Genomic DNA, 144,179 nt, shown 5'->3' on the forward strand with positions numbered 1-144,179 from the left:
CCAACACCTTTCCAAAAACCACACAAACAGAAATGCTCAAAAAGGAGATGGGTTTGTGAATACCATAGGAAATTCCTTTGCCAAGAACCTCACGTGCCTTCAGTTCAGTCTTCCCCATCCTGAGAACACCAAAGAATGCAATCCTGCAAACTCCACCCCACAAACACTGTGGAGAGTTGTTTGGTAAAAATTAGGTTGGTGAAATCCTGCAATATTTTGTCTTAAATCTGAGATACTTAGATTACGAAGTGTTCTTACAGCATTTTGTGCTTGGCTGCTTCCTGCTCCTGGCTGAACTCCTTGGAAAATGAGAATGAAGTACTGATGTCTCCCTTTTTTTCCAATCTTTACCAAGATTTTAGGGGTTTTCCTATTTAGGAAAAACTTTTTGCTCCAGACATGCCCATGGTCCCTGGAGAGCATTGTTCAACCCAGGATTGGTACTGTGAAGCCTTCCCATGTGGGAGAGAGGGAATCATTCAACCAGTTCACTCCTTTTTAAAAGAATATGTCAAACTCTTATCCCATAAAAATAAACTACTCTATCAAAATGCACATGTTCCAGGAAGGAGAGGCCAATATTTATTTATGTTCTAGCTCCCCATTTGCTGTTAAACCACAGCAGTAGCTGTAAAACTGAAGTTGAGCTATAGAAAACACATTAAAGTCTCTGTAATTTGGGTTTGGTCTTAACTGGAAACCCTCAACAGGGTGGGATTATCCTCCAGCCAGTGGCTCTCCCTGAAGAGTCTCTGGGGGCTGATGCCAATTCCTGCCTTCCCCAGCACAGACAAAACTCTGCTCCTTCACCAGGGCTCTGTGTGGGGCAACAGGAACTTCTGCAGCTGCTGCAAAATACACCAAACCATAAGGGAAACGAGTGCCTGAATTCCAGCTTTACCATTTGCTGTTAGCACTGATGGCCCTACAGCTCTGTACCACGACCCACTTCAGTTGCTAAATTAGCTTTTTCAAGGGGGATTTCATTTGGGGAAGGCAAAACAAAACACCAGCTTAACAGAACTTGAGGGCTTAAACATTCTGATAATACAAAAATAAACCTGAGTTATCATTGCTCGAGATGCACAGCTCAGAAAGCTTCCAAAACAACTCCCAACAACTGGCAGCAGCTCTCAGATCAAAGCAGCTCCTGGGCTGATGGGAAACTGCACGAGCCTTTCTGTTAAATACTGAGCTGATAAATAGGGTTTGTCCTGCAGGAATGTGTGCACACCTGCACACAAACACACCTATAGGATCTGTACACACACCACTCCAAATTCTCTACAGCTCTATCTCTGTGTATCTGTGCATACACACAAACATCTGTGGGTTTGTACACATGCAAACTTCAAAGTCTCTTCAATTTGGGATCAAATTCTACTCAACAACCAATTAGATATTTTTTTTCCCCCAGCAATCCTGTAAATATTCATGTGGCTTCTTTTCCCTTAAAGTTGAGACTGTCACCCGCTTCTAGAACCTGCTAAGTAATTCCAAGGAAACGAAACACAGCTTTTGGGATGTCACTTGTTCCATTCCCAGGTTTGCCTGGGAAGCAGACAGGGAGTCACAGAATCACAGAATATTCTGAGTTAGAAGGGACCCACAAGGACTGTAAACCACTCGTTCCCAAATCCTGAGCCCTAATTTTGAGCACAGAGGTGTTCATGTCAAGTCTGTGAGTTCAGAGTACTGACAGCACAAAGTGTGATCACAGATTGATCAAATTTCAGGCACCTAATCACAGTGAAATATCCTCTATAAGTAATTGCCAATAGTCATGTAAATCAAAGCAAAATGAGTCTTAAAGGAAGGTTCATGTGCAGCAGATATGAAAGAACTTCCTGATTATTCCAAATCCTGTTTTAATTAACACTTACTCCTAGTCTGCCTTTATTTTTCCTTTTCATCTCCTGCCTCTCATTTGAGATCTCTACCTTGATGAGAGTGATACTTATTATGAATGAGAAACACACACCAAAAAAACCCCACAAAAACAACACATTTCCAATACTCTCTCTGCTCAAAGAGATTCTGCTGATTCACCTGGGCACCTTTGTCCTGTAATCCATTTTGTTTTCCCTTCATTTCAGACCCATATCACAATTCTAGAAGAAACCCTGTATCAGGGTTTCTTCAGAAATTTCAGGAGAACAACTCAGCTTCTCCTCTTCCCAGCATATTTCCCTATCAAACACCAATCCTTGGCTGCCAAGTGCCTCCAAAATCAGCCTGATGCTGAGGCTTTTCAATGATGATGAAACACAAAAGTAGGGCAGACAGGGAGAGGAAATTTTTCAAATGTATTCATGATTGCCCTGAATCCTGATCCACTGCAGTCAGACTGAAAACAGGCATCGCTTCCAGTGGATGCAGTTTGCATTTGTTTTCTTCATGATTTCCTCACTAGCAGATTATTTCTTATTATGCAAAGCATCTTGTTAAATGCTGAATTACAGGTGAGATGACCTTCACTCTCAGTTTGCTCAGGGTCTACATTATAGGAGAGAGAGAATAAATTTGGCTCCAAGGCTTCTAGCTGGCCAAGTATGCTCTGTGGAATGAAAAACCCAACTTCTGCTGCAAAATGGGAGATTTAAATTTTAGTTGAAATACAGAAGCAGATTTACTCACATCTTTCTGTTTCCTTGAGCTTTCTGCCAGTACACAATTACACTGTCAAATCTGTATGCAAATAGACACAAGGTACACACAACCTGGACAGCACAACAGCTGCTCCACATTTGCAGTCAAACTGTGCTGAAATGATATTGGCTGCTGCAGCCATCAATATTTTTTCCAATAGAATTTCTGCCTTGTTTGATCCCAAATAAGCACCTAAAGTGCACTTTCCAAGCTATGTCAAGGGGAAAGCTCTCTTTGCTCAATATTTTTTCTCTTGTCCTCACAACCCCATTGACCCTGGAATTCAGACCAGCCTGCAGCAAGGTGCCCCAGCTTGGCACAGTCAAAGCTGTCAATTTTCCAATCTAAAGGTGGGAAAAGCTTTTATCCACACAGGGTTATGGGGATGAAAGGGGAAACAGTGCTTTGAGCTTCCCCTTGGCGACCTCACACCCAGGGGGGAGAGAAGAGCCCAGCCATCCAAGGGACAAAGACTTCCCCCCAGGCCTGAACTTTCCAGACCACTGCTAAGGAAGGGAACACCTTGGAGGAGTTGCAAACGAGTCTAACAGTGAGGTAACAGGCTTGAGACCTTCGGAGCTTTTATCCTTTTTTGAGACTAATCAGATTTTTTTTCCTGGCACAACCCCAGGGAAGAGTTTGGACTGTTGGCTGATCAAGTTTTTAATATTAAATTATATTTTTGCCTTTGAAATTGCCATTAGAGACACCCTAATAAAGGGTGAAGGCTAAGAATGTGTCAAGACAAATCTTAACAAATGTTTTGTTTCCCTACCCCAAATTCTGTTAAAGACAAAGCTATCATGAGTAAGATTTCAAAATTTGTTATCTCTATGAATGTTGGGGTTTTTTTCCCAGTTTTACTGCAAAGTGTTGCCATTTTGTGGCCTGCCAGATCTTCCCCTCACTGAAGCACTGCAGACCAGGATGAGCCCCTGGCCTGGAGATCAAAACCCATTGACTTCCTACTCCCTGTTCACAGGGGGAGAAGCCTTCTGAGTGTTGGTCACGTTCAGTAACTTCCCATGCCAAAGACACAGACTCTGATACAGCTATCAAAGAACCTGTCCTTTCCTGAGGGCTGCTTTGTAGGGCTCCTGGGATATCTGTACTTTTGTAATGATCAAAATAATTATAAAATAATCATTTAAGGCCAGCAGCAAAAATATTGAAAGCACATGTGTGTGCTTGGGGATGTGTGTAGCAGGAGATCACCCTCTGGATCCAGCACTGGAGACTGTTTGTCATCCCACAATCCAAGATAATACACATTTCAGAGCCCCTGTTGTGAGCAGGTATTTAAAGACTAACATTCAAGGAAAATAAACCTTTGCCATCAATTGTGAAAGTAAGACCATCAGTGAAACTGCTACAGAAATGGAAGCACAGCTAGAAGAAAATTAAAAACAGCAACCCCAGAATACCTGTCCTAATTAAATGTTAGCTGGGAATATGTGAATTAAAATAGGAATGACATTTGAATTAATAAAAGAGCAACAAAATGTTTCAGGAACTGTTTTTCCTTGACTGATGCTGCAATTTCCTGAGCTCCAAGGCATGTCTGACCAGCTTTACATGGACACTTTGTAGGCTCATGCAGCATTTTTGGGAACTGACTGACCTTGTCTATCCAGGGTGTCCAACCAAGCCACCTCTATGGCTTGGGTAGTCAAAAAATGATCCATGGAACTTTTTTAGGCTGTAAGTAAATGTACAAAATGAATTGCAAGAAAGCCAAAAGGTGGTGAAAAGCCCACAGGGCTCAGGAGAGAAAGAGAACCTTGAAATGCATCCAGAACTTTCCTGTGCTGGGCCCATTTTCCAACACTTCCCTTTGTTCCCAGCATAGATGCAAGCTGAACACCACCACAAAGCCCCACAATGCAGCAAGATATGGTGAGATTAAATACAATGTAAAAGCTGTTTGAGATTCTTACAAAAACTAAAATTAAAGATAAGGCTTTAAATTCACAGGACCAAGTTTACATCAGCCTTGTATTTCCAGATTTGTAAGGCCATTTTTCTGGTACAAACATTTGACTAGAGAAAGGCTGTAAATACTGAACTGAATTGGTTTATATGCCACAGCACCTGAGATTTTTGGCTGCAAGGTAAAAAGCAGGATTAATATTTTTTAAAAATACAGATTTATGACAAGGCCTGCTAAGGAGGCTCCAGCACACAGAAAGCTCCATTTGGAGCCACCAGTTTCCCTGTAAGCTCCTTTCTGAATACACAGCAGAGGCTCCACACACCAGTTTTTTCTTTCTTCCCTACTTTGCTCCATTCCCTGGTACCACAAAGCCATTTTTCTAAATGGATGTCTTGGATCCTGAGTGCCCCCCTGGGCAAGCCCGTGTTTGAGCAGCCCTGCAAGAGGAGAAGTGCAGCCTGATACTCATTAAAAGTCTGTTGATGGGCTCAGCCTCTCCTGCTATTGAAGATTCATCGGTTTCCTTTTCCACAGGAATGCCTTTGACTGCAGTGTTTGGAAAGTAGAGCAATAGCAGCAATTATATCCCAGCAAAGCGTGCGTGTGCATACAGAATGGCTGTCGGGCTGGGCTGGCATTCAAGCCCCTGGTAGATTGCCAGAGTTTGGAGATGCTAACGCTGGATTCTGACACGGGGACAATGCCACACTGCTGCGGGGAGGACGTTTGCACACTCCTCACCAGGCACAGGGACAGCACAGAGCTCAGGAACCCGCCCCACAACACCCAAACTAACCCCAGGCTGTCTGTGACAGCTACTGCACCCCACAAAGGAGGGAGTGCCTGTGCTCTGCCTGCTCAGTGCTGCAGCTTCTGGGCTGAAGGTGTGGGACAGCCCCAAAGGTAAAGCCAGGGGCCATGCTCAGCCCCCCCAAAAAGGGGCCATGAGCCCTAGGCCTGGTCTCGTTTTTAGGAATAACCAAGTCCAACCAACAAAGCCATATAAAAGATACAAAGAGTTGAAAGGCAGGGACTGGCTTCCAAATGCTTTTGAACAGAGCTGGTTATTAAGTCACATGGGCACTCCTTAGAAGTGTCTTGGTCATCTTCTTCTTGTACAAAGATGCTCTTGATGTTCTGCTGCCTTAACATCAGCCACCAATATCCCATTGCCTTCCACAAGGAACACTGCCCCAGCACCTGCAGGTCAGGAGGAGGAGAGGAATGCTGTAAAACCCCAGGGAAACACCACTCAGAGTAATAAACTGGGAGCAGAAGATACCTGGGGTGGGTGTGCAGGGCATCAGAGCACATCTATCAAAATAACAGCAGGACGTGGGGCAATAAGCAAGTGCTGATGTGAGAGCAGCTCCCAGTTTCCACCTGGGGAAGTGTGAAATGAATTGCCTGGGGAGCAGGCTGTGGGGAGGGAATGGCAGCTCAAAGCATAGAGAGAGAACCTTCATTTATTCACTCTGCAGGCTGCAGCCAGCAGGTCTGAAATCAGAAAACAGCAATCTAATGGAGGGTGTTAGTGAAATAAAATTACTCTGTCAGAGAACAACCAAAGAAAAATTAATTAGGGATTAATATTAAATGAAGGCAAGAGAAGTTGGAAAGGGTAAATTCAGCCAAAAAGGTTTTGTAAGCAAGGGGCATTCTGTGGCCTGGTGGAAAACAAGGAAAGCAAGACCATACTACTTCTTTTTCTACATTCCTTATACAAGAAAAGAAAAAATGGAAACAAGCCTGAAGGAGAATGTACAGGAAATAAAAACCCCTCTACATTTAGTTCATGTCAGCATCACCCAGACCTTGCTCTGAAGAGCAGCACTCCTGTACCTGCTGAAGCTCCACCAGAGGTAACAGTAGGACCCAAAGCCATCGGTGCCCTGGAGTGCCAGCAGTTCATCCTCAGCCAAAGGCCCTGTGCAGCCCATGGCTTCAGGGGAGTATCTCCAGTTCAGGGCAGCACTGATGAGGGGCAGATTTGCAAGGGCAGCAAGGCTGCACAGCCAGGACGACACCAGAGCAGACCAGGAGAGTCCCTGGCTTCCCCTGTGAGCCCTGTGGCCTTGGGTGCTCTGCCAGGCCCAGCTCCTTCACACACTGAGTACTGAGTGTACTGGACATGGTGTGTGAAGGCTGGAATTGCTGTGAAAGGGATGACCCTTTCAGCATCAGCAAGAGAAACTTCTTCATCAACTCTCCCACCTGTTCTGACAGCCATGAGTTGGAAATCTCTCCTAGGTTATTTTTCTAGGCAACTTGAGAGAGAAGGTCATGGCTGGAGAGCCAAGTACATTGTCCAGAAAAAAAAAAAAAAGAGGTGGTTCATTAAGGCATTTCAAAGAGAAATATTCAAAGCTCCTGCATATAAAAAATTAATTAGCTGACCAAACATTTGAATGCTGAATAAATAACCTTTCCCTTTCAAAAATAAAGCTGAATGATCTGAAACAAAATAAGGGCATCCATCCAGCAAGGAGAAGGAAAAGAGAAGCTGTTTTCCTCTCTCAACTTCCCCAGCTTTCATTAGAGGTCACACAGTTCAAAGAGGATTGAGTTCAAACAGGACTCCAGCGTTTGAGCCCAACCTTGATCCCAGTGCAGTGTTCTGGGAAACACAAAGGAGGAAATGATCAGCCCTATCCCAAGATAAGGTGACATGTTAAAAAGCACAGGCCTGTCCTGCACCCTCGTGCAGGAGCTTTGAGTTCCCTCCCTGTGCAGGGAACTTGTCCTTCCCAGCCACCTCCATCATCTCCTGAATGGCCAGGAAAATACACAGAATTCCTGCCCAGCAGTGGGAAATTGCATCCATTCCTTACAAAACTGGCTCTGCACCTCCCAGCAATTTCCCAGTTTCTTGCTCACTCTCGAGTAAGTCCCATGAATCTCCAAGGGAAGGAGCTTCCCCCTCCTTCCATAAGGTCCCACTGATGTCTGCTTTAAATAAAGCAAACCAATGTTCTGTGCCCCAGGGATGTTTGCTATCGAGTGGTTTTCCACACCGAGAGGGAGCACAATGCCCAGAGGAGATGGGAAGGCACATCCCACACAGAGATTCAGGCAGCTGCAAGTCCTGCCTTAGTGCTTGATCAGGTTGCAACTTTGGAGTTATTTATTCAAATTATTCTTTTAATTTGAATCACAACTGAATGCTTCAAGCAGCTCAGCCTGTGCTTTTAAGGCTTGAACATCCACACTGAGTCAGGCCTGTCTATAAAAGCAGTGAATTGAATATTTTTATAGGTTCTTGCCACGTTTTTTTCTCCTGAGTTCAAACACTGGCAATTTATTATGCAGCAGCTCTGTTCCCGAGCCGAGGGAAGAACCAGCCTTTTGTCAGTGCATGGAACCACCAGCACATTCATTTTCCCCACAAAACCCCCTCGATTCAAAACACCAGCCTGAGTCAGAACGGCAGGGTCAGGAGCCAGCTCGTAGGGGAGGGTAATGAATATACAATGTATGCACAGGAACAAACAGCCCCTGAGTCATCCCAAAGCTGTCCTACGTTAACTTCACAGCCAGTCCCTGCTGGGGAACACAGAGGTGCTGCTATAAAAGAGCTGGAGGAAAACTCAGGGGACATGCTGAACTCTCAGCTTGTTCACCAAAACGTGTCATTTGGCAATATCAACAAGGCTCAGAAAACATCAGGGCAATGCATTTACTTTCTCGAGGATTTCTCTGCTGCAGGCAGGAAATACACAGTTCAGCCCAGCCTTGCCAATCAAAGAGTAGCTCCGATACACTTATATAAATGCCTGCAGAATTACCACCAAAATAGAATAATCCTGCAGGAGATGCTTTCCCAGCTTTACTGCTGTGTCTGACAGCAAGAGCACACCGTGCTTTCTCGTCCTTTCCTTTAAAGGAAACCCTTCAGCATTTTGTTTGGGAACGTTTGTAATTACTGCTGCTTTCCAATAAAGTGAATTTCAAGCAGGTAGCAGTATTTGGCCCATATTTCCAGAAAGAAAAGTTTTGCCTTGCCCCAAACACAGAGAGCTGATAATTGCAATTAGTGCAGGGTTAGTGGGTTTTTTTCTCATGGAAGCTCACCCATTACTCCTGGGCCTGATGTTCACCTAGAGGTGCACAGGCCACAGGGGTGTTCAAAGCCACCAAGCCATCCCAGAGACACTCCTGGGCTGGGCTCTGCAGGTTCTCTCAGACAGGGCCTGGCAAAAACCCCACTCGTGCCTTCAGCCACGGGGTTTCACCTTGTGAGTTGGGTCACCAAATGTGATACAGACCCTTCTTCTGTGCCCTGTCCTCCACAGGCTTGGTTGAGAGCCCTGCAGTGAAATCTGCTTTGTAAAGGCTTTTCTTCTGGAATAATTCAAATTAAGATCTCTGTTGGAGCATGCAATTATCCTACGTGTGTCTGAAATCAAGGAGAGCCAGTCAGGGGCGGATCTGTAACTGGGGATTATTTTCACAACATATAATTTTCAGATCACGCACATCCCTGTTATAATTGGGCTGTGGGAGCAGAGGGTATCTTTATTTACACACAGTTCCTTCAACTCAGCAAAGTGCTGTAATTTCCCTTCTCCTTGGTAAATATTTTTCTCTCATCCTGCATCACAGGGATGGCCCATGGCTGGGAAAGCCCTGCTTGCTCCAGAGGTCATTGCATTTGGTAAATTAATCCTAGTTGCAGGCATAGTTCCTGGGAAACTTGTTGAAGCTTGGTAGACTGAAATGGCTTTGTAATTTTAATCAGGAAACATTCCAAACCTAAACATTTGCAATTCTTCAAAATATAATGAGATCACCCACTAAAAAAAAAAAAGGAAAAAACCCTTGAGAATTGCAAAACAGCAATAGACACCTTTTAGGACCAGGTTGTTTCACCACCCAGGAAAATCCATTCATACTGATTTGTATCTTTTGGTAAACTGGCAGAGACATCAGTGGAATCTTTTCCCAGACTACATTGATCAAATTTGCCAAAATAAAATTTTTCATGTCTAGCAAAAAAATCCTTACTGGAGTCTTGTATGTGGGTTGGACTTGGAGCAGGTTACTTACTTCCATCTGCTTCATTTCATGAAATTTTTAACAACCTAATCATTTGTGAGACTTCTGCTTTTCTTCCTTGCAAACTTTGGTTGGATTTGTGCAATGAGTTTAAAATTTTTAAACCCATGGAAGAACACAAGATACAAAACAGTTTTGCTCAGGGAGCAGGTGAGTGAGATACACACACTGTGATTTATTTGCCCTCCATTTCAGTCCTTAGGAAGCACCCAGGTCATGTTATCAATTTATTTTCAACAGGAAGTCTTGGTAATTTTTGCCCATGACAAAAAAAAAAAAAAAAAAGCCATTTTAGAGTCAAGAGCTGTTAGAGCACATTTCAAGGAAAACACACAAAATGCTACAGACTGAGCTCATTATTAACTCCAAAATCAGCATCACAGTGTCAGCTGTACTCACCTAATGCAGTGGCCACAGGCCCAGCTAAGAGGCAACTTTTATTTCTGATTTGGTTCATGTCCTGTGCTGTGGAGCCAGAGCCTGGCAGTGTCAGCTGAAATCATGTGCAGCTCTGGTGTCATGAATTGGCATTGTTTGGGAACTGGTTTAAAGACAAAATCTGCTCAAGAAAGCAAAAGTAACACAAAAGAAGGGCAGAAAGGGAAGATGAGCAGAATGTGGTTTATCTTTTTCTTGGCAAGGCAGCTATACTGAGATTTCTGTGTCATTAACTTTAAATATAGAGGGGTTTATGGGCTTGTCTTCATGTTTTCATTCCAGCACCTATGAAAACCACATGTGCAAAAGAAAATATAATAAATTTGAAGTTGAGGTTTCTTTCACTGAGTACCAGAATGATGCGTTAGTCACAATTCCAGATGAATTCGTTATGGAAGATTTCATAACTATGGTTTTTGGGTTTTTTTTTTTTTTTTTGCTTTCAGCTGTTCTGCTGATATTTCATTGAAGTTTGCCCCTGACTTTTCTGCAATCTGTTCCTTGCCTACAGAGCTTTCATTTCACAGAGTTCTCCGGGCTGACCTTCCTGCTATCCTTGCCACATCGTGGCTCCCTCTCAGGATCCCACTAAGCAGGGCTCTGGCCTCAGGAAATCTCTCTTGCACTGGGGTAACTCTGGAAACTTTGTTTAAGAAAAGCCCTCAAAATTCAACCTATGCAGAGCATCAATCCATTCAAAATGAAGCTCTTTCCTTTATAGAAATAATGATTATAATCCTAAAGTGAACCAAACCAGCTTATTTTGGCAGGTTGTCTGATTTGTGAAGGATAAAGGTACTTCAGGTCATGCCACAGGACTGTGCCTACAGTTCCAAGTCCTATGTTGAAAATAAAAGCAAAAATCTCTTTTGATTAGCCTCAAGACCTCCACCAGTGTTCTTAAATAAAGGCTTTGATTTATCTTTTAATTACAAATATCACAGAACAGTTTGGGTGGGATGGACCTCAAAGCTCATCCCCTTCCACCCCCTGCCATGGGCAGGGACACCTCCCACTGTCCCAGGCTGCTCCAAGCCCCATCCAGCCTGGCCTTGGACACTGCCAGGGATGGCATAGCCACAGCTCCTCTGGGCAACCTGTGCCAGGGCCTCTGCACCCTCACAGGGGACAATTTCTTCCTAATATTGAATCTAAACCCTCAATCTGTCAGTTTAAAGCCATTCCCCCTTGGCTCTTACAGATGTTTCAGGATTTTCTGCTGGGAGTCTGTGACCATCAGAACAAAATTATCAATTGCTCTAATTTAGCTTTTAAACTGAACTGAATTAAGAGTCTCTCTGATGTCCCTGCTCAGGGTTCAAACCAGCCTCTGAGAAGAGAAGGGGAAAGGTAATAAGAGGTGCTGCAACAGAGCAGGCCAATTTCCTGCCATTTAATGTCACAATGCTGGAGTTACTGCTAATAACAAATTCCATTTGTAAATCCATTAAAACAACAAAACAGCCAGATTTTCTGTACAAAAAGTAATGGCTTTGTCCTGGAAGAAAAGAAGTTTGTTTCAACAAGACAGAAAAAAGAGTTGTTCTTGTGGTTGCTGTCCTTTTTGCCCCCTCTGCTTATGCAACCCATAAGATCTGTAAGTGTTCCTACTTCCAGCAGCTTCCCAGGGCCAGTCTCTCCCTTCAGCTGTTCCCATGAAAACCTGCTCAAAGCCAGAACTGACCCAACATCCAAATGAGGACAGGAGCTGACCCAGATGTGTTAAGGGAAAAAGACTCAGGGGCTCAGCAGGAATTCAAGCAAAAATGGGAATAAGGAGCAAAGGAAGGCTCCCACATTGCCATGGGCTTTGCTGCCCAAACCTGGAGGAGTTTTGCCCTGGGTGAGCTGCCAATGCCACAGGCTTCATCCAGCTCCTGCAGGAAGCTCCTCTCTGGATGTTATTGATGGTGCCCACCACAGGATTCCCCCAAGGCAGGGCACACAAATGGCTCTGGAATGCTGGCAGTGCTCCAAGTGCTCAATTCCCTTACAGCCCAGCCCTTGACTGCAGAAGTTGTGGACTCAGAACATCACCACAAACATTCTGAAGGCAAATATCAAAAGCCTGGATCATTTTACACGTCTTTCAGCAGAAACCTTTGAGCCCTGCAAACCCAATTACAGGAATGAATGATGAGACATCTGATAGGGTAATTACTCATAATTACATTTTGACAAGCTTTGTGAGATGGGCATTCGAGTCATGGGGGGGAGGTGTTCTCATCTCAAAATTCACCAAAATGGTAGTTTTTGTGTTGAAAGTCAAATACAGCAGTGTAGTGCTAAAAGAGATGAATCCACACAAGAAGGAGCCACGGAGCCCTGGAGCCACCTCAGCTGTTTCCAGGCCTAGGAAGCCTCCCCTGGCTCCAAGGGGTGTGTGCCCAGTGCAGCAGCAGTGCTGTCCTGCAGTCTCCCTCTCCCACCCGCTCTGCTAAGCACCCTGTGGACATGTCAGGCTCATATTCCCATTATTCTCACATTCCCATTTCCTGCTATATGCCCCTTCTCACCTCAGCTTCTGTGGCAGTTTGTGAATTGCCCCACCTTAAACCCAGCACTTCCCAACACCTGCAATAAACCAAACTAAGCACTCAATAACAACGAGAGAAAGAGGGAACGAGCTCCCCAGTTATTCCAGATGGGTGCCTGTCCCACAGACTGTGAGCTGCCTGCAGGGAGGGCCATCTCTGTCTTCTCACAAACAGTAGAAACAACACCACTGGCATACCACAAAAATAGCAGGTAATTTTATCTTAGACTTGGACTGAACAAACAGAAATAGGGAAAAACCCATTGGCAGATTTTAGTCAGAAAGGGAGAAGTAAGAGAGGAGGGTTCAAGTTTTCCTTCATCCTTGCCTGATGGCAAAGAGGAATTTACCTCATTTTCCTCCACTAAATAGAACCATAACTTTATGGAAACTAAAATTAGCAGTGACCTGGTTGTTGCTCTTTATGACTGCATTCTCATTTCCAGTTTCTTTCCTTTATCCCTTCTACCCAACTAAATTGCACAGAGCTGTTGGTTGAATGTTTCCCCTTCTCCGTGAGCATCCCTCCCGAGGGGGCACAGCCTCCTCATCTCTTGCTTTTTTGGCTTTGAATAGCTGAGAGCCACATTAGCATCCCCTGCCTGGAGCAGAACCAGGGCCCTGCTCTGCCTTTACTTCCTCAGCTTTCACTGAGCCTTCTATTTGAAACTTCTTTTTCAGGTGGCTGAATTTCCCTCTAGCCCATTTTCCCTCCCTGAGGAATACTAGCCATAAAGAATCAGCCACATTCACTCTCCCTCTGGTCCTGTCTCCTCCCTCAGATACAGAACATTGGTCTTTACCTTCTGAGCATCCCAAAGGTGTCCATCATCCCCCTTCCCCTTCCTGCACTAAGGAGCTGACAGGGACATCATAAAAGAGGACCTGTGGTTTTTATTCCAGTAACAGCACCTTGAGCAGGCCAGAAGCATCACATTATGACCTGCACTGAGGGCAGCTCTGATTGAAAGGCTCCTGCATGTTGGAGAAGACCTGCAGGCAAAGCTCACATCCAGAGCTGGATTGCCCCAGATCCAAAAGGAATACAGGATGCACATTTGGGAGCCACTAAAGTCACTGAAGTGCAGACACTTAGTCCTTCATTTAATGAGAATCTGTGTGTGTGTGTCTATGTATTGGTTACCTAATCATTCTCCAGGGAGAGGCAGCAAACACAGAAATGGGGAAGGGAAAAGCAGGCCCCTCTGCTCTGGCACCTGGCATGTGACAGAGCAAGGAAAGCTGAAATATTTGAAATTTAGGCCTTCACCAAGGCAGCCCCCAAGGCCTCCTCTGGCTGCACACTGGACATGGCCCTTTTCCTGAACCATCCTCAGGCCTCTACCATGCAGCAGGTCCAAGCATTCTGCTTGCAGGAAGCATCCATAAAATAAGATATGACCTATGCACATGCACTTAACCTGAAAAAAAGGAGCCAGTCATTTTCCCATGTCCTGTAGAGAAAAAGGACACATTTTATCTCTGTGATTAAATTAGTGCTTGGCCTGCAAGAAAGTTGTAGCATATGATTTCCATATGCTTCTCCTGTGAGAAGCACTTTTCCCCATTTTCTGATTCCTTGTTTGCAGTCAGACTCCCATTTTGGGAGAGAATCATTTACTTTTCTTTGTAGATTACACCACCTCCAAGAGTTTTTCATTTCTTGCAGCCCTCACCTGTACTTGTGTTTTCTAATGTGTTTTTCTGCTGCTGCCCTAACATAGGAGGAGCCAAATATCTAAAGTAAGTAGCAGAGGGGAGAGATTCAGGGATGTTCATTTACTCAGATTTCTTCACTTCATAGCAGGTCCAGGAGATGCACATACATTTTTCAGGAGATCAGCCAATAATCCTGTTTTGTTTGCTTGCATCCTCAGTGCAGCATTTCCTTCTTATTCCCATAGCATACAAAAGGCTCAATTCTTATTTACCTGCCACAGAGCAACAGGTGAATGTTTATGCACAGATGTCAAGGAGGTTTAAAATAAGACAAAACAAATCCTTCTCTGACAGCAAACATGGAAATAATAAATTGCCTTAAAACAGAACAGTGGTCATGCCCAGTGAAAAATAATGAGCACCCTGTCTGGTTTTGAGGGATTCCCTAGGGATGCTGTGAAAACAGCAAACATTTTCTTGACTAAGCAGGAAATATCAAAGTGCAGCCCTGTCAGCCTTTCTTGTAAAAGTCCATTCCCTGGATGGCTTTGGGTGCACACGCTACCATAGCTGCTCCTGCCTGGAGCACCAAGGATGATAATCTCAATAGAGTCAGCCTAACCTGCCCCCACACTGCAGCAAATGCAACTGTCCAGCCTAGGAGCTGGACCTCAGTGATCCTTGTGGGTCCCTTCTGATTCTCTGTCCTCCACTCAGATGTGCAGCTGACAATCTGCCCTTGGCAATAATGGAATTACACAGAAATCTCCCTGCTATGCCCCAGAGTTAGCCAGGAAAAACAATGAGTTAAGTGGAGAACTAGAAAAATTAATGTCTTTATTGAGTATGGTCTTGGAAATACTGAAATTTTCCACCTTTGTCACCATGAAAAAAGGGCATCTAATTCCAAGTTAATAAATTGGTAGAGGACTTCCAAAGGACATGGGATAAGTGGCTGTAACTCCTCATATCTGTGTCCCAAACTTAGTGCAATGTCTTCCTGACTCTGCTGGCACAGCCTGGCCTGGCACTCGATGCCAGTGGCTGCTTCTTGCTGCAGAATTGGCAGTTCAAAGGTGTAAAGCTCTATTTCTGCACTAACCTGATTTGGGGCTGGGATGGATTATGTAAGGCTTGCAGAGAGGTATTCATCAGCACAGGCTGACAACATTTCATCTTGCACAACTGCACAGCAGAAACTAATGAGACATTTAAGAAAGAAGATGAAAAGGAAGAGAGAGGGGAAGATAAAAGAATTGCATTGTTTCTTTAAAAAAAAACAAGCCCAAAACCAACAACAAATAATAAGCAGAACAACTAGAAAGGAAAGGAAAGAACATTTTTCTGAAACCTTTGTGGTTTTTGTTCCTGAGATGTGTTGGTGTTTGTCTCCCTTGAGTTTTCTTGCCCTTCTCACTAACTGTGCATGATCAATTCCTGTAACTGCAAAGAGCAGAAACCCAAAGAACATTAAATGTGATTTCTCCTTTTAGTCCATTTTCCCAGCATAACTTTGCAGGCTGTATTATTTACCGTTAAATAATTTTACATTCAACACTTCAGGAGACAACATTTTCTTCAGCAGCAGTTCTGTTTGTCACTCTGAGATGAAGCTGCTGACTTTAGAGTGGGGAGGATTTTAACAGCAGCCAGCAGAAATGTCACTGGGTGTGAGTTACTCTTCCATAATAAATGCAGAAAAGTCTCTTTAATTGGCACAGCTCTGGTAGAAGTGGAGAGGTGGCAGCTAAGGGCTGTCCTTCCCGTGTAGTGCAGGGACAGGGGGACACGTGGCTGCCCGTGGGAAGACAAGGGAGGCTCTAAAGGAAATCCTGAGTTGTTAATCTGTTACCCCATTGCACCTGTGACAGAGATGGGGCATAAGGGGCTGAAGTTATTTTTCTTACATGTTCTAATGCCCTTTTTTACCAGGGAAGAGCAGGATGCCATCAAGTTTCTCAGGTACATTTCTTATGATTAAAAGCACAAGTTAATGGTGTCAAGTAATACTTCAGCATCTTCTGCAAACTCATCTTCCATACTCTTGGATGAACTTGTTTTCCATTCAGTCACCTTCTCTCAGGCTGACTCTGAGATGCAAAATGCTGCACAGTTTTGGGTCCCAGAGGATTGAAACAGGAACAGGAACAGAAACAGAAAAGAGAGGGAAAGGATCCTCCCAGGTCAGTTACTCCTTTCTCTTCCTCAGGGCAGAATCAGCTCTGCTAAATCACTCCTGACTTTGTCTAAAGTGATCTGAAGAACCCAACAACAGCCCTTAAATGTGCAATGCCAGAGCCTGCTCTGCACTACCCCTCCCAAGAGCTGTCCCCCTCGCCCTGTGCTGCCCAGGGGCAGCTGAGCTGCACAGCAGGGAGCCCTCACTGCAGGAGTTTTCAGGGGTTTGACTCTCCCAAGCAGGATAACGACAAGATTCCTCTAAATGCAGAAATGAGCCTGAACATTTAGGACTTAAAATTTTCATTGTGTAATTGTATTTCCATATACTCAGAATAGTTTTATCATTTCTCTGCTAAACAAGGAAATGTGTAATGCTCATGCTTACCCTTCTTTTGATATTCCAGGATTCTCATTTATTTGGGTCCCACAGAACAGTGAATGAAAGCCCCACAGAACAAACTTAATGAAAGGATGATGAATTTAAAGCAGCCTCCATCCTACAAATGCATCACAAACCCCAGGATTCATTGCCAACACCACCAGGCACATTCCTACAACAAATGTGCTTCTTGCAACATTTTCCTGTGACAGCACAAGGTGTTCAAGGAGCTGAAGGCAGGGCTGACATGGGGCAGTTGGAGAGGGAGAAGAGCCCCTTTCCCCTCTTTTTCGGTTTTCCCATCACAGCCACTAACTGGGAGGAGAGAGAACTGAAAAACTCATCTGTCCACCAGACCAGGGCCACCTGTGCTAGCACATGCTGGCTCCTCCCAGGGACTGCACATGGGATCTTTTCACAGATCCTTAAATCCCAAGACACACAGTGACAGTAAAAACAAACAGAGAAGGGTTCAAGGAGAGTCATACTGTTCCATTGCTGTGTTACACCAGTGATAGCAGTATGTCTGCAAGGCTGCTCAAGTAACAGCAATGCTTTCTCTTGAAAAAGAGCAGTGTTGAAATTTCATCTAAAAGCACCCAAAACACACACAGCTAGAGGTGATAAGAAGGTTAAAAAGTTAAAGCTGTAAGAAAAAAAAAAAAACTGAGGAAAAATGGAAAAACCAGCTAGCTGTTGATAAAACAAATTAGTCATGGTATATCCACAGACTGAAGGGAAATCTTGGAATTTGTGCACCATCCCAGTGCTTTCCATTGCCCCCTTTCAAAGTGACTTTGAAGTGGTGCCTGCCACAGGACGGGGTCAAACACATTCCTTGTCTCCACAGGCAGGAAGAGCCAGCAGCAAACAGATTTGTTCTCCCAGGTGCTTACGCACTGAGCTCCTCAGTCACTTGGACATCCACGAATACGTTATCCCGCTCTGCTGCAACAAGATCTGCTCAATTATCCTGCCTGCCCCTGGATGGGGGAGAGCTTGGAGAGGGGCCAGCCACCAGCTGAGAGTGCTCCTTGCCAAGTCTGTCAAGCAAATTGATTTTCCTCCAAGACCTTTGGGCCCCTCTGAGCAAAAAGAAACCATATTTCATCTCCCTTCTGCTCAAAGGGCTCGGAGCAAAAATCTCCAGTCTGGACTAGAGGACGCCAAGCGCCACCCCAGTCACCTACAAAACTTTTGGATGTGGCCCAGGACAGCAATGCTGCACCAGTGGCAGCTGATGAAGGATCAGCTGTGATGGGTCTCAGCTCTCTGATAGACATGCATTGGTCTGTCTGCTTCTTCACTGGAGATATTTTGAAGGTTCTGTGCTTGGGGGGGGGCAGGATTATATCCCTTTCCATCATCCAGCTGTTCCTTGGTCCCTAAACAGTTCTAGAAATCTGTGAAAATTAGTAAGCTTATAAAAAAGTAAGTTGAGGATATTTGTTGCACTGGGGTAAGCTTTAACACATCACTCTGGTGCATCATTGCCTCAAGTGAAAATAACCAGAGAAGATTTATTGTGCACCCTCAACAGCAGTGGAGGAAATAAAATCTGAAGCCAAAGGTTTTCCACTCAAATATCCCCATTTCTGCCTTTGTCTGGGCAGCTCCTGTGATTTCTCCTGAGTTCAGAGGAAGGGAAGCATAATAAAAATAGCACTTTTCCTAACACCAAAGATGGCACATTTCTAGTTTAGGGACATATTCCATAGCAGCACTCCCATACAGGCTGTAGGGGCTAATTATGGCATTCCTTCCATGCAGTGGCCATCAAGTATTCCTTGCCCTGGCTAGGGAGCAGCTCCATTCCCAGCTCCAGCAAAATCCTCACTGCAGCACAGCCCTTTGCTCAGCAGCACCAAATGGATAAAGAAGGGTGATGAAGGAGCTTTGTAGCAATCCCCAATTTTTCCCATTTCCAAAGGGACTGTGTGCCTCATGCTGACACTGCTCAAACATGGAAATAACCATTTTGGCCTGATATGTCACACACAGCTCTTCTCAGGGATTCACTGCTGTGACAAAACTCTTCCCACAGTCTTAGTGTGTTTTTAATGGAAGTCAGTGCTAAACACATAATGGTTTAGCAGAAACACATCTGCAGTGTCAGAAAGGGAGAGAGCCAACAATGCCAGGCTTTGGTCAAATCTAAATGATTCTGTTTCAAACCTAAACAGTTTTGGTTTCATTACAATTATTGTTGCCAATTTCACTAGGACAACCCCTCTGTCTTCCCTGTCTTTCATCTAGATTTCCAGGACTTGAACAAATAAATATACATTCCAGTGAACAGCAGTATTTCCATGGAAATGCTTTCTTCACTGTACACAGATGTCTGCCTGAGGATTTCACTCCACCTCTGCCAGAAAGGAGAATAAACTATGATATAATTTACTTTGAACACTGACAAGCTTTGGGTCCAAGATTTTGGTTTAGTCTACACTAAGAAAACCAGCTGTGAAATCTAGGTTTGCATCTGGGCTTAAATGTAAATCACCTGTAGGGAGAAAGGAGGGGAAGGTCATTTCATCTCAGCATTTTATCTTTGATTTCCTACGCCCTCAGCCAGAGCAGCAATGTGCTGGGTGGGATCAAAACCTTGTTTGGAAGCACTCAGATAAGAACAACCCATCTCTGTTTATGTTACAGGTTTAAAAAATGATAAAGTGTATCATACCTCAACTCTACTGCTTACTGTAAGCTCTCATATTTCCCTTACTGAGTGCAAATCCAATCCCTCAGATTTTGCCTTGCCAGGGACAGTTCTGAGCACTCCAGGTGAAACACAGTAATCAACCTCAGTGATGTGGCTGCTCTGAACTCCAGCAAGTCCCTCAAAAGTGGCATTGGGCATGGCCAGGGAGGATTAGGGACCCTTGCACGAGTGCTGGCCATGATCTGTTCATGTGAAATTTAGTGCATCAGCTCCCCAGGACACTCCCACTAAATCCAGTCTCATACAGACACAAGATTTTCAGCTTTTCTATATATGAGCCAGGATGATTCCCTCCCCCATCAAATTTACATGTTTGCCCATGGCAGGTACTGAGGAGAGGAGTAATTAGGAATAGTGAGGAATGAAGATCTTTCAACCTTAGAAGGGAAAGATTTAACTGTTCAGTTGCTAACAAGGTGGTTCCCAATGGTAACAGAGTTGGATACTCTCAATACAGCACATTTCCAATATTTCTCCAAGGAAAAAAAGGTTTAAATAAAAGCAGCAGAGTGCCAGAGATTTTACCTGTCAGAGCAAGAGGCATTACAAATGTGCATTCAAGAGGGAAGAGGAGCTAAAAAAAACAACCTCCCCTTCCCCAAGCCCACCACACTGACTGGGATACAACCAGGTACAAAATGCACCTTTTTTTTTTTTCCCCCTGTTATGTAGTGCCCCAAAGCAATGACCAGTTCAGATACTCTCCCAGACTGTGTGTGGAGGCAGTTGACTCTGCCCTCCCACAGACTAGAGAATGAACCCAAATCACCTCTAATCTTACTTTTCTATTCTATTGGTTGCATTACCTGAGCACACACATTTATTTAAATGCAAGACTCATGGCACTGGTTTGCTTTAAAATAGAAATGCTCTGTAACAAATCTTAAAAAACCAACCAGCTGAAGTGTGAGACAAACTGGCAGAGATATGGAAGGCTTGGCAGAGCCCATTTGCACTCCTCACAGCTGGAGACAGGAGTGCTGCTAACCCTGCTCCACTGGGACCGCAGGTCAGAGCTCTGCAGAGATTTCTTTGAGACATCCTCCTCTTTTCACTTGCAAAGGGAGAATGTTCCTGCTGAGAAATAGGAGTGATACAATCCAGCAGGTCAGGGATAAGCAGCACCCCTCTCCCACTGCCCTTCACAGACACAGATCCCAGCAGACAGCTAGGTTTTATTTTCAAAGATCACTTCCTTGGCAAGCAATTGTGCAAGCAGATAATAACAGCCAGGAACAGAGACCCCCTTGCACACACTGCCCTTGTACCTGCTGACTGTTCAATAGGGAATCTGTGTTTGATTTGATGCAATTTATGGGTCATTATTAAATATGAATACAAATAAATGTTCTTTATTTTCTGCTGGATAATGGCCTCTCTCCAGATAATCTTCCAAGCTCAGGGTGCAGTTTACCACAGCTGACACCTCATTAGGGAATTCCATGGCTGTCCCAGCTGGCAGGAGCCAACCAAACCCAACCCAAGCCATTCCCACCAGCATCCCTGAGAAAAGCTCATATTCAAGATGTTATTCAAGGGACAACACAGAGAGGGGCTGTGCCAGAAGAGCAGGGGACAGGTACAGTACAGGCTGGGGGAAATCAAGGCAATTCCTGTGCCTCACAAGTCATGACAAAATTCATACTAAAATTCTCTTGCAAAAATAGGAGCGAAAGAAAAATTGCTGACAGAAGTATGGAGCCCAGGCACTTCAGATTTGAGGTTTGTGGGGGGAAAAAAAAAAATCACTGTACTGTGTTTTTCCTTTTTGCCTCTCAAACTTCATGACCTTTCTTTCCCCAAAGTATTCTCCAAGAGTTTTTTGTTTCCAAAAAAAGACAAAGATATTTCTGCAGACAATTCTGTAGGAAGCTCATCACTGTCTCACCAGCAGAACTGATTGCATATATAATTAGCAATTTTTCCTTTCTTTAGTGACTGCAAAAGACTTTCTTAAAAAGCTCTTGCCCTACTCATTTCTGTCCTGCAGGAAAGGCTTTGCCAAAGCCCAATCAATTGTGAGGTATAAATCCATGAGCAATCAGGCTCTGTTACTTCCCAGCTCAGGTCATTGAGCTGCCTTTGCAAAGCTGATCCCAGCATCAGGTAAGGGGAGAAGTCCCTTTATGTGGTGGGGTGACCCTGGTTGGAGGCCATATCCCCACAGGCTGCTCCATCACACCCCCAGAAGGACAGTGTAGGGGGAACATCAGATGGGAAAGGTCTCATGCAAAGGAAAAAAGAAAATTTTTCTCTTCTTTCCATCAGCAGGCAATGTCCAGCCACTTCCCAGGCTGTAGGACTTCAGGATGCATAGGGATTGCTCCAGAAGACAACATAATAATGAATGCCTCCTCTTCTACTCTTTCCCAGTTTTTGCTGCTGATGTCATATGGAATGGGAGATCCCTTTGGTCAGCTTGAGTCTGTTGTCCTGGCTGTGTCCCATGCTCTCTCCCACCTCCAGGCACTGCTCAGAGTGTGTCCCAGGCTCTCTCCCACCTCCAGGCACTGCTCAGAGTGTGTCCCATGCTCTCTCCCACCTCCAGGCACTGCTCAGAGCAGTGGGGTCTGAGTAACACCTTTTAGCTACCCAGACAAAGCTCAGCACTGTTGGGAAAATTAACTCCATCTCAGGCAGACCCAAAACAGCCAGAAAATCAACAAGCTTCTAAGAGGCACACATTTGGCTCAAAATTATTGTTTTCATAAAGCATTTAATTTCACATATCCACGTGTGTCTAGTGCATGCAACCTTTCACTTTGAGCAGTAAGAAAATAAAGTATAATATCCCAAGCTTTGTGAATGCACTTGAAAAAGCTGTCAAAACTCTGCTCTTAGAGAAAGGTTTATTTTCTTAGTCTGTCACCATAATCAGATCAGTGTCTTCAGCTCACTGCACTACATTTCTCCCTGACAGCAGCAGCAGTCACAACAGCAGCCAGCGGGAGACATCAAAGCCAACTCTTGGTGCAGCACAGAGTCCATCCCCTGCACTGGGCTGTGCCAACTGCTCCAGCTTCCAACAGACTGCCCCAGGAACTCTGCAGGGAGGGCAGACAGGGCTACTGAGGCACTGACATAGAAACCTGAGCTTCATCCAAAGTCCAAAATCCCTGGCTCTTGTGGCTTTGATCAATGATGCCATCTTAAAGCACTTAATGGTCTGGAAACCTGTTGGAAGCCTGCACAGAGTGGTGCAATTGGCTGAATCCCTCAGGTGGGACATACCTGGTGCTCCCCTCCCTTTGGAATCTCCTGGCTTCCAATAGTTGATGATGTGCCAGTTGCTGCCAGGCCTAAAGCACCACAATGCAAGGAAATCAGCACAGACAAAGCCAACGTTCTGCTCAGTGATGCCATCCATGGGACTTCAGTGAGGATTGCAGGGAAGGCAATGCCAGGGAAAGGGCACTGACACCCACTCAGGCATGAGTGTGTATTAAAACCAGCCCCAAAGTGATGGCTGCAGGCACATTTCAGGGGGTTCTATTACCTCAGAGCTCTCAGAGAATGACAAAATCCAGACAAAGGTGAAAAAAAAGTTCTTGTCCTAAAATAGTTGAGTTCCAAGAAAGACATTAGAAATAAATACATCAGCATTACTGCCTTCAAACTTGAGAGCTTCAGCTCCTCTTTCCTGCCAAAGGCTTCATTAGGCAATTGGCTTTCTAGGAGCAACACAGAATCATTTTGCTGGAAAGGGCCACACCAAAACATTGTTTTAATCTCCCCAGGTAAACTTTAAGAGACAGGCTCAAGTATGGCAGTCAAGACATGGGCAGAGCTGCACCAGGCTTCCTCTAGTGGCAGATCTGCCAGAAAAGCCTTTGGTCAAAGACTCAAATGTCCATCAGCTGCAGCAGTGCAAGCAGGCAAGGTCAAGGTCAGATCCCGTTGACTAAACAGCAGATATCCCTGGAAAGGGGGAAGAGAAGAGGCCACCTCCTTGTTCAATGTTCAGTTTTACTAATGGGAATGCTGCAGAGGGAGGAGCAGGTTGGAAACAGACACAACACACACTCCAGGCCTTCATGTGACAGCAGTGTGTTTCTCTGTCCAGACTCTCCTTAAACAGCAGGTTTTGAATGTCCTGGTCCAGACAGCTCCTTGGTGTGGCTTTAACACCAGCCAGCTCCCCAGCCAGTGAGATGGCTGCAGCTTAGGGTGGAACACGATTGGGTGAAGTCCCTGTGTTCCTGGAACCCAGCTGGGTTTCTTATTTATAGCCAAATTAATTGCCCAGTGCAAGCCAGCTTGTACTGGAACATGGAACTCTTGTAAGAGCCATTTCTGTGCCCTTCCCTCATACATGGATTATCTGCTGCCTTGCAGGACAGCCAGCATCAGCTGATACACCTGGGGCAGCTGCAGCACGAGTCAAGAGCTGCCTGTACACTTACTTTCTTGTTCCTGTGAGGACTTTCCAAGAGGACAAAACCCCAGCTATCCTCTTGGTTTTCTTGTAAACCCTCCCATCACTGCAGTAGCCACTGACATGCAGCCATGCCCACAGCATGCCTTCTGCAGGTGAAATCCCTATGGACAAGCCTGGAGCCAAGATGGAGTCCAGCCCAAAGAAGGAGAATCCTCCTGTCCAGGGTTGCCCTTCCTGCCAACTGTAGGAGCATGTGTATTTCAGCAAGGTCTGTCCTTATTTTTCAGAGTGCAGTAGAAGAACCAGGACTATTGCTCTCACTTTACCACTTCTCTTTAGCTCTCTGTAAGAGGCTTTCTAGAGGAAGGAGTATCTCCTTTTAACAAAGGCAATTCTTTGACAGAGCATTGCTCTGATTCATCGTTTTCATCCTTTGTGTGTTTACAAAACTCATGCCACCCTTCAAACAACCCTTTTGCCACCAGATCCTGAGAGTCTCGATCAATATTCCACTCAGTCCCTTACACAACTATTTTTTTAAAGCATAAACCTCCAGAAGAGATTTTAGCTTAATGCCAGAATGGCTTGAACTTTTCTCCAGCCTGAACCAGCTGATTTCCAGTGGCAGCTGGGGGAAGCTAAGGGTGAGATCAGCTATCCCTGCTCTGAAATGAAGCTCACAGAGGTGTAACTCTCACTTAATCCAGCCTCCTTTTCATCACAGGTATTAAGGATTCATCTTCAAGCACTTATGCTCTTCTGTTTAATCTTTCCTTATCTCCCGAGTGGCCGTCAAGCAGCCTCTTGGAATTAAGAGGGCTCAGTGCTAATAAGCTCAGGAACAGCTCTGGTTTGGAAATGCCGTGGTAGACTCCTCAGCCTCTCCCAAAGCACCTCCTGGAACTGCTTCCCTTTGCAGTGCCATATCCACAGATCCCCTGCTCCACACCCAGCTCATCAGATGAAGGCAGAAAACAAACAAACTTCCAGAGGCTGCAAGTCAGGGAACGCTGGTCCCACGTTGGCTGCTGTCCTGGATGGCAGCCAGGGCCCACAGAGAGCAAAGGGGCTGAGTGCTCACCCAAAAGTTGCTGCCTTCAGTGGAACAGGTATGGGAGACACTGACTGATACCTGCTTTTACCCTGCTCCTGTGGGGGGAGCTGGGGTGGCTGGGGCTTTGCTGGGCTGCAGAGTTCCTCTGCACTCACATGGGCTCAGGAGGAGATTTCCTGCACATAAACCCTGGTCAAACCAGGAAATCTCTTGTGCTGGTTTTGTGCCTCTGTTATTACAAGCTGCCTGTCTGGCAGCTTGAGCAGGAGATCCTTTCAGTATTACTAAAGCAATAAAGGGTTGGAAAGGAAAGATGAGAAAGGACAATGTGGATTTTTGCAAGGGGAGAGAGCAGGAAGGGCCAGGAGAGTGTCGGGAAAGCCAGAGAGGGACATTTTGGGTATATCCTCACTGAACAGTTCTCCCTGGCTGTAAGCCAGGTTTTATCCCATTCCTCACATCCATCTGAACACTCTTTTCTGTGGTTCTGGAAGAGTCAAGTCTGAAACTTTCTTTTTGCTCAGGGAGGGAGAACTTTTTGTAAATTAATGCAGCTGAATCCAGGAGGGCCACGGATCCTTCCCCAAGGAGGCAACATCCATCCCTCCATCAATGTAGCTGACCACAAACAATTGTAGATCACACACAAGCACAGTATTTACCCAAAAAACCCTCAGACCCAAAAAAAAGTGAGGACCTGTTAATTTAGGCAGGATGTCAGTACATCTGCACTCTCACACAGGCTGCCTTCAGCAGTTTGATCAGAGCACAACACACAAAATTGGAACAGAGCCCTACCCATAAGCAGTAAAATATATTCATTTTTGGCTCATGTTTCCACAAACCCCAGCACAAGAGTTGGGTTTCATGGGGACAGCCATTCTGCACTTATTGCAAAAGAAACACCCTAAAATAGATTTAAAACTCTCTACCTACAAATCAAAGGTGTGCCAAACGTGTGCAGAGCTGAGACCCCCAAGCAACACAGCCTTGTGCCCCTTGAACTGCCCTGTTACTCCCCTGGATAAAAATGATAAAGACATCATATTACAGGGAAAGGAATGAAAAAATCCCTTCACAACACACAAAAATCTCTTCTAGTGACTTACTGGCAGGCCCAGGAGATAAGAAACAGAAGATAAGTGAAGGCAAGCACCCCAAGAGCATTTCAAATACCAGTCCAGTCTAGAAGAAGAAAATCTATTACTCTTCTCAGGAGAAGGAATCAGGCTCTCTATTGTCTCCAAGCATGGAAAAAAGAACAATATCTCAAGACAGGGTTTGTACTTCTTGGGAAACAGATGGGAAAGCTGTTTTGACATTTTTTTTGTTGAACTTTTCTCAGAAAAAAAAAATCACTATTTTGCCAATAAATCACAGTTTTCATAGCATCTGTGCTCTGACCTGATACAGAAAAAGAATATGTGTAGAAGATGTGAGAACAGAGAGTTTTTCAGAAGTAATCCGACATCATTTGATTGGGTGTTACATCTCTGCAAAGACTGCAGCAATAACAAAAATGAACACACCCAAGACTTTTTTCAGAGCCTTCTAAATGTGCTTCTCTGTTAATTCACACTACAAACATTGCCCATTTAAGACCAGGTGTTTCAGTTCAGTAGAGTTGGAGGTGGTTGAGAGGGTGTCTGAATCCACTGCTACCCTGAGCCACCCAGAGCAGTCTGACAGGGAAAGGACAGATGCACCCACCCAACTCCTGATCTCTAGACAAGAGCAATAAATAAGTCCTGTGGCAGAAATCCACAGGCTAGGAGGGAGCAGCCTCTGAACACACACCAAAAAAAATACAGTTTAACCCAACTAAACCTCCAGAATCATGTTATACTCCATGTCAGGTTGATTTGCTTAAGCAGCAATGGCAATAAACAGTTTTTGTACAACTTCAGTGAGGCTTCTCAGCCAAATTTCAGGGACTCTGAATCAAATGCCAGAGAAAGCAATGGAAAAATTCCCAATGCATTGAAAGGTCTTTAGACATGAACCATCTACCATAATGTCTTGGCAGAGCTACTCCTATAAACACCAGTAAAAATACTGACAATTTGGGAAACCTCCTTTTTTTGCCTGTTAGTTACCTTAGCCCAGATATGCTCTAGAAATCCCCCATACTGATTAAAATGTCTATACATTCAATCTGAATATGAAAGTAACCCACTATAAATCAGCCTCATGTCCAGTTAAGACCACGTATGCAGGATCAATTTATTTAGGAACAATGTGATTGTTCAATTTCTAGCCCAACATCAGATTTTCCTAGAAGATGTTATTCTTCATGTTCATCACTAGAATGCATAAAACACCTTTTTTCCCCTTTTCCCTACAGAGTTTAAATGCATTTATGACTGGAACCTACTTCTCTACCAAACTGTTACAGGAGACAACATTTTTACTACACTTAATTAAAACTCACGTTAATAAGATAAAGTGTAGTAAACTAAATATAGCTAATAGTTTATTGTAAGAAAAAAATGCTATATAGGTGCAGTTTCCCCACAGTAAAGGAAAAAAGCACAAGAACTGCATTTGCAGCACAGGTCTTCTTTGCTGGTCAAGCACAGCCCACAGGAGGCCAAGCTCTAGAGCCCACTCCATGCAGGAGAACATGGATTTCATGACTTTTTACCATTTTGCTGGTTTGGCATCACTGCCCTTCAGGCTGTTAAAACTCATTCCAACTTCTGCTCCTCCCAGGGACCAGTGAAACAGGCTAAAGCAAGCACAGCCCTGTGGCTCCCTGGCTGGAGGGAATGAATACCTTTCAGGTATGGATCACATGCTATGACAGAGGTGTATGGTCAAGAACATCTACAGTGTTTTATAGGACATAAAGGAGAAAATGGGCTGTAATAAATTGGAAAAGTTATGCCTTTTAGCATCTGGATGGCCACTTTAGAAATTTAAGACCTCACCTTTAAAAAGTGAAACAACTGAGCTATAATTCATTTTTATTTTACTTCCCCATCAAAAATTTTCACTCCACATACACCACCTGATTTTTTTCCAAAAGCTGTCAAGAACATAAGAAATTTTGCCTTGAAGAACAACACAGCTATTTCTTTCCATCTTACAACATTATGTGTTTCAATCCAGACAGGGTTGCAGCAGTTCCATTTATGCAGATTATATTTCAGGAGAATCTATCAAAGCAGGGAATGACTGTTGTGTGTGAGAAAGGCTAATGCTCCAGAAAGGATTCTGGAAGGTAAATATTCCAGGAAGGACTCAGAGAGCCATCCCACACTGTAGGCTCACCTCCTGCACAAGGCTGAAGCACCTTCAGCACTGAGCTTATCTACTTCAGCCTTTCTGAAATGTGATTTCATGGTCACAGAGTGTCTCGTTCAACCCATTTCTGAGCACTTGGTACTTCGGTTCAATGTTGGGGTTATTTTGCCATTTCTGTCCTTACATTTTCAGCTCTCCAGGCAGAGCAGCACCTGAACCATGGACACCTTGAAGAAGCAAAATAACATCTCTCCTGGACCATCCCCAGCAGTTGCCATTTCTTCAAAAGCCCATTTTTACTGCTGCTTGGGTAAAAGATGTTTGTGCAAAACTCTGAAGTGCCTCCAATTCTATACAGAGCTTATAAACAGACTTTTACTAATCCAAAGCAAAGGCACAGTGCAGGTCCTTCACGCTCCCTTTTTTTGGAGAAGTGGAAAACCTTTGCAGCTCCTTCACCCCCAGCGATGCAATGAAGGCTTCCCCTGCTTCACCCAGCAGTTTATTGTGGTGTGTATCACAGGTTCCTTCCTATGAGCCTGCAAACTCCCATGAAACACTGAGAGAGACCTATTTCTCCTGACTTTGGATCAATCCAAGGTCACACACACATCTTTATAAGGGAATTAATACTTTTTAGGATCCCAGCCCTTTGGGTCCCATTTTGCCTTGGGTAATGGAAGCTTCCCAAGAGAGTGTGGGTTTAAGCAGTATTTTATGCTTCCTTTCCCAATCAATACACCATAAAACACACACTGAGGTCCCTCTCACAGCTCCAAGGAGCCTCCCAGCATCGCAGCCGGGAGTACTTGATCTTCCTTCGTGCCTTTGCCTGCAGAGTGGCCTCCCGTGGTGCCCTCAGCTGGAGGACAAAGCTGTGTCATTGCAGAGGGTTGTGAACGAGCCGCTGATTACAGAGCGCAATTAAGAGACATCGTGCCGGTCCCTGAGGCTGGTGCATCACAACCTTCCACGCTCCAAAGGTCAGACGAAGTGAGCACAGTGGGAAGTTGGATCCCTGTCACCGGGAAGCTCTTTGCGAGCAGGTTCTTGTCTTTTGGGAAAGGCACGTAGAAACATTTAGATTTAATTGCAAGTGGCAAACCAGAATGCCAACGAGATGACAGCAAGCTGGTCCTCTGCAAGCATATGAGATTCAGTTACCAGCTGAAGCCAGGGGGAAAAAAAAAAACAAACCCAACATTAAGAGCTTAGGAAGATGATAAACTTCTGTCCAAGGATATAAGGACATTCCTTAGCTGCAAGTGTGACTTGCATGTATTCATTTTCTTTGAGACACCTATCTGGAGCAGGCTTTGCACCACAAGTCTGATGTGGCTTTCACTTACACCACACTTATAGCACTTTTCTGCAGAGTTTGACAACACTGGAGTTTGGAAAAGCAAAGCTCCACATGAGTTTTCAGATCTCTGCAATTTAGGCATGTCCTTCCATATTTTGGATTTCTATCTGAAACAGAGGCTTACAAGATTACAGCCCCCTGTGAGCAAACCCAAAGGGAATAACAGCAAACACCTAACACCAGCCCAAGTCCTTTCCCACTCTGCCTGCACACCCCTGCTCCCAGCTGTGACCACAGGGATAAAGGCAGGCTGATGCTACAGACCTCATGGGCTAAGCTTTGTCTCTGTAAATAAAACCGGTGCTATTTTTTCTTTGAACAACCTTTAGCAGCTTGATCCTGCCTCTGGGAATGACATTTCCTTTACAGAAACACATTTGAAGGATAATTCACACAGCCCCACGAAGAGCTGAGGAAAACCTCCAGAGAGAGCAGACCCAGAAAGGTGAGTGCCACTCACTTTGATCTGCAAACCCTCACATTTTTGCTCCATTTCTGCAAACTTCAAAAATCTGAAGTTTTTGCAAACTTCTTATGCCAGGATGCAACCTTGCTAAATTTGTTGTACGGGGACTATTCAAGGAATAAACTTGTAAATAAATTTCTCTTTTTCCCCCTATGTCTTCAAGGGGTTTGATGGAGTGTCTGCTGATATTTGGGCCAACAGCTGCCAGAGGCTTACAACTGCAGAGTAACTCCCACACCAAACTAGAAGTGCTGGGTTTGCACAGTCTGATCAGAGAGAGAAAGACTGACACTCTTAAACATATTTCTGCTCAGACTTTCCCTTCTGTCTCAGAGGAATAAAATGTTTTCCAATGAGGCTGAATTTCCCCTTTTGTGGTGCCTTCACATCATTCTCTCAGGCTCCAGATACAAAAGATTTAAAAAAATTCTTTCATGTCTAATTTCAGTTTAACTTCTGTTATGACTCCCTGTCTCTGGCCTTGTACCAGGATTTCCTCTGCCTTCTGAAGCAAGAGTAAACTCAAGTATTAAACAAAACCTTCTATTTAAAAAGAAAACAATTGAACTTTTCATGTGTAAATCTACACTTTTGTTCTAGAAATTTAAAACTGATCTATCATCTCTAACACCTCTATCAAAAAATCCCATGCTGAATAAAACTGAGGGCTTTTCCCCCTTTGTTGACAATACAACAAATAAATTCAAAACAAGAGACAACTGTGCACAGACAATGTGAGAGTCAGAGCAGATGAAGAGTTAACATAGAAAAGCTGATTTCCTGTCCATTTTCTGTGCCTGAGTTGTCCTCTCATGTTTCAATATGCATATTGTGCTCTGATTTCACAGAGATCACAAAACCCTTGCAGACACTGGTCCCTGTGTCACAGGCAGGAGGGTCCTGCACAAGCAGGACCTGCTGAGACACCCCCTGCCCCCAGCAGCACAGAGGTACAAAGTCAGCCCTCACAGCTAACAGGGAGAAGAGAGGACACAGAACAAAAAGGGAGACAATTCAGACAGAAAAGATAAGCTGAGGACACAGCACAGCCTTGATCTCCAGCTGATCTCCTGCCCTCAGCACTGCTGGAAACTCTGGCTGAAGCACAGCACACTCACATAGACCAGTCCCAGTTTCATTTGCTTGGAAATGAAAGGCACTGCTGGCAGAGGCTTAACGCACAGCCAAGAGCTCAGGAGCAAGCTGGAGCCAGCTGAGGTACCTCAGGTGGCAGACATGGCCCCTTACACACACTCAGGTGTGGAGGCTGAGCTCCTTCCAGCCATGCTGAGAGCTCTCCATGCCTTGGCAGGGATTTGGGCACAAAAGCAGCAGATCAGGGAGGGACGGATCTGCTGGAGTGGCCAGTGAGATCTGCAGCCACCATCAGACCCTGGAGCTGCAGTGCTGCTAAGTCTGTCAAAGGAGGTATGAAATCATACCCAGTTAGGTCATTCTGAAAGTTGCAAATATCACTCTTTGTACAAGAATCATCACAATATGAATGCAATGCTCTAAATGTTTTTCAAAATAATCTTTTATGTGCCTAGGATCTGAAGTATGCAGAAAGAAGTTTAAAATGCTGGAGCAGAAGACAGGAGAAACTTGTCCTCTTTGTTCTTGCCAGAATGATGCTCCAAATTCCCCAGGAAGCACATTGCCCTATAAAGCACAAACACTATTTCCAAATGAGCTTAAAATCCCACCAGGCACACATATGCTCCCAGACACAGAGCTCCAGAACACCAGGAGAAACTCCTCAAAGATTTCCAGCATAATTTTTCCTTACTGTGTTGTATGCCAAGCCCACAGGCCATTTCTGACAGCACCCCCTGCAGGTGTGGAGCCTCATTCTCACACCTCATCCACAGTGTGGCAACACTGGCTTCAACAGGATGCTGGAAATCCAGCAGAATGCACAGGACAACAGCCCAACATGTTCTCCTCCAGGGCATAAGTGTGGGACTGTTCCTTAAGTCACCTTTTTGGTTTAGGTAACAACAGTGCAGAGCCAAGGCCCCAGCACTGCACAGCCCCAGGAGCAAGGGCATTTCAGGGCCTGAATATGGGGATATGGCATTTAAAAAGGAGTAACTTCTGGTTGTATAATTACAAACTGCATCATTATGCATGTGCACGACCAAAGGAGAGGACAAACTGAGGTCACCCAGGAAACTTTGATGCTGGCATTTCTTCACCTCAGAGCATCTGACTTTGCAGCTTTAATAATATTCTTGTCATGAAGGGGTTTTGTTTAATTTATATATAGATTATGGGTTGCTGTCCATTGGCAGACACCCACAGTATTGGCTGAATGCAGTTTAAAGAGCAAACCTTGCCTCTGTTGGAAACACCTGTTTCAGCCAGAAGAGCATTTCACTGCAGGTGTTACACTCTGAATGAAATAGGAACCTGTTTTGATTCTGTGATCTGCCCAGGGATGACAACATCATTTATTGTACCCATCAAAAGTTACTAACTTGATCGTTATGGAATGGGGAATGGTGCATATGACCTTTGTTTTAAACTACCATTGCAGACTTCAAATAGGTTTCACAAAAGTTATTGTTATTAACACGAATATTACAGGAATTAAATCAGCCCCTTACAGTCAGTTTTCACAGTGCTTAAACAAAGCTGGTATCTGCTGAGGTATCAAGAACTCTGTTGTTCCTAAAGGAAGACTTAGATGGAGACAAATCTGTTACCTGGTAGAGACAATGGCGAAGATATCACCAGAGTTAAAGAATTGTTTTAAATGGGACAGAATCCTACAGCGTGTCCTGTGGTTAAACAGGCACAAGCTGACCTTTGCTTCTGCCACACCTGGCTGTTGGCTGGGAGGTGCTGGGGCACCAGGAGGCATGGGGGGCACTGTCCTGTCCCACAGGCTGTGAACCTGCAGCCACCCATCAGAGTTAATGCCACATTTACAGCCAAGGTTAGGGAGCAACACAATGGAACAAATTCCTAAGGCACAATGGACTGCATTTCTTTAAAAACTCCCCATTTTAATTTCTAAATGAGGAGTGAATAAACTGTTTGGCCATTCAGAAGGAAGGACAACAACCCAGTCACATCCCACTCTGTTGGTTTGCTACTCATCGTTCTTTGGTCCCCCCCCCAACTAGGATCAGTGCTAGTGGGTCTCACATTTGCTGTGCATATTTCATTTTTTAGTCACTGGAGGAAAAAGCAGTGGGTCTGGAAAAGGTCTGGTCTGGAAGAGCTGCAGCTCACACAGCAGGGATCAGTGGTTCCCTAAGGATGTTCCCTAAGCATGTCCCAGTCCCTGGTCAAAGGACCAGCTCCAGGTTCCAGACAAGTGCTTGTGCTTTGGCCTTTGCTGGGAAGAAATGGGTGAGTTTTGATGGTGTGCAGAATCTTTATAACAGCCTCCCACTCCTCACAGTCCCAATGAAGAGATGTCAGGGCCCTGAGTGCCCTCTGAGGGGCCACTCTCCTCTTTACTCCATTTAATGTGCTAAATGCCACCTCATGAGCTACAGTACCTTTTACAGAAATCAATGTAAAACTAAGTTACTAAGCATGTGAAATTGGCTACAGATAGCAAAGGCATTCTTCCAGGGAAGAGCCACATTTTTTTCTATCATGCCATAGTTTTCAGCTATTATTGTCATTTCTTAAGTATAATTATATATAGTTGGTGCTAAACTGAGTTTACAGCCTGTTGTAATTCCATGCTCTCATCTATTTTTCTGCCCCAGCAAGCCTAACTGCCAAAACCAGGAAAAATCCACCCCATTTACAAAGAGAAAATCATTAAACCTGCTTCTACCTATATAGCAACTTAAATACCATAAATGTTAATACTGAGCATTGCAAAGGGCACTTGGATATGTGCTGTGCTGCCTCCACTGATTCAGGATGTGCAATAACTGTGCAGTACAAGTCACTAAAGACTCCAAAAGCTGCTGGAAATGGAGCATGTCTAGACCTGTGGAGCACCATGCCAATACTGTGTTATCCAGCTTTTTACCTGGCAGCTGGCCAAACCCAATAAAACTAATTACCATGAGATGTTTTTTTGCAAATGGAAAGCCTGCAGTTCGAGACAATCCAAGTGCTGAGCTCTGTGCAACAGGCAAACACCAGTGCCAGTTGTTTTTTTCTTGGGGAGAAAGGGGCAATATGCTCCTGCTCACTCCAACAGAGAAAGTTCTCAGGATCTGCTGCTCCTGGGAGACAGCAGCAGAGAGGACCTGACTGTCACTGCTATGATAGAGATGATTCCCTTGGTGCACTGAAACACTTGCAGATCCCCTTTCATTCTGTGCAATTTTTAGTTGCTTTTTGCAGATCATATTTTTTTCCACACATCCTTCAATCTGCCACTGCCATAAGGTTTCATCCAGTCAGGTCCAACATGCAGACACAATTTCCTGTTACAGAGACTCCCACAGACTCCTTCAACCCAGCACGGATGTAGAAGCTTTCTAAAAATCCTCTACTCCCTGCCAAAGCTTTCGGAATTCACTCAGAAAAGATCACATGGCACGTGGCAGGGCTCACTAGTGTGACCCAGAGCTCCTGACAAGGGAGCAGAGACACAAATAAAGCTCCTAAAGCAGTTCTGGTGTCCCCAGCCACCACACCCAGAACTGGTTGCCACCAGTACCACAGCACATCCCAGTCTCACACCCAGGATTCTGCTGGCATCAAAAAGCTGCTGATATTTACCCCAATCCTCTGAAAAAAGTTTTTCATTTGAAGTGGAAAACCAACAGAGAACAAGAGTCTTTGCTCAGGATGGCAAAAGCAGGAAGATTATTTGATCTGGAGAGTAAATCTGTCTCCTCCATAGGCATTGATATTTGGGATGGCACTGTGCAGCCACTTTCACAGTTCCAGAAATTCTCTTCCTGGTCCCTGACTACAGACAACACCATGACTGTTGGACACTCCCATCCCATCTCCCAGTTCACACCTAACTCACCTTTACACTACTGTACAGACAAGAGCAAAGTGGCTCCCTCAACTCCACTGGGCTGCCTGGCCCTGTGCCTGAATCCAGCCATGTGCTCCAGAGCCCCCTGGCTTAGGGCTGGGGCTGCCCACTGCTCCCCACACACATCCATGGACTATGGCTTTAGGGGCAGAACACATCATTTGCTGCTGGAAAGTTTAGTGCACTGAGTCTATCAAGTTCTTTCAATGATTTGAGAATATTTACTGGCAGGTGCCAGCACAACACCGTTTTTCACTCTTTTTCCTTCATTGTTGCTCCCATCCTAATGGACCCTTCCCAGAGCCCTCCTGGGAATCCATCAGACACCTGTCCTCTCCTAACAAGACTAGCCCAGGAAATAGTGGTTCAAATAAGGCAAGAGACATCACACCAAGAAAATGGCTCATTCATGACAATGTTCAGCACAAAACAGGCACCAAAGATCCCTCCTGAAAGAGGGGACCTGTGTCTGACAATGTGCATCTGACTGCAGGGAGAGCAAAAAACAGCACAGTGTAAGGAAGGACACACAGCGAGGCTCGCAGGGGCACTTCAGCCCAAGCAGGAATCTTTCCCTGGGAGTCTGCAAAAGCCATTCTTTGTCTCACCTGCTGCCCCATTTACTGTGCTCTGTACAGGTCACAAGAAGCCAGCTCAGAATGTTCAGGTACAATGGAACACCACTCTCAACCCCCAGCCTCCAAAGCAAGGCAGGCTCCACGCTGCCACGGACACCTTCAGAGCAGGGGACTGCAGGCTCTGTCCCTTCTGTAAAGTTTCAAAGGCATTCCCTTCCTCCCAAAGAAGGCTGCCTGAGCAGATGACTGCACCACTTTGGAGCACCTTTCCCACTGCTGCAGGCACCTCTGCAGGCTGTGAGCCCTTAGTCCAGAGCTCCCACCAAAGTCATGCATTTTGAAACACGGTGACTCTGCAGCCTTGGCCAAGGGTTCCAGCTGCATTCCCCAAGCGTTGTGCTCACTGTGCTAAAAAGCACCTGCAAAGCAGTTCTTTCTGGTATTTACTTTGTAAAATTAAAGTACAGGGAGGGGGAAAAAAAATAGAAATCAGTATCTTTCTGCTACCCCTTAGTTTGCATAAGCAGTCAATGGTAAATGTCAAATGGCAGCAGTGCATTAGAAAAGGATCACACTGAAAAATTCCATCTTCAAGGCCAGATCCCAAACCCCTCAGCAGCCCCAAAACTGCTACAGTTTCACACACAACATCCTACATTAGGAGCATGTACACTGATGCCTGATTTAGCCATCACAACTCCAGGAGTGTGGGAGTCAGGGAGACTCCAACAGCACATATGCAGAGAGCTCTCTTGATGTTGAATTTTAGGAAGTGCTCTCCTGCTTCAGACAGATCTGTCCAGGTTCAAAGGAAGGAACATGGAATATTGTGAGATCTGAGCTCGTTAGAGGAGCAGGTGGGGATGTCTGCAGCTGAATAAGCAGGTTGCTTTGGGAATAACTTGAAACAGATGTCCTTAGTGCTCCCTGAACATTTGCTGCAAATAAATTGCAAGTTCAGGGTTTAAGGCTGAGCCTGTCATTTATCTCTTTAGCAACTCCTCTTTTGTTTTCTTCTGCCTCTTCTCTTTCAGAGCAGAAAATCTCTTCTGTAATAAGATGACTTTAGAAGCTAGAGAGCAAAATCTGCTTTTTGATTGAGCAAGGGAAATGAAGGACTCCCTGCTAGAAGAGTTTACTGATATTTCAGGTAGAGAATACTGGGAGATGCCCTGCACATCATCCAGGACAGACACACACATTCAAACAACATCAAAGCTCACTGAAGAAAACCATCAACTAGACTTTATTAGGGAATTTCCCTTCAAGATATTTTCCCAAAAACATTCATTGTTCAGGCTGGGAAGTTGAGGTTTTACATATGTTAAGTTTAGCCTGCAAACTGTTATTTCAGCACAGCAATGCATTCAATCATATCCAGTTTCTGAAAGAGATGAGGGACACTGGTTCTGACCCCATACCCAAATCCTGGAAAATATTCACTCTGGACTAGAACCATATTTGCCAAAAGATTACTTAAAGTACCTGTTAAGGACACTTGATTCCCCTTCATTCAGGAGCATTTTGCTTTGAAAGACCGAAGCACACAGCGTTTCACAGAGGCAGTGTTCTGGGAGCTCTGTTTGGAGACACCCCAGCCTCTGCCAGAAAGTAGCTACTGATCATCACAAAGCCCCTTTCACTTCCCATCTAGAAGGTGCCATTGAAATCCATTCAGGTTTGGCAGCCAGCCCCATTGGTCAAGGCCCAGAACATATTTAAAAAACATTACACACATAACAAACAAGGGACTAAAACAGGCAACAGCTTCTAACTCTTACTAGCACAGAAAATGGGACTTACAAGCCTACTGCCTTTGCCCACAGCAATGTGTCTCTTTTGCCTGTGCTGCTGGGATAACCTTTCCTGTGTGCAAGTCTCTCAGTAATGTGCCTAACTCAAAACTGTGCAAAAGGAACTTCCAAAAATCTGCACAGAGGATTAGCTCAAGTCCCAAGACAAAGAGGCAATAATTCACCCACTCCATCAGCACTACCAGAAGCTAGCATAAATTAATTCCACGGGAGTTTCCAAAAATGTCAGATGACAATAATACCTTAGTGAGGCAGAGCATATTTTATGCATCCTGTTCATTAGCTGAAAAGCCCATCTGCATGACTGTTTTTTCTCATTTGAATTAATCACACTGTATATTAAGAAGAGACACACTGAGCTCTTTGATACATAAAGTATTTAAAAGATGTTATTAAAAAAGTTATTTTGGAAAATTGCAATTACACCTCTATGTGTACACTTGCATTTATTGCTCCTCTTCCTGTCAGCCTGCATCAAACAGGAGACACATGAGCATTTCCACAGCCAGAGGTTTGGAGCCATGCTAGGGATGTTTCCAAAAAGTAACAGTATTACAGAATTATCCTGGTGAAAGGCTACACATCTTCCAACATGTATTTCATACTAAGTGTATAGAGCACCTCAGCTTCCATCTACACCCCAGTTCCAGACTCAGGAACCCAGAAAATCCAAGTTCAGCCTGGCCCATTAAGTAGTGACAACAACCTGCTGTGCACGGAAGCTCCTCTATGTGCAACATCTCAGTTAGTCTGGAGCCTTAAATATTTTAAAAAGCCCTTTGCAAGGCAACAAATCCATCAGTCCACCAAAGTACATCCCCTTATGTGAATTAACTGCCTTACCTAAAAGGAACTTCAACTTTTTGCTTTGGCCTTTACAGGCAGACAATTTTTCTAGCTTGAGATTCTCTTCCAACTGATACAATAAATGCAGCCACTGCCAGTTTATCTCCACTTACTCCAGCATCAGGCAGCACTTCTCCCTTCCTGATGTTCACCCCTAAACTATCTATAGACAACAGCCTGAAACATCAAGCCAGCCCTTAAAGTGATACTTGGGCACTGATTTTTGTGTACAGGACAAGCATAATTTCTGCATATAGGGCTATCACCCTGCTACCATAATTAAAAGCAAGAGAATAGCAAAGTTTTAATTCCAGAGCCCTAAAAAGTCTCATGAAATTTGTGAATCACAGCAGCAAACAGGACTCACTCAGATGCCCATGGACAGTGTTGGTAAAGGCTGACACAAGGGCAGCAGTTCCAAGTGCTAAATGGATAAAGTGGCATCCCCAGCAGAATTTTTCTTCATTCATTATCAACACATTTTTAGAGTCACCACATAACCCTGCCCACCCTTCCCCACAGGGATATGGGTATCGAGTCATTCGTCAGCAGAATATTGTCACATTTTACAATATCACCCTTAAGTACACGAGCTCTCAACAGGACAGTGCTGGAGGTTATTGATTCTGAACCACTGACACAGCAGACAGCATCCCCTCAGCAGGAGAGATGCCCAAGGTCAAACGCCTTCTTAAAATACACAGTTGGCTACAGGAGTTTCATTAAGTCCAATAAACCATCAGGTATTGACTGGTGGCACTATTTATAAATAATCAGCCTGTGCAGTGCTGACCTCTTTTTTATTTAATGAAATTTGCTTCCTCTTGTCAGTGTCTGGTACTTTGAGTCGGCAAAATGCTGTGACCTCTCCTACGCTAAAAATGAAACTGTGTGTGAAGAGTGAAGAGTGTCATAAAAGCCCAACACCAGCTCCCAGAAATAGCATGTATCCATTTAGGCAATATAAACAAGATGTCAAGTCTTTAGGAGCGTGAGCTGTTGAAGCAAGCACCAAACCCTCCCTAGACATTTGCACACCACAGACAGGGAGTAAGGGAGCGCTTTCATTCAGCCCTCATTAAATAAATAATATATTATGCACTAGCAAAATTTGTGTTATTGCAGCAGTGACAACTCATTCTGAATCCAGGAATTAAAGTGCTCACTCTTTGTGCATTTCCTAAAGGGAAATAATTCCTTAAGGCAGGATTGCTTGTAGAGGAGCTCTGATGTCCCACAGCACTGTGGGCCCAGCCAGAGGCAGGGCAGGGCCCCAGCAAAGCCTCCCTTCTCAGAGGTCCAGTGCAGGACCAGCATCCTGCTCTGCTCAAGCCCCCACACTCCCTTCGTTCAGCATTGCTTCCTCATCCTTAGCCCAGACCTGGGAGGAGCTTTATCCACCACAGGCTGGCAAAATCTCATTTTGAGTTAATGGTCCTTTATTTCCCAATGGAATGTCCTTACTCCTATTCTTTATACCACAGTGGCAGAAGCAGGGATCCCTTTTCCTCTTTCTGAGGTAGTTTGGTCACCTGACCTTCAAATTTTCCTGCACCGTCCATAAGGCAGGTAGGGGTGGGGAATCACACACAAAAAAAAAAAAGTCCGGGAAACATAAGCTCGTCCCTTCAGGCCATTCTATATTTAGCAGTTCCCTGGTGTGCTATGTTTCTAATTGCTGTGGTCGGAATATATGCAGGAGAGGGAGCTGCTGTTTTGCAGAAGAGCAGCCCTTCCTACCCAGGTGTGAAGTGTGGGATGTCAGCTGACCCGGAGCAGGAGCTGCCGGGGTCAAACAGCACCCAGACTGTCTCTCCCTAAGGCCCAGCCTTGCTGTACTCGCCCTGGAAACTGCCAGGGTTTGTTTCCATGCACACCCCCCATTCTCACAGCAAGGGGTGCATTCCTGGTGGGTGGGTGTGTACACATTTGTAGTCACTACATCGCATGGGGACATTCTGATTTGCAAGTGAGCAGCGTTCAGTGACACCACACTGTAACGAATATGGGGCATGGAGAGATAAGGAGTTATCACAAGGCAGGATTAAACCCTTCAGTTGATCTGTATTGATTTTCTTTGTGCCGTACTGCCTGCCTGATCATACATCTTCCCATTCCCATCCCGCTGCTGGGCAGGAGGGGGCACGGCTCAGCCGAGCCCGCAGAGTCTGGCACATATCCATGGAGCAGAGGAAAAGCCGCCGGCATCCTTGAGTGGTTACAAATTACAGACCTCTCACCAGGGGACCGGGCTGGAGCCAGGATCCAGCTCCGAGCGTGCCAAAGCCAAGTACTGCTAAATTACACTCTCAGCGGCTCAGCCAAGCAGCCGCTGTGGCAGGCACAGCTCCGTGCCCGGGGCCACCGTGCACATCCACCCACAGCACCCCAGGCATGGGGGGGCCAAACTGTTCCCTGGCTGTCACACTTGGCCCAGGTTTAGCCCTGTCCACGTGGAACATCCAAAATCTCCTCGGGAAAGGCAGACAAGAGTTGCACAGTGGGAGTGCTGAGGGAGAGCTCCCACTCCTGCACGCTCAGCAGCACAGGTGCTGCAGTGCTGCCTTCGCTGCTGCACCAGCACAGAGCTCCCTTTTCTTCCAGCCCAGACTGACCCAGGAGCAACTGCTTTGTGCCCAAACAGTTCCCACTCCTCCCTGCTGACCGGGAACACGCAGATTATTGAAAAGCAGGAATTATTTTCAACCTTGTTAGCATTTGCCAAGCATCATTTCAACCCTAACATTATAGGTGTTTAATAGGGCCATACTGAAAGTCTTTGAACCTTGCAATCAATACAGCTGAGCCGCTGCACAAAATTTACAATTGATCTGTGTTTCACTTCATTAAATGTTAGTTTTACAAGCTTTGAAGATAGGTCTGCTTAAAATTGTTTAACAACCTGTGGCTGAACCACCAGCTCCAAATGGCCACGCAGCACTGACTGAAGGTGAACCCCACTAGTCAGTGATCTCTTGCCCTACAACAGTATCAAACTCACTTTTAACAACCTGTAACATGCTCAGCAACATTCCTTTGAGCCCAAAGCACACTGACACAAACCACTTAAAGAAACAGAGAGCACAGACAATAAAACTGAAACCCTGGGCCCACCTTCCTTGAACACCCATCTCAGATGTGGCTGAGCTGCCCGCCCTATAAGCCCCAAGGAGGGACTCTTGAAAATTCTTCAAATACTAATTTTTTGAACATACCAGCTCCCCTGGAGCAAGCAGGCACATGTTGTTAGTCACTTGGAGACCCCACAATTCTCAGGTGGACTAAGCCACACAGATTTGCAGCAATAATAAAGTGCACACACAGCAAATTAATTATCAAATCTGCTTTCTGGCTTCTCTTCTTTGATCCACTGAGTTAAGAGTGAAACACAAAACCTTGATTCCTGCTACACCAGGATGGCTGAGAGGATCTATTAAGCCCTTACTCCACAGGCAATGCTCTGCATGGGAGAAATTATGAGGTCTGATAGCAAACCATCACTCTGCTACCACTACTAACACACAGTGTTACTTATCTTCTAGACAAGTGTAATATTTTAGTGCAAATGGGTTTATGTACTGGTATTTCCTCATTTCTATGGCCTTGCCTCGCCAGCCTCTATATTTTTACTTCCACGGCCAACAGCTAGTAATGGAGAAAAATACTGTACATTCATTACAGATGAAAACAAAAAAAATTCCACATCCATTATTTCTTTATGCTCTGGTTAAAGGTTACACTTTCCTCTCCATTCCTGTCTCCTGCAATTTATTAAGCCCTTTGCCAGGGTAATGCTTGGAGTAGGTAAAAATCTATTTACACAAACATCTGATATATCGTACAAACCACCAGATAAGACTCAGCATTCCTGAAAATTAAAACATATATATATAATATACACACATATCAGTAGCTGAGGAACTTTGTCACCTACCATGTGCAGACAGGCTGGGGCCTCCTTGCTTCTCCTGCCATGCGGAGCTGCTTCTGGAATCGCTGCTCGGCTCCTTTGGAAACGGCGACTCGCGGCTGTGCCGAGGGCTGCCGTGAGAGTCCTGCCCCAGGCCTGGAGCCTGCTCCCCTCACAGGGAGCACTCCTGCTCAGCAGTGGGGGCTCAGAGGATCAGGCCACATTTACAGCCCCAAAAATGCAGCTCCCCCCGTTTACCAAATAATTGGACATGGCAAAAGCACAGAAAATGTTTTTGCATTGGTAGTACACATGACAGACCAAAATCTCCCAGATTCTGCTACTGAGGTGTTACACTTCAGCAATTACTTATTCTCCTGCCAACAAATGGGAAACCTCTTTGGTTGCCAGGAGCTCTGTGGCCAGGAGGGAGACACACATACAAAGTGATCAAAACCACCCCTGTAACACATCCCAGGGAGGTTCACAGCACCCACTGCAGCAAAGGAATTCAGAGAGTTCTCCTTTGTGCATTATTTCTCTCCCTCATCCACCCCTTTGCTTTGGGCCATGCTGACAGCAGAGGCTGGGAATTGGGATGCTGGACTTGGAGCTAAAGCATCGCAAAATGCAATGTTTATTGTCACTGCCTGCAGGAGAAAAGCTGTTTCTCTGACATTCCTACACAAAACAAACACACTCTGATGGGATAAAAGGAGCAGGGAGCTGCTCCTGCCACAGCCCAGCATGACTCCACAAGGCCCAGCAGCCTCTGCCAGCTTGCCTGGCACAGCCACTAAACCAACTCCAGACCCAAGGCAGGAAAGGAGAAGAACTGAAATCAGCTCTCAGCTGCTAAGTTTTATTCCTCTGAGCATTGACAAAACCCAGATGGTCTTTTCTCTGAGTGAAGACCATTTTGCACCTGGAAAACTCCAGTTGGGAAGAGAAACCAGGAGGCCAAGGGGAGAAATCTGCTCATGAAAGCATTTTGCTTTGCAAACAGAGCTGTACCCCTCTAATCAGCAGCAAATGTTCCTGTGCACAGCAGGAATATCTGCAAAGCAAACCTGTCTCTCAAAGAGATGAAGGCATTTCTTCACGTCAATAAATATTTCCCATTGATGCAAACCAAAAAACCCAAACAGACACCTGTTGGAAAGTTTAAAATGGAGGGGAAATATGGAGGAGTTAACAAAAATGGTGTTAATGAGGCTGTTTGGGATCTACCTTTCTTTTCTGAAATCGTTTGAAGGATTGAAGGGCTGAAGTCAGCAGCAGATTGGAGGGACCTTCCCTCAGGAGAAGAGTTCAAACATGAGCAATGTTCCCAAGCAAAGGCCACCAAGCATTCCCAGATGCCTTCCAGTAGTACCACAGCAAACAACACCACATATTAACATAAACACTAAGGTAAGACCAAATAAAATAACCCTGTTTTTCAGGCCCAGGCTTCACACACCCAGAGTAAACCCCATACAGAGTTACCCCTCTCTACCAACTTGCAAGGTAAAATTGATTTTTATTCCTTTTTAATCACTACCTGTGACAATTCCCATGTAATTTACCCACTCCTCAGGAAATCACAACAGACACAACCAAACAAGAATAGAAATTGCATTGTTTTGAGGTAATTTTCCAGTCATTTGTACCCATGAAATCCCAGTTAACAGGACTGCCTGTGTAAAGCAGCAATAGAAATGTGAAGGGATTTGGGCCTTTTTTTAAAGTGACTATCTGGTAAACCAGCAATAATTTTCTGGTGGGTTGGAATATTGTAAAGATCACTCAAGTAATAGAAAACAGAATAAAAACTTGGGTTTGTGTGCAGTTATAGTTCAGCACTGCAGTAATTTTTGCTGCCCTTTGGACATCTTCATGTATCTGAAAAGAATGAAAACTCACAGGACACATCTGAGCAGAGAGTCACTTTGGTTACACAGCTCTCTTCTAATACTATCCTTTAATTGATGTAATTTCAGCTCCTCTTGTTCAGGACACTGGAATTTTGAGGCTAGTAATATGCAAAATAGGAACTAAAAATGTGGTTAATAGAGAGCTTAGCCCAAAACTTTTTTGGGAGCATATTTCTCCTCCTGGGGAAGAAAACCTGCCTAATATTTCCTCTCCAACCAAACAAATAGCATGGGGTGATTAGACTAAACACCTTTCCCTCTCGCAATCACTCTGATTTATGGACTGTTTACATATCTTCTAAAAAGCAGCAAATATGACTTAGAATCCATTTTTTTATAACATGCATTCAGAAAGTTTTCCTCAGTCTGTGACATCAACAGCTCCTAAGTTACCCACAGGCATAGGTGGAGGCAAAATTTATTTATGTAGATTCCAGCCCAGCCCAAGAAAATTCTCTCCCTCTATGTCACAAAGGACTGGGAATCTCCAAATTCCACCTTTTTTTTTTTTTTCCCCATCCAGACTCTCCCAGATCATTATTTTCTGTATGTATAGCAAGTACCTGTGCTGGGGGTGAAGGCCCGGTCCTGTGAGGGGAGAACGGAGCCGTGAGGGAAGATGGCAGAGATGGAGCTGTGAGGGGAGAATGGGACTCATGAGGGAAAAATTGAGCTGTGAGGAGAAAGAGAGGAGCTATGAGGGGACAATGGGGCCATGAGGGGAGAGAGGGGGGAGTTGTGAGGGGAGATGGTGGAGACTCTCCCAGATCATTGTTTTCTGTACGTACCGCAAGTACCTGCGCTGGGGGTGAGGCCCGGTCCTGTGAGGGGAGAACGGAGGGAAGATGGCGGAGACCGGGCTGTGAGGGGAGAATGGGGAGTTGTGAGGGGAGAATGGGGTCGTGAGGGGAGAGAATTGTGAGGGGAGATGGCGGAGATGGAGCTGTGAGGGGAGAATGGGGTTCATGAGGGAAAAATTGAGCTGTGAGGAGAGAGAGGAGTTATGAGGGGAGAATGGAGCCATGAGGGAAGGTGTGAGGGGAGATGGCAGAGATGGGGCTGTGAGGGGAGAATGGGGCCATGAGGGAAAAACTGAGCTGTGAGGAAAGAGACAGAGAGAGAGAGAGAGAGAGGAGTTATGAGGGGAGAATAGCACTGTGAGGGGAGAGAGTTGTGAGGGGAGAATGTGGTTTGTGAGGGGAGAGAGAGGAGTTTTGAGGAGAAAGAGGGGAGCAAGAGGGGAGTTACGAGATAAACGAGGCCGTTGAGGGGAAAATGGGGCTGTGAGGGAAGATGGTGCGGTGAGGGGGGAGAGAGGAGAGCCGTGGGTTAAGATGGGAGCTGTGAGGGGAGATGAGGAGGGAAGGGCTCTGAGGGGCTGTGTGAGGAAGGTGCTGCTCCTGCCAGCTCTCACTGTCCCGGCTGCATCTTGTGAAAAGCCCACTGTAAACACCAGCTCCGGGGAGCTGAGGGGACAGAAACACCCCCTACAACCCCTGCCATGATCCCAGCAAGTGGATCCTGGGACACGGCAGGACCAAGCCCTGGGTATTTTCCTCAACCGGGCGAGCACATTTCCAACTGAGACCTCAGCATCAATGAATTAATCGAGATCCAAGATAAAACCTTGTCAGCATCAGCCTGGGCACTGATCACTGGCTGCCTCTTCTCTCCATTGTTCCTTTTTCCTGCTAAGGCAGGGGAAAAGTCAAGCTGGCTGTCACATGGAACTATTCTCTGAGAAAAGAGAAGGCAGCTTCAAAAGTGTCGAGGGAAGCAGCTGGGAAAGCTTCAAGTTGTCCATTTTTCATTTATTTGCATTTTTTTAACCAACTGCTCGTTTTTACACCTGAAAATGCCTCTGAAGTGCCTTTAGAGCAGCACATTCATTGCTCTCTGCTGGCACACACTTGCCTTCCCATCCAGCTCAGTTTTCCATCAGCACTCACAGAAACATTTTCCTGGACACAGTCAAGTTATTACTTAAGCACATATGGATTATGGATGCTCTGCATGGATATTACTGCACTTTGCATTCTGTCAGGGCACCAACACAACTTCTTCCCTGCCTCTTTGGCTTTGTCTGCCCGTGGCTACAAATGCAGATAAGCTGCTCCAAGACAGCCCACACGTGCTGGAATGGCACAGGAGGAAAATGAAACTTCCAGTTCACGTTTAGCAGCATAAAGAACACCCAAGCAATACATCCAACCCCCAAAATGCTCAGTGCAAAACTCTGAAATCTCTAGTGAGAAGCCAAAGAGATGCTGCAAAAGGGCCACAACAGGCTTAAAAATAAAAACCGAAAGGAAGCGTGAAAATCATGCCAGAAAAGAATTAAAAAAAAAAAACCAAACCCAAAACCCCAGAGTTTTAACATCAGAACATACAAGAATGCTTGTAAGGAAGGCTTTAAGTTGAGTTTCATAATTTGTTGTGATTGAAGAAAAGGCCTTATTCATGACTTCACTCATCCTGCACCTAATTGTATGCACATGTTGGGGCTCCAGCCTGAAGCAATGGGTTAATTTCCCAATTATTTCACAGGATTAGAACTACTTTTTTTTTTTTTCCCCAGGAAATGTAGTGTGACTGTGAAGCCCATCAAGACATGCTATTTCATAATTAATTCTAAATAAAAAGTGAATTCTCTCCCTTGTCTAAATAGTTTGCTTTGGCTCAGCTAGGAGCAGCAATTAGCAGGACAGCCTCCCTGAACATTTTTGATCTGCTACAGGGTTTCCTGCTGTGGATCAGAGGAACAAACCTGATTTCACACAATCCAAGGGGTTTATGTTGGCTGGATGTGCTGTAATTAAAATGATCTTTTTTTCCCCAAGGGCTTTGTTTATCTGCTTGTGCTTTCTCACAGAGAGGCATTCACGTAGCTAATTTGGCACTTCTGTTGATTTACACTTCTGCTCTTTACCAGCTCCCTTTGTAGCATTCACTGTTTGTAGTTTGGTGCAGAAACTGGGACCTGTTGTCACTGGTGTTATAGGTCTGGTTTATTAGCAGGAGTAGAGGAACAGTTCCCATGGAAACATTCCCATCTTTCATGGTATGCTCTTCCTGGGATTCTCAAGGTTGGGTAGGGTGGGCTCTGGGCCTTCCTAAATGGGAGCATGCAGCAGTCTGTGCAGACTTCCCCTTCAGCAGGGGGAGGAAAAAACTGTATTTTTAGACTGTGTATTTCCTCTCTTATGAAGCCTAATGCCTGTGAAAACAGAGCAGCCCCACACCATTGACTGATGTTCAGGTCGATCCCACCGCTCTGACAACAAACCAGATCCTCTGTGGAAAGGCCACCTCCAAACCCAAGAGAACATTTGCCTTTCACTCTGACCTTTACACTTAAGCTGTGAGTGAAGCTGTGGTTTAAGAGGGCTCAGCACACTGGCCTGAGCCAGGATGGCCCTCCCTGTGTCACAGCAGGCACTTCCCAAGCTCCTTGGAAAAGAACTCCAAACATGCCATCAAACCCCTCCTGCTCCACAGTGGAGGTGTTCAGGCCTGGGAACACCACTGCTCACAAGCCAGCCTGAGCCCCTGGCACTTACTAGAGTGATGAGAAAAATTGAAGTCACCTGTGAAAGGATTAAACCACCTTCTCCCTCCCTCAGTGTTTGCCACACACAGGTGAGCTCATTGCAAATTGATTGTCTCACCTAAATGCAGCACAGGATTCACCTGCAGCAGCCTGGATCCTGGCAGGGCAGGAACCCATCCCTATCCCCCTTCCCTTTGTACTCTTGCTTTCCAGAAGCTGGCAATGGGCTCCCAGTGTTATTGTTCCCTTTATTTTTTTTTAATCTGCAGCCTCACAAATTTTTTTTTTTATCTACTTCAACCTATACACAGTAGTGGGTGGGAAAAAAATCCAAAGAAACTTCAAACTTCAGGGCCACAGCTCTGCTTTGAAGAGATCATTATAACTAGTTTTTATTCAAGAGGAGAGTAATTATCATGTTCTAACAAACACATTAAATAATTCAGTATTATTATTTTGGCAGGTCTTTGTGAATCAGGTGTTTAGGAAGCAGCTTCAGACAGAAGTATGTGATGCAGTCTCTGGGGTCCTTCCCCACAACAAGCCAGTAGCATGAGGAGAGCCACTAATGCTTGGCCTAGGCTGGAGCTCCCCAGAGCCTGACTCCAGCAAAGCCCTCACATCAGTATCACAGGACTCTGTGCTTTTACTTATTTCCATCATCCCCATCAATATTTCTCAATTTTAGAATTACTCACACAGAACTGTCTGAGCTTTCACAGTTAAGAAAGATTCAAGTAAGGTTTCTGTCTCTGGTCTGTTTTCTTAAGCTTCTAAAACAGTCGTATTTTTATTTATGTAAGAGTATTCAAAAGTTCATTTTCCTTCACACTACCATCTCTGCATTGCTTGACTCCTACCAATCCCACATAGTCTTGCTAAGCCTTCCCCTCCTCTGACCTTCACGCACTGAAAATCTCAACCATGCCATGCTATTTCTGGGATTAAAAAAAGAAAAAAAACAACCACCAAACAGGAGGAGTCTGGAGCCACCAAGCAGGAGGGGAAGGAGCTGTTTCTTTAAGAAAAGAGTGAGTCCAAGCAGGATGATTTGCTCATTCCTCCTTTTGCAGTTCCCCTTCCCCCTGACTCCCAGTACTGCACACATCAGACCCGAGTTGCCAGCTCTGGCAAACACCACCTCCCAATCCTCTCCTGCACGTGCTAGAAAGTCCCACAGCCACAAATCAGCCCAGCAAAGCCCTGCTTGCTACTTGATGAATTAATGCAGAGCTGCTACCAAGTCAGCTGTTCTTACCTTGGATGACCAGTTTGGTGCTGGTTTGGGGACATTCATGGCTGCTTCACCTGAGCCTGGAAAACACAAGTGTGGAGACAGACAGAGATTTTGGCATTCCATACCCAGCAGCTGCATTTGCTGGCCCATTCTGCTCAAAATAAAAGACAGTCTCATCAAGACTTTTTTTCCACTTAAAAGTGGGGAGAAAAAGATGGCTGAGCCATTTTCTTCTGCATCAAAGTGGTGAGATCACTATAAAGAATTCACACCACGCTGGGACTTACTTCAAAAACATTTGGGGAAACAAACAAACCAGTGCCCTGGCATGGCTGGTATTTGTTGGGGAGGCAACACAGAGAGCCTGGGGGGCATGTGGTGTTTGAGAGGTTTGGGTAGCACAAAGGAGCACTGGGCCAGGCACTGTCCCCAGGCCACAGAGGCTGTTTGGGCTAGCTCTGCTCAAAACACTACAAAGGGCACTCTGGCTTCATGCCACGTTCATAAACATGTCCATCAACTGCAGCCTTTGGGGAGCAGGCTCGACTGAAACCAGTCACTTGCTGAAAACAAAGTGCCATTCTTTACCTTCTAACCCTTCAGCAAAGCAGCTTTCCTGCAGTACAGAAGGTAAAATCCACTCCATACATCCACTACACAAGTGCTATTTAAAATTCACTTGCACAATGAATTTATAGTTCATTCAGGCTCAGCTCAGATCCTGGGAAAGGCCCCATAATAACATCTTCAACCAAAGCAGAGTTCTGCTAAAAACAATTGCACAAAGGGTCCACGAGGCTTGGCATAGCTGCATTTCACTGAAAAAGGCTTAACACAGGGGCAGGGAGCAAGACAGAGGAGCTGAAGGTCCCCCAGTACTACAGCAATTTTTATTCATTAGCACAGAGGCATTTCATCAGGCTACAGACTCTCCCAAGAGCACTGACCCCCTTCTCCACACACTGCCCACTTTCTCCTCTTCGGAAGGTGCATTTTAAGGAGTTCCCATGGGATTTATTAGCTCAAAGATATTGATTGTACTAAGTATCTCCTTTCTCCAGAAAATTTATTGAAAGGTCTCTGCTCTGCACTAAGAGCCAGCCCTTTCCCCTGGCCACACAAGCAAATCCTGGGACAGGGATGTGGTGACACATGAGGCCACCAACATGCTATAGGACACTGCCAGCCCCACCAGCAACCCTTACCTGAACAAGAAGACTCCAGGAGCTCCACATACCTCTGTCCACACCTCAAGACTGCTCTGTGAGGAGGGCAGGAAGAAAGAAGCAGCACAGCTGTCCTGGGGCTGCAAACACAGCACAGCTGAGGACTGAACGAGTTGCACCTGGTCACAACCCCCTGCACAATTACCCACAGCTATTCCTTGTTGAATAGAAAACAGGGAAGAAACTTCACATTGCTGGGATTTTTTAAAGACACCTGGCAAGAAAATGAAGAAAAATGCCCAGCGTGCTGCTAATTTCTCAACCAAGCATTTTCAATGGCTCCTGCCTGTAAGCCCCAGCAGCTCAGAGCTTCAGTCAGTAAAGGAGAGCAAACAAAGGTGGGATTCTATAATTTATTACCATTGCTAAGATGAACACAATACTTGATACCCCATCGTATGCATAACTGTAAAAAAATAGTTTTAATACAGTATCAAAATTTACACAAGTGTAGTGTCAAAAGACCAGTGTCCCTCGCTTGGCCCCTGCACGTCCAGAGTGCAGGCACAAGTACAGGTGTTACAGCTGTTCATACATACAGAGATAGGAATACAACAATTGAAATTGAACTCTGCAAACAATATAGGGCAAAAAACAACCTGGGAAGAGAACAGATAGCTGGCTGGGCTGGGGGTTATAGCAGAAACCACGCAGGAGGGTGATGGCTCAAAACAGAAGGCTGGATTCTGCACTTCCAACTCAAGGAGAAGCAGTGGACGGGAGTTTTCCCAAGAAAGCAACGCTGGATCAGAGGCCTTACATGGAATGGTACCAAGTGAAAATAACAACAGAAACCAACAGAATTACTGCTGCAAATGAACACACTTTTTCTGAAGACAGATAGCAGATTTACATCATACTCCTATATAACAAAAGATTGTACAGCAACAGAGCTACATTTCACTGCAAATAGCCCACGGATACAGTCCAAGCTCAGAAAAACAGAGGTTCTGACTTTGGCTCAAATCTTAGTAACCAGGAACAAACCAGAAACCCAGGAATTGTTGCATTCCTATTTTTTTTTTAATTCATTTTTATTAGTCTTTTTGATACTCAGCTATGGTAAAAAGTTAAGCAACAGCATTCAGTCACAAGCCTGTTGCACATTCATACATGAAACTATCATTGCTTTAAGATATACACAAAATATCTATTGTTGTAATTCAATACACACAACTAGGATCATACACAGAGATAAAAATAAACTAAGCACATCTAGGGCGCCGTCTGGTCAAATCTCAGGCAATCTGAACAAGAGCTTTCTGCCTCATAATAATGAAAGGCATGCTCTGAGGATAATAAAACCTTTTTCTCTGAAAGAACGCTACAGTGGCAAGAAAAGCTTTTTTTTATAATGCAGTGCAATCTTTTAGATCCTTGTAGGCTCTTGTTAAACAAACCAGCATGTCTCTAAATTAAACAGTAGAAATTAGCATCCTGACAATTGGAATATAATTTCCAAAATAAATTCTAATGGAAATCCTGACTTGAAACCTGTAATAATGATGCCTAAGTATTCTGTTCATTAAAGGGCCGTTCATTAAACACCTTACACCTCTTCAGAAGATGTGCATCAAAGCGAATTGAAAAGAAAGCTATCTTGACTTTCACTTAGAAAGAAATTGTGGATCACTACAAGTACTGTAGTTATGCTACACTACCGGCTGGTTAGGACTTTATGGTCTTTTAGCACCTCCAAAGGCAGGTATTCTACCAAAGCAAAAAAATCACCTGGAAATTGCCTAAGCACCATTAACGGATCCTTTACAGACTGAAGTGTGAGTTACTAAGAAGCGACTTCCTCAAACCTGCGGAGACCAAAGGCACAGTTTATCAGTGTCTCTCCAGTCTGCTGAGAAACCTCTCTTAAATCCAGTGGAAAACTCGTTCAGACCTATCAGAGATTCACTGTAACTAACCAAAATAAAACTTATTTCGCGTAACGCCTGCAGAATCCCAAATATGTTTTGGTTAGGATGGCAATACCTCAGTGCTTCTACGGGTGGAGTGTTGCAGTGAGGGCGCAGAGCTTCGTTAGCTGGGCTATTGGAACAGCAGGATTGGGGGACACTGCCACACAGCTCCCTGCCAGACCCCTGTGCAGAATGTCCCCCCTTTCCAGCAGCGTCTTGCAGTGCAGACCCCCATGGTCAGCTGGGAATTGCGGCGGACACAGGCGGTGCTTCCCCTCTCCTGGGCAGTTCAGGCCGTGCTCTTCAGAGAGAGGATGTGCTCAGGGCCTCTTACATGGGTCCTTTGTACTGATTTCCTGCCAAGTGTTGTCTAATTCCAGGGCACGACCCTGCAGCATCTCCAAGTTTCCTCCACACAACCTAGAGGGAGGGATGGAAAGAGAGCTCGTTATTCCCAGCGAAGGAGCGCTGCTGTTCCTGTGGACATGCATCTGGAATGCCACAGCTCGGCACACACAGCATGCAGCACAGCTGGGACACAGGGCAGGGACACACAGCAGGAGCAGAGTCTGTCTCTCAAGGGACACAACATTGCTTCTGAACACAGAAAGCACATGCTGCCAGGTAAAAATGACTAAAACCAGGGACACATGAACTGGCACGTGCATCACTGGGATACTTTACACTCCACACACAAGACTGAGGGTGTTTGCAGACCTCAACAGAAACTCTGTCCAACAATTTCCCCAACACATCTCTTGAAGAATGGGATTCAGAAGCACAAAGATCCATCCAGAAGTGTCTAAACGTCTCCAGTTTAAAAACCACAGAGCAGTTCTCTACTTCCAAGGGTTTACTTGTTCTCTTAAAATCAGGCAAGGCATTAGAAGTGTTTACTCCACTAGCTCTTCCTTGGGGTCAGAGGAATTGTTCCTGCACTCACTGTGCTACACTCTGCTTAACACCCATGTTACAATGCTGGAATTAAAAAGGCAGGGAAGTGATACCCCCAACATTCAGGGAAGTATTTTATATTGATTTATAGAAAGGCTGATGGAATAGGAGCACAAGAACAGTAGCTTGTGTCATGCCCCCAGGCCTCTCAGAGACCACTAGAGACAAGAATGGTGATTCCTATCAATTGTATCACAATTTCAGATTATTCTTTTGTAACTGCTACTAAATCTCCCACTAATCTCCAGGACAACAGCAATATGACTGTCAAGAAAGGTAAAAGCTGTTTTCCACTGTCATCATTCATTATTTGTATTTTACCAGTGCCTAAAGTCCAGCAGTGTACAGACTCTGCATTAGCTGGCACTGAATAAAAACAAAGGAGCTGGATCCTGGGAAGCTGACATTCTGAAAAGGTAGTTCCTGTAGCTGATGAGCAAAGGCAGAACAAACCCAAGGTCCTACTGTGATTCTGTGCAAGAGATGGGAAAATAACCCAGTTTCTCTGAGCCTTAGCTGAAGAAAACCTGAGTGTAAGCATGAAAACCAGAAATATTCTAGACTGGAAGCAACATGGCTACAGTGCTAAAGCACAGGGCCGATGAAAGACAAGTCTTTAAAGGGAACTGTCTTCAATTCCAATGGTTGGGCATGACCCAAACCCTGCAAACTTGCCATATGACAAAATCATGCAGCAAGAAATCCCCAGTCACCATCATAAAAAACATGTGTGCTTTAGGAACGTTTGCCGTGCAGTGAAACACTGCAGTGGTGAGAGCATGAAAAATGGGGGTTCAGTGACACCTCCCAAACTGGGTGTGTGTGGCACAGCCAGGCTGGATCTGACTACTCTTTCCAACCTCTGGTTCCTGATTTTCCTAACTTGATACTAGCAAAGAGGAAGATCTCCTGGACAGCTTTTGTGAGAAGGCACATTGCACCTACCCACGACTTTCAACAGTTTTTCTTCTCAATAAATATTAAGACAATATTTACCATGCAGCTAATGCTGATACAGTAAGAACCCAGGGGGTGACTCTTCCCAAAGTCCCTTGTCCCAACTGAATGAGTGACCCCTGATTGCTAGGAAGGGACAAACCCATACAAGACAGCCCCTGTCCTCAGCCCAAGTGACAAATTTAGGTCAAAAGGTCACTCAAAATAATTCCAAATTTCAGCAGAAACCTCAGCTAAAGGACAGCTGTGAGGCTCATGATGCAGCCATGGAGATTCCTTTTCAGCTTACTTCCAACACAGCAGAGTGCCAGGATGCAGGAATGCTCCTGGAAGCCAGGCAGGAACCTGCACCCAACTGCAGGTGAGAGCCATTACATCTGCAGCAGCATTCCAGCCCTGTGGGACTCCATGAGCAGCAGGAAATACCCCAGAAATTCTCAGCTCCCTGAGCCCTCCTGCCCAGCTACACCCCTAATCCCAGCTGGGGTATCCCACCTTTCCTTGGCCTCCCTTCTCAAGTGAATTGCAAACAAAACTTCCCAGTAACCTGAGAAAAATCAGGAATAACACCCCTCCAGACATTCCTGTGCTTTGGAATTACCCCCATGTTCTCTAATACACCATGAAATGCCTCCAAACCTGCTGCCACTTGTGGCTACATTCTCAAAAGGCACTACAAGCTTATAAATGCAAAGCAAAACCATTCCCAAAAACCTCGTTGATGAGGAGGCACCAATTCCATTTGCACATCCTGAGGAGAGAATTCCCACCTCTGTGATCTTAATAAAATAGCAGCACTACCATACACCACCACAAAATTCCTACAGCATGAATTACACATCCATATTTGCATTTTGCAATATTTTGGTACCAGATTGCATTTTGGTACCAGTCAACACCACGCTTCAAAATTCTGGAGCTCAAAGTGAAACTTGTCATCGTTCCACTGTTTTCACAGGCAAAATGATGCCATGGCAAATGTTTCCTGTGAAACACCCACAGTGCATCAGGCTGCAGCTAAACACTGAGTTACAGCCTGGCAGGAACTGCAAGGAGAATGCAAAAGGAAAGAAACATTATAATTAGTTCATCACAAATCCCCTGTGCTTTTAACGTGGACTGGGTGGGTGTAAGAGAAGACAAAACCAGAAAGAAAATAACCAACTATTTAAAAAGTATAATAATATATCAATAGTCAAATCAGGCACAGATTATAAGAGTCAAAGGGAGCATTTCAATGCCAGCAGCAGAGCTTTGAATGGCTGGGGAACAAAGGGACAAGGTGGGATACAAGTATATATTTGAGATTTACACAAAGGAAGTGATAATGTCAAATTGAGCATTTTGGAAGTGGCATTACTTACATCACCAGAATTTTTATGGATTACTATTAAATATGTATAACTTACAAACTGGGGTTTTATCCATAAATTGTGAAGGAATACCACAGGCAGAAAAACACAAAAGGGCCATTGTTCAGGTGGGGAAACTGAGGCTGCCAGGCTTCATCACACTTGCCAAGTTATATTCTTATGAAGGATAAATTCAGGTCAGCTGAGTCACAGAGTACTTTATCCCATATATATTATAGCCATAGATTTTTCTGATCAATACTAACCCACATGTTAACACTACAGTGTTCCTAATGAAACAGTAATTGCATTACAGAAACAGTAATTGACTTAATTTCCATATAAAATCTTCAAGGCCGTACTGTCAGCATTTAAACAGAGATTACTCTGCATCTTCAGGTGCTTCCAGGCTCAATATGGAATGTAAAATTAAACACCTCAAACTTACCCTGCACATTTTCCCAGCTGTCTCAGTGCAAAGCAAGTCTATGTGGAGCACCACAGGCAATTTGGTCAGATACAAGTGGCCCAGGCATGGGGACACACACAGGACAACTTCTTCTTCCAGCAGGTCATGGGAGAGCCTTAGCCAACCAGCTGCATGCCAAAGTTCTGCTCCTGTTCCCCAATTCCTCCGAGAAGGAGAGTCCAGGCAATTGTTTAAATATTTTTCCATTTTTTTCAAAGCCAGGAAGACAACAGCAGTATTTATCAACTCTCTCCTCTGTTTTCTAATGGTAATGTCCCTTTAAAACACATTCCTGCTCTTTGGGTTTCTTGCTGTGCACAAGTGGTTGCACTAACAATGAGGTTTTATAACAGAGACTATTTCTTTGTTGCAGGAATTCCAAGTTGCCAAATTAGTACAGAAAAGCAGGCTCTTGGTGCTGGCTGGTTCTTCCTCCTGCACCTGATCCTGCAGAGTGTGCATTCCCCAGAAAGGAGGGACCAAAACCAGATGTCCACCCTGGGAAACAGCAGGGTCTGCTCCCTGACTGGGGATGGGGAAGTCGGGCAGTCTGTGAGCTGACAGCTCACTCTCCATTTGGACACAACACTTCATTTATATCAATTGCTGCAGTACCTCCTGGTGAACTTAAAGCTCAGCTTTCACATCATATTGAACTAAACTCTGTGTATTTCTTATCAATCCATTTCAGCAAGCAAAGCATCAGCTGTTGCTCCAATATTTCACTTACACAGACCAGCTGTTATTACAGGTTGTCAAAAGCACCTTGTTAAATGCTCTCTTCAGGGAAGAGCCTTTGCCAAGGGGGATTTTAAGAGAACTACAAAAGGCTTTTTTCCATAATGACACATGATCTCTCGACAATATTACCCAGCATAGCTTTATTTTCTAGGCAGCAGCAGGTGAAATACATGGAAGATGCAGAGAGGACCAGCACTGTGAACCAGGCACTCCTCGGGAGCTGGGAACGTTTTCCAAGGGTGAGAACGGTGCCCTCCCGGGCAGAGTGCTGCTGGCAGGGACGTGCCAGTGAGGGCACCAGCAGAGGGGCTGGGGTTAGGCTGCTGCCTCTCCCCTCGGGATGCCAGCAGAACAGGCGGGGTGGCTGCAGGGCAGCGCTGCTGTGCCCGGGGCTGTGTTACAGGAAGGGACCTGATTGCTGTCATTTGTGCTCGTTCACTTGCAGAAACCCATTTCCTCAGGCTCCACCAAGGTGAAGAAAACATCACCCGGCCCGAGGGGCACAATCACCCTGTGCAGGAACTTGGATGTCCAGGTAAGTCAACAGCACTGCTGAGCTCAAAACCAGGGCAAATGTCTGCAGAAGTCCCTTCCAGAAAGAGGACAAACCTCCCCATCCAAGTATGTCCCTGCATCATCTGCATAGGTGGGGAATGCCACCCAATTAATCTAAGGCAGGTTAGAAATGAGTGAAGCACAGGAGAGAAGAGGTGCCCAAAGCCCCAGACAACCACGACTGAGCCAGCACTGGGAGAGAGGAACACACAGTCCTCACTCTGCTCAGCTCTCCCTCAGTTTTATTCCCCTCCAGATGAACACAGACACCACTGGTGCCTGTGCTGCAGTGGGACAGTAAACTCAGCCACTGGTCTCATCCCACAAACTTTGGACATCTTTAATACTTTCTAAGTTTCTTTAATTACAACAGTTCTACTGCTGAGAGAAGGGAGAACTTGAAACTTTACCCCTCTGATTACTTGTGCCAACTGCTGTGTATCAATGCCACATAGGCCTTTGCAATCCAGCCCTGACTTCAGGGTAAAACACATCTGTTCCCAAGGGAGTTTCAACACTGACCTTGGGATCGTGGTCTTTGCTATTTTTATCACAAATATACTGTGTGCCTTGGCTTTATCTCTGCATTAAAGTCTTTCTCCCTGCACAGGTTACAGGAATCCCTTGTATTCCACTGGAGCACAAACATGAAACAATGAAAGACTGTCTTATTCAGCAAAACACCACTTCCAGCCTCAAAGAAAAACTACAAATGTAACATGGAGAGCGGCTACAGCTGGAATCAACATGGCTGAGAGGGCTGGACCCTGCCCAGGAAACACACAGTCCACAGATGTGATGAGTGACAAACAAAAACAACCCCACTCATGACAGTAACATCCCGGTGGTGCCCACGGGGATGTTGCCAGGACAATACACACGTGTTGAGGGACAGACAGGACGTTTTGCATGGACTGTACCAGAGGAGCAGCGTTACCTTCAGAGCATTTACCACTGAGTCAGACTGCTGAGAGGCTGAGCCATGTCCAGTGACGTTGGCTGGCTCGTTTGCAGAGCAGTGACTCCCCTCCGCCCCTCCTGGCATCCTAATGGCATCCTTCGCAAAAAATTAAACACTCTTTAATACACAAAAGCCTTGGTCACTGATTAAAACAGATGTCAGTCATTTATTGCTCTTTTGCAAAAGGCTGAGAAGTGCTGAAGGTGTGTGTTACTCCAAAGCCCCCCTCTTTCCATGCCACAGTAACCAAGGGCCATTGAGGCAGTGTGGGTGGCACTGCTCAGTGTCACCCAAAAGCTGCGGCCCTGGAAAATCAGGACATAGTAACAGAATTTCTTCTGTGTGTACATCGCCTCACAGAAGTGCTACAAAGTTTAGAGAGATAATTTCAACTTCAGTGTAAGGTTTTTAGAAGGTCTAATTTTATCTCTGTGATTCTGGAGGTTGTTCCCCCAACAGAACTCGTATTTTGGAACGCTGCTGAGGGGTTTGCAACACGAGCTGACCAGGGAAGGAGTCAGGAGCTCCAGGCTGCCAGCTCCCTCCTTCCCTGCCTCCAGCTCCTCCAGGCAAGGCCCCCTTGGCCTGAGAGATGTCAACTTGTCCCCAGCAGTGACAACCTCGGAGGCTTTATCCTCCCAGTGGAACCTGGAAGGGCTCTTCAGGACAATGCTAAAAAAAAAATGCAAGCTACCTAAGCTCTTGCAGCCCAGTCAGCTCCAACTTTGCAGGATGTAAAGCATCTCCTGGAGAGAGGTAACCTGAGCAAGCAGGCAGCTCTGGAGGAGTGCTAAAAATACCCCTGCTGCATCCGTGGGCAGCAGTGGGAGCGCTGCAGCCGCAGGGCCCGCCCCAGCCCCGCTCCCGAGCTGCTCCCAGCCCGCCCTGCTCCTCCCTTTCATTCCTCACACAGAACTTTGGGGTTAAAAAAAAAAAAAAAAATAGAAATACAAAGAAGCAAAACGTTTCAAAGACTGAGGGATGGAAATTTCCTCCCTTAAAGAGTAACAAACACCATAGGAAACATTAAGAAATAATGTAGCAGTAATTCCTGCTGGAATGTGTGGGAAATGCGTTTCTGAAGGGAAAATAATGACAGTGGAAAGAGCCTCTGATGAGGATCGGTGCCCCCTGTGCAGTCATTTGCCCTGCTGAGCAAGCACAGAGCACAGGGCAGAGCTTTTGGGGGGTCTGTCTCTAATCTAAACAGTAGGAAAAGATGAAGGTGGGTGTGGGAGCAAAAGGGCACAGAGCAAAGACACGAGGCTGAACAGATCCAGTCTGCCTGAAAATCCATTGGAAAGTAACCCAGCCCAAAGCAAGTTCCTAATGCTCTTGGGATATGCTAAGGTCACTGTAACCAACAGTGCAGGCTCAGAGCAGTACCAAGGGGCAGAGAGAACCCTCCCAGCCACCCAACACATCAACTCCAGCCCCACAGTCATCTGGACTGGACCTTACATATTTTCTAAAAAACCCGAAAAAAATTAAATATCCTTAAAAACCACCAACCCCCAGAATGCTGCATGTGCTAAAGCCATAGAAAAGGTACGTTAAGCCTGAATCTGAAACCTCATTTCATAGACAAACTTGTCCTCCTGCCAAGCACAGGATCCATGTCATCCCTTAGAGTGGGCACTAATGGAGCTCAGAACCAGGCTGACAGCAGCAGCACACACTCAGGGCTGTGCAGGGCAGCATCCTGAAACCCTGCCCAGCAAGGACAGGAGCAGCTTGCTGTGAGGCACAGAGGGGTTTTAGGACTTACTTTGCTTTGGGAAGGATTTATAGATCTGTAAGTGACTGGGCAGACTTAATGCTGTACTTTGAGAAAGGAAATGAAAGTGGAAGGAAAAGGGGTAATAAAGCAGATTGTAACAAGTCTGGGTTGGGATAAATTCAGTCTGTCAGCTTTGGGGCTTTTACCAGTAAAAGTATTCTGTTTCTTTACTGACTCCAGAGGCAGCAAAGATTTTGGTCAGTTTTGAATGAAAATAGAAGCATTGCCATTAAAATGCAGAGAATATGAGTACAGAACCCAAAGCTCCTGCAAGTGGTGCTGCTCTCAGAGTTCAAGGCTTCCTCCAGGCAGTTGTGTTCCACAGCCTCTTCCCTGCCATATGTAGCACATTTTTGTCTCCTTTCATGAGAGAGAGAAACTTGTGAACACAATGCTTCAAGCAGCCAGCACATATTGGTAGGAGGCTGAAAATTACTATTTCCCCTGTGGACATCCTTCTCCTTCCTCCCTCTGTCCTTGATAAGAGACATAAGTTTTCTTTAAGAAGTAAGATTTTGCAGCCCTGAAGGTCCTTCCCCAGCTCAGGGATTTCTCATGTCAGGTGAGGCCACTCCACTGAGGCAGTAAAGCTTCTGCCTCCCTTGGAGGAAGCTTTTTCCAGGGGTGATGGGGATGCCCAGCCTGAGCATGGCCTCTGTGAGCTGGAGCACTCCAGCACTGCTGACAGGAGTTCCCGAGGCAGGGAAGCTAAAAGGGAGGAAAAGATACTTGGCCAAAGCATGGGGCCTTGGGGGACAAGGAACTGAGGTCTGCAGAGCCTCTGGCACAGCTGCTGCCTCCCAGGGGGAGCATGGACCCGTCTCACCTTCCACCAAAACCTGCCCTTGGTGTCCTTGCACTGAGGCCCTGTCACTGCCCAGCCCTGAGTACAACTGGATCCTGAGCAGGACCTCGAGGATGGGAAGAGGAATCTGCTCCCTTCTTCCTCCTCCTCCTCCTCCCTAGCTGCACACAGCACCTGCACTGAGCCACTGGACACTAATTCCTGTGACAGATCTTTCCATCTCTTATCCAGTAACAAACTGTGAAAGTGGATCCAAATCAGACAGGAGGGATGAAGTCATAGCTCTGTAGAGCTGAAAACTCTATAAACTTTAAAATCTGGAGCAACTGTGAACAAACAGTGCTGTACAACATCAGCACCTGAGAAATAATTGACTTTTTTGCTCATCCCACACAACCAGCCCTGCTGGTCCTGGCCAGCCCCTGTGCCCAAGCACAGCATTGTGCACATGGCCTCTTCTGAGCCCACAGGGATCTGTGTGCAGGTCATCCCACTGCAGAGAGCAGGTAAAGCCCACACCACCGCCTGTGCATGGCTTCTCACAAGGATCAGGATCCCTGAATGCACAGATCCATTTGCTGTTAGAAGTAAACCTACAAAACATCTAATGCCAAACCGTGACTCTAGTGAATTGAAAGAACAGGAAATCTGACTCAGCCCTGTAATATCACCTAACAAAAAGCCCAGATGAATGGAAATTTAGCATTTCACTCACACTAACTGCAAAATGTTACTACTCAGGCCATTTTCCCACAAACCCTGCACTGTACCCTGGTCAGGGTCAGAATAAAGACCCCAGTGTAAAACAGGATATTTTGTGATGGAGAGAATTAATCATGAGCTTTTCTACTAAAGTCAGTAGAAAGCTTCATTTTTTCAGTCTGTATTATTGAAAAGGACAGTCATGAATGAAAGCCACTGTAGTGCCCAGCCCAGTGTCCAGCTCAGTCCATGTGCCAGCCCCTCCAGAGGTGCCTGGCACGCAGGGAGAGGCAGGAAGGGAAAAGGAGTCCATGGCTGCCCCCAGGACACTCACAGTCACCTCATCAAAGCTTCCAAGAGAGCAGGAGTTTCCTGCCTGCTGGGCACTGCTCTGTTCACTCACCATCCAAGCCCTACCTCATTGTGCAGCAGCCTCTTCTCCCAGAGGCAAATGGTTTACTGGGAACAGATCCTTCCTGCTGGGTAGCTGCCACACCAGTTCAATCACTACCTGATTTTCAAAGCTTTTTTCCTGATTTCCCCAGCCCTCAATTTCCCTGTACAGCTCAAAGCAAACACAGATTGTGTTTGTCAGCTTGTTTCAAACAGGCAGGGGAAAGGAAAAGCAGAAAGCAAAAACTGCAGCGTGCTGCTCTGCTGGATTAATAACACACTCAAGAAAACAGTGACATTTTTTTAGGGAACATTCCTGTCAATTAAAATACATAATCTTCAAACACTGCACTTTTTCACCTGTCCTCAAAGACCTCAGCAGGAACCTGCTGCCAAAATCCACACACTCTCACAGTGGGTTGGAGGCACGCTCAGATTTTTGAGTGGCCAAAACCATTCCTGGCTTCACCCCCTCAGAAACAGCCATTTCCAGCAGGCCCTTCAGAAACCTGTTTTGATAATGAGCAGGCAAGAGAAAAATGTCCTGGCTGTGGCAGTTCTGAATCTTGGAGGCCACACATGTAAAATCTAGAAGATTCTGGAGAGTCTACTAGAAAATCCTGAGGACAAAGTAATTCCAGACTTTTAGAGTTACAACTGGAAAAAAGCACTCTCTGTCCTCTGAGAGCTGCAACTCTCTGTACACCAAGTCTTTCTTGAATTTGTCTCTTGGTAGCTTGAAGCTCATGAGCCCTTGTTTTCCAGCCCTCCTTTGTCAAGCACAATGGACACCCCAAGATAAAGGCTCTGCCCAGAACCTCAGCACTGGGAACTGCAGCCCTTTATTAATGGCCTAATAATTTACACTGGGGATGGGGGCACATGAAGGAACTGGGTGGGTGGATGCTCTTGATCCACTTTCTTTCAGCAAATATTTGATTACATGATTAGGAAACATCAGTTTGTTCAATGGCTTTTAATTACATTTTGGTTGAAGGATTCCCTGTTCTACATGCTAAGGAAGGCAGGAGACAAACACTAGGGGACTGTGACTGACACAGATTTTAGGAAAAAACTACTAGCCAAACAATTCTCATCTTCTAATTGGATTTATAATTACACAATATCATAAAAAGGGAAAATAAAAACCACAGACCTCAGCGAAAGGTTTTGGAAAGATTTGTAAATGGGTTGAAATAAAATGTGATAATCTAATGGAAGGGGGAAGAAAGAAGGAAATGGAAGTATTGGAAGAGCTTAAAAATAAATAATGTGTGCCTAAGAGTCACGTCTGCCATTTCCCAGTTTAACAGACCAGGACCAGAATGGACTAACAAGGATGCAAAACCCCCAAAAAAGGGCCTGAAGCAACAGTGCAAGTGCAAGAAATTCAGCAAAAAGAGATGGAAAAGGACCAGAAGCCTTGGAAAGGCAAGAATGAGGAAACAGAGGCAGCAGAGCCCGGGTGAGAGGGAGCAGAAGGGCTCCAGTTCAGCCCAGCACCAGAACTGGCTCCTACTCCTGTGCTGTGGGAGCCAGGAGCTCACCCCCTGCATCCCAGCTCCAGCCCCACTGGCACCTTGTCTGCAGCATCCTGGCAATGCTTTCCCTCCCCTTCACTGAAAGGGAAAGCTGAATCACAAGGACAAAGAGCTGGAAGGGGAAAAGCCTCCTCCTCCTGCCGTGAAACAAATAAGAAGTGAAGCAATTTAAATTGGGTGACTTGCCAAGTTTGTCTTTTGCAAATGCATTCACTGTCAGTGTATGACAGATGTCCACATTCCCAGAGCATTTCAGCTGAGCTGATCAGCCCTGAAATACCATCCCCACAAAAACTCAGGGATATCTTCAGCTAATTGATGTGTGGATGCCAGATCCTGCTCTGGCTTCCCCCAGCACAGGGCTCAGGGAGCAGTCATGCACCACAGCAAGGCTGGGAGGAACTCCTCTTTCCAGGCCTCTGAAGTTACTCACTGACATAGCAGGGCTGTCACAGCCCAGGGAGCTGCAGCTGGGATCCAAATCCAATCTTTGATCCCTACACATTTTATTAATTTTCTCTGAGCAACTTCATTGCAGCAGCATAGCTGTTATGTCCTGGTGTGACAAGATTTGAGTGGCAGGGGAAGATTTAGGGTTTTAGTAATGGGGAGGCTTTAGGGATGCCTTCCCAGTTCCCAGCCCTGCAGCTCAGTGCACATGAGATCCATATTTAAGGAGAAAAAAATGCCCTGTCCACCCTGCACTGCTGATGGGGAGATAGAGAATATCAGGAGTAAAGCTGAGCCAGGGAAGAAGGGAGGGGTGAGGGGAAGGTGTTTTAAGATTTAGTTTCTATTTCTCATTATCCTGCTCTGACTAGAGTGGTAATGAATTAAACTAATTTCTCCGGGCCAAGCCTGTTCTGCCCATGACAGTAACGGGGGAGTGACCTGTCCCTGTCCTTATCTCAACCCGTGAGCCTTCTGCTGTGTTTTCTCCCCCTGACCAGCTGAGGAAGGGAGTGATGGAGCAGCTTTTCTGGGCACATGGCCTCCAGCCAGGGTCAACACGCTGTAGGTGGTTAGAGCACTGCTGATGCTGCATTTTCCCTTTGCAGTGGCAGCTGCACAGCCTGATCCCAGTGCTGCTGAAGTTCCCTGTGTGCTTGGAGTCAGCAGAAGGCACTGCCAGAGCCCATGTGCTGCTCCTGCCTCAGCCCCACGGGGAACTGCTCTGGCCTGAACTCCACCCAGCAAAGCAGAAACGTTCTTGCTCAAGCCCTGCAGCCCCCAGGCCCTGCTGGCACACAGCCTTGCCCACAGGAGTGTTTGAGGAGCACCAGTGCAAGCTGCTCACCCCTCGGCCTGGCCACAGCCAGCAGTCTGGCATTCCCAACAGAAGACCCAGCTGTGTGCCATAAATCTTGGGAAGTATCTGCTTTCTTGCTCAAAAGTCCTGTTTGTGGCCAGAAACTGAAGGGGTCTGGATCATATCTTGTTGTTGGAGAGAAGGAAAACAGAACAACAACAGCAAAAGAACAGCTCTCAGTAAACCTGCAACCTACAACTCTTTGTGAATCTGAAAGCCCCTCCGATGCTCTGAGCCACCTTCTCAACAACTGTGCAGCACTGCAAGAGACATTAACAAGCTTGAAGGAATATTCCCATTTTTATACCTTTCCTATTACCAGACCAAACTAAAATATTGACTCAGTGGTGGTACTGCAATTCCCCTGACAAAGCAGCCCTTTGGTACAGCAGAGTGAGCTGAAACTCAGGTTCCATTTGAACAGTGGTGGCAGCACTTAAAACCATTTGCTTTGGAAATGCCCTTGCCACTAAATATTAATAAAACCTTTACATTAGAGGTCTGTGGGGTTTTGAAAAGAAAACTAATACATATGGAGGGAGACAAGCAAAGCAAAAGAAATTGGAAAAGAACCACATCTAAGTGACAGAGGAACAGAATGATTTGTCTGGAGAGGTGTCGACAAATGTGTCAGTGCATTTCCATGAGTGGCACATAAGCAGAAAAGGGGGAGAACAAAGGATATTGAAAGCAGAGAGGAAAAAGAAGAAAAGTGTGGCAGGAGGAGAGAATGAAGCCTGAGACAAGGCCAGGGCTCTTCAGCAGAGACAACAGAGGTGTCACACTCACGGCTGTGAGTTCTCACCTCTCTCCTAAGTGCAATCCTGCAATTCCCAAACCCTCCCAGTGCTCCAGCACCCCCTCAGAGAGGGACTATCCAAAAAGCAAAAGGCATCTCTCATGGAGGCAGTCCTGAAATTTTAAGGCAGGACACTGTAGCTGAGTTAGGGCTGTGCCAAAAACCTTCATCAGTTGCGGAGCTTGTTGTAGATTTTCAGTTTATTTGTCAAAAGCACTTGGCTTGGCTTCATGCCCAACAAACTCCCATTCCTCCCATTAAATGGAATCAAACCAGTGCCTGGAGTTTATGCATTTCCATCCTGCATCCTTGTCTTTGTGACAGGGCCTGATCACACTGAGGTGAGCACGTTCTAGGTGGGACCCACAGGAATAACAAACCCCAAAACAAACTCAGGCAAATGTAACACCGAGGTGATGAGAGCAAAGTTAGAACAAGCTCGGTGTCTACACTTCCTTCCTCTCCCCAAAGCCATGACTTCAACCAGGAGGAAGAGTGAAATATGCCAGGAAATGTGAACTCTTGCCACTCATTAAGTCTTACAATGAAGTACCCAGAAATATGAGGAGATTTTTCAGAACTCTGCCACAGATCCTTGTGCCAACAAAACCACACATAAGACAAACTGACCTGGCTGTTTGAAAACAGAAAGGAGTTTCCAGGCTTGCTTGCCTCACTCCTCCTTTTAAAACCCCTTCCCTCAGCATATTTTGTTTCAATGGTTTTTGCAACAGCTACAGGCTTAGGTGTCAGGCTGTTTTTACAGTGACAGGATTTTCTGGTTTGGCACCCCAGCCAAAGTATTTTCACTGAACCCAATGCACACAGGGTGGGTGTTCGAGGCTTTGGTCAGATTTGGAAATGCTTTTTGTGGGTTCTGCCTCAGCACCTCAAACCCAGACAAATCAAACATTAAACACACAGACACTTTTAAAGATTTGGCCCATGAAGAATGTAGTGCACAATTTATCTACCAGTGTTCTTCCAGACCCAAGACAAACCACACAGTATTTTTGGGTGGGTTTGTTAACATTTGCCCTGAAAACCATTCTTGAAAAGAAAATAATATTCATTATCACTGAGGATCAACCTTTGTCTTTCCTACTGAAAACTGTTTACATGTTAATGAGCAAACATTTCTTTCTGTCCTTCTTTTCCAGATCCAAAAATTAAGGTAGAGAGAAGCCAAGTGCCCAAGGTGACCAAGCAAAGAGCTATAGAGGCCCTTCCAACTGTCACATGAAAGGTGAGGGGAAGATCCACCACACTTGACCTAAAATCTGCCTTAGGAAAAGGGCAATGAATCTGAGCCAGTGGATTTTACTTCTTACTACATCACTGTTATCTTGGATTTTACAGTCAGACAACAGCACTAAGTCCAACAAAATGCTCTTTTCTTCATCAGACCAAAGACCGGTGTTCAATTTTAAAAAAATCCAACTTTTCTTTTCCAGTGGGCAAATTCATTTGAAGACCTGATGGATTTTTCTAAGGATTATTTAATGGAATATAATAGAAATGCATTCTAGTAAGTATGTGCATATATGAAGATTACAAGTGTCTTTGATTCATTTGTACCAGACTTTTAAATTTTTCATTCTTAGAAACATGTTAGGAAAACCTTTAAGATCATATTTGCTTATTTATTCAATTGCACTTCAGCCCTGCATTAATGTAGCTAATATAGTCCTTCAAGTGTTAAAAATAATATAACCCAATTATTACTTATAATGTTTGTATTTCAGAGCAAAATATTTTGGTTAACTATAAAAAATAGAAGATATTTTAACAAGAACCTCTTGAAATAAAATCAGAATGCAAAGGGTCAGTTCACTGTGATTCCCAACCCATCAATTAATTAATTAATTAATTAATTAGAAGTAGCGGTTTCCAGGAAATTTTTCTTGACAAAGTATCAAAGCCTGCAAAGGAAAAATAATTAAGGAAAGCATTGTCAGAGCCTTAAATGAACCCCCTAGTGGAACCCAGCAGGATGAGCAAACAGATGTGAGAGCCTTTGGGTGTGTGAGTGTTGGAAGGCAGGAAGGAGCAGGGCTCTGGTCCCTCTGCAGCCCGGCACTCCCGCGGGGCTGGCACCCACCTGGGGCAGCATGCGATTTTCCTCCTCCAGCTGTCTTACTCTGGCCTCCAGCTGCCTAACATAGGACAAGGTTGATTCTAAAAAATCAAACAGAAAAAAACTCGTATTATCCACAGAGATCTGCTCGTGTTCACCAGTGCCAGAGCCTGCGCCACATTCTCACTTGTACTCACAGCAGACTGCCTCTCTCAGATATCCATGGAACATCCCACTCTGCTCCTCCCAGGGCAGAGCAAACACCACTGACCCTGGAACTGATCAACTCCTCGTTGCTTGTGATTCTGCACCTTAAGGTGGTCCCTTCTCAGACCCAAGGTGTAGCCACATTTCTCTTCACAGAGAAAAGCAAGGCACAACTTCCCAAGGCTATTTCTAGGATTCACATTCTCTGAACCTCAGAGAAAGAAAAAACAATTCTTATATCAATTGCTGCTCCTCTTGCTGTTCACTAGTGGAAGGCATTGTGGAAGATTGTTTACCTGTAGGGAACTGGTAACTGGATTCTGGTGTGTTTTGGTTCATTGACCAATTGAATCCATGTGTGTGTTGGGACTGTCAGCTGACAATCACGAGATTCTGGGCAGTTGAGTTGAGTGTTTGGCAGATTCAGTGTAATTGGTGTAATATAATATAGAATTATGAAGTAATTCATTAGCCCTCTTGATAAGATGGAGTTCTCGTTGTCATTTTCTTGCCATCACTGGGGTTGCCCTGCTTTTGCTGTATCAAGGAATTTCACAGGTAGACAACACAGGCTTGAGTTTTCCAACCCATCCCCACCTGGCAATGCTCCACATGGATAATGCATTATCCCACCAGGTCAGCACTGAGGAGCCCAGGGAGAGCAGGTGGTGCTGTGCAGGCAGCCGGGTCAGAGGCACCCCTCACACCCTCCCAGGGCTCTGGAGCACACACAGCCTCCTCGGGCAGCACAGCAGCTCCTGGGCTCCACCCAGCCCCTGCCAGGCTGTGCTGCCACAGCTGGGGCTGGGCTGGAAGCAGCTGTGTGTCCCCAGGGCCTGGGAGGTCCCCAGCTGGTTGACAGCAGGACCAGCCGGGGCACAGAGCAGCTCACAGCGTGTCCTCCTCTCCCCCACACAGCAGGGACACGCTTCCACTGCCCTGCTCTGCCCTCAGGACTGCCCAGAGAGCAAACCCTGCTTGCTCTGCTCACCAGTCACTCACTGACTCCACAAGGGCAACCTTTGGTGCATTGTGAAGAACACGAGTGACTCCCAGTCCACTCCCAAGAACTTGACATAGACTTTACCATCAGACATTTCATGGGTCACTTAGAAGTGCTGCTCTCAAAGTCCTGGTAAGAGAGAGACATGTCTAGGAATGCAGCACTCAAGTGTAAGAAAAAAGGTGCAGAAAAACTGCTGTGACTCTTGCACCTCTTTGTATGGAATTCTGCATGTACTCATTCCTGCCTCAGTGAGCCACTCAACTTCCTCTGAGATGTCAATTCCCATCACACATTTGTACTCACATTGCCATGTAATTAGCAAAATTGATGATTGATGGTATGGAATCCATGGGTATTGGGGCAGTGCTGATGGCTGATACAGCCCTTCAGAGCTGCATTGACAGCACAGCTGTTCACTGGTTTAAATTGACAGATGAATTTGGGCATGAATTTCCTCTGATAGCTCAACACTGCTGCAGCCTGCCCGTAAAATAAGGGAAATAAGGTTTCACTTACTGCTCTTACAAGACTGCAATAGGCTAAAATATGCATGGGAATTTACACAACATGAAGACAACAAAAAGTAATTTGTCAAAGATGATTAATGCCCAACCAGGCACTGGATTAAAAATAGCCTTGTGCAATAAAAGAGGAAGAGGTAATCTGAGGTTCTGCAGGCGCTGCTGCCTGAGGATTTTCATAGTTAGTGATGGGTGCATCTCTGGAGAGCTGCTGAGCCTGGCTCAGATGAGCACTTAGGAGATGAACAGCTCATTCAATTAACTGCCAACGACAGGGACCCTCCCACCAAATCAGCTCCTTCCCAGCATAGGCACTCCTGGGAAGAGTTGCAGGAGCTCCCTCACGTCACATTAGCACAGGCAACAGCCCCCAGCACATCCCAACCCTTCCCTCTGCTGTTTTCTGTGTGAGATGGCTCCTGAGCACTCATCTTGTCAGAGGGGCTGGACCAGGAGCTCCCTCTGGCACTGGCCAGCCCTAAATTCCTTGGTTACAGCTTCACTGCTGTGTCAGTGTGGGTTTGGACTTTGTGCTCGAGTCCAACCTCCCAGCTGTGCCCACCAGTTCCCTCCATGTGAGCTCCCCTCTGGATTCTCATCAGCTCCAGGCCTTCTGTGATTCCTGGCTGAGCATTCCTTATCTCCTCAGATAACACACATCTCTTGGCAACATCTGCCTCTTACTAGTTTTATTCCTTCACTTGTCTGTTGGGAGTCCAGAGCAGAGATCCCTGCTGCTGCAAATCACAGAACTCTGCCTCAGTTCTCAACTTCCCAATGCCAGCTGAGGATTTGGTCTGGAATCTCTGTGCCTCTTAACCCTCCTAAAGTGTGAAACAGTTACTCAAATCTCTTTTGTAATCTGATTAAAAGGGAAAATTAGGTCATCTACCAAAGGCTTGAGCAAGCAAATCCTAATGTATGTGAGCCTTGACACACAGACTAGACACATATATATTTCAGGATCTGTTAATATATTTATGTTGGGATGTTATGAGTTTAGAGGAAAAATGAGCAGAAAAGTCAGCCAAGGACATAGCAGATGGAGAAACTGAAAACACATGAAGTGAAATACTGTCCACAAACTTTAAAAAAACCCAACCAAACAAAAGTTGCACTCAAAGTGTTTATGAGAAGACCTGTATGATCCACCTCTCCTGCTCTGGAACGACCTGTGCAAACAGGACACTCACTGGCTCATGTCATTACTGCAAGATTCGACCCCTGTGGGCCCCTTGGTTACAAGATTTCCACTCCTTCCCCTCTCCCTTTGTGAGGCATTGCTAAGGGGGTAACAATTTGGAAAATTGTTATTCTCAGGAATGGGCTACCACCAAATGAGCTTCCCTCCTTGAGCTTCCTGTGCTCTTTACATCACTGACAACATGATCAAGGTGGTGCTTCATTCCAGGGCTGAAATAAAACTATTTTCTGAACTATTAGAGACACAGAAATATCTTGCTCTTAGGGAAAAGCAGTGACAATTCACCCTCTCTCCACATCTGTCACTCTAACATGTTGTAAGAGAACATCAATATTTACATAGCTGATCTCTTTTCCTTTTGACATCCACACTCTTGAAGCAAAGAGATATTTTGGGGTTATGTCAGACTTTATCAGACACTTACATTGCTGCCAAAGGCATATTTGTGCATTGGATTTATCCATTTTTATATGACTGTGCCTGGTCTCAGTCTAGCAAGAAATTCATAATATTCTTTAAGCCAGATTATCCTCTGCTGTTTTAGAATGGGTGAGGATGTCATGTTAAATTCTGATATTTTCCTTTTTCTTTCTGGGTTTGTTTTGGTTTCTGGTTTTTGGTTTTTGGTTTGTTTTTTTTTTTTTGGAGGCTTACAACTCACAGGCAGCTGAGGGACTGCATTGGAGAACATCTTAAAGTCTGAGATCCTCCACACACTTATTAGATCCCTGGAAAAGGGTTGAGAACCCCACAGAAGGCAAAAACCCAGAGGTTCAACCAACTTTTCTGCTTGCACATAGGAGCTGTAGTAACAAGCTCAGTATGGCAGGTGGAAGGGATTTTATCCAACAGAGTACTGGAGGGAAAGACAGAAAGGGAGAGCCAAGAGCTGGACAGAAGGCTGCTCTGAGGCAGTCCTCACATCCTCATGGCCAGAAAATGGAAAATCATGATTTGGTGATAATGCAGAATTCACCTGGATTCTGTCACCAGCAGCACTTCCTGCTTTGGTACTCATTTCCTAAAAGAGGTCTCCAGAATCCTTGGGAGCCACATCCCACATCCCAAGGCACCTTTTTAAACACTGAGGGTATAAATGAGAGAAACTGCCAACAATTCACCAGGGCAAAGGATTCAGCACGTTGAATGTAGGGATACTTTGATGTGTGGCAGCAAGAGTTTGGCTGAGGTACATCCAACTTCAACAAACTCCATTTGTTGTGCTGCTATTCCAGAATCACAGAATTAAGTAGGTTGGAAAATACCTTTGAGATTCCTGCACTGTGCTGGCAGGAATTTAATAATTGCACATCAAATCAGAATTTGGTCATTCAAATCCACACCCAGCACACTGCAGTGACAATTAAATAATCTTTCAATAAATGGGAAATGAAAACCAAGGTTGTGCAAGGGGTACTCTAAACCCTCCTGTAACTGCCTGGCAGCTCCACACATTTAGGAACGGGTTTCTCTGCTAACTGGGGAGCAGATTCAATGACATGCAAACCATCTCCCTGTCCTAGAATTCCTAGTCATCTGATTTAATTGCCTCAGTATTAATATTCATGACTGAGACATGCTATCACTGCAATCCATCCCCTTTCAGCTACCTTGTTCGGATATAAAAAAATAAAATGGCACTGTTGGATTTACACTCTCAGCAATTTACACCCCTTGCACTCAGGGCTGGCAGTGTCCACCTCCCCAGGGCAGGAACAGAAGACCTCCCAAGGTCATTTTTAGCCCTGTCTCCTATGATTTTCTACTAGGGCTGCACATCTTACATAACATCCCTCACTGAGGAAGAGCTGGAGAACTCCTTGTTAGAGCGCAGGCGAATTCCCCCGCAACCCAGCAGCGCTGGGATTAGTGCTACCATGTAGAGAGAAAGACAGACATCTGCCCAAGGCAGGATTTTATTAAGCTCACCAGAATGTTTAGGAGCTATTTATGACAAAGGCACATATTCTCAGGAAGTTTGGGGACAGTGAGCACCATGGCACTAAGATAGGGTTTGCATTCCTCAGTCTTGCTGCTGTCTGAAATTTTCCAGCCTCAAGCTCAGATTCCTCCTCTTTATGGATCCAGCAATTCTTGACTTCTCCCAGTAATTAAAAATATCATTAACTAAGCTGAGCTAGCTCACCAAGTGTGTCAAAACTGTATCCTAGCAAAGGGAAAAGCTGGCACATGCTGCTGGTTCAAATATCCAGGATGCAGTGGCACCCTGACACTTCTCAGGCATCATGTGCCATGTCTCCCCTTTTCAGCACACATTACACACAGACAGGTGCTAATTACCTTATCTCTGTAATCAGAGAATTTCATTCACATTCACACAAAAATGGTGTGTTTTCTCAGGTGCAGCAGCTTTTAATCACAGATTAACTATTTATTAGAAAAAATCATACTCTTCTTACCTTAAGGCAGCCCTTGCCATGCCTTTACCAATTCAGTGGTGGGGTCTGACTCAGATTCCAAGCTGTTTGCATTTGCCTGGACTTAGGTGCCACTCTAGGTCAGGCAGTTCAGTGGGCAGGTCTGGGCTGATTGTGCACACACACCCCTGTGGTGAAGCTCTCCCAAGGCTTTCCTTCTTCCTCAGGTCACCAAGGAATGCCTCAGGTCACCCAAATGCTGCCTGGGACACAACTTACTAGAAATGTAATGTTGGCTTTCCACTTAAGAACGTCACTGATTTAGGCTGGAGGTTTTGTTGCACATTTAGCTTTAGGTGCAACAAAATTTCCAGTTGAATTCACCTGGGAAAAAAATAAGCTCAAAAAAAAGCTTGAAAAAAAGGTTTAAAAACCTTGCATGGAGAATAAAGGATTCAACTATAGGAGCACCTAAAAACGATCTCAGATGTCAGCTGAGGCAATACTCAGCTGGATAACACTGTCACACTAATGGGCTGCAGAAACACTAACCTTGCTTTGTTTGAGGTGTTTTGGTGCTCGAGGTGACAACAGCAAGGCTTTCCTTGCTGGCCTGTTTGATACTCTGTTAGCTCCCCTTCAGCCTGTGCTAAATGCATTTGGCACAGTATTGATGGAAACAGAGAAAATCAAACCCATTATGCTGTTGCTGAAGCCTTTCCCACTGGCTGTCAGCTTGTTTTGGTATTGACTGCTGTGGTTTATGATGGGGAAAATCTTTATTGGGTCCATTTACTCAGGTTTGTCCCTGTGCCACCACACTCTCCTGGGCTCATCAGGAATGTCCCCAAGAGCAGGCACAGCCCCTGGCCTGGAAGCACAGCAGAAGGAAAGGAGGGTGGATGTTCAGCAGGCTCCTGCATGGAACCCAATGGAAGGCTGGAAAAGGCACCAGCTGGGAACAGCTTTGCTTAGGGAAGGAAGGGAGATGAAGCACTGATCTCATTCATTCTCTAACCCAGTGCTCTCTTCTCCTTCCTTCCCCAAGCCAGGCTATTCCCAGGCTTGCCTTTTCCAGCTTTCCAGCTGATTTCACACAGGAATCTCGAGCTTACACTGCTGTCTCCAGGTCACATGGAATTGCATCTTTGAAGTGTCCCTTGCTGAAAAGGCCCAGGGTCCCCTGCCAACCTGTGGCCACTGAGAAACCACAGAGCCACCTCCAGCTTTTCCCAGTTCTGCTGTGCCTCTGTAAAATGAACATTTACAAGATGAAATTTAAAAATACTATAAATGAAAATATAAAGCTTCCCAGCAACAGCAAGATTTATGGAAAAACCAGAGGGTCAAACTGACTGAGTCACCAAATACATGCACTAAAGGTCACTCACAATCCCCACAATTCTCCCCAGATGCTCACAGCCACTTTTCTTAGCTCATAAAATTGTATTTCACAAGCTCCAATCATCAGATGTTGAAGAGACACAGTTTAGAAAAGCTAGTTTAGGTGAGAATTTCACTGTTGGTGCAGCAATCTCAATAATACATTGGCTCCCACCTGGCAAACTGCAGCTTAAGCCAAACCTGAAAACCACATCTCCAGGAACTGTGAATCAGACCAAACCTCTCAATCATTTTTATGCTCATCTAGTGCCTTGTTAGGAGGCAGTTATCCAACCTGTAAACTCCTCTTTTATGGGGAACTGCTTGTGTGACTCAATCCCAAATTCAAACAATGTTCCTGAGAGTACAGAAATAGAAGCTCTCTCATTACTGAAACCATTGAACCATTGAACATTTTGTTGCTACAACTACAAAAGAGATGCCAAAACTCACAACAAAGATCAAGAGCCACAGGAATATGTGGGGGAACAGCCAGCCCACAACTCTTCCTCCTCCCCAACAGTCCCTGTTCTGGGTGTATATGGGATAAATTTGAAGGAGAGGCAGGGGCTCCAGGAGATGTTTGGGCAGCAGGCAGTGCCAGGAAAGCAAGGGGGGCAGCAGGGCCACCCTCTCAACTCTGTTTCCAGCTCTTTGCCTCACTTCTGATCCTGCTGATGCTTCACTCCCTGCAACAGGAGCATCCTGCATGAACTGTGGTGTGCACACAGCATCCAAAGCCTCCTGTAAACACAGCAGGAAAAACTACAAAACCAGTAAATATCCAAGGGGAAAAGCAGCAAGATGTGCACAATTATCCAGCTCTGTGAGGAGCAGTGGGCAGCATTCTCATGAGCAGAAAAGGGCAGAAGCTGGGGAACTGCCAGAGGAAGACAGGCCAACCTGGGCAAACTCAGTGGAGATTTAAAATTATCAGGACAAAAGGAGGGTTTGGATTAATTTCTCCACACTGAGTGATTAAGATGTAGGACAGGCTATTAAATGCAGTAAAAGATGTTACAAGATTAAATATGTCCTGGGGACTGGAACCACCCTCTTGCTTCCAGAGCCCATTAAAGAGCCATAGTACAGTAGCACCTGCCTGTCCCTCCTGAGCTGGGCACATTTAAAGCAGGAAAGATGAGCATTTTGTAAAATTACTGCACCAGCAATCTCAGCACAGAACCTAATTCCAAGGAAACATTAGCTCTATCCATTTCAGCTGGCAGCTGCACAATAGCAGAGGGAAAGGCTGTGGGTGCAGTCTCCATCTCCTCTGTAAGACTCTTTTGGAATGATTGGGGAAGGGATAACAAAAAGAAATAACCAAATGACAAGGTATTTAAAATCTATCAGTGCAAGCACGTTGCTCTCTAGGGACTCACATCTCCTGGGCTGCTCCCTCCACAGCTGGAGCATCCATGTCTCCAGACAAAACCCCTGGGAGAGGAAGCCCCAAGAGGGATCAGGAATCAGCTCTGGCTGGAATCAGCACTCAGCAACCTCAGCACTTAGGAAAACTCTGCAGAGTTCTTCTGCATATTCCTGACAGCTCAAACATTCTGACCTTAGGGGCAGAAAGATTCCAGAGCAGACATCACCCAACAGAGGTTACTGCCCCAGTTTCAGCTCATTATTTCCCTAATTTCTGAAGATCTGCATGTCTGATCAGTATCTCTGTGCTCCTGATATGATGCTGGGATTATGGGATTTTTCCAGAGAGACTCCCAGCAGCCAGGGCAGAGGGGACTCAGGTGCTGCAAGCCCAACCCTGCCACATTTAGGCTTCCAAGCTCTCCCAGGAGTGGGGTTTAGGCACCATTTACATATTTCCTTATCCACATGGTGAGATCCTTTCTGTCCTAAACCCACTTTTTTCCCTGCCTTGTTGCCTTTGCTGCCTTCCTGAGATTCCTGTGGCTGCATCCTACATTGTTGCAGCTGGGCCTGGGAACTAATCAGACTGTGCTTTATTTGGTGAAAGTGCACAGACATAAACCCACATCATGGACTGATGCAGAACAACACTTGTGAGAGGGGACCACGTGTTTTGTCAGGGCTTCAGAGGAAGCCAAATGCTCCACATGAACAACTTCCTGGTTTCTCAGTGCCTTTTCAGTGTTACTTCACTGCAAACACACACTGCTGTTATATTAATATGATGGTGATTAAAACACTCATCATTTAAAAGTAATCTCAACACAGGTAACAAAGCACAGCACATATTGCTGAGAGCTGTACTAGGCACATTTACCTGCCTTAAACTGAGATTTCCCAAGGCAGCACACCCAACAGCCAGCTGCCCATCCCCTGGGCTGCATCTGAGACTTCTCCAGTGCTCCTGCAGGTCCCAGCACAGCAGGTGTGGCAGCTCCCCCACTGAGGGGACTTCTCCCTAGTGCTAGTGAAGCTGACCCTTGGGCTTTAAATATGGTGAGCAGCTTCCTGATGTCACAGTCATATTTTCTGGAAAAATCCCTTTGCCCAGGATTCTTCTCCTGGGAAGCTGAGAAGCCTCAGAGAGAATGGAAAACAATAATTATCTGATAGCTTCTCCTGTGTTTTGTTGCTTTAGAATGTGTTTGGACATTGTTTACCAACTGGTGATGATTTCATTGGTTTCATGTGAGTTGTTTTGACTTATTGGCCAATCAGGGTCAAGCTGTGTCAAGGCTCTGGAAAAAGTCACAAGTTTTCATTATTATCTTTTTGCTAACCTTTCTGTATTCTTTAGGATAGCTTAGTATAGTATTCTTTAATATAATATAGTATCATAAAATAATAAATTAGCCTTCTAAGAACATGGAGTCAGATTCATCATCCCTTCCTTTGTCTGGGAACCCCACAAATACAATACCTGACCAGAGAGGTTAAGAAGTACTTTCACTTTACTATGCCTCCAAGAATCAACTTTCTCTCCATGCAGTCCTAACTAAAGGACTTCAATGGCCTTCCATGGAAAGGTTTGATCACCCCTGTGGATGTGTGTCCATCCAAATCAGCCACCCAGCACAGCTATTCCCAAATCCATGTCCCCCTCTGAGCTGTCCCTCAAGCACAGGAATTGATGCCCCAGCACCTTCTCCTTTTATGTTCCCAGCACCATTTCATCCAACAGGGATGAGATCAGCCAAATGCAGGAAGTGCTCCAGAACCTGAAAATGGCAAATCAGCAGTTGCAATGATTCCTCAAGTTTCTAAATCATCTGCATCCATTTGCAGGATGTGCTCATCCATTACAGTGCTGTGTTCAGCACGAGGGCCTTCAACATCCAGACAAGGCTGGGATGACTCAGGGAGAGCAGTCCAACTTGAGAGCTCTCCCAGCTGCTTATCTTCACCATCAGAACAAAACAAACATTTTAAACAAGGTCTCCTCTGTTTATTTCCTGGTTATTCACTAATGGGAAAGCAATTTACGCATTTCCTCTCCCCAAACATACAAATAATTGAGCAGGGCTGTTGGTTCCAAAGGCTGCTGGAAGTGGTTGTGTCCTTCTGGCTGAGGTTTCCAAGGAGCAGTCCATGACTAATCCATGCCCCTGGCTCAAGGAGCTCCTCAGGGCCCTTTCCTGCCCCTCCTGGGCCACTCAACACACACTGAGAGATGAGTCAGACTCAAAAATCAAGTGCATGTGTTTGTGTGCACATGTGCATGTGAGGGGAGGGTTGTCCCATGAACTACCTGCTCTCAAATTACCAGGTTTTCATTCTGACCACTCTGAAAGCTTCTTTTCTAGGGTTACAAGGAGGAAGAATTTGCCCCCCTAGCAGGCAAAAAGCAACAAGAGACAGGTGAGTATTTCCCAAAGAGGTGGTACTGTCTCATTTATAATGTCTGATTAATACTACTATTTAAACTAAAATATAGTAATATTGTGAAAAAGAATAAATTATAGAAAATTTAAAAAAACCCTGACATTTTTCTCTACCAGCAGCTGCAAAGTAGCACTGAATCTCCTGACATTTTTTAGAATGAAGACAAAAAGAATTATTCCCAGGGTTCTGGGCACAAAATACAGATGTGACTGTAACTACAAACTGCAGGAAAACTCCAAGTAAAACAGTCAGGGGTGGGGGGAGGGGATTCCAAATCCCATTCTACTCTATATGTATGACCACAGCAAGTCATGTTAGAGACACAAGCAAAGCAGCCTTCCTACTGCTTTATTGCAGAGGGATCAGCTCAGATACTATGGTGCTGTGGGCAAGGGAGGTAAAAGCAGTGTATAAATGAGCTGTCAGGGCAGCTGCTGTAACAAAATGCAGACAGCATCCCGAAATTTCTGGAGAAAATTGAGACATATAGACAGCCTTGGAGGTTTAAGGCTAGAAAAATGCTATTAAAACAAAGCAGTCTGGCTTCCTGCCCTGTGGAGACAAAGGAATTTTGATAATAATTCCAGGAATGCCTGGCTTCCTTTTCACTGCTGGGAGTGGATATGGTTGAAAGAAATCTGTGGGCTTTTTCCTGTAAAGAAAATCTTGGCAGAAACAATTGGATCAAAATTAAATTTATGAATGAGGTTTTTTGTGTGACTTAGGACATGAACATAAGATCTGTAGCAATAAAGGATCTGTAATAAAGCAATAAAAGATCTGTAGCAGGAGGATTATATATTTCATGGGTTTTGTGAGCCTGACAACCAGTTCCAATCCGTGTGCACTATTTCTTGCCATTCCTGAGGACAACCCTGCCTTCGTGTTCACCTATGGAAACCTGCATCACTTACCTGTAGCAGAAAAGCTGTATCAATTCCCCTCTGACACTTCTTTTACAGCATGTTGAGCACAAGAAGGAAACCCATCCACCCCAGCTGGAAAACCACAGAACATCCCACAGTGTTTCCTGCATCCACCTGCTCCACATGGGGATGGAATTGCCTCTGTGGCACCAAGATTTGGCACACTGCAGCTGTTAACCACATCCCTAAATCTTACACAAAAAAAGACCCCCAGCACCCCCTGGTATTTCCTGGAAGGCAACAAGCAATCCTGGCCTCACTAAGGGTACAGAGCTCTGCCCTCAGCTTCAAAGCCCACAGAAGCTTCCAGTCCTAAGGAAGACTGATAGAGAAACAGAGCACAGGGCTGGAGACTGAAAGCAATCTCCTTAGCTCCCATTCTTCCCAGAGCAGCAATTATGGCACACCGACCCCAGAAAGAGCTGGCACACCAAACAATACCCTCCTGGAAAGGTGCCAGCCCCTCAGGGAAATTGTAAGCTCACTTTTCCCATAGCACAAACACATTTCAAGGAGGTTCCTTGGAAAATAAGGAATCTTTCCTCTGACAGAGCAGCCCCTGAGAGCTCCACACTTCCCTACCCAGCCTGCTCTTGCCAAGGGAAGGGAACTTTCTGGCACAGCTGAAATAACCCTTTCTTGGGCACTCGGGTCCCAGTTCTGGTGGGAACTGAACACTTCCAGCATGGCAAGTGCCACCAGTCCTCATCAGCCAAACAGTGACCAAAGCACCCAGGCAGCAAGTGGAGTGAGAAGCAATGGGAACTGCTCCATTTGCTTTGTTTGTTGAGCTTTGGGTTGGTTTGGGGTTTGATTTGGTCGTAACCTTTTTTTGTCCCACTGTTAGAAATAGGCAGAAGGCAAAAAGGGCATTGAACACATCTCTAGCTCATATCCCAGGAAGCTGCAGGGAGTTTTCCCACCTCAGTCTCCTCCTGCTCCCACACCTGTTTGTTCAAAGACAATATTCCCAGGTTTCATTTTCACTTTTTGGTGAGGGAATGCTGGCAGAGGCAGCTGACACAGCTGGCTGAGTTTTGCTGAGAGGATTTGTTCCATGCTGACCTGGGCCTGGCTCCACAGTCAGCACACAGGGACAATTTACACTGGGCAGGACAGCAAAAGTGCTCCCACTGCAGAACACACGAGGTGACAAGAGGGGGTTGTTAGAAGGCCATGGGCTTTTCTTGGTTTTAGTCAAGTCCTTCCTTTAGTCAGTGATCCAAGGATGCTCTGAAGGGTTATACCCACACTCCCAGGACCTCTGACTGCAAGAAATGCTTCCCATCATCAGAGAAAGAGGAAAAGCAATGACAGGATCAAACCAGGCTCACCCAGGGGTATGACTGTGGCAGCCCTTTTTGGTGAAGTCCCTAAGTAAAAGGGACTGGGAGCTGCCTGGCCAGCATTTTAATGAGACATCATTTCCACCTAAACTTGTGTCAACTTCCAGATTTGCTTGCTGATTACTGTCCTTACTGAGGACATTTTATGTTTTGATAAAAATCCTTCTCTTGGAGTCAAGCATGAACACACAAGTTACTGCTCTGTCTTAGAATATGAGATTAAAGGGTCAGATCTCTGGAATGGAACTTTTAGCAAGAGAAAGATTGAGGGATAGACTCACACCTGGATTTGAAGCTTTTGGAGGGGAAAGACAGGGTGGCAGAGTCAAAGAAAGGAAACATGACCTCAGTTTAAACCAACAAGTGAGACAAATCTCTCCTTGTGGAAGTCAGAGGAATGCAGACCTGTTTGGGAAAGTAAAATCAGAGGAAGTGAGTAACTATCAGCAACCTTATTTCCAGAAAATAACCTTATCTTTACCGCCTCATTTTAACATAAACACAGTGTTTCTTGTGTGGCAGTAAAGAATTCCCTGTAAAGAATTTGTGCTTTTTTCTTGCCATCCATTACATCCAAAGTCTACAATCCCTTGAGCATCAAACTTTTACCACTGGACACAGTAAATGTTGGCAGTGGCCAATTTTGTCTCAGGGTAACTGTTCACTGTGTCCTGTCAATTCCTACTCTGTTCTTGCCAAAGCCCAAATAACACCCACTGCTGGGGCCACCAAACCAGCTTCTTTCACAGAGACACAGAACATTCTGAGTTGGAGCAACAGAGTACATCTCAGAACCACAAAAGAAATATATTAAAATAAGTTGAAAATGGTTTTTGTTGAAAGTGCTTCCCTTGCAACAATGGCTGCCTCAGTTCATAACTCCCAGGTGTTCAGAGCCTCCCTGTGTCACAGGGATTTCCTGGGAACAGGACATCCCATCATAGACACGAATTCCCTCAAGATCCAAATCAGTTTTCCTAGTCTTTAATCAGAGACATTTCACTCTTCAATATTTAACACACTGACCTAGGACTAATGCAGGACACTTGTGATTTGAGTATCAATTTTTAAAGTGCTTCTGAAGTCTCAAGAAGCTTTTCCCACTAAAATTCAGCCCATGCTTAACCTATTTACATAGTCTTTCATCTTCCTGCTGTAAGAACATTCAATCAAATCTGCTGAGTCAGATAAACCTCTTTACAGGAAAAAGGATATTTGTCCTTTGGATTCAGGCTTGAAAAATAGAATGGAAACCACAAGTTTTCACTAATTCTGTAGTAAGTGCTGATATTCTGGGGAAATGTCTTTGTGAGTTATTATTTGATGCTTGGGGAGCATATCTGAGGAAATTCTGCATCACAGAAAAGCTTTCCCATGCTGTAAAAAGATAATTTCCCATTCTGCACATTGCAACTTCTCAAATTAAATTCCTTTCCCTGCTGAAACACCGAATCCAACCCATCCAGCCTACAGTTCATTCAGGGTACTGAGCAGATCACATGTCGAGCCAAAGTCACTTTGATCCTAGGAAAGAAGTATACTGTTGAATCAGCAGAGTCAGCCCCTAGATTAAATTTGCCACTAATCCAATCAGATCCAGCACTTACTTTGCCCTCCATGTTCAGCACCCCTCCCAGTCTATTAAGGACAGGGATTTCACTGAATGGTGCTGCCTCATAACTCCCAGCTCAAATGAAAAGGCAGTTCAAATTCCACTTCCCCTTGCTGATGCATATCTCTGTGAGCCCCTGCCTTGGCACCCTGGCAGGGTGCAGCACCACGAGGCATCTCCCTTGGCCCAGGGCAGTGGGATGGCTCGGGGAGCTGTGGAGGTGAAGGATGTGGGAGCACCAGGAGCCGGACACGGCGCGTGAGCCGCGGCTGAGCCGAGCGCGGCCGCTGCACCAGCAGGAGGAGGGCTCGTGCCCTTGATGGCTCTCACTTTGGCAAAGACTGATTTTTGATTTTTTTTCTTTTCTTTTTTTTTTTTATCCCACATATCTTCCCCTCAAAGTTGCGTCTTCCTCCTTGATTTTTTCCCCTGCTTTTGCAACAGCTGTGAGGTTAGTTTTGGCACCTTTTGGTCCTTTGCACTGCACCTCATTTTCTCCCAGACAGCTTGCCTGTAGTCACTAAATCTTCCCATTTTCTGGGTTTTGGTTTTTTTTTCAATTGCATTTCATTTGATCATATCTCCTTTCCAGAGTGTTTGTAAGTTTTTCTTTTCTCTTTTGCAAGATTTCTTTTCCGTTCCCAAAAGGAAATGTTATTTCCTTTTGGGAAGGGAAACAAGATCTTGCAATTTCCAGGGGATCAATTGGGCAAGCTTTGGTGCCTGTCCCTGCACTTGATGGCATGCTGTGCCTTTTGATGGCTTTCACTTTGGCATAGATTTTTTTTTTTTTTTTTAAGCATCCATGCCATGTCCCACATATCTTCCCCTCAAAGTTGTGGGGACACAGCACGGGGCTGAGCGACCTGCTCTGGGACTCCTGGGCTGAGGGAGGTGGAAATAGGATATTGATATCATGTGGATATCTGTATTTTGCATTATTATTATTATTACATTTTGTAGTATTATTATTTAAAATATTTAAATAATATTTTTAAAATAGAAATTCTCAAAAACAAAAAATAAAATATCCTAGTTTAATTAAAAAAAGAATTTTTTCAAAAAGTTATAATCAAACCAACCAATACTCAAATTTAAATATTAACACCTAATATAACCACTAAAAACATAAAGACACCTCTAAAACCACAAATAATTAAAACCCAAAAAACTCTCTCTCAATTCCAATCCATAAAAATGCCTACATTCGCTTATGGGGCAGCTGGCACAGGTTCAGCTGCATCCCCTGCTCTCTGTGCCACTGCTGCTGTAACCTGGGGGTCACCAAGCCCCAGGGGAGGCCAGGCTCCCTCCTGGCAGAGTTTCCATTGAAATCCCCCTGAAAATCAGCCAGCTGAAGTCCCCAAAGCAGGGACCAAAAGGAGACACAATGTGGCCCCTCCCTCGTGCCCAGCCAGCTGTAAACACTGCGAGGTTCAGAGCTGCAGCCCCAGAGCAGGGCCAGCTCTGCCAGGACAATTCCCTTCCCTCTCCAGCAGCCTGGAATGGATATTATGGTCTGGTGGATGTGTTCATCCTGCTGGAGGTCAGGTCCCAGCCTTTACCTCACTGGGGAGTTCCCAGTTCTCACCAGGAGTTGCCTCTCACCTGCTGCTCCAGACTTGGAGAGACCTTAAACCCTTCTGACCCAGAGCTCAGGGAGTGAGTCACTTCACACTGGAATTAATTCCTCCTGCTCCTGGGAACCACAATACAAAAGTTAATCAAGTGAAAGAGAAATTAAGGATGGTGTTACTCAAAATGTCCAAGTCGTATTTCTGGACTGTGAGATTATTTCACATCTGCCATTCATTTGTTAAAGCTCCTTTGTGAAAGCACTGCAGGAAAAGAAGTTTATTTGAAGTGTCACCTTTAAGGAGCCTCATACCAAATTTAAGCCCAGTTAGCTCATACCCCACTAAATTGAAAATCTGTTGAACGAAAGATGAATATGACTGAATTGCAGTTTCCATAATGCAATAGCACATAATCAAAGGTAGGATTGCTGTCCCCAGCAGAATTCTCTCTAGAAAAAAAATTGTTTCATTGTAACAGGACAGGTTAATTACTTTTTGCCCCCCAATAAAATTACTTTTATATAGTTTTTGGTTATTACATTAGAACAAATGATGCATGGACAATTTTAAACATGATTTCTCTCTCCATGAAGACAATCAATTAGCAAACTCCCAAGTCCTTCTGCAATTTTTACTCTGGGTTTATTGAAATTCTCTTCAGATTTTACCTCATTCTCATTACTCTTGTTGCCTGATAATTTCTGAGACTGGGAATTATTAACTAAGTTATTAACTTCCTTACATCTTCATATCACCCATTAACATAAACTATTACCTTGAACACTTAGAGATGTGCCAACAAAAACACCTGAAAGCCCAAAGACAGCAGTAAGAGGGGACATCTGCCTCCATGTCCTCAAAATTTTGCTCCTCTCTCCTTGTCAAACACATCTCTCACATTTGACATGTTTATCAGCTGGATAAATATGCACATTGTTAAACTTCACACTCAGAAGCATCACTCTGACCCTGGGGCAGATATTCACATTGTATATTTTTGCAGCTGGAGGACCCACAGAAGAGAAATATGCTTTGAAAAAGGCAGCCAGGTCGAGGCCATAGGAATGAAGAGTTAACATTAAGATTTATTTAAGGCAAAACAAATTTTAAAAATAATGAAACCTCCCCCCAAAAAAAGAAATAACATTCCAATGAAGTTAGATCCTGTTACAAAGGAAGGTGAGGGGACAAGTGTGGAAGGAGTGACAAAGTCCATTTTCAAGGGTGCCATTCAGGGCCTTTTTCAAGGGGTTAGAATTCACAGAGAATCACCTTGCACGTTAATTAATCCAGCATGAGAAGGGGCTGTCCTTGGCCATCAGCAGGCTTGTCACCTCTGTTATTTGTCTGACGTGTCACTGGTACTTCTGGCATTTTGAGTGTCACTCTGCATCCCCTTTGCAAACCAGGGACTCAAGGGTTGTTTCTTTCCACGGGAGTTTTCAGCAATTGTCCCCCACATTTTTGTTCCTAACTGGCCTGTTTTGTTACAGGAACAAATTGCAATCCTCCCAAATGCTCCTTTCAAAACAGGAATTGCCCATATTTATTCCTGGAGTCTGTCCCATCTCCAGAGAGAAAATGTCTAATTACTCTGTTCATCTCAGAGATTATTCACTCACTCATTTAGCTCCAGGGGAAGTGAGCACTCGTGGCATTTTCTTTTAAAGGCTTCTAATTCTGATCGTGTCACCAATGTAATGAGCATTATGATGTGAATGACCATGACATATATTTTCTCTAATAAACCAGCTCAAGCAAGGTCCCCATCCTAAAGAGACACAACAGGAAGCTGTATGGATAGGATGATTAATATGCAGGGGATGAGTGAAAATTTGGTCTTGATTTATTTATTTGAATTAGTCAATGCAAGCAGGTATGAAGGGAAGCAGTTTTCCCTAAAAATGCAGGAAAAGCTTTGTATTCTTTACTCTCTCTCTGGCTCATGTCAGAAAATCATGAAACCTTTCTAGCTTCCCTTTTAGAAAAATGCAAAGCCAACAGATAAAAGCTGCTTTATATTACAGGAGCTGTGACGTCAGTGCCTGAAGTGATGGATGCTGTCCTGGATGTGCTGTGAGAATTTGGTCACAGCTGTCCCCCAGTTGGGAACAATCTGCAAACAGCCCCTGGACTCCGGGCAATTGGGAGCACAGCACTGCCACAACTCTTCCCAAAGGTCTGGGCCTGGCACATGCACCCCTGGAGCAGCTAGTGCTGGCTCTGAAGAGGGACATACAAGTGGCCACCACAGTGGCTCTGTCACCCCACAGGTGCCTCTGGGCTCAAGGTAGATTTGAAACAGATTTAGGCACCTTTAGCAGGATTTGGGTGGAACTCAGGGTGCCAGATCCCAGCTGTGCTCTTTAGGTGCCCTGACTTGGGCTCCCTGGGTAGAGAGAAGGCTGAGAAGGAATTCCCCAGCACAGGAGACTGTCACAGGGCAGCTCTGCTGCAGCACAGCCACTGCTGTTCTCTGTGGTTTCTCCCACTTCAGCCCAGGGAAAGCACAACAATCTGATTTTTGCTCCAGTATTTATCTAGATACTGCACAAAACAGGTGCACTTATTTGCATTTTCACACAACTGCTGCATTAATAATTGCCCCAGGCACCATAAGAGGAACTCTGGCTTGAGTCAAGAAGCACAGCCTGGCAGAAGGGACAGGAGATGTTCCCAAGAGCAGAACACACATTGTCACTGCATCAGCAAACACGGGAGCTGCTCCTGGGCTGGGACTGGTAAATGACAGGAGCTCTCCATTGCTCTCTCCCTCCAGAGTCAGCCCCACTGAGCACAGAGCCTGCCTCACACTGCAATACACAGTGACCACACCACCAGGACAAACTCCCTAGGGAGGAGCCCTCTGCATCCAGCCAAACCTGGACAGCCCAGGCTTGGCTAACAGTGACCCTTCCACTGCTGGCAGGATTAACCTAATGGGGACATTTGTGGTGTGAATGCTGCTGACATCCACTGCAAGTGCTGACAGTCATTCCTTGTTTATTAAGTTATGGGTCTGATTTTCAAAGGCAGCCAAGTGCCAGCTTTGTTCCCATTGAAGCCATAAAGAAAAATCTCCCTTGATTTCACAAGAGTCAGATGAAGACTCAAGACTTTTCAAAACTCTTAATTGTATAGAAATGCAAAACCTCGCTGAAACAAAATAAGCCTAGAGAAACTGAAAACACTCAAAAAAATTCTTCAAGTTTACACCAAGTGAAATTTTGCAGTTTGCAGGTATTTCTCATCAAAGCTATAACAGATGTGAAAACCAAAAGGAGCAAGAGTTAATTGAGACCCATGACTTCTCTGTTTCTTAAATTCTTAAATCCAGATACAGTGCAGAATGACAGAGTCTTGACCTTGGCCTGAAGTCAATACACAACAGTACAACGTTTCTCAAAGAAGTATCTGTCTTGTGGCAGCAGCATGTCAAATTTAAATTATATGAATATTTAGGAAGATATTAACAGGTACCTTAAAAAAAAATATGTCATGAAAATAGCACCACATACATGTTTTAAAACCCTTAACTGAAAGTGTAGCAAAGCATTTGCAGGAAGTAATTTTTACTTTCATAAAAGAGTCTAGAACAGTGGCTGAGCACACATTCAGAGCTGGCATCAAAAGAGCAAAGGTGGATCATAGCTCTCAGGACAAACCCAACATCTTCAATAAATCCCAGTTTGTTTCAGAAGTATCTCCCATCCCATCCCAAGCACACCACCCTCAGCACCCAGAGGTTTAGGTACACCCAGGGAGACAGGGCCCAAAAACCAAAAATCCCTTTCAGCACTTCCAGGAGCTGAAATCAGCAATTCCCATGGAACTAATAGAACTTCAGTGTCCTCAAGGCAAAGGTAACACTTACATATCTCTAATAAATAATTGTTACTAAAATAACTCCTACAGAGGTATCAGGTAAACCAGGGGCTCTCAAAATGCAGAGAAGCTTTAGCTGATTCAGGTATTTTTCAGGAATATATATTTGGGTGCAAATCCCACAAGCCAAGTTGTAGGTTAGGGAACAGCCCAACTTGCCAGCCAGGACACCAGAGACCTCACAGAGCAGTTCTCCCCTCAGAATAAATAGTTCAATGTTGAGTTAGAAACCTCCAGAAATAGAACTTTGAGATTATAATTTTCACATTCCCTTGGCTAAAGGTGTTGCTCTAAAAAGAAACTGCTGAAAAGAGAGATCTATCACTGAATTAAAAATTCAGGGCAGGTAAGTTCCATGTGGAATGTCTATGTATTTAAGAAATCCATTTATCCCATGCATTTCTCCCTGAGCTTCCTTTTCATGAAATTGTATTTAGAATTAATAGGATTTAGAATTATATTTAGAATTACACAGTCAACACTGTACAGCTGTGTCCATCTTTTTAAGATGCTTTATAAATTTCCCAAATTTCCCAAAGATTTCTCAGCAATTTGAGTTAGATATGGATTTTTTCCCCCATTTTGCAATTCAACAGATATTTGGATTAAAAAAAAAAAAGCTTAAACAAAATGAAGCTTAAAAAAGTACCTGCTAATGACAACCATTTGCTTAATGGCAGTTGTTCAGCCAGTGCAGCAGGAGGCTGCTTACAGCTGCCAACAGAAACCATTTGTAAAAATTAGTCTTGTAAACCACCACACATAAATCCATGGAAAATCAATGCCCATGGTTTCTATTAGGAAGTAGCAATGAATTATTCCTTATCCAAGAAGGAAAATAAACTGCCTTTTTTCTTTTTTTTTTCTTTTCACCTGCAAAATTCTGGAGGCCAGATCCAAATCCTTTATCAGTGAACTTCTCAGTAACTCCTGTGGGCTTCGAGTGACACCATTCGCCTGTCCTTAATCTTGTCAACAAATTCCATCATATCCTTTGGAGAAAATCCTGCCATTGTTTTAAGTATGTCTAATCCATAAGGACAAAGCTTTAATGAGTTTCTAAATTTATATCTTAAGAAGTAAAATAAAATAAAATTTAAAAAACCCCTGTGACCTAGAATCCATTCCAAAGCGCTGCTCACGGCTTCACTCCATGGGGAGGTCTCAAGATGGGATTTATCCCACATCCATGAGGAAGAGGCACAAAGCAGGAAAGCTTCCAGTGCTTCAGAGATGGTTTTCATATCCCTCACAAGACACCAAAGGGGGCATGGTCTGCACATCCCCATCACTGGGGAAGCCATTACTGTTTTTGCTGGGATGCCCCACCCAAGGCAGGAATGGTGCCTCTGACTCCATGTTCTCAGAAGGCCAATTTATTACTTCACTATACTATATTATATTAAAGAATACTATACTATACTAAAGAATACAGAAAAGATACTGAATGCTAAAAAGATAAAAATGAAAACTCCTGACTCTCTCCAGAGTCCTGACACAGACTGGCCCTGATTGGCCAATGAGTCAAAAACTCCCAGCAGAATCCAATGGAACAATCACCTGTGGGTAAACAATCTCCAAACACATTCCACATGTGAGCACAACACTGGAGAAGCAAATGAGATAAGAATTGTTTTCCTTTTCTCTGAGGCTTCTCTCTGCCTTTCAGCTTCCTAGGAGAAAAATCCTGGGAGAAGGAATTTTTCAGAGAATGTGAATGCCACATGCCACCTCACCTCCCTGCAGGTGTGTGTGTCTGCAGCATGACACCATTCCTCCATGAGACACAGCAGTTTTAGTGAAAACAAGGAGTCCAATAACTGAGAGGTGGAGGAGGCCCCTGGCAACAGCAGGAGATTTCTCCATTCTCACTGTCCATCCCTCAGGTGCTTTAATAAAGGGCAGGATATTGAGCATGGCAAAATGAAAGAGATAAAAGTCATAAGAACTCCTTGTGTTCCACGGAGTTTGTTTATAATTTGGCAGTTGTGTAATTGAAAAGAATTGAGCAGCACTTCCCATGCAGGCTTTATCAACTTGAAAGCAATAACATCATTGCCTGCTACCTGGGGTTTATTACACTTCCAGCAAAATGACAGACTAAACACCAACCTTTCACCTGCTTCTAGTCAAGAATTGGAATTCCTTCAAATGACCCAAATCCATACCCTGCAGGAAGCTGCAAGGCAAAATTGTTGACTTGGTCCCTTTTAATTTAGTTTTTCATTTCAAACTATTCGCTTAGATAAAACAAATTAAGGCTGGTAAGCAGGTAGGGAGTGGAAGACAAGTGAGTGTAAAAATAGATGGGGTTGTACATCCTGCACCTCTTCCTTTCTGGTCCTGTGTTAGAACCCTGGTTACTGAGAATTTCAGACTCTGTGCTGACAGGCACTGACCTCCAAGAAAACACTGCATTTGACCTGAGGCCATAAAGAAGACTTCCCAAATTAAAAGCCAGAACTAAGATTATGAGTGTGTAGTTTGAATAGAACTAAAATATCTAAGTCCAAACAAGAAATACCCTCTCACACATTTAATCCCAACCCTAACAAAAAAAAAAAAAAAAAAAAGACAAGATTCCACAGTCCTGTGGTCTCTTTCCTCTTGGTGCTGGTGCATTTGTAGGAAGGAATGCCTTTGCTCTCATTCACAGACACTGCTGGGGGGCTCCTCCCTTGTTTCATATTTTATTTCTGCCCAACCTCTTCCCTGACTGCTCAGCCACTTTCTGACAGTGAGGTATGTGTGTATCTTTAGAATGCAATGTGGGCTGTTACATCTGCACATCCAGCCCAAACAAATTTCTACCTGCAAATTCCCTTCATTAAACCCAGCCAGTGCACTCAAACAAGGCAGAGTGTTTAAAATCACAGCATCCTCAGGGTGAGCTCACAGGAGTACAAGCCAAACCAGGCACACAACTGTGGCTGCACTGCCAATGCACACAGCTACACCACCTGTGGCTGCACTGCCAATGCACACAGCTACACAACTGTGGCTGCACTGCCAATGCACACAGCTACATCACCTGTGGCTGCACTGCCAGTGCACACAGCTACACAACTGTGGCTGCACTGCCAATGCACACAGCTACACAACTGTGGCTGCACTGCAAATGCACACAGCTACACAACTGTGCCTGCACTGCCAATGCACACAGCTACACAACTGTGGCTGCACTGCCAATGCACACAGCTACACCACCTGTGGCTGCACTGCCAATGCACACAGCTATACCACCTGTGGCTGCACTGCCAATGCACACAGCTACACAACTATGGCTGCACTGCCAATGCACACAGCTACACAACTGTAGCTGCACTGCCAATGCACACAGCTACACAACTGTGGCTGCACTGCCAATGCACACAGCTACACAACTGTGGCTGCACTGCAAATGCACACAGCTACATCACCTGTGGCTGCACTGCCAATGCACACAGCTACACAACTGTGGCTGCACTGCCAATGCACACAGCTACACCACCTGTGGCTGCACTGTCAATGCAGGCAGGCTCTGCACGGAGGGATCCCCTCCAAACCAGCACAGCTCTGTGCCTGATCTGTTAAAAAATTACCAACAATTGATGGGGTAGGACTTGAGAATGAAATGAGGCTTCAGTATAAAAGGGTAAAGACAGCTTTTAAACAGTCCACTTAAGTTGCTGTTGGAGCACACAGGAGCTGGCATGCTGAGCTGCAGCCAGATTGCTCTGTCACTCATGGGTTCTTAACATTTCAGTCTTTTTGTTATTATGAATTGCTTCTAAGTATCAAATTTTATTTATATGTTCAATCAACATCTTCATTTCTTTCATTGCTTTTGAATTTCCTCCTACTGCATTTCATAGAGCTTCTCCAACATCTTCTAGAAGTAAAATGAAGCTTCAATCTGTCTTTTGCAGTTACTCATTGTTCATATATTTTCACTTTCCCCCTGCCTCTCCTCAGAGATTAAGTCTTTTCCAGTTATCCATGACCAATTAATTCTTTTTTTGTTCCCAAGGAGGAGATGACCAGACCTTCACTTATTATTAACAATGAAGCTTATACAAAACACATACATTTGTATTTAGGTTATATTTAGGTTAATTGGTATCAAATTCTAGGGGAATTGGACTAATTTATGATATTCAAGTATGCTGATCTCAAATAAGTTTGTTTTGCTTTGGGATGCATCTTGAATAAGTTTGTTTTCCCAGGCATGACTCACTTCTAAAGCAAACACCACCAGAGTGTGGTTTTACTCCCAGAGACACTTGAATCTTTTGCTAAAATAGTGACAGAAGGACAAATATTTGAGAGCTCCTCTGGGAGAAACCTCTGGTCAATCACTGCTTTACCTGGGGCTTTCTTCCTGATCTCATCACACCTTGGTTATGAATTCTGTGGATGCTCCCTTTGTTCACTTTTAAATGTCATTCTCTTCTCACTTCCCAACCATTCTTTAAAGCAGATTTTCTTAGCTGCTAAAAGGGCATTTGAGAAGGCAGAGCAGCAGTCTAACACTTTCAGCTAAAGTCCTGCACTGTGTCAATTTAATCTCATCACTTGCCTGAAAGTTCTTTCATTCTCCTTGGTTTGGAAGCCACAGACATATGGCAGTAGTTGTCTAGAGGCAAAAAGAAGTGACATGTGGCATGAGCTGTGAGCAAGCTGAGGAAAATTAACAGGCAGATTGTGAGGCTTTTCACTGGAGGTAACAGAGCTAAATATAGAACTAAAGTGTCCCAAATACAACAGCAGCACTTTCCACAGGGGTGCACTGTTTTAAATACCTGAGTTTCTGATGGCACACTGAGGTGAGGAGCAGGGTTCCCCCAGTGAAGCCCACAGGAGACAACAGCAGGAGCACTCAGCAGCAAGGGACCAGCAGCTCCCACTCCTCTGCAAGGTCAATACTTCAATACTTTGTTGACAGCAAAAATCACCCTCTGGGTGAACTTGCAGGCATTTATTTCCCTGGTTGCTCTCACACTGGTTCAGCAAGAGCCCAGGGACCAGGGCTGGGGACCTGCTCCTGCACTTAGTGAGGAGAAAAATGCCCAGAGATAAAATTAGAGGAAAAGAGATTTAGTCTATATAGATATGAAGGTATTTGCTTCCTTTTCTTTAATGAAATTACTCCAAACTCAGAGAAAGGATCACCTCACAGTCAGGGTTTATACAAACCCACGTACCTGTTAGACATATTTTCAGGTGCAACTCAAATGCAGAGCAATAGAGATGCCCTTGTGAGTCAGAGGTGTTTAACCCCATGTGCATCACACCCTCACCTGGTTGAAGCTGACACAAAACTGCTCTGCCCACCCAGACCCCTACAGAGCCCAAGCTGCAGCTGAGAGAGAGGCTCAAACATAAGCAACATACCCAGCCCACCAGATGTAAAATGATGGATATCCTGTTCTAACTGATGCCTCTTCATGGGACTTTCCCTTTACCTTCCCAGGAAATACTGAAAAACCTGCTGTCTTTTGATAAGCTTCAGTTTTGAGCCTTTAAGGAACAAAAGGGAAAATTAGTGGGGTTAATGTCTGAGCACAATAAAAATAACTGCTGCTAAAAATCCCTATAAAAGTGAAATACAGCTTATTCTGCTTGCAGCTTCACATGCAGCTTGCATTTCTTCCTAGAGCTTCAGCAAAGGCCAGGAGCCAGACTATTTATCAGAAAACCATCAAGCTGGAATTTTGTACCAGGCTAAGAGATCCCAGCTGAGCTGTTTACTTCCAAATAAAAGAACCCATGAAGTATGTATGGAGCTTGAATTCCTTCACTTGGAACCCCAAAGCTGAATGGTCAGACCCAGAAAACTCTCTCCAGAGTTTAATTCATCTCATTTTTGAAGTTCTGCTGCACCTGGTAACCAGATCCACTGTGTATAGCACAGCTTTAGCCAAATCCATATCATGAATTGCATAAAAAGGCACTGGCTGAGCTCACCAGGTAAAATGGAACTGTTTTATTAAGCAGTAAGGTCAGGGTATGGAAGGAAGATGGAAAAGAAAAACTTCTGCATCACTGGGGTGGCCACTATCCAATCTTTGCAGCTTTCAGAAGAGCTGACATTATTTGATGTCATGTACGAAATGCCTTGAAGATCTGAAAATGAAGCCAAACTCTCCATCAGTCAGAAGCCCTTTGCATTATGCCACCTTAAATTAGTTAAGGGTTTGGCATCTCATCTGTTCCATTTTTATTCTTTTATCTGGTGATTTGGAACACCCACACAAACCATTTCCCATCCCCTGTGACTGCAGGGACCTCGTTGCAGGGAGTCACATTCACAAGGTCCTTCTCTAGCAAGAGAGAAGGAAAAAGAAAGGAGAGATTTAATTTCCACAGCTCTGTGGTCAGGAGTCATTTTCTTCCCTCCTCATTACAGTGCCTTTGCATTTGTTAAAACTCTTTTGGGGAGAAAAGAGAAAGTGAAAGGAACAAGATGTATTAAGATGCAAAAACAGCTAAACAAAAAAAAAAAAAAAAGTCTGTATTCCAGCTGTTACTAAATCAGATTAAAGCAGCTCCTGCAGTCAGACCCCACTCTTTCTGAGGACAGAAGTGAAGAAATGGCTGAGAAAAGAAGTGGCCTCAAGAAAAGCATCATTGTTATTTCCTTTCCACTTCAAAACTTTAAACAAATTCAGTCTTCCCTGATTTCATCAAGATGCTGCCTAGGCAAGTAAAAATAGTGTCAGCAGCAAGGCTGCTTGCACTGCAACATATTCCTGGCCCCTTCCCTGCTGACAGGACATGCAGAGCATCCCTGCAGCTCAGGATCGGGCTGTGGCACTCACAGGATCAGCCTGTGACGGCAGCAGCTGCGGGGCAGTGGGATGGGCCATCTCTGCCGAGGGAGCCCCAGCCCGCCCCTCCAAGGAGGACGGGACTCCTCGATGCCCTGTGAAGGCTGGCCTAGAGCAGAGACAGATGGAGCTAAAGAATAAAGCAGGGATTTATTAGGAGGTCTCAAATAGATCCACCTTGGGCAGCACAACCCCAAACGGCCACAAAATGTCATGAGGTCATAGGATCTCACACTTTTAGAAGTTTTGGTCCATTAGCATATTGGAGTTAATTGTCCAATTACAGCTTTAGGTTATGAAGTCCCATCACTCTTGTTTTCTCTCTTTGGTCCACCTTGTTTGTGCTCTTGGGCCTGAGATCTGGATCAGCTGTCCTTGGGTCCCCAGCTAGAGAAGGAATCATTTTGTTTACCCATTCTGTGGAGAGAGCTCACCATCCCCTAATAAGAAGCTTAGACTTACACACTAAAGCAGAATAGAACCTGAAAAATCTAAAATCTAAAAGCTGAGGCATCATCCTGAGCAGAGCTCTCCTCTCCTGCTCTGACACAGAACATGTTCCCAGGGCCTGCACGCTCAGCACAACTCAAAGCAGCCCTGACAGCAACTGAGGGCTCTGCTGTTCTGCAACCTCTACTTTCCCTTTGAAACAGTAACTATTTATGGGCTCTATCAGACACAAACACCCTCAGCACATTCCAGGGCTTCCTGCCTTTCTCCCCTTTTCTTGGCACTGGTACAACATCTCCAAAACTTGACACCAAACCTGCTAATTGTTTTAGCCACTGCTGGCATTAAGTGTAAGGAATACTGCCTAGAAACCATCCAGTGCCCTTTTCCCCATCCTCCTGTCCTTCAGAGACTTCTCATTCCTGCTGACACTGCCCACCTGCAAAACCTCAGCTGGGGGAAGGATTTCAGTTTGCTTTCTCTAAGGAAAAGAATATTTTAAAAAATTAGAAAAAAAAATCACAGCATTAAACAAATTGCCTTGCTCATTAGTCAGGCAAACATTTGGGGGGTTTTGTTTCATTCATGCACAAGAGTTTCATTTCTGTTCCTTCTAGATTAAAACCAAACCTTCCACCACAGCAGGTACACAAGAACTACAACTTCACACACTCATGGAGTTGGTTCAGATTTGTTCTGGATTCCCAATATAAGACATTCATTCCTTCATTACTATTTTTTTGCCCTTTTTTTTGCCTTTCAACCAGGAAAAGCTAAACTGAAGAGTGCATTGCAAAGTGGGCGTGCAATACCAAGTGTAATATATCCTCAGGGAGGCATCAAATCCAGATTCTGCCAAAGCTGAGAAGAGCTCAAAGTTCATGCCTTGAGCACCTGGAATAAGGCAGAACACCTCGAGGAGATGTGGGAAGCCTCTTCCAGAGGAACAGCAAACAGGGCTCACTTTGGGCAGGTTTGCTCTGTCCTGCCCAGGGAGGAGCACCCAGCACCAGTCCAGCCACATGAGGATCATTTCAGAGAGCTACAAAGAACCCACAGAGGTTTGGCTGCTGAGGAAGGCAAATAAAAATATTTTTGACCTCAGATACATTTCTCCAATACAAAAAGATTTTTCCATAGCAGAAGTTTGATGATTTCCCGTTCCACACATCAGTAATTTGAAAGCACTCTTCTGTGACTACCTTGAGCATAAAGCTTAGTCCTTGAAAACAAACCCATGTCTCCCACAACATCTTTCATTTCTTCACAATTTTTCCAGGGGTGAAGACTGAGTGCCAACAGCCCTTTAAGGAAACTGTCTCATGGCCACAGTTGTTTGTCAGACAGCCGGGCCAGATTCAGGGATGAAAACCCAAACATGGATCATTCTGATGAATTCAAGGTGACAGATAACAAAACAGGGAGATGGAGAAAGAATATGATGATTGATTTTTACCAAACAGAATATTCCTGGATTGCTGTACTGCAGGGCTTGGTGTCTGTAATGGACAGAGGAGTTGTGAGCAGCTCCAAGTCTGAGCAGCACAGTCACCTGCTACTTATTTACTCAAAGATGAAGGCCAAAAAACTGACTTATAGATCATAAAGTTCTTTAGCATTGAAGTTTCTGAAGATGTGTAGGGAAGCATAAGAGAAACAGGCTTTCCAAGAGAGAAAACAGGTCAGAGAAGGGAGGTCTTCCCCAGCATGGAATGATTCTTCTTGACAGTCCTGCACCGTGCCCACCCTCAGCAGGCATTTTTGATTATAATTAAATCTATTTTATCTACCAAACCACCAGCAGAGTGGCAGGGACAAGGGGCCAAAGAGAAGATGTAAGGAGGTTGTGATAAAGAGAATAAATAGGTGCTGTGAGGAGAGAACACAAATCAGCTTCAGGACTTGAGGGAGAGGGGGATACAGGGCTGTGTTTGCTTGGAGCAAAGGGCAGCACTGCACAGCAGCTCCTGACAAAAACTGAATGATAATTCCACCACCAATGTTTACAGAGAGCCTTGGAAAAACTTTCAAGCTCTTAGTCTTTGGTATTTCAAAGAGCAAGGAGAAAGAATCTCAGTTTAATATTTCAACCTTTACCCTCACATTATTTATGACTGACTCAAAAGATAATGGTTTTTCCACCACAAGCTCACCTGTGTTCTTTCCAGAGGTTAAAAATCCAGGTAACGATCCAGACTGACCCTGCTCAGCTTTCAGATGCTAAGAGGAGCCTTGCTTGCAAAAGTACAGCTTCTTTCCTTCTAAATAAATAAAGGATTAAATGAAACACAGAGCCTTTGCTTTTGTCAGCTCAGACACTGCTGAGCCCTTGTGTCACCCCAGACTTGCACAGGAGCCTGAGCCTAAAGGAGGATTATGAAACAACCTCTCCCAAAGCAAAGGCATCAGCTCATCTCAACTCTGCAGGGCAAGGACCAAAACTGCTTAAGGACCCACAGAATTCCACCTGAGTCCAGCATTTAGCTGCTGTGGAGCCTGTCAGAGCACACACCCTGTGCTGCCTAACTCCCTGGATTTCAGAAGCACAGCTGATGGTTGCAGCAGCAGCAGACAGAACAGCCCTGGAGGCTGACACTGCTGAGCTGAGCTGCTCTTTGCTCCAGCAAGACTCTGGCTGAGCTGCCCACCAGCAGCTCAGCTTATAGACCCAACATGGCCAAAATGTGGACTGGCTAGTACAGAAATGTGTATTTTTACAGAGCCCTGAGTGTGAGGAACCACTGGGGGAGCAGAACAGGTTTGTTCAAACCCCCGTGGTGCAAGAGGCAGAGCTTGCATCAGAAGAAACCCCAAAACTCTGTCACAATGCACTTGTCACAGAGAGACAACCACAGCACATTTAATCATTTCCCTGGCCTCTAACACCTCTCCCCTCTCCAGCTCCTGCTGGCCGGATTCTCCTCTCAGTTTTCTGAATCCTCTGCCTGAGCAGGTTTTTCTCCCCAGAAGTTAAAGGGTTAAAGCAGCTACAAGACCGGGAGCTGAAAATTCCCCTGCTGTGGGCATTTCCCGGTGAGTGGAGTCCCAGTGCCTGGGGCTCAAACTGAGGGCTGTCAGCTGGGATCAGCCCAGGAATGAAGGACCATGCACAGAGGGATCATCCATACACTGGAGCTTCACTCAATCCCCTGAGAGCTTTACAGAGTAAAACCAGTAATTTGATAAGGAACCAAATAAATTGAGCTATAAACATCTTCTGCAGCACAAAGCTGGTGCTACATTAGGTTTGTAAAACATCTCAGGGGAAAAGGGGGAGGTTCTAAAATGCACAACCTGAAAATCTCTCATAGTTAATTTTTGAGTTTGGCTTTTTTTTTTTGTTTTAAATTGTTTATCAATCATACAAGATTCCAAGGGATAAAAAAAATGAATAATCCACTCAAAATTAATTCTGCACATTGGTTCAACAGTTTTGAAGGTAATAAATCATCAATCACCAGCACAGGACCACAACATCTATTTTGTGCATGAAGCAGCACTTTATCATGGTAAATTTAGCTGTGTCTCATTAAACTGACTGCAGTCTCTGGCCAGCCAGTAAAACCTGAATAGGTTTTCACATTATATTCCTCAGAGCTCAAAATAAATCACAAAGTTTCAGCCTCATGTATCTATGTGATCTTTAGAAAATGAATTAACCATTGCCCCTACAGAACAGTGTGGAGTTAGTCCGAGTAGCAAAATTTCAAGAGAATCTTTCCTCAGCCTCCATGGCTCCATAACAATCATATTAGAGATTTAAAAGCTAATTTAGTCTCCATGCAGTAGATTTTGTTTATTTGTGGTGGTTTTTGTTTGGGTTGGGGCTTTTTGGAGTGTCAGTGAATGACTCTGTACCAAGAGAAAAGCACAGTCACAGGCAAACACGGTGGCACATCCCATTCCTCCAGAAATCAATGGCAATATTTCTGCAAGAGGATCAAACTGTGTATGATCAATTTCTCACTCAAATTCATTTCTTCTTCCTACTAAAAATGAAATTAAAGCCAAATCCCTCTGTCCCTTCCCCCTGTGGTTTACTGGTCACACTTTTTCACCCCTGCTAATGCTCTAAAAGATGTTCTACATGTGGCCAACTGTGCCAAGGGTTTTTTCCAACCCCACTTGTTTCCTTCACTGCATTCCCACTGATTTTTCATACTTCAGTTATGGTGGGAAGTAGAGACTCAAGGAAGGTGTTGACAATTAAACATGAAACATATGTTCCTGTGAAAATAAAAATCAAGATAATCATTGTGTGAATGGTTCTCTGCAGCAAGATAAATGTCCCCTCTCCCTCTGACATCCCATTTTTCATCAAAACGGGGTTGAACAGGCTGGGAGCTCTGCTTTGGAACTGCCCCTGTGATCTGCCAACTTACAGCACCCCAAGTGTTGAAAGGTCAGTTGTTGCTCCTGGCAATGCTAATTCTTATTCCTGCTTCAAGGACTGCACTCCTGGCAGGAGAACAGGCTCCACAACCCCAGTTCAGTATTTCCTTGATTCCACTTCAAATCTCTCTCCTGCATGTGTAAGAAATAGCCTAGGCTGTAAGTGTGTGTGGATTTTTTCTTTTTTACAACTTTAGTGAAGGGAGTGACTGAAAAAGCATATGATGCTATTTTCATTCCAGATTATTAAACACCAGAACATCTCATGTTAGGATACATTCAATACATTATTTAGCCTCCAGATTCTGGGCTTACCATGGGCCATGTTTGTTCCTGTGATGCCCACAGGAGTAATTGCAACACAGCAGAACTTCATCCAAAGGTTCCACAATCCTGTGCTTCACCCTCTCCACAATTTAACCACCACCATGTTTCTCCATCTAGCTCCATCTTCCAGTGAAATGCTTTAAGAAATTCCTCAGCTTAAGAGGAAAAAAAGCTCCAAACCACACCCAAGATCACACAGCAATTGTAATTTTTAATTATCAGTGACTAAAATCTGCATTTCCTCCAGGAGAAGAGCCATCAGCCTATCATTATCTCTTTAGCAAACACTGCTGGCCCTCAGCTGTCACCAGAGTGATGTCAAAAGGAAGCAGGCAAACCCCAATTCCAACCTCCAGAAATGCAATCCCAGATTGTCACACAGCCTGAGTGCAAGTCACAATTCTTTGAAGCACCACACAGAGCCTGGTGCCCAGCAAGGAAGGCTCCCAGACTTCCATAATGTCACTTTGTGGCAGAGAGCAGGGCTGATTTCCTGCCCTCAGTAATGGATTGGCAACACTTGCATTAATTCTATTTTCAGAGAGACTGTGCATTTGAATATTGAGCTTATTTGTACAGCTCCAGAACAAGCCCTGTGTCACCCCCAGAGCACCTCCCTGCACTGACAATCCCTTGGGAACAGACTTGAAATTTCCCACCAAGAGCTTCCCATCCAAGCTGGAGCCCTGTACAGGAGCATGGAGGGAATGAGGTGTGCTGGCTGTGAACAGATGCAGCCCACAGCTCTGTATTTCCAAAAAAATCACACATTACCTTACAGGGAAATTGGAAATATAAAACCCCTCCCTGATAAACATTTTGACTCTTCACAATCACCCTGGCAGTGGGAAGGAGGGAAGGTCCCAGGCAAATGCACATGATCACTTTCTGTTTGCAAACCAAAAAGGCAATTTCATATTAACCTGTGCAATTAAAACCAAACCTATTTATTTTCTGAGTAACTTCCAGGAAAGCTTTCCATCCCACAGTACCTTTGATTTGTGTTAAATTTATCAGAATTACCATTTAGACAAACTGAGAAATTAAAGGTACTTCAGGTTATAGTTAGAAATAGTCCTAAGGCTAAAACTAAGCATTAAAAAATATTCAATAAAGCTTTCAAACCTTCTACTTTTGTAAGGCTATTTAGCTGAGCTCCTTGACAATGCTGAAAACAAAATAAAAAACCCTCAAAACTCATGTTGGATCAAAAATTTGTAGTTTAACATGTTAGTTAAACATGGGATTAAATTATTACTGAGCAATTCATGGCAGCCCTTGTAACTGAAGTTAATTCACTGCTTTTACTTTAATTAATCTGATCCCATAACAGGTGTACAGATGGATAGTCCCATTTGTGCAGCTGAGTGAGCATTTTCTAGTTGAATTAAAATGAGAGAAGTGGTCCCCTAAATGAGCTGCTACCCTGGATGGCCACATATCAAATGAACCATCAGATTCCTACAGATTCACTTCGCCTAGGATGTTTTTCCAAGCCCCAAAGCACCTGTAGGAACTTCTTAGTGCCATAAGCTTCATACAGCTCTTAGGCAGGGACTAACAAGGAGGAATTCCTAGATCCTTGTCTCACTCTCAAGAATAAATCACCCAGCATCAAAAATAAATCAAGGAAAAGATCTAGAACTGCAGGTTTTAATCTCACCATTGACTTTTAGTTGGTTTTCCAATGTAATTGCTTTTCCACAGCAATAATAATCAAAGGACTCGTAGTAATGACTTGCACAAATCATTAAGATTCATTTAGTAAAAGTGGATAGAAAAAAAAATATTTTGCTTTCTCCTTTTTTAATAGGAAAGCTCAGATACAGCAGCAGAGTTCAACTAACACAGACTATTGACTGATACACTGGCAGCAGTCATTTGAAAAATTAAATACTCCATAATGAAAGATTTCTGCCTTCCTGCACACAGGGGAAGAATCCTGCTAGAAAGAGAACTCTGGGAGAGGAGGAGAGGCCACACAAAAAGGAATTCACTTTTGTAGACTATCAGCTGCCAGGACTGCCAAAACCCCACTCACACTCATGAGGAAAGACTGGCAGCAGCTCCTCCAAGTGCTCGAGACACCAAAAGCCAAGGGGAGCTCAGAAGTGCTAAGGATACAGAAACCCCGAGCAGCCCCTGGGAGCTGGTGAGGACCAGCAGCACCACAATGGTCACTGGCCATGGCTGGCACTGTGACAAATGTCCTGTTTTTCACCTGCCAGCAGAATGAAGTGGGCAGGAGACCAAACTGATACCTGTGACTGACTGAAAAACTACAGTCATTAACAAAACCCTTCAGTTGCTGCATTCAGCACCCACAAACAAGTGATATATAAGTGGTCATCACCCACAGCTTTTCCTACCATTTCAAACTTGGAAATGTTGGAGCTTTGGTTATCCTGTACTCTAATTCTGCTCTCCCACACCTTCATTTTCAGAAAGCAGGAATCAAAAACAGGGCAAATTCAACGTAATCCAACTTTAAGTAATTGGATTATGACATTTTTCCTTGCCCAGAGTCCTTCTAACATTTTTGTTTTTTCAGTCCTTCACTTCGCAACCTATGCACTCTTAGATACAACTCTGAATCTGTCTGACCTCATCCACTTTCTTCTTCTCAAAAAAACCCCAGAAACCATTTTCTGAGCAACTCTATTGTCTGCACTCAGCAGGGTGCAATTCCAAACCTCCAGCATCAAACACAACCTGCTCTCATTACAGCTCCAAAAGCCACCTCCACATGTGAGTGATGTTTCCCCAGAGATGGCAATCAGTCCTGAGCCCAGTTGCAGGAGAAGGGAGATCCTGTTCAGTCCATCCTATTCCTGCCTTTCCACTTCCAGCAATTGTGTGTTTGCTGCTCCATCTGGGATCCTGTAGGGGGAGAGAGCTCTGCCCCCCAGGCAAGACTGGGCCAGCTCCTCCTCGGAGACTGGAGATGTTTCATCCCTGCAGCATTCTCTTAGGTGCCTGGCTTGTGAAGAGCTCCAGCCTCGGCTCAGCATGTCCAGGGCAGCAGAGGGGGAGCCTGGCACACTGCCCCTAGAATGCATTTCCCACTGCTGTGTGAGAAGGGTTTCAGATCTGCATCATTCCTGAGATGTGTAGCTTTAGACATTTCTAAATATGTTTGTTTAACAGGCCAATTAGCCTCTCACTAATCATCTCTCATGCTGGGTAAGAGTCTAGCAATGCAGACAAAAAATATACAGAATATTCCAGTTATTCCACTCCTCTGACTCTCCTGGCTGTGCCACACTCAGGAACATTTCCAGTCTCCCTTCATTGTATATAGATGAATGTGCTGCTGATTTACATTTTTTAATACATGCTCCTGACAAGCTTCCCATGGCTCAGGCAGAAGGAACACCATGACTTGGGAAGCCTGTTCACCAGACTGAACACAAACAGAAATGGAACTGGCTTCCATAAGAGGATTCTGGACACTGTATTAGAGCATTCCATCTCTACTGACTGCCAGTGACACTCCAAGAGCTCAGCTTAAAAATAAAATTACTGTTTTGACCCTTTCAAAATACCCGGGATGTGTTTTGACAAACTATTTTATTTACTTTATTACTATTATCACTATTTCACATTACTCTCTTTGAATTTCTATCTGCTTGCTGCTCATTTGTCTTATTCAGGGTTCAGAGTTTAATTTCTTGACCCACATCCATGAATTATAAAAAACATGATAATCCCATTAAGTAGCTATAAAATCAGTTAAACACAGTAGGAATATTTTTACAGGAGAAAATTATATGGCTCTGCAGAAAATTTTACAAGGAAAGATGTTTAAACAAGTGCTACCTCAGAAGTAGCACCATATGTTCCTGTACTTCAGCATGAAAGACAAAACACCTTCAAAATGAAAAGCAATGACTTTTTTCCAAAAGCTACTGCCACGAGATTTTAAAAATAAACACTTATTTTAAGTACCAAATAATCAGAGCAATTAAAAGACTAACAGGTTGCTAAGTCATGCTCAGGACACCCAACCTGGTGTGTGCTCTGGTTTGTAATTAAGATGAGAACAGCAGCAGTACTAAATCTCTTTAATCTCTGCCCAGGTCTGAAACCTTGGCCTGCGCTCAGAGCACATTTTGGCCGGGAGGGGCCATTAAGGAGCGGCTGCCTGGCACGGCAGGAGGCTGCTGAACTGCAGGGACTTTGTGCTCCCGGGCAGGATCGGTGCTGTGTCCTGCCAGCGCAGCTCCCCGGCCGGCAATCCCGGGCTGGCAAACCCCAGCTCCCCGCAGAGCCCCAGCACCGGGGAGCTCTGGAGCCGGGACCAAACCCTTCCTGGAGTGCCCCCGCTGCAGAGACCTCGCACAGGACAGCTCCGGCTTTTGGCAGGCAGGGAGAACCTTCCCCCAGCGCTCCCTTGAACGCAGCCCCGGCTTCGCAGGACTTTAAGCAAACATTTCAGCCCGCAGTGTTTGACAGAGAGCAGCAGCCACCTACCTGCTAGAGCAGAGCCTGCCGGCAGTCAGCCAGAACAGCCCCAAAGCCCGAGCTCCTCCCTTCCACATCTGCCAAGGCACAGATGTTCAGCCTGAGCCTCGCCGTGGAGATTTCTATCTGCTAAGCACCACTTCCCCCCTCCCTGGCACAGTCACAATATGCCACACTGTTGATGGATGCTGAGGGCCAGATGACCATCTTGCCAAAATACTGTGCTCTCTCTTTTTTTAAGCTCAAGTATATTCATTTTCAAATTTTATTCTGATGGAAGACAAATGCTCCTCTGGATTTTACCAGTTAGCAGCCTGAAATCCACAGCAGAGAGCTGCCCATTCCTCTGGTTGGTACTGGCATCTTCATTTCCCAAACCAAGACAACTACAGAAACACAACTACTCTGTGACAGTAAAAACAGGCCACGAGGAACAGGACAGAAAACAGAGCTTCCTCTAGTAAAGCTGTCACAGCCCTTCAGGTGGGGATCCATTGTAAATCACTTTGTGTGCCAGGACACCTTTAAGCAGCCCTGTAAATGCAAAAGGAAGATTCATGGCTTCTAACAGGAATGCTGCACACACAAAAGAGAATTAAAAATAGCTTTGTTTCCCACTAGCCCAGTTCAGGAAATTCAGGAAGGAAGGAAGCATTGCCTTAAAAGTTGATTTTGAAAGGAAACACATTGAAAATGTTTGTCTCGAGCTGATTGTTCATAAAGGTGTTTTCTAGGCATGTGAGTAACTTCAGCCCCAGTTTTTACACCATGCTGAGAACAGACTAATCTAAGAATAAAGCTGTTAGAAAACTGACATGATGCAATGGAATAATCAGCAGCAAAACCTCAGGAAACCTGCACTAATTGGTGGCTGATTAATCCTGTCTTGTCTTTTGTTTAGCTCGTGGTTCTTAACACACAGGTGATGATGACAATATTTCTGTGGTTGGTAAATTGTTTCCAGAAGTATTGATAAGAGCTGCAAGCAGGAGCCAGGCACTACTGACAGGTGTAAGCATTTCCTCAGGGTAACAGCACACCCACAGCTCTCTGTACACATCAAGGCCTCACCTTCATAAAGCCATTTTTGCTGGCTGGGCTGCCACCAGGGGAGCGTTCTCACACATCAGTCGATGTCCCACACATCACTGCTGTCCCAGCCCACACACAGGAGCTCTCCAGGGCCACCACTCTGTGAGTCCATCCAGCCAAGCTCTCTGGGCAGAGCTGGGCTCTCCTCACTCACACAACACTGGTCCCAGACCCTCAGCAGCCTCAAAGTCCAGCATTACGAGGTGGAGCAAGGACAGGACTTGCCAATGGCTTTGCACAGCAAGCAAGGGAGCCAAGGGAAACAGCAATGTCCCCCTCTGCCCTGGGTACCCCAGCCCTACCTCTGGAGTCACAGACTTGCTCTGGACTTTTCAGAGGCTCACAGGACTCCATGGAACTCAGAAAGCTTCTGCAGCATGAACCAGAGCTGAAGCTTTTGGGCCTGAAAAGGACAGACGTACTGCAAAGGCCATTTCCAGAAGAGGTATAAATGTGATTAATCTGATGACCAAGGTTACAGATTTTCAGTCTTTCCCTCTGATGGGGAATTCAGCACATAACACCAAGGTTGTGGGTCCAATCTCCACACAGGCCACCTACTAAAGAGTTGGACTCTATGATCTTTGTGGGTCCCTTCCAACTCAGAATAAGCTGTGAATCTGTGAAAATAGATGTCACTGAATATTTCTTTTGCTAGCTTTCAGATCTGACATATACTTGGATTTGGGCTTTTCAGCATTTGGCTTTGTGTTCAGAGGGAGAAGTTTTCTGCACAACACATCCTTAAAAACACATGTTCACAAAACCAGAGCATAACTGGATGCAAGCTCTGATTACCCCCAACTCTGATGAGCTCTCCCCAAAATCCCACAACTCCCCACAGTCAGTCTCTACCCCAGCTGATTGGTTTGCTATCAGAGCAATTCTCCAGGCATGGAGAATAAACACAGATGGAGCTGGACATGGACAGATGCACAGGTGACAAGCCAGCACCATGCCAAGCCAAGGTCTACAATCTCATCCACCCCTGGCTCTCCACAGATCTGAGCTGGCTCAAGCCCTCAGTTCGAAGTTGAGTCCTGAATTCAGATTGCTGAAGGGTGCTCAGAAACAGAACTGCACCTGCCATCTGTAGGGCAAAGAGCCACTTCTGGTTTACAACATTAAACAGAGAAATCTGTGTTTGCTGAAATTCATCTTCATGTTTGCAACAGATGTCTCTGGGTGTGGCTGAACTGAGGCTGGGCTCTGCTGATGAGACTGCTGGAGCAGTGAAGAAACTCTCCCAAAGAACCCTTCCCACTGTGCTTGCACAGACATGATGGGACACAAATTTGGCACTTGGGCCCCATATCAGTAGTTCCATGAGCTGAGATGCAAATCAAGCAGCTGGCTCAGGCAGCAGCCAACTCTCCTGACACCTGATGAGCAAAGCCACAGACCACCAAGCCTCAGTGTTTGGCATCAAAGTGCTCCTGCCTCCCTGGGGAACAGCATTTCCTAATAAACAAAATGTAAACACTATCTGGATTTTTCTCATTCCAGGGAGTAAAAACCTGCTAGTAACTTTTATCTTTCACTACAGATTCTCGCCCAAGATTTTCCAGAGCCTCTTGGCTTCCTGTGCATCATTATGGGTTTCTGAGCAGCACTGCACAAACGAATAAATCAGAATCTAACAAAACTGGGGAAGTTTTCAAAGCATTTAAAGTGTTAAATTTGAGAAAAAGCATCACCTGACTGCATCTTTGCAGGCAAGATCATGTTTCCCCTGCAACAAGGACAAGGAATATTTGAAAATCTTATATTAGGTTTAAGTGACATGCAGGATTAATATCTAACATCAACTGACTTAAAAATACATGTGCTAGGTGCAGCTCTACTGAGCACAAAGCAGACACAGCCAAGGTTTGCTACATTCAAACTATAGATCTTTTCAGTGATAAATTCAGCAGTATTTTGCTCTCAACACCAAGAGAAATTGTTTCTCATTCAAACATTCTTCACCAATCCTTCAAATATCCATTTTCCAAAGTGACACTGGCATCAACTGTCAGGTTTTTTTAGTTAAGAAAAATGAATAAAATAAAAACACCACAAAACAGGAAAGGAGAAATAGAATAAGTTGCTCAGGAAACTGACTCCAGTGCCTGAAGGACACGCTTCAGGTGGCAGCTGATGAGTAAATACACTTGAATTTGCATTGCTGTAGAAAGTGGGTCATGCAAGTCCTTTTGTGCTACATCTCCTTTTGGAGTTCCCCAGCCACCTTTTCAGGATTCCATGGATACAACTGGCTGTACTTGCAATATTGCAATCAATACAAGGCATCAACACTGTTCAACTCATTCTTGACAAATCCAGGATGATGGAGTGGCTTGACAGCACAAAACTCTGGGATCCATGCTTCCAAGACAGTCTGATCAGTCACTTCCATGCTCTTGGCCAATCCAGCAATTCAGCCTGAATAGAACATTCCAGTCCGCTCAAAAGTGGAAAAAAACCTTAACATTTGATTGTATTCATGGAGAAGATAAAACACATAAAATCCCAATGTCTTCACACTGAAATTAGGATTTGTTTTAATAAAAACTCAGGATCTTTTCTCCAAAATATGTGCACATGCTATGGCTCTAAGTGGTCACAAAGCAGCCTTCAGCAGTATGGGCTGGAGTATAGCCAGGCATCAAGTTCCAACAACAGGAATGAATCAAAGAGTTCTCAGCACCTGTACCCAGAGGAGACAGATTTGGTATCTTCTGCTGCTCACTTAACACTGAAGAGCCTTTGGTCTTGGCACTTGGAGAGCTGGTTAGGAAAAAATCATTGCTGGAATGCTTTCTTGTCATGTTTTCTTTTTGGATTTAGTGACATTGCAAAAACCTAAAATTCAAAATTTAACTTCAGGTTACATACATTTCTAAAATGGACCCAAACAAACAAGATGAATGACAGTGACAGACAAGTGACTTCATTCAGAGCACTGCACGAGCAGGGATATTTAAGCATCATGTTCTGTCAGGGCATCCCATTTCAGTGCAAGGAGTGAAGTGCTCAAACCCTTGGAAAGATCTGAGTCAATGTGCAGGTTCTGCCTCACAGCAGTCATGTGTTTGTGCTTGATATATTCATCTGCCTCCAGTGGAATGTTCTTTTTGTTTCTCATAATCCAACACTATTTTTAGAGGCTCATCTTAATGTCCTCAGCAATGTTTGCTGACCACAAAAGTCATAAGATGGATTTTGAACATCATTAAAGTTTGTTCACTGTAAACCAAACACAGGCTCAGGAGCCAAGAGGGGATGTGGGTCAGGAATCAATGCTTTTCTCCAGGCTTAGCTGCACTTGGCCTAAATGGGAGCTTATCAGAGAGTGATGAATCAGCCTTGCACCCTTGGTAGAAAGCACTGATCTTTTCCTTTGAATCCAAGGCACAGGTACAGGCTCCACTGTTGATCAAGGCAAATTTCCACAGCTCACAGGAGCTTAGAGAGATACAGTGAAAGAAATCTGGTGAGTTTTGAGGACAAACACTTGAAGGAGCTATCTCACTACTGATCAGATTAGAGGTGTTTAATATTATAGGCATAAAGGCTCTGGAATAATTGGTGCAACCTTGAGGAAGTACCAAAATGGAGACCTTTAGGAGACATTCCATATTGTGGGCTGCCACATGGCTCACTGTGCTTTTTCAGCTGTGACACATCTTTTACTCCTGACAGTGCTTGAACACTGCTGTTTCCCTGGCCCAAATAACCACTTCATTTAGTATATGGACTTCTACAAACCAGTAAAGTTCACGTGAATCATGCAAATAAAAAATAAAGGGTAGAAGAAGCCTGTTCTTGCTGAACTACAGAGGTCCAGAGCTGCTGCCTTCTTCACTCCCCATGAATGTTAGAGAAACAATGCAAATATGCCCAAAATTTGATAGCAGAAATGAGGAGTAGAACTAAGACTGTTTGTTATTCACAGCCTTCACAGAACTGTTCATCTTTTAAGACAGCCTAGCTCAAGATAGCAGCTTTCCCATTCACAATAAATAAATTTGCACACGCTTCTATGCTGCATACCAAATGCTCATGGACACAGATTACAATCCTGGCCCTCCTCTGTGTGCCTTGCAGAATTAAAAACACTTAAAAAAGAAATTTACAGGTCCACTAAATAAGCACAGAGTAATATCATTACTGCTTATTTTTCTTAAGGCAATTTTAGTTTATGCCCTTCACCCCCTATGCTATACTTGTATAATTCATTCCCTCAAACAGATGATTGTACTGATTTCTGCAATAAGCAAAATTCAAAGCTATGTTTCAGTCCTAGCTGATTCTCTTCACAGAGACCACCCTTGAACCAGTGAAGAAGCAAAGGCAGACAAGATTTACATCAAGATCATGACTTGAAGATAATTCTCAGTGCTCCCTCAGTAACTATATATCTCTGCACATGACAATATGACCCAAGATAAGCTGTGGTTCAGTTTACTAATTAAGACATAACTTACTAGCTCAGAAGCCAATGAATTTTCATTGCCAGTCATTTTCTTATGTACACAAGGCTTTATTATAGCTCATTAAATACCCTGTAATTTGGAATGCCTTGCTGTCCCTTACTCCTGTCAACATCCCTGCCCTTTGTGTGTGTGGCAGTACAAAATGTGAACCCCACACTACCCTGCCTGCCACACTCTTTCCTAACTCTTAACCCATTCAGCTCCAACCCCTGCACAGCCTGAACAACTCTCCACTGTTAACTTCATAATAAAAATTTAAAATAAACAAAAAACCCCATTAATAGGTGAACAGAAGAGACAGGACATTCTGACTGGCAAGCATAATATACACAACGAGGCTGAATGTCTTAAACAAGCAGCACTCACCAAAAATTACTGTAATATACTGACTGTAGTTCAGAGAATTTTACAATTTAATCACTAATATTTCTAAATCCATATTTTACTGTTCTAAACTCACAACACTAACTCCAAAAGCTGTGTGAAGAACTGATACATGAGGCCCTGAGCTCAGGTTAAGGGTACTCTCTCTATGCAAAGACTCAGACAAGGCCTTAATGTGAGGATTTACCATTCTGGCACAAAAAAAAAAAAAAAAAAGAAAGAAAGAAAAGAATAACAGACAAAGGTGCCCACTTATTTCAGGCAGACAACACTACCAGCCATGCAAACTCCTGATAAGCTCTCTGAGGTAAAGGCAAGTGGCTCACACCTTGACCCAATCTCCATGAAAAAGAAATAAGCTTGTCTGCTGCTTCCTGTACACACCAAAACAAACTCCCACTCACCACTCAGAAAACACATTGTTTCTCAGAAATGCCCAACGAAATAAAGAAAACAGAAGAAAGATTAATATGGTGTCCCAGTACCACAGTCAGGGGGAGGGAGCAGGGCTGGCTCGCAGGGTGTTTGCGGGGACACGATGGCTCCTGGCGCCAGGATCCATCAGCCGCCCTCCCCTTCCGGAGCCCCGGGGTCAGGGAACTTCCAGGGGACGCTCCAGACACGAGAGATGGCCACACGTCTCCAGTCTCGGAGCCAGCACGGCTCCTCCTCTCCGTCCCGCTCGGGAGAGACGGGCGCTGCCCGGGGCCGCAGGGAGTCACTGCACGGGGCTTCGCTCTGGGAACCACGGGAGCAGCTCCCAAATCCCTGGCGGCAGCACCGACTGCCAGGGACCTTGGTCCCAGAGAGAGCAGGTACGCTGGAGATGGCTTAAAGGGAATGTGTCTATTCTGTTCCATCAGAGAACGGCTGAATTAGCATTAAGTGCTCAGTGCAAAACAGCCGCCTGTGTAGCAGGATATGCAGCCTCGGGGAGAAAGGAAAAGCCAATAAAACTTGGAAGCAGTGGCTTCCCAGAAGGTGCTGAGGTGTTCTCAGTCTTGCAGCAGGAGGGGCTGTGCAGCTGAGTCCCCCTGCACATCCCACTGCAGCCAGCAGTGCCACAGCACCAAGAGCAAGCCCTGCCCCCAGCACCTTGGATCAGCCTCTGAGCTGGGCAGGAATCAGTGCTGAACATCCAGACAACCTGTGAAATCCATAAGGAGAGGCATCACTCTGCCATTAACATTCCCAGAGTTTTGCTGGAAGGATGATCCACTGCACACTAAAACATTCACATCAAAAGGAGTTATGTCAGAAAAGTTAAGGATATGGAATTATAAACCTCTCCCAAAAGTCCTACAATGTGGGTTTCTAGTAGGCTCATTGTTTTGATACTACAAAACACATTTTCAACATGATAAATCACTCCCAAAAAAACCAAGTTGGGTAATAAATGCAGTGTGCTGTAGTCACATCCATATTCACAACTCATGCCCCAGTTCTCTTACAGTGTCTAACAGCTAGAAACAATTTGCAAGTTTGACATCAAACCTACAGAGCTCAATTGAAAGACTGACTGACAAAACTTCAGAGCTCTACACTTCTAAATTAAATACCTCAAATAAACATGACATCACTCCATACTGTCAAGGAAAAAAATTCTACTGATGCTGGTAGCCTTTGGTTACTCTCTGAAAAGGAAGCAATGCTGGCCCAGGCTCCCAGCTGTGCAGTGCTGGGTGCCACCAGGACAGGTCAAATCACACACACAGTGCTGTGCAGTGCCATTAATGACAGGCAGATTATTTGCATTTCAACTTGAAGAAACATGAACTGTAAGAAAACATACATGGAAACATGACATCATCCCACTCTTCAGCCAGCAAAGGGGAGCTGTTTGCACAGAGAGGGTATCAGTTAACTCAGTAACATTGTTAGGAGGTTTTTCTCTCTGGAGTCACACTGCAGTTTCCCCTTTTTACTCAGTGCAGTGGTTTCTAATTTAATTTTCTTTCTCACAAATGCATTTATAAGAGAAAGTGTCCAAAATTTATGCTGAGTTTCTCTTTAGCCTACAAACACCTTTGCTCAAGGAGAGGTGATGCTGCATTTGTTCTGTAAGAGCCCTCACACCTCCAGCAGTACAGGAGCTGTTAGTCAGCAGTTTGACTTCTCTTCATTAATAACCTCAGCAGGAAGCAAGAAGCACACATGAAAGCCTTTGGATACCTTCCTTTCACACAAAAGTCAAAGCTCAGAGTAAAACAAAGGACTTCTTAAAATAGAAAGTTGAAAATAAACCAGATTAAAAAACCAACACTTAAGACTGCAAATGCTGAAAGCAGATCAATTTATAGAGGCACTTACACCCCAGATATCTGTGTCAGAGCTAAACTGTCAAGTATTCTTCTAGGGTCTATTAATGCTCTCTTCTCAAAATGTTTTTACTGCTGGTATTTTCTCATCTAATTTCAGCAATCTTTCTATCCCAAATCCTTCTGTTCTCATTACCCAGAACATTTAGGTGTGATTACTGCAAAAGATTGTTATCATGCTTTATTTGGTTAAAACCTCTAGAATTAAATACATGTGTTTTCAAATAACAGGCACCAGGCCAAATTTAGCTCTCCCATCCCATCTTCTGTCACTCCAAAGTCTAAGGACACATTTCAGGAAAATATGTAGGAGAACCATGAAGTAGAGGGTATTTTTAAAGCCTTATAAATCTTATAAATGAAAGCTGACATGTCATACAAGAAAAAATACCAAGATCAAACCTTTGAGCACAGAAGATGAGAAGAATTATGAAAGGAAATGTTATCACCTCATCCTTTATTCCTCCAGCTGTGCCTGTGAGAGAGGCTGAGGTAACTTCCCCCATAGCTTAAAACATGCATGAAGGCCAATGATTAATGCATAAACACATCCTGCAAAGCAGCTCCAGCTGCACATCACATGGCATTGGAATGTTACACTGCAGCTGCTCTGACTGCAGCCCCACTCTGTCAGGAGCCTGCAGACCCTCTGCTCCATCCCCCACACCTCCAGCCCCAGCTCTGGGAGAGCTAACACCCCCCTGTGGAATCCACTGCTTCCCTGTGCTCACCAGGTGCTGACAGGATTGCAAATCCAGCTGCATGGGAGCTGCTAGAAGCTCCCACTTCTCCAGGAATGGCCAGGCTGGTCCCAAGCATGGTTCCAATTAGGAACAGCAGTTCCAAGTAGAGAGTACAGCACTTTTGGAATGAGGTTTGACATGCAGAGGAATAACTTCTCTCAGACATGATCCAGAGCCCAGCTCAGACCAAGGAAGATGGGACAGGCTTGTACTGACTCTGGTAAATTCTGACTACATAGTCAAAATATTTTATTTTACTCCTTTAAATATCAAAACATGTTTGTCTCTGCCATTCATCATTTAGGGTTACCAGCACTTCACTCTTCACTGCTCACATGACAGCCCACAAGAACTACAATAAGTTTGGAACTTATGCAAACTGGTGACACAGATGTGCAAACATCTGCCAGCTAGAGATACTCCAAATTTGAAAACAAACTGGATTGTACCAACGTGATACAATACTGTATGTACTGCATGGCTTTGGGATCACAAACAAATATTGTCCTTTTGTGCTGCTCAGCAGAGTTCAGAGCCAGGTTTCCAGGCCATTTCCTAACTCCCATTGTCACAATCTCAGCATTCTTTACAACAAGCTCGGGATTTTTATTGCCTACTCTCAGCTGGCAGGGTCAGGGTACACCCAGAACATCCAAATTCAGATTTACACATTATTTTCACAACAATAACAATTTATAATGACCAGCACTTCCTTATTAACTGTTCCCCATAACTTTACAGTAGCTGACAAAATCAGAACACAACATACCCAGAAGGATTCAGCCTTGCTGTGAAGACCAAGTATTTCCCTGAAGTTTAAATCCTTTTCTTCACAACAGAGCTGTCAAGAGTCTTACCAAGTTTGATCAAGGTCAGACAGATGTCAGAATTAAACCTCAAGCTTGCATCAAATTATATAAATATGAAAGAAGAGAGATTTGACAACTTTCTGGTGAGAGAAGTTGTCAAAACAAAGAGGACTTCTCTGTAGAAGTGATTCTATAAAGCACAGGGCAGGCAAAGCTCTGATTAAAGTCAATAAAGAGCCTCCCAGAGCACCAGCTGCCCTCTCCAGCACCTTGTGGCCTGAGTCCAATCTTTTGACAGCTGAAATATGCTGCACAATGGATGCCAGTCAACTCAGAAATTAAGTAACAACTGCTTTCACTGCTCTGTTAGGAAAATGGTTCTTAACAAGGCTACTTGGAGAAAAAAAAACTAAAACACTAAAAACAAAGTCTACAGTGCTGGTAGCAGAAAACCCATATCTTCCTTCCCCTGTGAGTGAGTTTTAAAAACATATACTTGAAACCTTGGATCACCTTCCTACATAAACTGTGGCGGACTGATGAACATCATGGGTGCAAGAAAGAAGTCATTTTTAGGAAGTCTGTTCCATACTTCATGCTACTTACAGAAGGTCAATAGTAAACCCAGAAATCTGAATGGAGAAAAATACAGCATTGAATGGAAGTTGTGTAAGACCAACTTGAATAACTTCTGTATTGCACATCTTCACATATTTGTCACACACTCACCTTTTTAATCATTTCCAAGTCTTTAGAAACAGGAGTCTCTACACTTACCATGTTGGGGTTGGTCAGCCCTGTCAAAAATACACATTTCACTGAAAACAATGTGGCTTTGCCCCTGCAGAGAGGGGCCAGCTGAAGGCATGGTGCAAGTTAATCCCAACAGGTCACTGGACCAGTGTGACAAAGGTTGAGGACAGCACCCATCTCACAAGCAGATCCAACAAGTGGCCACTTCCACTGATGCCAACACAGCTTCTCACAGCTGCTTATGGAATGGAAACACAGGAGCTTCACCCAAGACAATTTGCTGAGGCAAAATCATCACTTTCTGCAGAGCTTGAGTTCAAATCTAAGTGTAAAGGTCTGAGAAAAGGGTTTTCAACTAGGACACTAATTGCCTTCATGGGAACATCCCAAAGCACATGGAAGAAATAATTAGTAGCAGGCTATAGGAATTGTGCTAAGTCTAAAATGTGTTATTTCTACAGCAGACTGGGATGGCTGAACTTTGTGCCTTTCAAAATAACAAGATACTTACATTGTGACTCTCCTAAGACAAATAATTTATTTCCATCAGTCAGGATACACTGCACTTAAAAACTAGGCATGTTCATTGGAAACCTTTCTAAAAGGCAGCAATAACAACAGCAAAGAAACCCCTTCTTGATCTTCCTAAATTTTTAATTTGTTACGATTAAAAATATGCAAACTCAAGGCTTTGAAAGGAGCCATCAGATTCATTCCTATTGAGCCTTCTCTTCATCTGGGGTCTTTTCCAAAGTTTATGGATAAGAATAAAAGAAGCCTTCAATCAATAAACAGGAAATTTTAAAACCTTTAAAGCTACAGACAAAGCAGATTAGGAAGGTGGAAATGAAATTGGAGACACTCACCTCCACTCTGCTGACTCAGATATAAGCAGGACAAGAAACATAATGCAATTCCTCTCTTATGCAAACACAAATCCACCTAGGGACAAACAGTTTACATCTACCAACCACAGAGCAGGGTCAGGGCTGAGATCTTCTCCTTGATACCCTACACCAACACTCAAAATTGAACTCACCCCCTACTTCTTTACTCTACCCCACACCTGCTGGATGGACAAACGTGTACTCCAGTGAAATCATCTGCTAAAGGAATAATGGTAACACCAGACTCATTGCCTTTCATTTCACATCAAACATCATTCCTGCTGCAGAAACAGCTGGAATAACACCAAAACTACCTTAGCAATTTTCAAAGGGAGCTTTTGCTCCAAGTATTGACCCACCATTCATTCCGTTGTACAAACTCCTGTGGTGAGGGGACAGCTCATCTGTCACTTGTCTCCTGAGGGTCCCTTCTCTGCTGCCTCCGCTGAGGTGTTTGAGGTGCTCTGGGCTCCCTCCATAGTGTTGTTTGAGATGCTCTGGGCTCGTACCCCTCACCTTGTGCAGGTGCTCTGTACTTCCACTGGGCGTGTGCTTCTGAAGGTGATCTGGGCTGCCACCGCTGTGCTTTTGGTGCTCAGGGCTACCACCAGGCCTCTGCTTTTGAAAGTGTTCAGGACTACTACTCAAAACGTGCTTTGGGATAGTTTCTGGGCTGCTGCTGCTGTGCTTTTGTTGTTCAGGTACTTTGACAATGGTTTTGTGATGCTCAGGGCTGGGCCCCTTCAGGTGATGATCAGGACTGCCAGAACTCCTGGGCTTCTGCAGGTGCTCCGGGCTGATACTCCTGTGTTTCTGATGCTCAGGGCTTCCTTCCCCCCGAGGTTTCTGCAGGTGTTCTGGACTGGTGCTTGGGTGGTGTTTGTGATGGTCTGGGCTGTCTGTGCTGCCCGTGCTGGAGGTGCTGCTGCCATCCCCAACATCTCTGATGTAGGCGCTGGTGGCAGTCAGCTGGCACAGGCTGATCTGGCTGTCGATGGAGCTCCGGCTGCCTGCTCCCCCACTCTTCTCCTCATCCAGCAACACACACAACTCCTTCAGCTCCAGGTTCTCCTTAACCACCTCTTCTTGCCTCACTTCCAGCTCTTTCAGCTTCTGCAGGTACAAGGCCACCTCCTTGTGCATGACACTGGCGCTGTACCTGCCCAGCCGCTGCCACTCGCGGGACACCCTCTTGCCCTTCTGCCGGTCGTCATCCAGGAAGCAGCAGAGGTCCCTCAGCTCCTGGTTATCTTCCTGCAGCTTCTGGTTGATGTCCTTTAAAAGAAAGATCATCATGGCAGAGGGGTGTCTAAAGGAATTGATGTTAAACTGTTACACAGGCCAGTGGACAGCACTGCTGCAAACTCATGTTTAAGCACTCCAGTGAGGCATAAATAATTCCATGTGTAGATCTGGCACGTTGTAACAGCCCCATGCTTTGAGCAAACAAAGCTGCTGTCCAGCAAAAACTTCCCTTAGCTTGGAGCTAATTTCTAATTTCTGATACAGCAGAAAAGTTTCAGGTGCTTAATTAATTTTCATGCTAAATATCAGAGCAATTTAGCTCCCAAATTGGGCAAAGATTGTAAGTGCTCTCATGATGATCTCGCTCCCCTGAGAAATATTCACCTGCGAGTTATTGCTAAATAAAAGTGCAAGGTACATCAGAAATTGTAATCTCTCTTAAATAATTAATTATTAACACTTATACTCCCTAAAGCACAGTCACATATAAAGATGACCATTTTAGAGAGTTTTTAAAGATAGGGGTTTGCTGGATTTTGTTTCTGATTGGCATAAAAGCCTTGTCAGTTATCACTTAACCAGGACTGCTTCAACCACTCTGAAATGAAATAATCTGCTTAAACAGATTTTTTTTTTTTTTCCCACCCTTAACAAAATGAAATACATGATTCTATGCCCTGCCCTAAGTGAGAAACAGTCTGAAGCAAATGCTCTGAAGTAAAAATGGTCAGGGCATTACTGCAGCAGAATAAAAGCATTTTCAGTATTTTATCCTTCTAGCTTGGACTTGTGACCATATTTATCTTTCTCCCATCATCTACATATCCTTTTCTTATGTATGACATTACAAGCAGAGATTAGCCAAAGTTGTTAAAAAGTCAGTCTTATGGAAACACCATTTCAGCTTTTGTAACTTCACTGGATCTAGGTGCATGAATGACTGTGTTTGTCTGATTTTTGCTTCAAAGTAACTTGGAATTTTAACAATTTCAACCTGTACTTGACAATGGAAAAAAAATTCTGAGGCTTTAAGGTGTCCTTAAAAACCTCTGCTAGTGAGAGATGTTTGAAATGATCCCACAGTGGAATAAAAAAAAGTTGTGGAAGTCCACAATTCCTCAGTGAGAAGAAGGAGACACCCATCCAGCTGGGCATTCTTACTCATGGAGCAGTTATTTCACACAGGACAAAGGAGGGAGATTCCCAGACACCAACACAGAGCTCAAAAAACCTCCTTCTCCCAGATTCTTTCTGGAAGTTCCAGCTGAGGCATCTGAACAAAAGGAGGAAGTCAAACAAGACTCAAGGAGTTTGGAATGGAGAGAGGAATTTGTGACTCTGTCCTACCCCTCTGAAGTGTGTTTGGTCAGTTATCTAGAAGATGCAGAAATCCAAATACTTTTGCATGAAAGTGGGAGAAAGATACTATTGTTGTAAGTGAACTTACATTTAAAATAGGAGCTTCAGTTTTACTCAAAATGGGCGGGTCTTTTTTACCCTCAGACACCACCAAAGGGACACACATCCTTTGCAGAACACAGAAACTTGGGAGGCAGGAACTGCCTTCCCCCACGAGCTATTTATTTCATGCCATGCTATTATCAAAGACACTTTCTCAATAATTCTATCGTTTAAAGCCATTCTACAAGTGCACAGCTCTCTTCTAATGCACTTTCCTGTAATAATTCAAAAGCCCACACTGCATCTCTGTCTCTTCTCTCCTTCCCTCCAACCTCACCTCACTGAAGGAATTTCCTGAAAATTCTCAAAGCCATAAGCCAGAAAATGCTCTGCAGTCCTGCCTACTCAAAGATAACTTTCTAGGTCTATAATCCACAAGCAAGGTATTGCTCTGTAAATAGTAACACTTTCTTCCCAGTCCTCAGAAGTGGGAAGGAAGCATTAGGGACTAAGCTTCTCATCCACCAAGAGAGTGAAATTAAGAGTGGATAAGCCACTACAGGCTTGGTCTGCCTCTGACTGCAGCCTGCAGGAACACAAGCTAAGAATGGCTCGATCAGAGATGTGTTACCAGATGTTTTTACAGACATTAGGGATTGGTTCTGTTCATCCCAAACCCAAGCCCAAGGGTTTGCCATCACCTGCCACACGCTGCACTGCATCCTGGAAACGACCAGCTCTCTCCAGCAGCCTACCAGCCTGCCTGACAGACTAAGTCTGTCCGAAAATAGTGACAGAAAACAGCGTGAGCTACAGAAACCCTCATTTCTGTGCACTTCAGGCAGGATCATTTAACCTCACTCACAACCAAGGAAGTCTAACACAAAGCTGACAAGACTTCAGCGTTTTTATCAACCCAAAAGAATACCGGGGCAGAGCATAAACCAGCCGTGCCCCACAGCCTGCCGAATAGCTGGTCATCCTTTAGCCGGACACTTGATTATTAAGCGGGATCAGACGCTATTCACCCCGGTCCTCATCCACTTTTCATGCGGTTCTCGGGAGCGGCTCCTCCCAGCCCATCCACCTGACGAGATTGCTCCCGGCGGGAGACACCGCACAAACTTCAGGGGTCCCACCCTGCCCACCCCGCTACCTTCAAGCCGCGGATCTCGCCGAGGTGGAGCTGGAGGCGGCGGTTCACCTCGCGGATGAGGTTGCTGTGGTCCAGCATCGCGCTCATCTTCTCGGCCTCGGCGCGGCGGAGGCTGCGGATCAGCTCCTCCTTGCTCCACTTCAGCAGCTCCTCGTCCGACACCTTGGACAAGTCCTCGGCCGGCGCTGCCCCGCAACTTTCCGCCGCCACTTTGGACATGGTGGCGGCCCGGCAGCCCGGGGCACTCGCGGAGCCTCCCCGCACTCCCGGGGCCGCCCCGCCGCCGCCGCCGGGGGAAAGGGCGAGCCCGGAGCCCGCGGGGTGCCCCCAGCTCCAGTGCTGGGCCGGGGGGAACGAGGGAGACCTCTTCTGGCCCCAAGCAGCGGATCCTGGAAAAAAGGAGGAAAAGGAGGAGGAAAGGGTGTGGAGGAAGCCGGGCCACGGGCTGGGGAGCAAACTTCCCCTGTCGAGAAGGAAAAAAAAAAAAAAAAAGAAAAGAAAAAAGACCTAGACAAAAAGATTCCCGAGACAAGCCCAGCTCTTGCAACAGGTCAGCTCCAGCTGCGTGCGCCCGGTCCTCGCCGCAGCGCCGGGGATGCGCGGTGGCTCTCACGGTACCCGCCGCCCCCGGGCTGCGGGATGCAGGGGAGGATGCGAAGTGCCGATGCCGCGCACCATGACGGTGGGCAGAGCGGGCCGGGCGGCGGCGGAGGAGCGGGAATGAGCGGGAATGAGCGGGAAGGACGGAGCGGATCGGGCGCTGCCGGCGCCAGTGGCGGGCGCGGGGCCGCTCGCGGCTTTTCAGCGGGGCGCGCGCCACGTGCGGGCGGGGGCGGCGCGGGCCCCGCGCGGCTCGCGGGCGCCCCCTGCCGGCCGATGGCCGCCAGCGCGGCCGGGACCATCCCGGGGCGGCGGGCGGGACGGACACACCCGAGGGACGGACACACACACCTGCGGCAGCGTCCCGGCCCTCCCGGCCGGTGACCGCCGCGCCCCGCCGAATGGAGGCACAAACGCAGCCGCCCGAGCATCCAGCAGCGCGGCTGGCGGGAGGTGAGACACATTACATCACCGCCGGGCAGCGCCGCCTCGGCTCAGCGCAGCTCGCAGGCACGGACGGGCTCGCACCGAGCCTGAGGGCAGCTCCTTACTCCAGCTGAAAGTCGCATGTCGTGAGCTAAACCCCTCACAGGAATTAGGCTTAGGCTGCTTATACACCTTCCCTAAGAATACTCAGCCGCGGTGTGGCAAGAGAATCACATTCCCCAATTCGCTTAGAGATATAAAGACTCTGCATAAATCTGCCTTGCAGATGATTTGAGAATGAAACTTGATAATCCATTCATGCTGCTTACAAAGAAAGATGAGACGGCAGATCTCAGAGGCAGAGGTGGATGAACTGAAACTGTTAGGTGAGTAATTGGTTTAATCCCTATTTTTCAATCACAAAGTTCCCCCTGAACAACCCCCCTGCGGGCAGAGGAGGCTGCCTCGCTTAATGGGCCCTTCCTACCTCCAGTTCTGCAATTTTAGAATTATGTAGTATTAAAGAATATTTCTAGTACTTGAGGGGAAAATTGAAGTAGTTAATGCCAGCACCGGCAGATCACAGGGTTGTAGCTGGCTCTGCACAGGCAGCTGCAGAACCTGTCCCACGTCACTGTCCCAGCTGGCTCCCTCGGCATTTTCCTGCCAATGCCAGAGGACCAGACCAAGGATTATTTTCTGCTCTTAGTCCTGTTTAAAAGCTGCTGCTGGAATGGTTAAATCAAACACTGTCCCTTTGTTCTTACTGCTAGTGCTCTCCTCAAACTGCCAGCTTGACCACAATAAAAGTTCTCCTGCTCCTATCCATCGTGGGCTACACTTGGACTCTTCCCCACCCAAGTCCTCCATGTTCTCCCTTCCCAACTGTCATGAAGAGATGTTCTTTCAGCTGATCCATTTTCCATGTACCTCCAGACACTCTGGTTCCATCCAGGATGGGTCCTGGCATGGGAATCCCACTTGAGCTGCCCCCACAGGTTCAGCCTGCAGCTCAGGATCCTCTGCTCCTATTCCAAGGAATACCTGTGCCACAGGAGGGTGGCTCAGCTGCAGGAGGAACCCCAAAGCCCATCACTGTCAATAAGAGCTCCAGCCAAGCACAGAGCTTTGCCAGCATGAAATCCCATTTCTTGAGCAGCACCAAGTGTTGTGTGAAAATTTTATTTTCTCTGCAAACTCTATCACTCTCTTAAATCCTCTGATTTTTTTCCACTGCAAAGAACAAAGCTTGAGATAAAAGCATCTGACCAGCCACAGCAAAAATACAGAAAGAGGCCATGAAAAGGAGCTGTCATCTTTTATGCCCAAATATATTTCATTTTAATGCAACTGAAAAAGAACAGCTTGGCAGCAATAAATAAAGGCTTTTCTTCTTCTAATTCAGCAGTGTATGAGTTGAAAGGTCACATGATGTTAGATTTTTAAAAGTTCAAATTAATTTCCATCCATGAAATAAACAGTTAACTGAAAAATGTCCAAGAACTTTTTAATCCAAAAGCTTCAGGGAAGAGCGTCCACTTGCCTCAACGTTACCAATGTTTCTCTGGAGCAGCATTTCACAGCTTTGATCAGGAGGAGCCATGGAAAGCAGGGATCTGAGATGAACAGCTCCAGGGGACACCGTGTTCCCCACAAATACAAAGCACCTCCACATTTGTGTCTTCAGGAGGCACAGTGTAATTTTACAGGTACCAGCGAGATAGGGGAATTCATGGAGCATGGGCATTGGAAGTAGTTCCTACTTCAAAGGTCCGGGACAAATGCAGCTCTAATAATGAAAGCAAAAGTGTATCAAGTGAAACTAATCTGGAACGTTTCTCTAAGGAGAGGATCTAATTTCACATTCACTCATGCTGGTGTAACAAGATCAAAACCAGAGTGGGAAGTGCAATATAATTACTCCCATCTCGGGGCAAGTTTAAAACTTTCCTTTTAGACAGCCCACCTCACTGCCCAAATGCCAAGTGCTTCCCTACTCCTGGGCTTTCCCTCAGGGATGAGAACCACAACTGCCCCAAAACAAACACTCTACTTTTCCCATCAAAGCTGCATTTTTGCAATACTCCCCTGAATAATTCTCATACACAGCCTAAAATGGAGAGTGTGGGCAAAAGAGTTTGGAGACCGCAGTGCTGGGATTGCTGCAGCCCCTGCCCGGTGGGGATGGCAGCTCCTGTCCATCCCTCCAGCTCCTTCACACCAGGTGCCAAATGCCAGCAGCAGTGTGGATCCACAGCCAGTTAAATCTCCATAGCTGACCACGCTTTGCCAGCCCAGGAACATTTTCACTGCTGCCTCCTGCTCACGCCTGGACATGCAGATACCAAGGAATTCTTGCTGGAAAATTTCTCTGGCATATCCTCCAGGACTTGCTTTTCATTGCTGTCTGCAGACCCTCCAGTGCTTTAAATCCCTGACTGCTGGGCGGAGTCTCTAAGGATTATTATAACCAATAATAATGATCTGATGATTTTAAACTCTTGGACATTTCCAATGAGGCCCTAAAACTCTTCAATAGCTCTGTGCCAAAAATATGTCACAGCCGAGTACTTGCCTAGCAGTCATTTTACACAAAGATGGCTAAACTGTTTTTGTTCAGACCTTCCAAAAATAGTTTTGAGAGGAGTTCAGACTTGAAAAATGTCATTCCCAAATTGGAAGGAAGTGGAGAGAGCTTTAAAAATGAAAAGTTCAAGTAATTTTAGTTACAGTTGCTTCTAGATGTTCTTCCCATCAGTCATGTGTCTGTAGCTGACACCCAAGCCAGCATCCCCAACATCAGCTGCTCTCCAGCACAGCCTGTCCATTTTCTGCTCCCTGGGCAGAGCTCCACACCTTCCCATCCCTAAGCAAGGAGAGAGTTCCCCTTCCTCACCTTCCCATGCTGTCCCTACAGAGTCTCTCTCCAATATGGCATGTCCCAGCCATGCATCTCCTGCCTGCCAGTCTGGCCATCATTCCCTCATTTGTGTCACTGTCACCAGCTCTCTCTGTCCATCCCTAGGTTAAAGATCTCCCTGGCAGCTTTGCCAGCACATTGGCAAAAATGCCTTTGCCTCATTTGGCTGGGTGGATCCCACCTCAACACTTCCTAGCAGTCCTTGACACTCAAAGAGGGTCCCATGGTCACAAAAACCGGATCCCTGCTGTCAGTGCCAGCTGTGCCAGCACTTACTGGCCACAGGATCCATTCACTCCTCCTCCAGCTCTTTCACCATCACAGGATTCACTCCCCAGCTCTGACTGCCACTCCTGTAGGCACTGTACCAGCATAAATTAGATAATGCATTTTACAGTACAATATAGATCAACTGTTCCTAATGGAGTCTCCAGCAGTGTTCAGAGTGTTGGTACAGATGAAAGTTAATAGTCTGACACCAGGCCATCCACACAGTATTTCCTACTTCACTGCATGCCCACTGCCACTGCACAAAGGATAGTATGGATAATGCCATCTAGCTAAATCTGGCCCCAAACAAAATCCTTCAGTACAGACACCTCTGTATTCAAAGACTTTACAGACAGAATCCTTGTCCTTTGCTCCTGAGCTGACCTCAGGTGAAAGTAAATGGCCAGCTCTGAGCAAACCAGGCAACATGCAATTCTCTCATCCCAGAAATACTTTTCAGAGAAAGAGGTTTATGTATTTTCAACTAGGAGAAAATGTAAGAGAAATCTAGGAAAAAAATGTTTTCAAAATAATAGTCTGAAGAGAGGGGGGACACTCAACTTGAATTAATCATTGAGCTTTTTAAAATTTCAGAAGTTGCAACTTAAACCCCTTTACTTAATTACTTGTGGTAAATAGTTTCTATTTATTCTGTAAGAAAACTAGCTACATAAAAAGTTTTTTCTTCTTGAAATTGTTGAGAAGTTTACCTCCATATTTCAAAATTCAGAAATTCTCCCAAAGCAAAGTTTTCTGTGAACTTCTTTCTGCTGCCATCTACACCTCCCTTATAGTCCAGCTGCCATGCAAGTGTGTGGTAAGCTGGATCAGCTTTGTGAGTCAATGAAAGAATAATGTTCAAATCTACCACTTATGAATAATAGCTGGTTTTCCCATGGATGACTGCACTGATCTGGCCCACAGAAGCTGTGTGGGATACAAGGGAGTGGAAGGAACACCCAAGGCCAAGGATAGAGATGGAGCAAGTCCATCCCTGCTGACAGAACCTGCATTTGGAGCAGACTAAACACACCCTGACTCAGGCAGCCACCAAAGATGTGCCAGAGGAGTGCAGACAATGAGAATGTCCTGCTCAAGCTGAGGCACTGCCTGTGGCCCAGCCAGACTTGCAGCTTTCACTTGGAATCTGAAATAGAATGAAAAGTCCTGGAAGGTCTCACGTAGGCACTTTGCCTTTTATTTCAATTACAGACTTGTGTGTGCCCCCTCCAGGACAAACCCAGGATCCCCAAGTCAGGGATTACTCACAGGAGGTGAGTGAGGAAAAGACCTTTTCCTGAGCCAGGAAGAGATACTGCCACTCAAACTGACAGGGAAATTGCTTCTGCAGGAGTTGGCCCATGCTCCTGAACCTGCCTGTTAATCTCAGTGAGGTTCATGTAAATGAACATGCTTCATGACTGCCCAAGGTTAAACAAGTGGGCTGATGGCTGATCCTCAGAGACAACATCAAATATGGAAACAGGCACCTTTCCAACTCAGCAGAAAACATCCCTGAGACAATAACTTAAAGGCATCCATAGATGTTAGAGGGAAATCATTAATTATAACATTTTTATGGCGCTGATTTTATCGTGGAGGGCTTGGCAACTTTTCTGCAGAGCTGACAGTTTGTTCTGGCTGGGATCCAAGAGAGACACATAACCAGAGCATCTGTGGGGTTGTTTTAATTGTGCTCCCATTCTTCACGTGGGTAACACTGGACCTTGCTTCCTGCTCATACTTGATTAGTGAGTTAATAAGGGGCCAGATGCTTCTTTCCACTGTTGTTGATGGAAATAAAGTACTTGCCCATATGGTGGGGAGTGAGACAAGGTGCATGGCCTACAGCATCATCCTTTGCTTCCCCAGCCCCAGAAGAATGGCAAATATTGGCACAGTATCTACAGACATGAAGATGGAGACCTTCTGTCCTCCTCTAAGACATCAATAGAGATTTAAACATTTATACCATACTTAGTAAGCACTGGAATGAGATTAAGGCATTATTGATACTTGTAAATAAAACCTTTTTACAAAAAGTGATTACTCACTGCATTTTTATAAAGCTATGTGTGCTTAAGTAAAACTAATCTACAACAGGACAGACCTCCAATGGTTTGTAACACTGTTTTTCATTTAGAATCATCTTAATTTAGCAAAAAACATTTAAATCAGTCACCTGTCCACTCACTCTGGCTGACTCATGTTTATGTGATGGCCTTTTATACCTAACTCCTTCCCTGGTAGGGCAGGATTTTTTAATTTACAACAGATCTCCCAAAATTTCAGGTTTTGCCTGCAGTATGGTGGGCTCTGTTGTGAAATCACTGGTTATTTATTCACCACTTACTCTGTCACAGAGACATCAGTGCTGTGTTGCAAAAGCCAATTTCTCCCTGTCTCTTGCTGCTTCATTGACACCTTCCACAGTGCAGCTCAGTGGGAAACAATTCCAGAGACTTCCAAATTATCCAAACTTCCCATCCTAAGGTTTTCACATCTTTACTAGGTTTATCTATTTACAGAAGCAAAATTAGATTCTTTTGAATATCTCCCTGGAGTCACTTTAAATACTAGACTGGTTTAAAAACACAAACAAAACCATTCATCCAGCCAAGCACGGGTCCTTGAGTACAAAATTGGACACCAAGTAATGAAAGCAAAGCCTAAAACTAAGGAACACCCACAGGAGACATTTGTACATCACTCCATATCAGTCTCATGTCCTCACTGCAAGCCCAAGTCCATCTCAGCACTTCCCAAAGCCAGTGGCCACAGCACCTGGAGTGCTGCTTTCCACAATGTCCCTCCTTGTTTGGCCTCCAGAGCCAGGACACAGCTCAGGAACTGCTCATTTCCTGACCAGTTAACCTGTGATGCTGCCCGGCCAGCCCTAACCCAGGCTTCATCTGAGAGGTGCTTAGCTCTGCACAGCTCCTGCTGCAAGAAAGAATTCCAAGACAAAAGCCCTTTAATTTTTGGATAATAAAAGGCAGCAGGAGTAACACAACCTCTCCAGCAGATGTGGCTATGATAACATTCATTTCCTTTATACCAGTTGCAGCTCTGATAATTCCCATTTCCTTATCCCTGTTCTTTAAAACTGAGCTTTTTTTTTTCCTCCATTCCTTTTTAATTAAAAAACAAACAAACAAAAGGAAAAGAACAGAACAAAAACCCAACAGCAACAACAACAAAAGCCTCCAACATTTGGGCTCCTATGAAGTGAAGCATTCAGAGCTTATCTAACAGAACATGGCACTTCCTATTGAGTGCATTCCCTGTGCTGCTCCAGCAGTTTAAAAACCACTGCAATATTTCCTAGGGTTTACATCCCACATCTGAGCAAGCCCTGGGCCCCCAGCTCACTGGCAATTCCTCACAGGCTCTGCTGGAACTTGGCAATAACAGGGGTGAAGGAGCTGGCTCAGAGCCCTTTGGGCTCATGCACAATGTCAGTGAGAGGGCCCAGTGAGCACAGAGCCTGACCAGGACAGCAGGCACCTTTTGCCATTTTGTAATTGCTACCTACAGATTAGATTTTTATGAGAAAACCAAGAAAAGTTGCCCAGAAAAGGGGTGTTAAGGGTATGGCAGTAAAACCATCACAATGCCTAGTGGAGTTCTAAGTTTTAGCTGGGATTAAAGCCCAGCTGGATCTAAAGTCATTGCCTTCACATCAGTTGGAAACTACAGGACTGTAGAAAGAAGCTGCCTGCTGATAGATAAACTGTTCCCTTGCTCCAGCCCTGTGCAGACACCAATGCTCCAGAACTTAATTAATTATCAGCTCTGACAATGAAATAAAGACTGCAATGTATTATCCATGCTGAGCCTCACTTATTTACTTGCACAGCAATAGCACCTGAGACCCCCAGCCATGGAGTGGGATCCCTTGGAGCTGGGGCTGTAGAGCCCCTAAAGTCCTCAATCTAGTCCATAAAAAACCAGCTCCCCTAAAATTTACAAGACACACCTTTAGACCTCTGGTTCCTGCAAAGGAAAGAGGCAGAATTAGTTAAATCTGAATGTCCCAATCAATATGTGGACATTTCCCACTGCAAAGCTGCACTCACATTAAACTAAGGAAGGAACAAGCCACAGCTTTATTGTCAGTTCAGCAAACAGTAATCAACTGAACGTTTACCACCACGTCATGCAGTAAGACTTTGAAGTTCTTCTGGTTTCAGGCCACTGAAAGATGCATCTACATATCAATGTGTGCAGTGCCCCTCTCAGAAGGAAGGTACACAGTAATTGGAAAGGCAGCTCATGAGGTTATCGAGTGAACAACAATCCCCACAGATCACCTTCCTCTGCAACTTTCATCTCCAGGAACACACTCCTTCGTTTCTCTGCTGATTCCTCTCAGCAGGAAAAATCCATTAAATATTTAATTAGGCTGTGTTCAATATATTAGGTAAGTGAATCACTCTATCTAGTGCTAACTTAACATTACATGCTGTGTCATTACAACACCGTGCTGCAATGATATGCACATTATTGGAGATTTTGGTCTATTTGCTTCTGAACAGGAACAGCAAAACCAAAAGGAACAGCCAAATCAGGATTTCTATTCTAAGTATCCTCCTTTGAGCTATTATTATTTAATCAATTCCAGAGGAGATGCATGAACTGGGCATTGGAGCGAGGGGGTTTTGGCCTTGTTTGAGTTTTGAAGGATTTTCTCTACTGAATTCATCAGCAGGGAAAATCCTTGTGTATGGCTTGCACAGGCACAGGCATGACCAGAGTGGATATTCTAAACTGAATGAAACACAGCAGAAACAGACAGAGGGCAACTTAGCAATTCCAAGAAATAAGATTTAATTTAAGTAAAGCACAAACCATTCCTTGAGAATGGCCAGCAAAATCCTGCTGACCCCAGATTGCTGGGAAGTGACTGCTGACCTCAGTCACTTCCCAGCAATTTGGGATGACACACACCATAATGCTTGGAATACACAGGGAGGGGAAAGAGAATCTCATTGCTGTACATTTTGTCACAGCTGAGGTATGAAAAATGCCAAGGGCAAGTGGTTCATAAAATAAACTGATAGGCTGCAGTTGCAACAAGGAAATATTAGATGCCAAAAACCCCAACCCCCAGTCTTCAGAGGATGAGCATTTTCTCTGTTTGTACCATTAGATAAACAATGTGCACAAAGGCCTTTGCACAGCAAGCTCCTGCAGCTTCAGCACCATGTGAAACCAAGGAGGATCTAAGCCAGAACTGAGATTCCCCAGGCTGGCTCAGCCAGTGCTCTTCAAGGCTGCAGAACAGATTGTAACTTTCTAATCTCTGTGGACAGGGACAGTTGGGCTCAGTCCTGAAGCTGTGGGGATATGTTGCCACTATCTAAGACCCCAGAACTGACTAACAGAAAGTTATGATTATGAAAAGAAACAAACTTCACTGATGTTTAACAGGAATTCAATGCTATGGAGGCAGAGACCAGTTAGATATTTTAGAATTTGTCCCAAAACTCACTGTCTCCAAAACATGGCTCTCCATTATTTGCAAGGAGTCCTGGACTCATAACCTGCTCAATTACTCCTTACCAGCCTAGGTCCTCATCTCTTTTTAAAAGCAGAATGACATTTAGACAAAGAAAATGACAGAAACAAAATTAGAAGAGGGAAATAGCTAACAAAAAAAAAAAATTAGGGAAAAAAACCCACATTGCCTGCTTTTTTCTCTTGTCAACTAAAATCCTCACACAGTTGCAGTAATCCAAGTGGTACTTCCTTATGTTGCCAAAAATGCAAAGATGTTAAAGAGAATTCTGCAAGTCAGCCATGTGTCAGAAAATCCCAGCTGATTGAACTTTGATAAATGCCTTTTAAAAAAGAGCAAATGTGTTTGCATTCTTTTTTCCACTACGATGCCTTTTTTATTTTGGTGAGAGATTTTTTAACAGTGGTTCTTGTAACCATTAAAATCAAAACATTTGGAAAAAATGCAGAACACAGAGCCCTGTTGCAAACAGACACGGGAAGATGTGCAGCTGAGAAATTACTTTTGGAAATAAAGCAGGTTCTGGAACCAGTCCATCTTCAACTTTACACAAACCCAGAATATCCCTGATCTATCACAGGGGCAGGGGGAAGAAGTTTGGACCAAATTGAAAGGAAAACTTCCCAGAGGTTTTCTTCCAAGAGGATCAGATGTTGATGCTTCCCTCAAAAGCAGCTATTTTTATATAAATAAATAAATAAGGCTGAATAGAAACTGTTATTTTCCATACAACCTTCCAAAGCTCAGACAAGAACGAAGGACAAAGTCAGAGGGTTTCATCATGATTACAGACATAAAAAGAAAAGAGAACAAACTACAACCAGATCCTGTTAAAGATACTATTGCTTTTAAGACAACTCCCCTTCTTCAAAGGGTGACAGAAATGTGCTGGTCCCACAGGGAAATTAAAAATCTTCTCATCTCTGTGCTATAATCTTCTTGTTTCTCCTCTTCCAGGGACATAAATCACTGCTCAGCCCCGTGACACATCCCTCTGTAGCAATACCATCACCAGGCTGGGCTGAACTTGTGCCAGCCTGGCCCTAAACAAGGAGCATTTTGGGGGAGAGGGAAGCCATCAGATGCGATGCTCGTGTAGGACAAACCTGAGAAGATTTCTGTATCAATCTGCATAAACAAGGCAGCAGCCTGATTTGGATGGATGGGCACTGCAGCTGCTCACTTCGCCAGGATGCCGAGGACAGCCTCTGGTATGAAATCATCTTTGCCAAGTTTACATCTCAATAATCCACTTAAAACGTACAAGAACTAATTAAACTTAGTGGATAATGATAGTAACAATAGTCCATAGTAATTTCTAGAACTTTCTATCTTCAATGCACTTTACAGGCATTAACTAATTAATGGATAACATGAATTAAAAAATCAATGCATGAGCACAGTATATGATTAGAATTAACATTTCAATTACTCTCCTTATCTGACCACTACATTTACAAAACATTTCTCACTTCTTTGCACGTGTGTGTAATAATTAGAAAAGATCCTGTACAACTTATTACAAAGCAATTTTAGAGTTTCAGAGCTGTCCTGCACACTCAGTGAGAACTCACATCTGCTCTCCTATTGTCCCAGAAATTCTGCCTTTTTAGCTATTTCCACAGATCCCTGTTACTGTAATCCCTTTTTCCTGAAGCTTTGCCCATGCACAGGGGGTACTGTGAAGTTCCTGCAGCTACTGGAGGGCTCACACCCAGACAGAAAAGCTGCATTTGGGAAGTTCTAGGGAGCAAATCCCATTGCTTCTTCCCACATGGCAAATACCCCCAGCAAATACCTGGTGAGTGCAGCCCTCACTGATGCACCTCAAAAATCACCTCAAGTGCTAAAAGCAGAGCAGTGCAGAGCTCTCCATGGGCCAGCTGCTCTGGATCTGCTTCACAGGACATTTCTTTTAGCCAGAGCCTTCAGACAGCACCACAGCAGATTAAATTAAATGCAAGTGTATCTGTACAGGGGCCAAACGTGGAAGTCTCCCACTAGGAGGAATTGAGGCTTTCAGAAACACAAAACAAAGACACATTTTGGCAACTTGTCTTCCCCTGCTGCCAATTTAAACCTTACAGTTTAGAATTACTTCCTTTCAACATCTGCTGTTTTTGTGGCAAACGGATTGACCTTTGTGAGAAGGGAAAAGTTCCTTCTGGGTTTCTTTGCAGACCACTGGGCTGCAGGGATGTCAGTGTCTGGATAACTCACAGTTGTTAGATTTTTTCCAACAGTTTTTGAGGGTTTTCAGGTACTAAACCCAACCCAAACTAACAATCCCCAAAGCCACGAGGACCCACACACATTAGCTACCACACACAGCCTGCAATAAACAGAAACCTCCCACAGCTGACAGGGTGAATGCATTTGCCTTTTCTCCAGAACACCACTTTGCAGCACTTTCCCTGCTGGTGCCTTCCTCCCACTGCCCTCTCCATCTGCAGAGATTTGCAGTTTGTCCTCCTGCTGTTCCATGCACCTTTTTAATGAAAATTAATTCATATTGCAGCATTTTCCCTGCTAGTTGTGTAGGCTGAGCCTGCCTTTGCTCTGCTGTTCTGTGCCTTCCTTTATGGACCAGTGCAAACTGCCCAGCCAGAGTTTCCTGCAGGAATCTCTTTTCTCACACATCCCCAGAGTGTCACATGTGTGGGGGGCCAAAAGCATTTCTCCAGCCTGACACAGTCACCTCTTTCAAATGACTTCTCTGCTCCTGTCCATCTCTTCAGGTGGCCGTAGCATCTCCGAGCAGCTGGATCCTGTTCCAATTCCCCTTCTCTTGGTGCTGCTTACATGGTCCCAGTCAATGCAATCAATAGCACACTGCTCATGTTTGCCTGATTACATAAAGAAATATAGATCCAGTGCTTCCAGAGCACAGGTTGAGGTGACAAAGGGGAGCACAGCAGTGAAAGCCAACAGCAATCACTCAAACCCTGCTGAATAAAGTTCTTACGAATAATTCCATTAACAGCTTCCTTTTCCCATTTAAATTCATTAAATGCCCATAAACTTCTAACAGGAAAGGCCAGCACTGATTTTAATCTTGCTCATTACCTCTCCTGCTTCTGACTAATAGGGCTGCAAATATTCATTCTCGTGTTAATTATTTTTTTATAATGTTATTATTCTTTAAAACGGAGTCTTTCTTTGATTTACACAGAAGCTGGCTGGTGAGGTCTATATACTGAATTTTCCAGCTCATTGGATTTTACTTTCAGCCATGAAAAAAACTGTGCAACTATGAAGACAAGTTTCAATCTGATCACTCCATAAAAGAGTTTCTGGACACTGTGGATGAAAGAACTGTGCTAATAAAGTTTTCTGAACCCTGAATGGAAATTCTCATTGGAATTCTCATGAATTCCAGGACAGTCCTAAACCCTTAATAGTAACTCTGGGGAATATTTCACAATTTTACAATAGCAATAGTGAGGCAAACAGGTTGAAACTGCAAAAAACCTCCAGTGCCATTACTGCCACATGAGCCAGAGGTGTGAAGCTGAAACATTTGGTAGCCACAATGTAGGAATCAGATTCAATGACAGAATTTTCCAAGCAAACAGGAGATGGAAGGGTTTCAGGTACTCTGACCTGGAGCCCACCCCAGGAACCCCCCTGAATCCATCCCTGTGTGCCACTATCACCCTGTGACCTCCGAGGAGGAGAATGAGGGAAAACCACCCAATTTCTACAGCACAGGAAGATGGTTTTGCAAGAACAGCAATGAGTCCCATCTCGGGAGTCTTGGGAGAGCTGGGCAGGGATATTGCTCTGAGCCTAGGAGATTATTTTAGACAAGATTCAGGCACTGGCCCAGAGCACAAGGAAATTTCCACTGCTGTTGGTACTGTACATCATTGGGATAAATAAAGGCTTTCCTAAGCTATCCCCTCCCCATTGCCTTTCAGAAGTACTGCAGTCACAAAATCCAGCAAAAACTTGAAGACTGCAGGAAATGCAAAGTATTTCTCTTCTATAAAAATATTCTAAAGCAAAAAGGTGTCATATGGAGCAATATTTCATAAGAAATTACAGCCTCCTAACTCTGCTTTTTGCTTTTCCATTTAGCACTCCTACCCACCTGCTCTCCCACCCACACACCCCCAGCATTATTAATGCTTATGAAAGGGCATAAAGTTTTCATAATAAAGAAGGTTTTTGTCCATTATCCAGAGAATAATGTGGTTCATTCAATATGATCCCTTGGGGAAAATAACGTTTGAGTCTGCTCTAACTAGATGCTCTTTCTTGGGACAATACAACCTGATTTTCCTTTGGATTTATAAGAGTTTGGTGCTGAACTGTTTGGTACCCTTATAAACCCAAATCTGCCTGGAGACACTGCTTTTCATTGAGGGGGTGTCAGGTGTGCTGCTTGTTATACATCATCATCCCATACTACGTGTTGTTATGTGTAGAACAAGATGTATCTTTGATCCTAAAAGCTGATTCTGTGGTTTTTTATCTCATTACTGAAAATGAGATTGCTAATGCTCAGTTTTTGTACAGAAAATCTACTTCAAGGATACGCTTTGTTGCCATTTATTGTTTGCTTCTGGAAAGTTCTTGATTAGCCAGAAATTGGGTGATGTCATTAAATCATACTCTTGCAAAACAACTTAAACAAGCATTTGCTTGTGCTAAGGTTAAGGCCAGGCTACAAATTTGAAAGTCAGTGGTGGAGCCAGGGATTTCAGCTGACAGTGCTTTAATATCTACAAGCTTAATGTTATGGTAAAAAACAGCAGGAGCAGTCCAGGCAGGAATGTTTTGGCAGATTGAGAAGCAGCTCTCAAGGCAGACCAGTGCCCTCTAAATGCAAACCAAAGTTTGGATGTGCCCGTGGCAGCGAGGTGACACTGGCACAGAACAGGGGAGCACTGGTACAGGTGTCACACTGTGAAACTCCTGGTCACCTTCAGCATCACCTAAAGCCTCCAAGCAGTTGACAAGGGTAGCCAGCCCTCTGTTATTCCAGTTTATAGTGACACAGACTAGAAGAAGCCAGCCAGGAGTAACTACTTGTGTCAAGGCTTGTCAGAGCCCTCAGCAAGTATCGAGCAGGGAGGGGACAGTCCCCTAAAAATCACTCCCCCACCTGAAATAACCAATTCCATAGCAGCCTCATCTGTCCATGAGAAGTACTGCATGGGAAATTGGGAAACAGCAGTGGAGTGACTTCAGTCAGCTCAGTGAACTGCATGGGTTTGTTATTTTGTGAACATCACTTGGGGATAAACAGACAAACAAACCAACCTACTCATTGAAATTTTCAAAAATAATTAATATGAGCACTAAAATGGCAGAAATTAGACATAAAGCATCAAATAAAACATAATAGTACTGAGGAGCCAAGAGCTACATTCCTCTCTGGCTTTTATATAGGTGAGTCAAATACAGCTTAAATAAACTTGCTCTGTACCTGTCTGTGATAGGAAATGCTGACCCAGACTTTTCTTCCTCAGCCTTTGCCACCTATCCAGATGTGCTCACATGGAGCCAGTCACTCCAGTGCTCCATGGGGACCTGAGAGGATGGCCCAGCTCTCCAGGACCCTCTGGATACATCCCCAGCCCACAGACCCCATAACTGAGGGCTACCTGCTTCAGGCCTGCTGTGCCCACAGGGTGCACAGGGCAGATCCAGGCCTTTCTGGCCGTGTGTTCCCATCAGAGAGAGCTGGAAAAATGTGTGACTTCAGCACCACAAACCAGAGACCAAGGCTGTGAGCACTGGGAGGGCAGCCCTGCGTGGGAGCAACTGCTAATGGAGAACAGGGCGCCCTGAAAGAAATCCCTGCTGGCATTAACTCAGTCGGAGACAGTGAGAGAAGATCGGGCATCTCCACTGAGGGGGAATCTCCCCAGAGCGCAGAGGATGTTTCCTCTGGGGCTCAGAGCTTGGCTCTCCCTTGGAGAGACTGAAAAATAAGGAGGGATAAATGTGAGTGACATGTAACACGGCATGTGGACATCGCCCACAGGTCAAAATACCTGCAGCCTGCCCGGGCGGCTCCCTCCTCAACCCAATCCCCTCACGGCTCACCCCTGTGTCCCTCAGAGAGCGGCAGGAAAAGGGCGGGAAGGGCGGCGGGAAAAGGCGGGAAGGGCACTGCGGCCGGCAGGTGGCGCCCGCACACCGGTGGTGCCTGAGCGCGCCGGCCCCGATGGACATCGGCACCTATAAAATACACACAGATTACACACTTACATAAATAAGTACATCAGCACTCCCCCGACCGCCTGAGACTCCCTCCTGCTTGATCTCCACAGATAAAAGGGGCTTCACTTTACGCCGTGCTCCTTAAGGGCCTTTGGGTCATCCCACGCCTCCGGGCCTGCAGCCTCCGGCCTCCTCTCCCGGCGCTGGCAAAGAGGCAATGGCACCGCAGAAAGCGATTGCAGAGAAATTTCCTTTTGCCTCTCCTGAGAAAGGCCCACGCCTTTTGTGACTCTCACAAAGAGCCACTTCCACGGGTGATTCCCAAGAATCTCCCTCCATTTTACAGGGTTTCCCCTCACAGACCCCGTTCTCGTGTATGGACATGGCACACGACATTTTGTACTGCTGGCCACTTTGAGGTTACCCACTGAAGGGATTCCTTGATGCCCAAATCCAGGATTACAGTATTGTTTCAGAGAATGGAAGTTCAGGCATGGCTTATAGGCAGATGTAAATCAGAGCAGAACAGGATTCCTGTCCGAGTGTGTGCTTTAGCATCATTCCCTCAGCACCAGCAGCACGAGTCGGTGCTGTCACACTGTGTCAGACAGAAATCCCTGTGAACGTGAGCTCAGCAAGAGGAGGTGAATGGTCTCAGTGACAGTGAGCCATGGCTGAGGCAGGGAAAGGACAGAAATCCTGATCCTCGACTGCTGCTCTAACCATTGGGACCATCCCTGTGGAAACTGCCACCTGATCTTCCTGCCACACTCTCTTCTCTTGCACCCAAGTCAGGAAAGTCTGTGCAAGTCAAATCAAATCAAATCAAAATAAAAACCAAAACCTGAGCAATTTGCTTTTACTGCGGTGTAGTGCACGTAAAGGTGACTGTGCAGTAACTCATGGTTACAGCTCTCAAACTGTGAGGAAATAAAACCAAGGCACATTTCCCAAAAGGACCACAGTCCTTCCAGCTGCAGCTCATAAGCTTGAGAGCAGCCGATAAAATAAGCCCTAAGAAAGCCAGAATGTGGTGATGTAGCCACCTCCAAAAGCATTTGTTCCTAGAAATGTGTCTGGGAAATATCTTTCTCCCCCAGAGCATCGCCTTCCTCTCAGAAAGGTAGGAGGAAACCATGCCCCACCTTGGAGTACTGTATTTTACTAAAAGCAGTAGCTGGATTTCTATGGGGTAGGACAATTCCCTCTCTTGAGTGATGCCATCTCACACTCTCTGTCAATGATCCGTGCCACAGTTTGCTGGCAAAGGCACCTGACAGGCTTGTTCCTGCTTGTGGGGCTGGATAAGTTCATTAGGCTTACAAGGGAGAACAAGCTCAAGTAAAGAGCACACATCAGTGCGCCCCTCCTTAATTAAAATGCATGGTCACCAAACAGCTGACACCCAAAACACTGCCCACAGGAAGCAGGCACACATCCCTCAGTTAACAATGCTTCATTTTCTGTCAAAACTTCTCAGGCAAGGGATTTCATTGGTAGGTTTGAGGTTTCTTTTTTGGGAGGGGCATAAGATGCTGCACCATGTGGAACTGGGTCACATAAGTTTCTGGATGTGTTTCAGAAAGCACTTGAAATATCAAGGTTTTCAAGATAATAATTGGAATTTATGTATATCTTTTAGTGACTTGATGACATTTCTGCAATCAAGATTTTGCAAAATGCCCTACAAGCACTGACCATCTTTTCTGCTGTTTCCCATTTTGTAGCTGATGGCAACATTCATACAAATCTAAAAGATTTACACCTCAAAAAGAAATATAAGCATCTAATTATACAGGTTAATTTGCAGAATGGGGGAAAAATGTCAGTCCTGTGCTGCACTTTTTAATTTTGCCAGACCTCAAGTGAGGAACATTTGCCACGGGTGTTTCAACACTGCTCTGCCCACTAAGTGTTCCAGAATATATGATCCAGGTTTTCTTCTATCAGCTAACTAATTGATTCTCAGAATCAGCTTTCCAAAGGTGAGGAAAAATTATTTATGCAATCATTTTTTTGTCACAGCAAGCACAGCTTTAAAGGAAATAAAAATTTTTCTTGGAATATGATAAGAAAAAAGCATTTCAGCAAGCAGGATTGAGCTGGCTCATGTTGCTTCTGAAAAGAAAAATATATGGGGGTTTTTAAACTTTGTTCTATTACTTGTGATATAGAGGGTTTGGATTTAAGGTTATCTTTTTTATGTCCACTTTTATCACCAACCTTCCCAATGATCTTGTTCATTCTGGCTGCAGAAACTGGGGCACATAATATTATGCCATTTGCAACCCATTACAAAATGTTGTTCCAATGACTTGCAATTGAGTGCAATATAAAGCTGTTTATAAGGCAGTTCCTTGAGTACAGAGTTTAACAAAACTAAAAGATATTGAAAAGAAAGGCTCTCAGAGCCATCGTATTTTTATTTGCTCATAAAACTATTTTGGAACTTTAATATTCAAGCGTAAATTTAAGCCAAATTAAAGCGCTGAAATGTTTACTGAGAGTCATATTTTAGGAACAAGTAACTTCAAAAGTATTAAGAAAACAAAAACTGGGATCTGAAGGCATACCTCTGCACAGGACAGCAAAACACAAACAGGATGGTTTAGCTGGAAAACAGTGAGTTCACTCAAAGTGAGAAGTCATGAATAACCCTCTTATGAAGGTGCCTCACATGCACAAATCCCATCAAACACAAGAGGCTGAGAGACACGTCCAAGTCCCCTTTGAACATCAGGAAAAACTCTAAATCAAATGTACATTTCCTTAAAAGGGGCAGGTCTTTGGGAGGTAAAAATAGTTGAGCTTTGCTAATTTAAGTCCAGGACTTGAAAGTGTTTTGCAAACGGTCTGGGCTCAGCACTGCTCCTGGGAAGTGAAGGTGTTATTGTGTCCTTTTTATAGACACTGTGGGAAGCAGATTTTTGGTCTCATATTTTGAAACATCAGCCATGAGGTAGAAACAATTTTGAAGCACATCTGTCCTTAATGGAGTCTTAGATCAGCTGCTGCTGGAACCCTGAAGCATTAGTCTGATTCAGCACAGGAAACTCTGTGCTCCCCAGATTGAGGGGAGAGAAGCTAAAGGCCATCACAAAGCCTGGGGAGCAAATTTGCTCCATCACACTGTGAGTGCTGTGTGGTTACTGACACCCCTGATCCAAAGGGAAAATCCTCTGGCCATGGACCCCTGTATGAGCAACCAGGACTGACGTGGAGGGGCCAGCACAGCACCTGATCCCAGATTATTCCAGGCAGAGGCTGCCCAGGGCCAGGAGAACCATTGCCCTACTGGAGCAGCCCTCTGGGGCAGGATCAGAGGCTGAGCTGCCTGGGAGGGGACAGAGATTCCCCCAAGGAGCTCTGTGGTGGCATTTGGCAGTTTCATTGCTTTCCACATCTTCTGCTGGCTTGCATTACTGCAAAAAGGCAGCATAAAGTGGAAAAAGCACATGTTTTCAGAGTTCTGACAGTTTCTACAGTGTGCCATGCAAGACAGCCCAACTATTTTCCTTTTCTGAAAAAAAGATTCCCCCGAGCAAGCCTTAATTCCCAGTTCCAAACTGACTGGCAATTAGGAGTAGATGAGCACTCCACGCTCCATCACAATACAGTTACAACTATTTAAAACCCAATTAATTTCTTTCTAACTTTCCCATCAAGCTGTAAAGTTCCAGTTGGCAAGGATTTTTACTTTGATTTTGAATTCCTGCTTGGAAGATTAACTGAAAATGGATTTGGCTCGAACAGCTGCACCGAACATATTTTGTTTTATTTTGTTGCCATCTCAAATAACAATACTTAGCACTCTTCATCTTCAAAGCATTATACAAACATTGAGTCACATCCCCTCCCAACAATCTCGTGACATCACCTTCTGTGAATAAAATCATTCTTATTGCAAAGAGGTGGAGAAGCAGCAAGAGCTCCCCAATTTGTGCGCAGTCACAGGAAAAGCCCTTGGCTGAGGCAGATGGAGGAGCCAGGGGCTCACAGGCCCCTCCTGGTCCTCACTTTATTCACCTCCACTTCTGTAGAGGTGGGGGTTGCTTTGGGGTGCAGTTTCCTTCCCTTTTTTATTTTTTCAGCTCTGTTCAGCCCAGCATACAGCCATGGTAGCCAGCTGTGCACGTAGCAGCTTGCAGGGGCTCGTGCCTCTACCTGCCCTGCCACCCCAGGCTGAGCATGCACGGCTGGGTCCAGGCTAGGGAGTTGCCTCTTCCCTCACTGAATAAATGGTATTTTGGGCATGGTCCTGTGCAAGTGTGTGTCTGCCCTCGAGTCACTGAGGCCCGTGGATCTGGCTACATCCAGCAGGGAAGGAAGATGATCTTTCTCTTCAGCTGCACACAAGCCTGACCAAGTGGTGATCTCCAAAGAGTTCACTGCCTGTGGGGGGAAGCAGTGCCAGGCCCAGCACTTAATCCCTGAGTGCTGTTTACTCAAGGCTCACACACTGCACATGTGGCTTATGGGCCTAAATTAGGAACCTCAGGTGGCTCTGAACTCACTGGAGAAAGGTGCCTCCTTTCAGGGGGTAACTCAGAGACCATCATTTAGGCTCTGCTGATGACAGAGAGTGTCTGTGCTCCTAAATTAGACATCTAAATCAGTACTCTGTGCAAAGCAAAGTCGTGTGAACACATCCCTATAAATACATATTCTCTGCAGTGCCAGCTCCCATGAAGTGAGTAAACGTCAGACATGTTAAGCACAGAGTTGTCAGGGCTTCTTTTCCTGAAGAAAACTGACAACCTCCCCCCATGCAATTTTTGGTACTTTGCACATCTTGGTTTGTCTCCCTCCTTATTTGGCTTCTTCCTAAATACCTAAAGAGATTGGATTATTCCTTACAAAACTATAATATTAGAGAGCCCCTTTCCAAAGCATTCCGAGGCACAAGCGAGGGAACTGCTCCTCCTGAGCCATGACAGGTATGTGGTGACAAAATCTAGGTTTTGCTGAATTTATGCCTTTGTGAGGTCAAACACCCTTGTTTGTAGACTGGGAGGCACTGGGAAACCTGGCACCAGGAGGCTGAATCATTCCCAGGCCACTACTCCTGCACAGCAGCTTTTAACAAATTCTTTCACCTTCATCCTGCTGTGAGGTACCCTCCATCTCAGCAAGCACTGCCAGGTGCTTCCTCTGTTGAGTCCTAGTGCCAGTTTTTGAGTGCAAGCTGCTCACAAAATTCCCAAAACCAGCTGAATTGTAACTGCCTCAAGTGCAGGAAATTCCAGACAGGAAGAGGGTCCTTCAACTGAGAAAGATGGAGCCAGTGAACCTGAGTGCAGAAGGACTAATGAAATTGCCCAGAATCTCACTAGAGGTGAGGGCACCCTTGCCACTCTTCTCAGCAAAGATAATCTTTTTCTGGTATCTCAAACTAAAAGAAAACAATCACAAATAAACCCACCAGTGATATGCAGCTTTCCAAGTAGCAAGTCTGACTCCAGAGGTGAACACTGTGGCAGCACTGACCTAGCTCATGTCTTCTGCAGCACTCTCTGGCATTTTAAGTTCCCCACAGGGAGCTGTTATGGCCTTTCTATCACTGGGGTAGTAGGAACACATAAAGACACCAAGAGCACATAAAAACCACACAAGGATAGAAAGAGAATGCAGCTGAAAGAATTTTTAAGAATTTCTTTCTCTCCATAACAACACCCAATTGATGGCTTTTGTTTCATTCTGGATCTCCTTTGTTCCTTCAGAGACTGTATTAGCAACAGCACACCCAGGGACTGAAATGACCCCATTGTACTCACTACAATGTATCAAGTGTGTAAAGTGATCATTTCCTCCTGTTTATCATCCATCTCTAAGCATTCTGGTTGCAGAATGGCAAAACACTGCACAATAATCTCTGCAATGGAAAAAGCAAGAACAAAATCTTGTGCTGTTCCTCCTGGACATGCAGTGAATTAAATGGCACAGAAGGATGAGTTTAAAATTGATATTTGTCATTGTGCCACAACACCACTGAAGTTTACAGGGTAACAACACTGGCAGCAGAATCAGGTTCCCACTGGGATTTGAACAAGTGACATGTAAGACCTTGCATGAACCCCCACGGAAGTTTCAGGCACTGTTTCACACCAGAACAGGATTTTATACAAGCTTCATTTCACAGGAACATCACTTTTTTCAGGTATGATGAAGTGATGAGCTGTGGAAGGAAAAGGAAGAAAGATAACCAGATACCAAAGGCCTGTATGTATTTATGACTTCAAAGTGAAAACACAGTGCAGACTGGAAGGGGGAAAGGTTCAGGAAAAGCAGTGTCAGCAGAGGAATTTAAAATTGTTCACATATTCCTTGGAAAGAATCCATGGCACTTTCATCTGGTAAGAGTGGTGCTGTGTTAGAAGTTGTGTCATCTGCAAGAGCAAGAAAATAATGATCTAGCTAACACTTGATTCTGAACCAGTTGACTTGTCCAAGAGCAAACAAAGCAGCAGGAGAAGAACAGGACTAAAAATACACCCTGACCAGTCCAGGGTGGAGAGGAAGTTATGTGGACTCTAGCAGCACAGATCCCCTCTCCTAAGAAACAGCTGTTATTCCAAATAGCTCCTGAAAAGCACTTTTATGAAAATCCCATTGGTAAAAAAATAAACAAGGAGGTAGAATGGCTACTATAAATATAAAAATAAAGAGTAAAAGTACACATGTGTATGTAACATATATATATATATACATAGAGAGAGAGAGAGAGAGAGAGAGACAGAGTCAGAGAATGAAGTGTTCTCAGTTAAGTCTGAGACACCATACAAAGAAAATGTGATGTTCTTGCCAGCTATGAAGATGAAAAGCCCAGCAATTGTGGCCATTAAAGATTCCTGTAAAAAGCAAGAGGCAAAAACCATTTCATTAGACAGGCCAACTTAATTAATTTGTTCAATTTGCTTCTCTTCCATGCAAGGGTGTAAATGCAGGGTGGGAAGCAGGAGGCTAGAGGTGATGGGAACGAAGCTCATTAGGAAGCAATAAAGAAGGAAGAGACACCAGAAAATGAATGTTAGTTCATTGGGAGAATTTTAAAAAATGCCATTTGTCTTCATGACACAGAGGCAGAGAGCTCAGTGGGCCCCTGCATGGGGTGGGTTTGCAGGGACCTCTGGCTCCTGCTGGCCTCTGACCTCAGTGTTCAATCAAGGCAACACTGAGCTGTGCACGGGGCCACCTTGGAATATCTGGTGAGTAGAGTCCCTAAAGATCACAAGCCAAACCCAGAGTCAGAAGAGACACCTAACAGACCTGACACAGGATTTCAGCAGACTGCAGATTACCAGTGCCAGTGCTGACAATTGAAAATCCAAGCTCATGCACACCTTGGCTTCTGCCCAGCCTCACCTGACAGGTCACACAGAGCTCCTTCCTACTCCATGCCTGTGTGACATGCATGGATATTACTCTCTGAAGGAGCATTCCATACTTCCATGCTGGACTGGAGTTAAATGCTCTTGAACTGGGACCATTTAGCCAGGCAAAAATTTTACTTCTGCACAGAAACTCATATCCTATGAGCAGGAATTCAGGGGAAGGCCAGCTCGCCCTTAGGAAGGGGGATCCAGACATTGAGCCAGCAGTCTTCTGGAGGAATCTCCATGAGCCACATCCCATAAATAAGTCAGGCTCAATTATTTTATATCAAAACAATATCTTGGCTTTAATGAGTGCAACTGCCAATACAGAGAGCCCCGTGTTATGAATCGCTGTTTTCTCCTTCCCAGCACTTTCTAATTTCCTGCTAAGGAGGCAGCGGAATGGGGTCATTAATCTGAATTAGGAATACCCTGACCTGCTCTGCACTTTATCTGCTAACATTTTCTGGCACAGCAGTATCAGATGGGATTCTGTATGTGAGACAACAGGGGGAGGTGAGAAACGTAGGTCTTGATTTTAAATAACCTCAGGAGAGGTGTATTTTTACTAGCAAACTCTTAAACATTAAAGCAGCACAGGGTTCTCTGTCTGAAGCATCACAGGAAATGTGTTGAGCAGACAGCAGATAATATGTTCTTTAAATGAACTAGCATGAGGACTTTTCCACTTTACCTTCAAATTAAATATTGGAATATTATTGCAAATACACCAATGAACGAGATCACAAAACAAATATAAATAGAAATATAAGGTATTAAAATAGAAAAAGAGCACAATTAATAACAATGCTCATAAAATTGATGAAAACACTGCTCCATTTATAATGGAACTTCCCTCACCTGGGAGCCCAAAGGCCCTGACAAAAGACAGATCATGCTGGGTTTGTGCTTCTCAAGCAGAATTGCACAAAGACTCAAACATGATATAGCCCAAGGGGCCTAATATCTGAAAACACCTATGCACTCAAGCCTTGCTTTCTTTTTCACGATCATTTTTATGGGACTAAAATAGAAAGTGCAAGCTGTAGTCACAGAGAGCGTTCCCGCGGCGCGTGGCACAGGACAGACTCGGACCAACAAAAATCCACAGCCAGGACTGAGACCTCAGCGCTGCCCAGACCCACTGCCAGCTGTCCTACAAAGGAATGCACCTCCCTCTGAATAACTTTCCACAAATGGATAATCCCTGCAAAGTCAGTGGCAGTTTTCCACGGGGTTTACACTGCTCACGGAAAGGAGAATTTCCAGCAGTCAGCCCAAGGCCCTGATGAGATTGTGAGCGAGGTCTCCTGAGCTTCCAGGGCTCCTCTAGCAGGACTGGGCCTAATTCAGAGAGCAGCTTCACAAAGGCCATGCATGGAATGGTGAATATTCATCACCTGGGACTCAGCATCCTCACCAGCAGCAGCACCACTGAAAGCTTTGGCTGAAGACAGGGAAGAAATGCTGCACACACATCTAACACAGCAGAACACAGCCAATTCTCACTACAAATTGCTCAGTAATTATTCTCCAGTCCCTCTATATATTTGAGTAGCCAAGAAAAAGACAGTAGTAAAACTTCCCCCCCCCAATATTTCTTTGGTAAAATCCTATTTTTTTCCTGCCTATGGCTGTTACACTATGCCAAAATCCCTTCAGCATTCAGTTCTACTTAGAACTAAGTTGTCTTTCCTCTGCCCCAAACCTCTGGCTCCCAGGGTGGCACATGTATTATCTTGGATAACATGATAAACAGTTATATCTCATAGTGCAAACATTTTTCAGCTCTGTGAACCTTGTTGCTAAATGTGTACCTAGAACTTAGAGCCAAGGAAGTTTATTAAGGCAGACAACAAAGCTTGTCAGTTGTTCATATTTCTGAGCTTGTTATTTGTTGGCTGTCCCTC

The 144,179-nt window shown here is 44.9% G+C and overlaps 1 protein-coding gene across 4 annotated transcripts; it reads right to left on the reverse strand.

Annotated features, from left to right (window-relative positions):
- Positions 1 to 50,444: 50,444 nt before the first annotated feature.
- On the reverse strand, positions 50,445 to 119,761 carry CCDC85A (coiled-coil domain containing 85A). 4 transcript variants are annotated; one of them, XM_059840538.1, is made up of 5 exons: positions 118,986 to 119,761; positions 115,543 to 116,458; positions 67,438 to 67,514; positions 57,984 to 58,103; positions 50,445 to 52,438 (listed from the first exon to the last, which is right to left on the reverse strand). In XM_059840538.1, the coding sequence occupies exons 1-5, from the start codon at positions 119,202 to 119,204 to the stop codon at positions 52,349 to 52,351; spliced, it is 1,422 nt and encodes a 473-aa protein (XP_059696521.1). In that variant the 5' UTR covers positions 119,205 to 119,761; the 3' UTR covers positions 50,445 to 52,348. The 4 variants fall into 4 exon arrangements, with proteins under 4 accessions (XP_059696521.1, XP_059696522.1, XP_059696523.1 ...); XM_059840539.1 differs by lacking the exon at positions 57,984 to 58,103 and having other exon boundaries at positions 118,986 to 119,760; XM_059840540.1 differs by lacking the exons at positions 57,984 to 58,103; positions 67,438 to 67,514 and having other exon boundaries at positions 118,986 to 119,760.
- Between the last annotated feature and the right edge of the window lie 24,418 nt (positions 119,762 to 144,179).

Source organism: Haemorhous mexicanus, chromosome 3 (genome assembly GCF_027477595.1).
Source record: "Haemorhous mexicanus isolate bHaeMex1 chromosome 3, bHaeMex1.pri, whole genome shotgun sequence".
Taxonomy (NCBI): Eukaryota; Metazoa; Chordata; class Aves; order Passeriformes; family Fringillidae; genus Haemorhous; species Haemorhous mexicanus.

Excerpts from the sequence above, each read along its gene's own strand:
- CCDC85A (XM_059840538.1), bottom strand. The coding sequence starts at position 119,204 with ATGTCCAAAGTGGCGGCGGAAAGTTGCGGGGCAGCGCCGGCCGAGGAC. Across the intron at positions 116,459-118,985 it reads GCGAGATCCGCGGCTTGAAG|GACATCAACCAGAAGCTGCA; the intron begins GTAGCGGGGTGG and ends TTTCTTTTAAAG. Across the intron at positions 67,515-115,542 it reads TTTGTACAACGGAATGAATG|AATCAACCTTGTCCTATGTT; the intron begins GTGGGTCAATAC and ends TTGATTTTTTAG.